The 126,471-nt window shown below is 40.4% G+C and overlaps 2 protein-coding genes across 3 annotated transcripts; both read left to right on the top strand.

The window, feature by feature from the left end:
- The first annotated feature begins 4,843 nt into the window (after positions 1–4,843).
- elovl7a (ELOVL fatty acid elongase 7a) lies at positions 4,844–48,595 on the top strand. Of its 2 annotated transcripts, none has more exons than XM_063042974.1 (9): positions 4,844–4,968; positions 24,287–24,383; positions 27,318–27,412; positions 28,134–28,240; positions 29,305–29,385; positions 35,031–35,087; positions 38,404–38,509; positions 42,137–42,273; positions 45,011–48,595. In XM_063042974.1, exons 3-9 carry the CDS (start codon positions 27,349–27,351, stop codon positions 45,212–45,214), a joined length of 756 nt encoding a protein of 251 aa, XP_062899044.1. In that variant the 5' UTR covers positions 4,844–4,968; positions 24,287–24,383; positions 27,318–27,348; the 3' UTR covers positions 45,215–48,595. The 2 variants fall into 2 exon arrangements, with proteins under 2 accessions (XP_062899044.1, XP_062899043.1); XM_063042973.1 differs by having other exon boundaries at positions 4,845–4,968; positions 28,050–28,240.
- Positions 48,596–56,164: 7,569 nt separating this feature from the next.
- On the top strand, positions 56,165–111,747 carry LOC134343972 (DEP domain-containing protein 1B-like). Its single transcript, XM_063042971.1, has 11 exons — positions 56,165–56,299; positions 62,119–62,384; positions 64,414–64,540; positions 71,595–71,722; positions 81,946–82,076; positions 87,502–87,549; positions 93,418–93,558; positions 97,097–97,263; positions 101,337–101,513; positions 101,697–101,879; positions 108,850–111,747. Exons 1-11 carry the CDS (start codon positions 56,255–56,257, stop codon positions 109,009–109,011), a joined length of 1,575 nt encoding a protein of 524 aa, XP_062899041.1. The 5' UTR covers positions 56,165–56,254; the 3' UTR covers positions 109,012–111,747.
- The last annotated feature ends 14,724 nt before the right edge of the window (positions 111,748–126,471 follow it).

Raw genomic sequence — 126,471 nt, 5'->3', positions numbered from 1 at the left:
TAACTGTGCAATAAAAGAGAAAGAAACTTGCCAGAACTTTAACTTAGCCTCTGCCTCTTCTTGCCTAAGTCTCTTGAGCCAAAGTCTCATGCTCCCCACTCTAACCCTGTCCTACTCATACAATAGCCGCTCCCACAATGACTGGTCCACTTAAACCTGATTTTTTTTTACTGGCCCCTCCCAAGTGCCTAATGCAACAACCTGAAGCTCACTGAAAGTCCTGACAGGCCCCATTTGTTTTTTAAATCCCATGCTGACTCGCCACAAGAAACAGCTTGTGCAATCTCAAGCTCCTCAAATTTCCAATAGGCCCTGCTCACTTTTTAAATCTAGCGCTCACTTATCAGAAAAATAAGCTGCGAGACAGGATTAATGATTACTTGGAAAAGAAGGAACTCATCAAATTTGGTCAACATGTGACTATCAATGGTAGATCCTGGCTGAATGCATTTTTTGAAGAGATAAAAGTGTATACTGATGATCATTGTGTAGTAGATGTGATTTACATAGACTTCATTAAGGCTTTTAACAAGGTCTCATATTGGAGACTGATACAATGTGGTACTGACAATTCAAGGAATTCGAGTCTGAGGGTGATGGTATAAAGTTGCTTTGCTGACTTACTGCCTGTAACCAAATCAGTACTGGGATCCTTGCTGTCGGCAATGTGTATGTAGGCAGCCGTCGATCCCCGGGGATCATGGGTTTGTGCCTCTGGTGGACTGTGTCCTCTCCAGGACGCAAGCCTGGGCAGGTAAATTTGAAGAACTGGCTGTTGCCCAATGCAGCGGGCTCCCCCTCTCCATGTCACCGATGTAGTCCAAGGGAAGGGCAAGCACCAACACAACTTGACACCAGTGTCGTTGCAGAGTTTGCCAGAGTGAAGTTGTAAACAACATCAAACTGCCTTAGCGACCCCAGCTCTGGATTTCTTCCTCGGGATTTACTCCTGAAACCTTTCCCATGGGTGGGTATGGCCGCAAGACAGCGGAGGTTTAAAATCAGAGTTTTCCTTCTCCTAGGCGGCTTCTGTCCAAGGCTGACGAGCCCCACCTGCCTAAAGCAACTGGCTTTGAGTGCCAGAGGTCCGCCTTTGCCCCTTCTCTTGTCAGTAGAAACAGCTCTGCCAGGCTTATTAGATAAGTCACACATGCAGGCCAAGAGTTGGACTTAGCTTCCAGAGGCTGTTAGAGTCGCACGCCATTTGCAGCACTTTATAGGTAGTGGTAGCTTATCCCCATTATGACAACCTGAGGAACCTGTCTGCAATATACATGAAGGATTGGCATGTGAATGAAGAATGTATGATTATGAAAGGTTTGCGAGGTAGAGTTCTCGATAGTATGGAAGGTAGCCTTAAACTACAGAGTGATTTTTATGTGTTACTGAAATGAACTGAGAAATGGCAGATAGTGTTTAATCCAGATAGATGTTGGGTGATACATTTTGAGAGTATGATTGAGACGAGGACATACATTATGAATGGTAGGGCCCTACAGATCAACAGAAGGCTCTCTGTATACATGCCCAAAGATCCTTGAATGTGACATTGGTTGAGAAGGCATATGAGACACCAGCCTTCAATGTTGTCCTCTGACAGGACCACAACCTTCTCTTAGGGTTTGGAGGCTTGTTTGCCTCATTGACTTGGACAGCTATGTTGACTGGAGTCAGGGTCTTGTGCTTTGGCTCTTGGTAGGGTCACCTGTGCCAAACAGGTCAAAGGGTAGATGCCAGACTAAGAGTGGTCCAACAATCCTCCAGGCTTGGGGGTTCAGCTCAGGGCTAACAATCCCAACTGGTAAAAAAAAACCTGTTACGGAAATGGCACTACCCGAAATGCCAGTGATGTAACAGGCAGTAAATAACTAACTTCATTGTTGTGACTGACTCAAACTGATCCACACAGAAGCTCTAATGGGAAATATAAATGTCTTTATTCATCATCAGACCTCCAGGAGAGACAGAATCCATGAAAATTCAAGGAATCGCACACTCCTGACAGTATGTTTTATACTTCTTCAACACAAGGATACCAATCAATGATTAACTACGGTTTTGATTGCAAAAATCTCTAGTGCCGTCTTTTGCTGCTCCCACTACAAGGGGTCGTAAAGCAGAGAATAGGTTAAGATCACCAATGTGAGGCTGGTTATGGCATGTATTAATCCCACCTCAACCTACTGCAATTCACCAGCTACTGAGACAAGTCTCTGACAGTTACCATCGCCATGACCCTCTGCTCATCTCTGAAACATCTGGACAGTAAAGGCACCTATTTGCCTATTGATGATAGCTCCACCTTCAATAACATAATCCCAAGAAAACTCATCTCCAAGATCTTAGAGCTGGGATTCAACACCTGCCTTTGCAACTGGATCCTTGACTTCCTGACCAACAGACCACAATCAGTAAGGATAGGCAGCAACACCTCTGCCATGATTATTCTCAACACTGGTGCACTACAAAGCTTTGTCCTCAGCCTCCCTACTCTCCTCCCTGTAACAGTGATGACTGTATGGACGGATTCCGCTTTTAACTCTGTCTATATGTTTGACTGGATCTCAAATAACAAGGAGTCAGAGTGCAATGAGAGCCTAAAGACATGGTGACATGACAACAATCTTTTCCCTCAATGCCAGCAGAACCAAGGAGCCAATCACTGTTTTACTATTTTACAATGATACTGAGATTGATGTGGTTGAGAGCTCAAAACTCACAAAAGTTCTCAGGAGTGAACATACTCAATAGCCTGTCCTGCTCCAACCATATTGATGCTAAGGCCAAGAAAACTCACCAGCACCTCTACTTCCTCAGGAGCCTAAAGAAATTTAGCATGCTCATCTTGACTCTCACCTATTCTTTTTTAAAAATGTATTTATTGAGATACAGCATGGAATAAGCCCTTCTGCCCTCTGAACCACACCACCCAGCAATCCCCCGACTAAATCACAGGACAATATACAAAGACCAATTAACCTACCAACCAGTACATCTTTGGATTGTGGGAAGAAGCCAGGGCACCCAGAGGAAATCTACACGGTCATGGGGAGAACATACAAACTCCTTACAAGCAGCGGCAGTAATTGAACCCAGGTTGCCTGCACTGCAAAGCGTTGTGATACATACCCTGTCAATGTGTTGCCCTTAATAGAAGCACCATGAAAATCATCCTGACTAGATGCATCACAGCTTGGTATGGCAACTGCTCTCTCTGTGACCGCAATAAACTGTGGAGCTGAGGACACCGCTCAGCACATCATCACAGAAACCAGCTCCTCCCTATCGACACTGTCTACATTTCTCACTGCCTCAGTAAAGCAGCCAGCAAAATCAAAGATACCAACCACTCTGGGCATTCTGTCCTCTTATCTGCCTCCATCAGACAGAAGATACAAAAGCCTGAAAGTAAGTACCATCAGGGACAAGGACAGATTTTATCCTGCTGGTAAAAAACTATTGAACAGTTCCCTAGTACAATAAGATGGACTCTTGACCTCACAATCTACCTCATTAAGGTCCTTGCACCTTATTGCCTTTCTCTATAATTGTGACACTTTATCCTACACCCTGTTCTAGTTTTCCCTTGCACTCTTATAATGAATTGATCTGGATGAACAAGAAATGTTTCATTGTACCTCAGTTCATGTAACAATAATAAACCAATTTACAAATTTAAAATGTGTAATGCTCCATTTTGGCAGGGTTTTCTGATGTTGTGAGGATCTTGTTAAGAATTGAAAAAAAGTGTTGGTTGACATACTGTTGCTGTGTCAAGAATTACAGGTGGCCCTGTACTTCCATATAACAGCAGTTATTGTTCTACAACATAAACTATATAAATGCAAAATAGATATAAACAATGGTGATAATACAATTTCTGGGATCAGTCAGCATGTAATATATATTATGAAACAACTATAATTGCTATAGATCATTTGCTATGATGTGTTAATTGTCTGTCCAACCCAGTTACAACATTTCATAAGTGGTTAGGTATTTTCGTTTCTGAATATAATTTATTGCACTATAAATTCCGAAGTGAGCATTAATTTTTTAAAAATCGCCTGACGTGAATTATTGATTCAGATTATCAAATCATAAATTCCCATTCTGGTTCCACGTGGAGTTACTAACTTCACTCGTTTATTTAAAGCTGAGTCATTGTGGTACATTATTAAATCGAAAATTGCAATTGTACAAGGTCGTACATATTAAATCATGTTAAATGATACAAACCAAAAAGTTGCTGTTTAATTTAAGAACAAATAACAGCTTCAAGTCTGTCAGCAAAATAAACCTTTTTGGGCAGTTCGTGCCGGATCTTGCCGACACGGAGCCCTGTGTTCAGTCTGTGATCACAGCCTTCACTCACAATGGCTGGCGATGGTGATCTCCAAATTCCACCAGAAACCTAATCACAAGGTAAACTTCTAAGAAAAAAGACTCACTTCATGGCCCGTGGGAAAATTGGAAGATCTAGGGTGCCAGATTATGTTAAGACTCTGTTTTAAATAAACGAGTAACGATCTTGATTCGGTCAGTTTCAGGTTAACCACTTTAACTCATTAATGTGGCATTTCTCAGTTTTGAGGACAATGATGAATAACTTCATTGCATTAATAGTCAGTTGATTATAGTGGGCGATAAAACCCGGTTACTAGGCTGTACCAGGATTTCTTAAGAAACTTCCGGAGAAACTGGTTTTTGAAACAGCGAACCTCGTATGTCATACCTCGACAATGAAGTGAGATAATTAATTCCTAAAGTACGCCCGCACCTGGCTCGACAGCTCTTGCCGCCGCTCTGAATGCTAATTAAGAAAGCACAGCCAATTACTCGCAGCCCAAGTTCAGTGTTATATTAGTTCCACCCTATGACGCGAAGCGGAACGCCGGTAAGGACAGGGTAAGGTGTTTCGGGTGGTTCGTCGCGCCCTCTCTATTGGCGCTTAACTTTGTTAAACAGGTAGGAACATTTTAATTGTGACTTGGTAGTTTATTTTATGGTTCTCAACTATCTGAAAAGTAGTTCAAGCAACTACTTTGATCGAAGTTTATATTTTACGCGGGTTGCTGTGAACACGTTTAATTTGTATTTTCTTATCCCTCACGCGAAGTTTTATTCAATTGATTCTAATTTTAAAGAACTCTAGGACATATGTGGGAACGCCGTTAATCACATCATAGAAAAACTCACTTGATTTGTCCGTTGATGAAATGGTCTTGAAGATTTTCAAAAGTGATTGAAACGAGATGGCGTTGGCTTTGCTTTAATGACTTTGCATGAAATTGTCTTTTGTTTTCAGAGAGACGTGTTTACTGGTATCATCTTACTGATAAGGGAAGTTTTGATATTTAATCTGCTTCAATGTCATTTCAACTTTGGGAATAGTAGTTCAGTATTTCGTCTTGACTTGATGTTTAGAATTGCTTTATAATGTGCTTCTATCAGAATTGCAGATTTCCATTATTGGAGTTAATAAATACTGAACATCCTCCGGGATCCAGCTCACCTCTCCGCCACTTTTTTTCCCCCATTTATTTCCTCCCTAACATTTTTCTAATCCTTCCCTCCATTTTTCTTGTCCTTTGAGGGCATTGGACCCCACTTAATTGGCATTAATTAAAGTTCAAAGTAAATTTATTTTCAAAGTACAAACGTTTGTACATATGCTACCCTGAAGTTCATTTTCTTGCAGGCCTAATCTATAAAAAGCATAAATGAAAGACCCAATGAATGAATTTTATTACTTCAAGGTGAAGCTTTAAACCTGACAAAGTGTATGCCTATCATTTAACGCAAAGAAAAACTCTGCCTTTTGCTTTCTCCCCCCCCCCATACAATCACTGGCACTCATTTAAAATAAGTGGTTAACTGTTAAACATCCACTTGGGTTAATGTTTCACTGCATAAAATAATACAGCGCAGGCCTTTCAGGCTACCATATCTTTGCCATATCTTCCAGTCTAAACAAACCCATCTCAACTGCACATGGTCTGTATTCCACTGTAACACGAGGAATTCTGCAGATGCTGGAAATTCAAGCAACACACATCAAAGTTGCTGGTGAACGCAGCAGGCCAGGCAGCATCTGTAGGGAGAGGTACAGTCGACGTTTTGGGCCGAGACCCTTTGTCAGGACTAACTGAAGGAAGAGCTCGTAAGAGATTTTAAAGGGGGAGGGGGAGATCCAAAATGACAGGAGAAGACCGGAGGGGGAGGGATGGAGCCAAGAGCTGGACAGGTGATTGGCAAAAGGGATATGAGAGGATCATGGGACAGGAGGCTCAGGGAGAAGGAAAAGGTAGGGGGGGGACCCCAGAGGATGGGCAAGGGGTATAGTCAGAGGGAGAAAAAGGGGGGGGGGGAGAGAGAGAGAAAAATGTGTGTATATAAATAAATAACGGATGGGGTATGAGGGGGAGGTGGGGTCCACGGCCTCCTCTACTGTAAAGATGAAGCCACACTCAGGTTGGAGGAACAACACCTTATATTCCATCTGGGTAGCCTCCAACCTGAAGGCATGAACATTGACTTCTCTAACTTCTGCTAATGCCCCACCTCCTCCTTGTACCCCATCTGTTATTTATTTATATATACATTCTTTCTCTCTCTTTCTCCCTCTGTCCCTCTGACTATACCCCTTGCCCATCTTCTGGGTTTCCCCCCCTCCCCCTTTTCCTTCTCCCTGGGCCTCCTGTCCCATGATCTCTCATATCCCTTTTGCCAATCACCTGCTGAGCTCTTGGCTCCATCTCTCCCCCTCCTGTCTTCTCCTATCATTTTGGATCTCCCCCTCCCACTCCCACTTTCAAATCTCTTACTAACTCTTCCTACAGTTAGTCCTGAAGAAGGGTCTCGGCCCGAAATGCCGACTGTACCTCTCCCTAGAGATGCTGCCTGGCCTGCTGTGTTCATCAGCAACTTTGGTGTGTGTTGCCTGTATTCCACTATTCCTTGCCTGTTTGTATACCTGTTTAATTACCTCTGAAATGTCGCTCTTGTATTTGCTATCACTTTCCTTGGCAGCACATTCCAGGCAACTACCATCCTCTCTTCAAAAAAAAAAGTTAAATTTCCCTTCTCATTGGTATTTGACGTTTTCATCCTGGGGGAAAAGACTTGCGTTAACTTTCTTATTTTTCCTTTTGCATTTACCCTCAACTCCAATGCATCCAATGATGAAAGTCCAAGTTTGTCTTATCTCATTACATCTAAAACTCCAAGACAACTTCCTGGCAAAATGGTGTTGAGATACTGTAGATGCTGGAATATGGGGCAAAAACAAACTTAGAAGAATCCTGGGTGTACAGCATTTGTAGAAGCTAAGGTTTAGTTAATGTTTTGATTTATCCTCCCCCCTCCACTTCCAGTCCTGACACGGGCACTGACCCATGATGTTTACCATCCCCCAAGCCTCTACAAATGCTGCATGGCCCACTGAATGTCAGCAATTTGTTTTGTGTAACTTCCTGGTAGACTTCATCTTCACCAAAGCTTGTATAACCTTCCTATCATGTAGTGACTAACTCCACAAATTACTTCAAGTTTAATACTCTGTTGCAACAAGAGTTCCCAATTTTTATACCTCGTCTCACAACTGATGAACACATATGCTGCCTTTACTATCCTATGGACTTGTGCTGTCAGTTTCAGGGAGAAATGAATTTGCATCCCCAAGGTCCTGTTGTACATCATTGCTCCCTAAGGCCCTGTCATTGGTGGTATCTTTTCCTCTAGTATTTCACTTCCCAATATGCAACACTTCACTATTGTCTTGATTTTTAAACTCCATCCACTCTGTCTGTGTCTACATCTCCATCTGATGTATGTCCTGCTTTATTGTTTGACATCCTCCCTTGCTATCCACAACTTCAGCAGTTTGTCTTGACTGTAAGTACTAATCACTCAATCTAGATTTTCATCAAGATTGTTAATGAAAATACATTTTGCAAACAAGATCCTAGCACTGGTTTTTTTGCAACATGAATGGTCACAAACTTCTAGTCAGAGGAACCCTCTGCTATCCTCTGTCTTCTTTGACCAAGCCAATATTGTATCTAATTTACCTGTTTGTTTACTGTTGACCTTTTGTGACTTGATCTCCTTCGCCAGCATACCATGAGGGATCTGGTGAAGTGTTTCCCTAAGATCAATGCAGACTACATCCACCACCCTATTCTTAACAGTTATGTTCATCACTTGTAACAAATTCAAATTTGTGATACAGGATATACTGTACACACCATATGACACCACCATGGTGATTGCTCCTCCTTATCCTGAGTCCTACTTTGATGGCTTCATTGCATGAGCCTTCAAGGTGTCCGCTCTGAGTGCGGCTTTGCCATTCTCTAATCGATTACGCAAGAATGCTTCCTAATCATTAATTCATATTGATTACAAGCTGCTGCCTGCTTGCCCCCGAATAAATTGAGTTTTGTGCCCACCAAAATGATAGGCAATTAGAGCTAAATAAGCTAACAATACCAACAATCTTTGTGACATGATGGATATCACATTTGGGAGAAGGTAGCCGAGTGTGGGACCTTTTTCAACAGTGAGGCTGGTGAATCAATAACAGGCAATTAAAAAATGGCAGATGTACTAACTCCATTTTCGCATCAGCATTACATCCGTCAGGACAGAGCAAAGATTCCTAAGATACATGCTTAGGCTAAATTCATATCACTGGAAGAAACATGAAGGAAAAAATCGCAATCATTAGTGATAAAGTACAGGTATTCAAGGAACTTGTGGGGCTAACAGTAGACAAATTGCCAGGATCCAAAAACTGGAACAGAAGGAGTTTGAAGGAAGTGTTTGTAGAGATGGTGGGCTCATTTTAAAAACTCAGTTCCAGTACGTTATCAGAAGGTTGGTTGTTTTTTTTTCAGTGTGAATCCACAATTCAATAAGATGAGACATCGGAGCAGAATTGGGCCTTTTTGACCCATCGAGTCTGTTCTGCCATTCAATTTATTAACCTCCCAACACCATTCTGCCACCTTCCCAGTAACCTTTGGCCCTCTTACTAACCAAGAAGCTATCAGCCACTGCTTGGCCTCTACAGCTGTCTGTGGCAATGAATTCCACAGATCAGTGACTTGTGTCCAGTGTAACATTGCTTTATGGACTACAATCAGTAAGCTTGCTGGTGTATTTATTTTTATTTTGTTTTTTTGTGCTGCATTGGATCTGGAGTAACACTTGCTCTCCTTTACACTTGTGTACTGGACGTGCCATTAACCAATCTTGAATCTATTGGAAACATCCTCTCCACATGCACTCCATCTAGTCCTTTCAATATTCGATAGATTTCAATGAACTTCCACCTTGTTCTTCTCAACTCCAGTGAGTACAGGCCCAGAGCCTTAGGGAGGGAGGAGGGAAGATGGGCATTGGGGCACTATCAGTTGCATTTCCTTTGGGTTCATCAGGAGTGTGGAGAGGGGGACCTTGCTCCATGGGCAACAGCCTGTTCTCCATATTGTACTGCCCTGGCTTGCATATCCAGACAGCTAGGACACAATATTCGTAGTCAACTCTGAGTGACAGAGGCCTCAGACTCAGATTTAATTTTAAAAAATATTTCTTATTGTAATTTATAGTTCTTGCATATTACAATGTACTGCTGCTGCAAAATGACTAATTTCATGACATGCCAGTGGTATTAAATCTGATTCTGGTTTAACATCTATTGTTGGTAATAGACATTAAATAATATTTAAGACTGTAATTAATAATCAATGAGGAACTATTTAATCATTTAAGAAAACTGAGTATAATCAACTTGATCAATGTAGTTTTATAAATACACGTTTGACAAAATCGGTTGAATTTTGAGGATGTGATGTGGAGAATTAATTGAGCAAAGCCTGTTGATGTGTGTTTGGATTTCTGAAGGGCATTTGACAAATTTGGCACTTAAGAGACTGATACATAAATTAAGAGCCCAGAATACTGGTGAAAGTATATTATGAATTTGTTGTGACTGATTGAAATCACTGGAGAGACACTGGAGCTAGTGATACAGAAGTTTTTTCTGAGCACAAGCATTCATCATTCTGAAGACATTCTCTGTAGAAGCTCACACACCCAAAGGTACATCCCATTTTTTTATGCCCTTAAGATCAATGGTAACAGTAGCTGATACAATGGTTACTGTGATATTGTTTCCTTCAGTATTTTGGGTTGACAATGCTTCTTTTGAATTGAATATCTACAATGATGGATACCTCTTAATGTTCAAACACCTTTGTTACAATGTAATTCACACAAATAATCAAAAAGCTTCTGGGGGTAGAAATCCCAGACACCCAAAATTAATGTTATCTGGTCTGCCTCTGACTGTGCAAATGCCACAAGTACCCAAAAACTATTAGTTGCCTATACTTGTGACCATGTTTGATATGGTAAGTGACAACGTCCATCTGGTCTGCTAGCTTGAACTCGCGTCACAATGGTGCAAGTAATTTGCACTTGCTGAAACATGAGGAAATCTGCAGATGCTGGAATTTCAAGCAACACACATAAAAATAAAAACACACAAAAAGTCCTGATGAAGGGTCTCGGCCCGAAATGTCGACTGTACCTCATCCTATAGATGCTGCCTGGCCTGCTGTGTTCACCAGCAACTTTGATGTGTGTAATTTGCACTTGCTGCCTGGTTTGATTTAAGCTAATTAATACAACTCTATTGTCTTAATGTTTGGCTGTTACATATGCAATCTCTTAATCTGTAGAGCAGCCTGTTCTTTTTACTTCAATTTACTGCTTGCAATTTACAAGAAAAACTGAAGGTTTATTGCAAGCTTCCTGAACTTATTTATGTTTACAATAAGAACTGAATCCTGATTCTTGAATTAACACCTGGAATATTCACGTAACTCTAGAATACTCCGAGATTGAAATTGATTATCACACAGAAAGCAGAGTGAGTGTAAATGTCTTTTTCAGGCTGGAGGGATGTACCACGTATCATATCCTAGGCATTGGTGTTTGATCCTCTACTGTTGACTATTTGCAGAAATAATCTAGAGGAAGGAACAAATGTGAAGTTTTCCCCTGATACAAAAGTCGCTGGAAGGGCGTGTTGTAACAAGGCTGTTGTGATTCTGTTGTAAGATGCAGTTAAATTGAGCTCTGCCCTTTCTGCAGCTCGACCTTCAGAGGGTTATAGCTTTGAAATGAACTAATGAGTGTTATTTTTCCTCGCTCAGTTAACATCTAACGCCCACAGCTGATACATTATTTTTGAAATGGTCTGTATTGAAATACATAGTACTGGAGTTAAACTCAGGATACTATTGCTAAATCATAGTTTCATTTCAGTGTTTAAGCATTTTCTTAAGCAAAAGTTGATAATTTTGAAGTGGTGTCCATTGGGAATGCCATTCAGTATTTTTATTTCCCTTCCCCCAACTCCACCCTTTTTTTAAATGTTTCCAAGGTAGGAACACAACATTTGCCTTTGCATATGTAAATAGTTGTGTGATTGTATTCCTTTCTACACACCCTTTACTTCGCAATGAATCAAAGTAAAGGAAGTATGTACTGATATCCTGGTTCCTTTTTCTGGCCATAATATTTTTTTCATAATGTTCTCAATCTTGAAATGTTCTTTTACTGTGTCCAAATAGATACAATTCTTTTCAGTTGTCTGGGCAACTTTTTTTGTTATTGCCTTGAATACCAAGGCCTTTTTTTTTCCAATGTGCAAGTTGAAGGCAGAGGTTTAGACCATGTTGATGCTGTGGCCATAAAGATTCACCGGCATAATGCAGGGGAAGGGAAAGACGTTTGGCATGTCCCCTTTGATCATCAGCAATTGATCAATGGACCATAGAAAACATCCTATCCCGATGCATCAGAGCTTTGTATGGCAACTCTCCTGCCCGTTACAGCAAGAAATCGCTGGGACTTGTGGACACAGCTCAGCGCATCACAGGAACTAGCCACCCTCTTCCTGGACGCTGTCTACACTTCTCGCAGCCTCGAGAGCAAGCTTGCTCAGATTCTACCCACCCTGGAGACTTTGTCTACTACTTCCTCTTTCCCTTCCTCCCCCACCCCATCACCCCACCACCCCAACCTCCATCGGCAGCAGATACAAAAACATCGGGCTCAAGGACAGCTTCTATCCTGCTGTTATAAGATGATTGAAAGGTCACTAAGTTTAATGAAAATGGACTCTAGACCTCATTATGATCTTGAACCTTATTTTCTACTTGTACTGCACTTGCTCTGAAACTGCAACACTCTACACTTTATTGTTTTACCTTGTGCCTTTTCACTGAATTAATCTGTGAACGGTTTGCAAGACCAGTTTTTCACTGCACCTTCGTACATGTGATAGTAATGAACTAATTTGCCATTCAGACTGTTCTGAATTTGGTCAATCCTTGATGTGTCATCAATGTTGCGCAGAAATACAGGTCAGTACAGTCCAATGTCTACAGTGTAGGTGGTAACACAGGTAGTCCTTGAATTCAACCAGGTTTGTGAGGCGCAACCTGTCTCTCTCAAAGCTATGATCAGCGTAGATGTCTCCAAACACTCAGAAATCCCGTCTAGAATGCCCTTCAATAGTTTGCTCACCACTGACATGGGACTCATTAGTCTATAATTCCCAGGTTTATCTCTATTACCTTGAATAATGGATTAAATTGTGTCACCCTCCAATCTTCGCATACCAATCCTGTGGCCGGGGGATACAAAGAGTATTGCCGAAGGCTCAGCAGTCTCTTCCCTTCCTGTAGTAATCCGGGGTATATCCTGTTTGGTCCTGGAAACTTTTCTATCCTGATGTTATTCAAAAGCTCCAGCACATCCTCTCTTCTGTTAACATGTTCCAGTTTACTAGCCTGTCCTATGCTATCCTCTTATTTGTCAAGTTCCCTCTGACTGAATACTGAAGTGAAGTATTCATTAAGGCCTCAGTTGCCACTTCTTACTCCAGAATATTTCCTCCTTTATCCCTGGTCAGTTCTATCCTCACTCTAGTCATCCTGTTCTTCATGTACATGTAGAACAGCTTGGGGTTTCCTTAATTCTACTTGTGAAGGCCTTCTCGTGCCCCCTTCTAGCTCTCCTAGTTGATACTTGATCTCCTTCCTGCCTACTTTATTACTCGAGTCCTGTCTGATCTTTACTTCCTAAATATTAGGTATGCTTTCTTCCTCTTGATGAAATATTCTTCCTCTTGCCAACCATGGTTTCTTCACCCTACCATCCTTTCCCAGCCTCAGTGGGACAAACCTACCCAGAGCCCCATGCACCCCAAACAAACACCACAATTCTGTTGTGCATTTTCCCCAAATACATTAGTTCCCAATTTATGTTCCCAAGTTTCTGCCTAATAGCACTTTTATTCCCCCTCCCTCAATTAAATCTTTTCTTATACAGTCTGCTGCACTTCCTGTACAAAGCTATGGTAAAGGCCAGGAGGTTCTAGTCACTGTCTCCAAGCTGCTCTGTCACCTGACTAGGTTCATTGCCGAGTACTAGATCTGGTATGGCTTCTGCTCCAGTTGTCCTGTCTACATATTGTGTCAGGAATCCTTTCTGGATACACCTACCAAATTTTGCCCATTTAAACCTTTTGCACTATGGCGATACCAATCCTTTGGGGAAGTTGAAGTCCCTCACGACTACAACCCTGTTATTTTTGCACTTTTCCAAAATCTGCCCTCTGCCCTGATCTGCTCCTGAATATGTCTGGGGGAGGGGCTGGTGTCTGTAGAATATTCAATATTGATACCTCCCTGTTTTTGACAGCAGAGATGATTTTGCCACAATGTATTCCCTTTCTGCAGCTGTGATACTACCCCTGATTAGCAATGCCCTCCCCCAACTCTTACATCCCTCTCTGTCCCTCTTGAAACATCAAACATCAGCAGCCATTCTGTCCTTGTGACAGCCAAGTCTCTGTAATGGCCGCAACAATGCAGTTCCATGTTCATCACCTTTGTTCCTGATAGTTTTCACATTAAAATACACATTTCAACCCATCCAACTCACAACAAACATGCCTTGTCCACTGCCTATCCTTCCTTAAAGTCTCTACACTTTACATCAACTGCTCTATTCTCTAACCTATCACTCTAGTTCCTATCCCCTGCCAGCCCAGTTTAAACACTCCCCAATAGCTTGATAACAAACTGGCCTGCAAGGAAGTGGTTGCTTCCCTGAATTCAGGTCTAACCTGTCCCTTTATACTTTCCCTAGCAGGGATCCGAATGATCCACAATCTGAAACTACCCCCTGCAGCAATTCTTCAGCCACACATTTACCTGCCATATCCTACTCTTGCCTTCACTGGTACATGGAATTTTAATTTCTAATCTTAACTGCTTAAGATCAGGAATGAAAATCCCATGTACTTTGAGTTCAAATGAGGGGCTTTAACCTTAAACGTTGGTTGTCCATTTCCCTCCACAGATACTGAGTTTCTCCAGCAGTACATTATTTTTGTTACTCTGGATTCCAGCAGCTGCAGTCTCTTAAAGGCCCATTAATTTGCTTAATACTTTTTCCTCTCAAGATGGAGCTTTAAAGTTTTCCTCCCCCGTGTGAGATTGAAAAGCGTTTGGAATAAGAGTAATGTCAGAGTTGTAATAGGGGAATTCAATATGCAAGAGGATTAGGAAAATCAGGTTGGTGTCAGATTGCAAGAGGGAATTTGTTGAATGCCTGCTAGGTGGCTTCTTAGAGCAATTTGTTCTTGAGCCTGCTAGGGGAAAGGTTATCTAAGATTGGGTTTTGTGTAATAATTCCAATTTTATTGGTCAGCTGAATGTAAAGGAACCCTGAGGCAGTGATTGTAATATGATTGAATTTGTACTGCAATATTTTTTTTCGTGTGTCGCACCAGACAGTCAGCCATTCTTGTCTGGCGCGTGGTGTCAGGATTGGTCTCCTTTCGGATTAACCGGGTCATGATATGAACATTCCTGACGCGACCCTTTTTAACGAGGCCGAGTGGCTAGCTCGACGCTCAACCCGGCATGGATGGAAAGAGTGCTCGGGGGTGGCCTGACTTGGATTTGAACACGGGAGCCTTTGCTCCGGAGTCCAGAGCTGATGCCATTGTGCCACCAGCCGGCCCACTGCAATTTAAGAGTGAGAAGAAAGTGTATCAGTATCGCAAAGGAATAAAGGGAATTACAGAGGCATGAGAGAGGAGCTTGCCCAGGTGGGTTGGAGTGGGATACTGGTGAGGATGACAGAAGAGCAGAGATGGCTGGAATTTCTGGGAACAGTTTCCAAGGTCCAGGATAGGTGTATCCCACAGAAGTTCTCAAATTGCAGAGCGAGACAACTGTGGCTGACAAGGGAAGTTAAGGACTGCATAAAAGCCAAGGAGGGGGCATACAAGCTAGCAAAACTGAGTGGGAAATTGGATGATTGGGAAGCTTTGAAAATCCAACAAAAGGCAACTGCAAAGCTATAAGAAGGGAAGAGATGAAATATGAGGGCAGACAAGCCAGTAATATAAAGCAGATAACAAAAGATTTTTCAGTTATATTAAGAGTAAAAGGGAGGCAAGAATTGATATTAGACTACTGGAAAACTATGCTGTTGAGGTGGTAATGGGGGACAAAGAAATGGCAGATGAACTTAATAAGTACTTTGCTTCAGTCTTTACTGTGGAAGACAACAGTATGGCAGAGGTTTGTGAGTGTCAGGGAGCAGAAGTGAGTGCCATTGCTGTTACGAAGGAAAAGTGCTAGGCAAACTCAAAGGTCTTGAGGTGGATAAATCAACTAGACCAGCTGGACTACATCCCAGAGTCCTGGGAGAGGTTGCTGAAGAGAACAGATGGATTGGTCATGATCTTTCAAGAATCATTTTATTCTGGCATGGTCCCAGACAACTAGAAGATTGCAAATGTCACTCCACCCTTAAGGAAGGAAGGCAAAAGAAAGGAAATTGTTGGCCAGTTAGTCTAACCTCAGTAGTTGGGAAAGTGTTGGAGTCTATTATTAAGGATAAGGTTTCAGATGAGGAGACTAATGATAAAATAAGTCAAAGTCAGCATGGTTTCTGTAAAGGGAAATCTTGCCTGGCAAATCTGGTGGAGTTCTTCGAGGAAGTAACAAGCAAGGTGGACAAAGCAGAGGCAGTGGATGTCATCTGCTTGTATTTTCAGAAGGTTTTTGATAAGGTGCCTCACATAAGCCTGCTTAACAAGATAAAATATGGTGTTACAGGAAAGATACTGGCATGGATAGAGGAATGGCTAATGAGCAGGAGGCCGTATTGGGACTGCTATTTTTCCACATTGTTTGCCAATGGTTTAGATAGTGGAATTGGCTCTGTGACAAAGTTTGTGGATGATACGAAATGGCTGGAGTGGCACGTAGTGTTGAAACAATGTAATTGCAGCAGGACTTGGACAAATTGGAAGAATGGGCAAAAAGGCAAATGAAATAGTGTTGGGAAATGTATGACACAACATTTTGGTAAAAGAAACAATAGTGCAGACTATCTAAATGGGTAGAAGATTCAAACATCCGATGCAGAGGGGCTTGGGAGTCCTCGTGCAAGACTCCTAGAAGGTTAAATTACATGTTGAGCCTCTGGTAAAGAAGGCAAATGCGATGTTGGCATTTATTTCAAGGGGAATAGAAAAGTGAGGAGATAATGCTGAGACACGAGGAATCTGCAGATGCTGGAAATCCAAGCAACACCCACACCGTGCTGATTGAAGCACCTTCAATTACTCCAAAAGACTGAGGTTTGGTAAAATACTGAAAGGCTTTTATTCGCCATACAATACGACCTCCACAGTGAGTGTCTGCCCCCGGACTGAGGGGGAGGGGCAAGGCGAACACCTTTATACAGGACTCTGTGGGAGGAGCCACAGGGGCAGTCAGCAGAGGGGTGTGTCCAGACAGGCAACCGAGTTACAACATATATACACGGTTTACCACACTGGTGGAACGCAGCACGCTGGGCAGCATCCAGGAAGGAGTACAGTTGACGTTTCGGGCCGAGACCCAGCTCTTAGCTCCATCCCTCCCCCTCCTGTCTTCTATCATTGTGGATCTCTTCCTCCCCCTCCCACTTTCAAATCTCTTACTATCTCTTCTTTCAGTTAGTCCTGACGAAGGGTCTCGGCCTGAAACGTTGACTGTACTTCCTAGATGCTGCCTGGCCTGCTGCATTCCACCAGCATTTTGTGTGACATAATGCTGAGGCTTTATAAGATACTAGTAAGGCCGCACTGAGAATATTGTCAACACTTCTGGGGCCCCATATCTCAGAAAGAGTGTGTTCTCATTGGAGAGAGTCCAGAGGAATTTTGCAAGGATGATTTCAGGAATGAAGGGGTTAACATGAGGCGCGTTTTGGTAGCTTTGGGCCTGTACTTACTGGAATCGAGAAGAATGCATGGGGATCTCTTTGAAACCTACTGAATGTTGAAAGGACTAGATAAGGTGGATGTAGAGAGGATGTTTCCTCGGGTGGGGGTAAAGCCTCAAAATTGAGGAGTGACCTTTAGAATAGAAGTAAGGAGGAATTTTTAAAAATTTATTTATATAAAAAAAATTCCTCCTTCCTTCTATATATATCCAGAGATAAGTGAATCTGTGGAATGCTCTCCCACATACTGCGGTGAAGGCCAAGTCCATGGCTATATTCAAAGCGGAAGTTGATCGATTCCTGATTGGTTGGAGCATCAAGGGATATGGCGGAGTGACTCGATAGGCTGAATGGCCTAATGCTGCTCCTATGTCTTGTGCTCTTGATTGTTCGTTGTTGTTGGGGTGGTGTTTGTGACCTTTACCGTGAAAGCGGATACAACATTTTGAATCTGTCATTTGTTTCCTTGTTTTCCTTCTAAAGGAACAGGATTTACTTGAATTATTCTTCCTTTTTCCCCAAGAATTTCTCTTTGGGATTTTTTTTTCCACACTTTCATGTCACTGTTGTCATGTTGTTATTCTGTTTGAAGGTGTTTTGGCCCCAGGTTTCCTATAATGGTTTGCACAGAATTAATGCACTTTTATCTTTTAAGTTGTTAGGTAAATCTTGTTTGAAAGGAAATCTAATATGATCTGCATCCATTTGGGTTCAACACTATTCTTGCATTTAGGAAATCTGGTTTCAGTCCCTTAAGAAGGATAAAGATCCCTCATTAAATTGACCTGCCTTTGTTACTGAATTTAGATTTTCAGAGAAAGTCAAACTGCTTCTCATTCTTTGGTGGCATTTTTTTTTAAAGCGCACAATGCATGCTTAGAACCTTTTATATTACTTGAATCATCTATTTTAGTATTTACTTGTCTTGAATTATGAATCAAGTTTGGTAATCTGATATTCAATATTTGGTGTATTTTGGTTATCTATATAATCTGGTTTCTTTTGACATTTGGTCACCATTCAGTTTTGCTCCTTAAGCACACGTTAAACATATCAAATTCAAAGTTTTATGGACAAAACCTTATTTGATTATTTAATAAGATAAAACTTTATTTATTCTGAAGGAAATTACTATTATAAGGTTGCTTGGTCAGAAATGTATACTTTAAAATATAAAATAATAGCCTGGAGTGTAAACATCATTGACCTATTTATTGTGTTCTACTTTTTGGAAACTATTAATTCAGTTACACACACACAATTGCTGGAGGAACTCAGCGGGCCAGGTAGCATTTGGGGCCCAGGGGGTGCAGGGGAGGGGGGAGCCGCGGGGACAGTTGATGTCTTGGGCCGAAACCCTTTGGCAGGACTCGACCATGTCGACTGTTTATTTTTACCTCAGGTGCTGCCTGGCCTGCTGAGTTCCTCCAACATTTTGTGTGTGTTGCTCGGATTTCCAGCATTTGCAGATTTTTCTCTTGTTTGCTAATTATTTCAGTTATTTTGGTTTCTCACCTTTCTGAATATTTTTTCTGTATGTTGCAGAACTAAAACACAATACCATATTTTAATCAAAAAAAATCTACTTCTGTATGTACTTCTGAGGAATGAGCTTTTGTAAGCTACCTGATGCTATTACAATTTAATTACTATTTAGATGGTGTCATTGCAGATGAATTCCTTAAATCGATGATTGACATGGTGGAAGAAAATATTCCCATGCCTAGCTCAGCACATTCCATCTCTCCATGCAAGACAGACTCGGAAGAATAGAATGTCATTTGCAATACTTGTTTTCTGACAGATGTCCAGTCCTTAGTTTAGACCATATTCTATTACTGAGTTTCTTTTCTCTCTTTCTCTTTGTTAATTGCTTTTCCTGCACTCGCCAGGCTAAAACCTGATGCATGACAATGAATATTAGAAAATAGGAAATTGTCTTCTTCCAAGGTGGTTGGGAGGAAAAAAAGGAATATTTTTTAAATGGTCATTCAGATGGAAGAGTGAAGATTTCATTGTCCAGATGCAGACTTTCCTCAAAACTGGTACACAAGTGCAAAAGGTTGAATGAACCATTCACCCTTCATGGGAGTAGTCACAAATCCTGACATTAATGTACAGTGGTTTATTTTACAGAAATTCACTGTGAACCTTGTTTAGTTGTAGGTACTACACAAGGACAGTTTGAACTTGTTTTGGCAAAATAATTCTTTAGAGTACATTAATAGATGGATGAATGGAGTTGAATGTTCCATTCATTGAATGTGTGCAGAAAGCTCCTCAAGCAGAGGTGTAAGATGGTCATCAAGAAGAGATCGGGTCTCGGTTAAAGTAGCAAAGTGTTTCAGACAGATGAGAAAACCCTGATGTGATGGGTGCCTTTACAGAAAGCTCAGCATGTTTCCTGTATTTTGTTTCCTTCATGAAACAAAAGGTTACGAAAGGTTTTTTAAAAAAAACTAGGTAATGATAGGAATCTAGAAGATTGTAAGGCTAGCAGGAAGGAGTTTAAGAATGAAATTAGGCGAGCCGGAAGGGGCCATGAGAAAGCATTGGTGGACAGGATTAAGGAAAACCCCAAGCATTCTACAAGTATGTGAAGAGCAAGAGGCTAAAATGTGAGAGAATAGGACCTATCCAGTGTGACAGAGGAAAAGTGTGTATGGAACCAGAGGAAATTGTGGAGGTACTTAATGAATACTTCAGTATTCACTATGGAAAAGGATCTTGGTGATTGTAGTGATGACTTGCAGTGGACTGAAAAGCTTGAGCATGTAGATGTCAAGCAAGAGGATGTGCTGAAGCTTTTGGAGAGCATCAAGTTGGATAAGTCACCGGGACCAGATGAGATGTGCACCAGGCTACTGTGGGAAGTGAGGGAGGAGATTGCTGAGTCTCTGGCAATGATCTTTACATCATCAATGAGGACGGGAGAGGTTCCAGAGGATTGGAGAGTTGTGAATGTTGTTCTGTTATTCAAGAAAGGGAGTAGGGATAGCTCAGGAAATTATAGGCCAGAGAGTCTTACTTCAGTGGTTGATGAGTTGGAGAAGATTCTGAGAGGCAGGATTTATGAACATTTGGAGAGTCATAATATGATTAGGAATAGTCAGCATGGCTTAGTCAAAGGCAGGTCGTGCTATCGAGCCTGATTGAGCTTTTTGAGGATTTGGCTAAACACATTGATGAAGGTAGAGCCGTAGATGTAGTGTATATGGATTTTAGCAAGGCATTCGATAAGGTACCCCATACAAAGCTTATTGAGAAAGTAAGGAGGCATGGGATCCAAGGGGACATTGCTTTGTGGATCCAGAATTGGCTTGCCCACAAAGGCAAAAAGTGGTTGTAGATGGGTCATATTCTGTATGGAGGCCGGTGACCAGTGGTGTGCCTCAGGGATCTGTTCTGGGACCCCTACTCTTCGTGATTTTTTTAATATAAATGACCTGGATGAGGAAGTGGAGGGATGGGTTAGTAAGTTTGCTGATGACACAAAGATTGGAGGTGTTGTGGATAGTGTGGAGGGCTGTCAGAGGTTACAGTGGGACATTGATAGGATGCAGAACTGGGCTGAGCAGTGGCAGATGGAGTTCAACCCAGATAAGTGAGAAGCTGTTCATTTTGGTAGGTCAACTATGATGGCAGATTATAGTATTAATGGTAAGACTCTTGGCTGTGTGGAGGATCAGAGGGATCTTGGGGTCCGAGTCCATAGGGCACTCAAAACTGCTGCGCAGGTTGATTCTGTGGTTAAGAAGGCATACGGTGCATTGGCCTTCATCAATCGTGGGATTGAGTTTAAGAGCCGAGAGGTAATGTTGCAGCTATATAGGACACTGGTCAGACCCCACTTGGAGTACTATGCTCAATTCTGGTCGCCTCACTACAGGAAGGATGTGGAAACCATAGAAAGGGTGCAGAGGAGAATTACAAGGATGTTGCCTGGACTGGGGAGCATGCCTTATGAGAATAGGTTAAGTGAGCTTGGCCTTTTCTCCTTGGAGTGACGGAGGATGAAAGGTGACCTGATAGAGGTGTACAAGATGATGGGAGGCATTGATCATGTGGATAGTCAGAGGCTTGTCCCCAGGGTTGAGATGGCTAACATGAGAGGGCACAGTTTGAAGGTACTTGGAAGTAGGTACAGGTTTCCCCCGCCATCCAAAGGTAGAGTGTTCCTATGAAATGGTTCGTAAGCCGGAATGTCGTAAAGTGAAGAAGCAATTACCATTTATTTATATGGGAAAAATTTGTGAGCGTTGTTACATACCTCAAGTAGATCTTGTGACTTTCTTGTGAGAATGATGTAATGGTCTTTTGGAGGTCACCTGATGTAATTTTCCTGCCAATGTGAGGTCATGCGATGACCTGTTCACCATGGGTATAAAAGGAAAGACCTCTGACGCAGTTAGTTTTCCAGTTAGAACGTTAATGAGGTACTCCGCTCCACTGCTTATTTGCAGTATGACGCAGTTTTGATTTTAAATGGAGTTTTATGTTCTAATGTAAGGTACAGAAGTCTGAGCCAGCAGTTTGACAATCGCTGCCAGGTTTGTTAGTGTATCTTTTCAGTAACTTTGGAGAGTGAAGACTTCATCGAAGTAGAGGATATGAAGGATTAAGAGAAGTGGGGAATGTTCAGCAGTTTAGTAAAGGATCGACCTTATTGAGTCTTTGTTGAAGAAGTAGCAACCTGCATCGAAGATAACTCTTGCCAAAAGAGCAAGGAAGTTCATGCAAGGTGCTGTCTGGATCAGTTGTAAATTAAGGTCAGTTGGTTTAAGCCTTTTATTTCCTTCATCATGAATCCTTTGGACAGAACCAACAGGAAAGTCGTGTCTTTGAAGAAATCCTTGTCCAGAGAAGTCTCTCCCAATTGAATGTATAAATCTGTTGGACTTTCGAATTTACTGTTTTAAGAACTGTGTTTGACTTTACTGCTTTAAGAACTGTTTTCAAATTTATTGCTTTAAGAATCAGTACCAAGTGACGATTCGTTGAATGGCCGCATAGCGGTTAACTTCCGGTGAAGGTTTTTGTTTGTTTTGTGATGTTTATCTGTGTCTAATAAATGTTTGGTTGTTGTTATATAACCTGACTTGGTTGATATTCATTGTTGCCGGTTACATAACAGCGTCGCAGACCCAAAAAAATAACCTACCAAGCCATGCCAAATAACACATAAAACCTAAAATAACAGTAACATATAGTAAAAGCAGGAATGATATAATAAATACACAGCCTATGTAAAGTAGAAATACTTTTCTACAATCATTGTCGCACTGTCCACCGTAGCGAAAATTTCATGCAAGCGCTGTTGGCAGAAAATCTTACGCAAGCGCTCTCGGCAAAAACACTCTCTCCAGTAACCTTTAAGCTATGAAGCTGCCAAATCATACCAAATAACACATAAAAGTACACAGCCTATATAAAGTAGATATAATGTATGTACAGTGTAGTATCACTTAGGGGAATCGGGAAGACAGCGCCGAGCACACTGGTGTGTTAGGCTGAGTCGTCGGAGGTTGGGGTGATGCAGTGGCCCCCACCTTCCGGGCCGCCAACTGATACCGATTCGCGGAGCATGCAGGGGTACGGCAGTAGCCGGTACTCACCCAGCACATCTTTTTAAAAAAAAAAGCCGAAATAAATAAGCTAATTAATTAGGTGCCGTCCGGCACATAAGTGATGGCCCAGATCAGAGGCGATTGCCGATTGCGTCGCCTCCGATCTGGGCCGACATTTACGTGCCGGGCGTCACCTAATTAATTAGCTTGTTTATTTCGACTTTTTTCTTAAAGATGTGCTGTGTACCTCCCAGCTACCGCTGCATTCTCCACGAATCGGTATCTGTCCGTGGCCCGGGGGTTGGGGTGGTGGGGACACTGGGGTGTCATCTCATCACGATCAGGGCAGGCAGGTTATTTTCTTCTATGTCTGCCTGCCTCGATGTTGAAGGTCGAGGTTCGTTGTCTACTGTGGCTGATGTGGAAGGCTTGAACAATGACAGTATGCTTGACTGCTTAGCCTCGGGCATTTTTCTATCATACAGTTCTTTGTAAGCACTCAAGCCATCCTGCAAATTTGCCCTAAGCCTGCGTACCCTTTCAAAATTAAAGTCATACTTTATCATTGCAGCGAAAATCTCACGCAGTTGCTTCACTTTCTGCATTCGGTTTCGATTGTTATCCTTTCCTCTTCCAATTGCATCAGTTCTTCATCTATCAGTTCTTGGTCATGGGATGCTAGAACCTTTTCAACATCATCTTTGTTAACTTCCACAAGCCAAACTCACTTTGTCCTTACTTCGTTCACCACAATTGAAACGCTTAATTATGTCTAGTTTTACGCTAAGTATAACACCCTTACGAGCTCTTTTAGGCTCTTCCGATACCTTAGAACTCATCTTGCTAAAGGCTGCTCACAAGCATGTGTTTAAGCAATGCCGGCTAGAATGCAGTTCCGAATCCGGGGGAGAGCAGCTGCTCGGGACGTGCACTGCCTTTTTTCGTAACAGTGAAAACACCTTCTGTTAGCGAAAACAGGTAACTATTGTAGGTCTTTCGTAACAGTGAGGTTTCGTAAAGCGAACGTTTGAAAAGCGGGGGACACCTATATAGAGGAGATGTCAGGGGTAAGTGCTTCATGCAGAGAGTGGTGAGTGCGTGGAATGGGCTGCTGGCGTTGGTGGAGGTGGAAACGATAAGGTCTTTTAAGAGACTCCTGGATAGGTACATGGAGCTTAGAAAAATAGAGGGCTATGGATAAAGCCTAGGTAGTTCTAAGGTAGGGACATGTTCGGCACAGCTTTGTGGGCCGAAGGGCCTGTATTGTGCTGCAAGTTTTCTATATTTCTAATGCATTCCATTGCAGCCTGATAAGGGTTTCATTTCTAACTTTTGTTTGTTTTCAGGCTTTGATTCTGGAATAGACTTGGTTTTAAGAAACAACTGTGTCCTTTTGCCACAAGACACCTTGATCGTCATCAATTTGTGGTGCGGAAAGAGGAGGTAGTGGAATTGTTTTTTTCACACATTGTATTGGTTAGATGCTTACCATAGCCTGTATGTAGTCCTCATACAAAACAATTGTATTTAGTGTGGGGAAAGGGGAGATAAATCCTTCACATTCCATATTATTCATTTAAAACTTCAGTACTTCAGAATGCTGAAAGACTTGTTTTAAGTATATCAGGCATACATGCCATGTTAGTATTTGTGAAGATTTGGAGGGATTTGTGTTCAAATGGAATTGTTAAGTTCTTGGAAGAACCTTCGCATTTGTTTAAAATACTTTTTTTTCCAAAACCTTTTAAACAATTCCCTCTGATCTGTGGTCCCTGTTGTCTTGCAGTTTCTGTGCATTAAATATTATCAGTCTTGTAATAATGTCATAAATACTGCTGAAATAATCTGATTTGACCTTTCAACCCTGGATTATGCCAAAGGGATAATAATTAACAGACTGGAGATGCAGAAATGTAATAAAAAGGTGGGAATTTGAGTTCAAATCCTATCATGGCATATTACAGAATAAATTTCCAATTTCTTAATAGAGAAGCTATCTAATCCTTAAGTCAATCATTGACTAGAGACACACTTTACATTGCTGCACCAAGGAGAATACTGAAATGTGTTGTTAATCTGCATCTCTAATAAATATTGGCAGCATGTCAAGCTGTGAATTGTCATATTTATATAATATAGAAACAGGCCCTTTGGCCCACTGTGTCTATGTTAATACTCATCTCATTTTCCAGCATTTATTCTGATACCTTGCTCATTCAATTTCCTGTCCAAGATGTAGTGTTATTACATCACCACCTCTGACAGACCTTTGCAGATAACCTGTGTGAAAATTTTACCCTTTGGATCTCCTTTAAACTTCCTTCCTGTCTTTAAAATTTTGACTCCTAGTTTAGTCACTCTTACCGTGGGCAAGTCTCGTTATCTACCTTTTTATACCTCTACGTCACATCTAAACATTGAAAGTATGCATGCAGTGTACAACCCTGAGATTTGTCTTCCACAGACTGTGAAACAAAGAAAAGGCATGGAACCCGTTCAAAGAAAATCATCAAACCTCCTCTCCATGCGCAAAAAAAAAATGCTAATGACCAAGAAGAATGAGAAATGAAATGGGAAACCCAAAATTGAAGTAGTCCAGGCATATGCAGTTCAGTTGAACTCAGTTCAATCTAGCACTCTTTCATTATGTGCAGGCTGCCCCAATCAAAATGGCAACAAAAAGGAGCATTTTCTTTGCAGCGGCAGTAACTGTCCTAGCCTACTGACTCTCAGCTGATAACTCAAGCTTCCAATCCAGACAAGTCTTCTGAGACTTTTCTGCATCCTTTCTAATCTAATTATGGTGAGGTCACCTAAATTGCTGAACTTTTTGTTAATTTCATGCTCATACTTCCTTCCCCACGAGTTGTTTCTTCCATCCTTATAATTGCAATTGTTATTAATCTTATTGACACCATCTACAGAATTTGTCAATTTTAGTTCACTTTTAAATGAATTATGCATGAAATTGAATATTAGTGTTGATCTATTGCCCTGTTTTAAATTTTCTTTTAACCTGCACTCAAGTAGCTGAACCGTGTAGTATAGTTTCTTTAATATGGGCAATTTGATATTAGTCCATTAGTGACCATTTAGTCAATATCCATTTCTTACTTCATCAGACCCCAGTATCTTCCTCAATATCAATTCCACAGTTCTGAACCTTTAGACACTGAGCCAAGTCCAGTTGGGATGGAAATGTCAACTTGTCCATAGCAAACTGCCAACATTTACTTCCATAAAAGCTAACGAGGTCAAGACATGCAAATTGCAATGGACTGCAGCCAGCAAATTTATCAATATTCTTCACTGCTGGATTCCAATGGAATATGAATTTGGTGAAATTCTTCTGAGGAATCTGTTCTCATTTAATAAGAGGTATTAGGTATCTTTGCAGACCATGTTGGATGAATATATCAGTTCACTGCAGGAGGCAAAGAAAAAGATTGAGCTTTGACAGTTTTGTTTTACTTTCTTTGTTAGCAACATGTAAGGTGTCAAATGGCTAGAGGACTGCAAACATGGTACATAATGTGATGAATCAGATAATTACTAGCCCGTGAGTCTTAATGTCAGTAGCATTTAAGTCATTAGATAAAAATGTTCCAAACGGGCAGTAACACACACAAAATGCTGAAGGAACTCAGCAGGTCAGGCAGCAGAGTTCCTCCAGCATTTTGTGTGTGTTGCTTTGGATTTCCAGCATCTGCAGACTTTGTGTTTATAATCCAAAGGGGCAGTAACTGCATTTGGAAGGGCAGTGATTAATCAAGATTGGCATAGTTTTGGGGAGGTGTCCTATGTGACACATCTGACTTATTTTTCCAAGAGGTAGCAATCAACCTGATACATTGCTTATTTTTAACATTGTAATGCCTCCTTTCTAGTAAGTTAAATATATCTTCAAACTAATTTTTTAGGGAGTCAGAAGTAAGAAATTGGCATAATCCTGGCTGAAGCAGTTAAAGCTTTGACTTAATTGGTATTCTTCGTGTGGAATGAGCTGCCAGAGGAAGCTATAGTAGCAAGTTCAATGACAATGTTGAAAAGACATCTGGGTAGGTTTATGGGTACAGAAGCTTTGGAGGGATACAAGTAAATGCAGGCACATAAGACTGACTTAGTTGGGCAACTTGGTTAGCATGAGCAAGCTGAACTGAAGGGCCAAAAGGGATTTGGACTCTAATCTCTTAATTTAAAAAAAAGTATTCAAAATATTTTGTGCTATTAAATTGGAATAATGTCCAAGTGCTGGATTATTAGTGTTTTACTGCATTCTGTGGGGCTCTAGTGTTTAATGTTAAATTAAGTCTTTCTCTTGCCTCATCCTTGCTCAAATGTGTATAAATATGCTCAAAACTCATATATTATGTGCAGGACTGAAGAAGAATTTTGAGTGTTGCTGGAAATGTCTTTCCACGAATTAACATCCAGAGCGATACTTTTATACGATGAATGGATCAAAGATGCAGGTGACTTGGTTGATTTAAGAAATACTGTAAAACTGAGTATGTTATTGTTTCAGATCTTGCATTACCTTTAGACATTGTGTCCATGAAAATCCTTTATCCTTTAAATTTTTGAAAGGTGATCAAGTAGTCTTGCAAAGTTAAGGTATTCCCATTATTTGCTGTAGTTTCCCCAAGACTGTTTCAAATCCAGTGGTTATGGTATTACTTTGTACATGGACAACTTGCACAATTTTCTCAGGAGATTTCACGAAGCTTACTTTACAAGATATTGTTGGCCATTTGACATTGGACCAACTTGCTGATCTTGGTGTCAGCCACTAATCACCAAAGGGAATAATTTGATCAAAATGATCCTAGTATTGTAAGATGTGAATGAGTTTTCCCTGTTGCATTGATTTAGTAACTGGAAAATAGGGAACGCTGTCAATTGAGGTGCTGTTCTTTGCATCAAATTTTCCAAAACAAGTGAGACCAGTACTGACAGCAAGTTTGTGTTTCCCCCTATATGTATTGATCACAAGGCCTTCAGAAATTGAAGTATTAATCAACCAATCTGGGAACAATAAAAGTTCCAAACTATTATAAGAAACCAATATTAAATTCACTGTTTCTGAACTAAATTGATGTTATTTTGTAGATCCCAGAGTTGAAGACTGGCCAATGATGTCTTCACCCCTGCCACAAACAATAATCATTGGTGCTTATATCTACTTTGTCACAGTGTTTGGACCAAAATTTATGGAGAACAGAAAGCCTTTGAACTTGAAGCAAGTAATGATTGTATACAATTTTTCCATGGTGATCTTTTCAAAGTATATGTGTTATGAAGTAAGTATTTTTGACTGTAATTTACTTTGAAAATACACTTGCTAATTTGACAGTTGTATTTTTAACTTTGGAATTCCTTTCTATAAGATGTAAATGTACTTGTTTATCCAGAATGTGTGAAAGTAGATTGTCCTTTGTTCCCAGAAAGCTCTCAAGTGTTTCTATTAACTAATTCAAATTCTAGATTCTGTGTATACAGGACACAATTGCACTGCCATCAAGTATGAAAGGTGCAGGTTTAGGCTTCTTGTGTCCTTTGATTCTGCTCACCGTTAATATGATCATATTGATTAGATACTGGCCTTGCCATTATTCTGGAATTTAATAGACCAACATTTTCCCCCCTTTTCGTTGCACAGTTTGGTCTCCTAAACTCATGTACAAATCATTTATGTACTCATTTAATCAAGGTCAGCCTGTGTCTGGGGACATTTACACTTTGCAGAACATCAAATAGGTCATCACTTTCTGTACAACAATATTTCAACAAGTTCAGTCACTTTGAAATGCCCGAGTGTTAAGTGTGGATGACAACAGTGATATCTGGGCCATTATGTCAAATGAAGCAACATGAAGTATTTTAATACGGAGAATGCTTGAAACAGTATGTTGTGCAGGTACAATCTGTGGGGGAGAAAGCGACAGTTAGTATTTCAGATGAAAGACCCTTTATCAAAGATATGGTGATTCTAATAAAGGTCTTCATGTGAAAAGCTAAAGGCATTTACAGAGCAGGTGTATGATCCAAATGATCTTGATACTGTAAGCTTTTAGACAGTGACACTGAAGCTCCTTCATCAATGTTGTGCATTAATTTGGATTCAGGTGCTAGCATCCATGTATTTTTAAGTAGCTTTGTGTTTTATTTGATTCTGTGCCTGGTATGTGGATACTTGTTGGTCTTGAAGAGCACAAACCAAAATTCTCTTGTTATGCATGGGTTAAAAGCATTCCCCTCACAAGAATTCTTGGTGTCAAACTAGATATAGACATGAAACTAACATCACTTCTTTTATAAAAAAGAAAAAAAAAGTATGGTAATTGGTTGTTTTTCTAATGAACAGTTTCTTATGTCTGGCTGGGCCACGGGATACACCTTTCGTTGTGACATTGTGGATTATTCCAGGTCACCACAAGCCCTCAGGGTATGTCAATATTCAACTGCCCTTTCTTGATCTGAAGGTAAACTGAACAGTGTGTTGTAGATCTGCTTAGTGTTAGGGGTGGGGTTCCCCTTTTCCAGGTACTAGAAAATTAACCTGGGTATTGAACCAGAATTGCTCAATCCGAGTGTGATGTGGATCGGTGCTGGGATCTTCACTGTTTATACATGTACATTAACGAACACAGTATTTAAACCTACTCCATGATAAATTTAAATCTAAATGGATGTCCTCTGGTATTGGCCAGTGCTGTGATGGGGGGAAAAAGGTGTTGACTGTCCACTCAATCTATGTCTCTCGTTGTATACACCACCTTCAAGTCACTTCTCATCCTCCTTCGCTCCAAAGAGAAAAGCCCTGGTTTGCTCATCCTTTCCTTTTTTAAAAAAAAACGTTCTCAAATGCAGGCAGTATTCTCCTTTACATCCTCTGTAAAGCATCTTTCCTGTATAGACCAGAACTGAACACAATACACTTTAACTACCTTATCAACTTGTGTGGCAACTATCTATGGACTTGGACTCAAATCTCTCTTCCTCAACACAGCTATGAAACCTGCCATTAACCTTGTTCTCCACCTTCTCGTTTGGTCTTCCAAAGTGTATTTTTCCAGATGGCGCTCACTCCATTCCCCCCCCCCCCATATCTGCATCCTATTTATAGTCTTTTGTAACCTCTGATAACGTACACTATCTACAGCAACACCATGTCAATTACAAACTTATTAAGCTACCCTTCTGCTTCCTCATTCATGTCATTTATGAAAACTTTTGACATGAATATGGGAATTCATTTGCAGATGGCACAAAATATTTGAGGTGTGAGCAATGAGGATTGCCTTGGTCTATAAGATGCTATCGTTCGGTTGGTACAGTGACAAAGTAATACAGATGGAGCTTGGTGTGTGTATACAAACAATAGTAGGACGTGCCTAATACTAGGAACAGAAGGTCCTTGGTGTACAAGTTCAAGGACACTGAAGGCAGCAACACAAGTGACTAAGATTTGCAGGATACATGTCTTCATTAGTTGGGGCATAGAATATAAGAGCAAGGACAAGTTTATAGAACATTGTTTACACCATTGGAATACAGTGTACATTTTTGATCACCACCCTATATGAAATGCGTCTTTTCATTAAAGAAGATGGAGGAGATTCACCAGTGTTGGATCATTTGGGTTCGGGTGAGAGTTTCAGATGGGGTAGACTGTGTCTGTGTTTGTTTGAGGAAGCTCCTGACACATACAAAATCATGAATGGGTAGATGTCTAAAACTGAAGGTGTGTTTTCAGAATTGATACAAAAGGTACTGATAGATTTTAGGGAGCTAGGTAGAAAGCTGAAAATCAGGATCTCCAGTGTAGTAATCTCTGGATTGCTGCCTGTGCCACATGCCAATGAATAGGATGATTTGGCAGATGAATGCATGGCTGAGGAACTGGTGCAGGGGCCAGTGATTTGTGGATCATTGGGATCTCTTCTGGGGAAGGTATGACAGTACAAAAGGGACAGGTTGCACCTGAACCCAAGGGGGACCAATATCCTTGTGGGCAGTTGGCTAGAATTTTTCGGAAGTGTTTAATCTAATTTGGCGGGGTGGGATCTGGAGTGGTGGAGCTGAGGATGGGGTAACAGAGTTGCCTCTGGTTTACAAGCAGAGGCAATGTGTAGTCAAGTCACTTTTTATTGTCATTTCGACCATAACTGCTGGTACAGTACACAGTAAAAACGAGACAATGTTTTTCAGGACCATGGTGCTACACTGAACTACATAAAGCAACTCAAAGCTACACTAGACTACAAACCTACCCAGGACTGCATAAAGTGCACAAAACAGTGCAGGCATTACAATAAATAACAAACAAGACAATATGCACAGTAGAGGGCAGTAGGTTGGTGTCAGTCCAGGCTCTGGGTATTGAGGAGTCTGATGACCTGGAGGAAGAAACTGTTACATAGTCTGGTCGTGGGAGCCCGAATACTTTGGTGTCTTTTGCCAGATGGCAGGAGGGAGAAGAGTTTGTATGAGGGGTGCATGGGGTACTTCATAATGCTGTTTGCTTTACAGATGCAGCGTGTGGTGTAAATGTCTGTAATAGCGGGAAGAGAGACCCCGATGATCTTCTCAGCTGACCTCACTGTCTGCTGCAGGGTCTTGCAATCTGAGATGGTGCAATTTCTGAACCAGGCAGTGATGCAGCTGCTCAGGATGCTCTCAATACAACCTCTGTAGAATGTGGTGAGGATGGGGGGTGGGAGATGGACTTTTCTCAGCCTTCGCAGAAAGTAGAGATGCTGCTGGGCTTTCTTTGCTATGGAGCTGGTGTTGAGGGACAAGGTGAGATTCTCTGCCAGGTGAACACCAAGAAATCTGGTGTAGTGAGACTCCAAGCAAGGAGAGGCTGATAGGCGAAGTTGCAGTCAACAGGATGAGTTGCAATATAAAAGAAGGACAAGATTGAAATGGTGAATACTGTACAGGACTGAGGGGGTTGTATTTGAATGTATGCTGTATACAGAATAAGATAGATGACTTGCAGCAGTTACAGATTGGGAGGTATGATGTTGGCGTCACTGAATCATGGCTGAAAGAAGATTATAGCTGGGAGCTTAATGTCTGAGGATACACATTGTATCGAAATAATGAGCAGAGGGAGCGGCATTGCTCTGGTTTAAAAAAAAATCAAATCATTAGGAAGGGGTGACATAGAGTCAGAAGGTATGGAATCATTGTGGATAGAGCTAAGGAACTGCAAGGGTTTAAAAACTCCCTGATGGGAGTTGTGTACAGACCCAGGAGATAGAAAATACATTCTAAAAGGGCAATGTTACTATAGATGTGGAGGATTTCAATATGCAGGTAGGTTGGGGAAAATCAGGTTGGTGCTGGATTCTGGGAGGGGGAATTTCAAGAGTACCTATGAGATGGCTTTTTGGAGCAGTTCATGGTTGAGGCCACTAGGGGATCAGACATTGTGAATTGGGTGTTGTGCAATGAAGTGGAATTGATTAGAGAGATTAAGGTAGAGGAACTCCTGGGGGAAGTGATCATAATATGATCAAACTCCCCCTGTAGTTTGAGAAGAAGAAACTGAAGTCAGATGTATCAATATTACAATGCAGTGAAAGGAAATGGAGGCATGAGAGGGGGGGGAGCTGGCCAAAATTAACTGAAAAGGAGCAATAGTATGGATGTCAGCAGAGCAGCAATGGCTGGAATTTCTTTGAGCAATTTGGAAGATGCAGGATATATACATCCCAAAGAAAAGGTATTCTAAAGGCAGGATAGCGCAACTTTGGCTGTCAAGAGAAGTCAAAGCCAACATAAAAGCCAAAGAGGGCATATAATAGAGCAAAAATTAGTGGGAAGTTAAAGGATTGGGAAGCTTTTAAAAACCAACAGAAGGGAAATGAAGTCATTAAGGTGGTAAATATGGAATACAAATGTAAGCTAACCAATAATAAAGAGGGAGGATACCAAAAGATTCTTCAGATACATTGTTTCTTTTTTTATATAAAAAAAAGAGGCAAGAGTTGGACCTTGTACTGGAGAGGTAGTAATGGGGGGCAATGAAATGGCACATGAACCGAATAAGTACTTTGCGTCAGTCTTCACTGAGGAAGATATCAGTAGTATGCTGGAGATTCGAGAGCAATTGCTATTGCTAGGGAGAGAAGGTGCTTGGGGAATGGGCTCTGAAAGTAGATAAGTCACCTTGTAGAAGCATTGGTAATGATATTTCAAGAATCAATTGATTCTGGTGTTCTGGAGGAATTGAAGATTGCAAATGTTGCTCCACCTTTCAAGAAGGGAGAGGCAGAAGAAAGGAAACTATAGGCCAGTTAGTCTGACTTCAGTGGTTGGGAAGATGTTGGAGTTAATTGTTAAGGTTATGGTTTAGGGAACTTGGAAGTATGTGATAAAATAGGCTGTAGTCAACATGGTTTCCTCAAGGGAAAATCTTGCTTGATAAGCCTGTTAGAATTCTTTGAGGAATTAACAAGCAGGTTAGAGAAAGGAGAAGCAGTGGATGTCGTGTATTTGGATTTTCAAAAGGCCTTTGACAAGGTGCCACACGCGAGGCTGCTTAACAAGTTATGAGCCTACAGAGAAGATTCTAGCATGGATAAACCAGTGGCTGATTGACAGGAGGCAAAGAGCAGGAATAAAGGGAGCCTTTTCTAGTTGGCTGCTGGTGATTAAGTGTTCCACAGGGGTCTGTGTTGGGACTGCTACTTTTAACATAAGTCATTGACTTTGGATGATATAAAAATGTGGTGGTGCCGGTAGTTTTGAGGAAGCAGAGGTTACTGAAGGACTTGGACAGATTCGGAGAATTGGCAAAGAAATGGTAGATGGAATACAGTATTGTGAAATGTATGGTCATGCACTTTGGCAGAAGAAATAAAAGCATAGACTATTCTCTAAAATACAAAAATCTGAGGTGCAAAGGGACCTGGCAGTCCTTGTGCTGGATCCCCTGAAGGTTAGTTTCCAGGTTGAGTCTGTGGTGAGGAAGGCAAATACAATGTTAGCATTCATTTTGGGAGGTCTAGAACATAAAAGCAAGGATTTAATGTTGAGGTTTTAGAAAGCACCAGTGAGGCCTCACATGGAGCATTGAGAGCAAATTTGGGGTCCCTTATCTAAGAAAGCACGTGCTAACACTGGAGTGGATTCAAAAGAGGTTCATGAAAATTATTTTAAGATTGAAAGGCCTGACATATGAGGAGTGTTTAATGGCTATGAGCCTGTATTCACAAGAATGAGGGGCGACCTCATTGAAACCTATTGAAAGGCCTTGATAGAGTGGATGTGGAGACGATGTTTCCTATGATGGCAGAGTCCAACACCAAATGACATGGCCTCAGAATAGTGGGGAGGGGGGGCATCCTTTTAGAATGGAGATGAGGAGTTTTGTTAGCAAGAGTGATGAATCTGGTTTTCTTTACTACAGACAGCTGTGGAGGTCAAGTCTTTATGTATATGTTAGACAGAGGTTGATAGATTCTTGATTAGTTAGGGCATGAAGGGATACAGGGAGAATGCTGGACATCGGGCCTGGATTATCCATGATGAAATAATGGAGCAAACTCAATGGACCAACTGGTGTAAGACCGTTCTTGTATCTAAAGGTTTAGAGGAGATCTGAGGATTATTAATTTTTTTTCTCTAAGAACTTGTTGAATTCTGGAATACATTGCAATGGTGCAGGCAGTTACTCTGAGTTACTCTGAAATGATATTTGAATCGCCCAAAGCTGAGAAAGCTGCAGACTAGGTGCTGGTATATGGAATTAAAATGGATATGGTTGACTTGACCAAGAGACCTGAAGGATTACTTTCTGTTCTCTGTATTTGGAAAATGCCTACTACTACCATGAATACTTAATGGGGGGGAAAGCTGACTAAATTTACTTTAGGAATTTTAAAGTCAGTTCCAAGGCATTTCTGAATCCACAATTATTACCACTAATGGGGACATTACTGCGCACAGAATACCTACAAGGTAACAGCAAACATGCTTTAATATGTAGATTGTGAAGATGTACAAATTAAACTGCTAAAATAATATAAATTAAGACCCTAATTCAAGTGTTCCAATGTGTCACCATGTTTGTTTTAGATGGCGTGGACCTGCTGGCTTTTTTACATTTCCAAATTAATTGAATTGCTGGACACTGTAAGTACTGAGGAGGCTGGAGATCTACTTTAAAATCCCAGCATTTATGCTGTGTATTTTTAGCTATTAATCTTGCAGAAATATTTATTACATAGAACCAAACTGCATTTTGGCATGAAGCAATACATAATATTGGTTTCAAGAATTTATTGAAATACAAATTTTAAGCATAAACACACAAATGTATTTCAAAAATACAGCTTTTTAAGCATGATGACTATCACACTGAATCTTGTGCCATGTCATTCAACTTAATTTTACTGGAGATGAGAGTTCAGTCCAGACCTTGGGTGCTACTTTTGTGTGTTAGCACCATCTGCCTGAAAAGGCTATGGTTTCCCTCAGCTGCTCCCATTTCTCCCTATATCCCAAAGTTATGTGGGTCGGTAGGTTAACTGACCACTAAGCTTTCCCCGAATGTGTAGATTAGTCAGGTATTGTAGAATGAGTGGATGGAAATGCAGGAAGAATAAAAAATGGAGTAAATATAAGATTATGTAAATAGGTGATTGAGAGTTGTGGGGCGCAGAGACCATTTCCCATCCCCACTGAAAAATGCCGCAAGATGTAATCTAGAATTGCATGACTTGTTCTTTAGTATCCTCAATTTGTGTATCATGGGTTTGCTCCCCAAATGAAATGATCTTGTAATATCTACACATAGCACAGGAACGGGTCTTTTCAGTTCATATTGTCTGTGCTATCTGTCTAAGTTAATCCAACTGGACTGCATTAGGCACATATCCCTCTATTCCAGGGGTCGGCAACCTTTTTGCCTCTGGGCCGGATTGCGTATTAATGAGTGGATGGTGAGCTAGATAAATGCCATAAAAAAAACTTGAAATATGGGAATTATCTATTTAAATACATCTAGTTATGGTTTGCCTCAAATTAATGAATAATGCATGCTAGAAAATCATTTGTGCTTAACCAAGGATGCCAATTAGTAATCAAAGAACTGTTTAGTTGCAATTTATTTCAATCAAGGCATCTTTTGAATCTATTAAAAGGACACAAAGAATCTTTGAACATAAAACATATGAACATGATGCATTGAATGGTGGGGAATTAAGTATAATAAAAAGGAAAATTTTAATTCAAACAGTTGATAAATCAACGTGAAACTTGATGCTGTTGTTGCTTGAAAGCTTCTCTCTATTGGGTGTCAGACTTGTTGATGCCAAGAGCAAGACATTATCCAGATCAGCATCAGTCAGTCTCAAATGGTTCTTGGTGTGCTTCAGTTTTGAAAATAATTGCTCACACAGATAAGTGCTGCCAAACGATGATGCCATCTTTTTTGCATGGTCCACTAAGTTAGGATACTTCCCACTTGGATGAATATATTTTCTATAGAAGTCAAGCACTGACACATCTTCAAAATGAAATTTCGATCTTAATATGTCATCACACTGCATCTCAATCAATTCCATTTGAAAAATTTCTGATGCAGAGTCCACTTCCACATCAAATGGAGTGGCAAACGGCTTGAACTCCTTTGCATGCAAATGAAAATCAGCAAAACAAAATGAAAACTCTTTTCTCAATTCTTGGACCATATTCACAAAAATGTCTGGATCTTGTGCTTTACTTTTTTGGAAAGTGGGAAAATGTGTACCATTTCCTTTTTGAAGCTGATTGAAGCTACAATTGCAGCTTTGTTTCAAGACCACAATATGACCATACATCTTCGATTTTATTTTGAAATGTGAGTTATTCAACAAGTATTGTAGCACATGTAAATATCTGGATATTTAGCGCGGATTTCTTGTTAAACCACAGTGATGCTGTTTCTATTTACAAATTTGAACGATCCCATCTGAAAATCTGCACATGCACTGAGAGTATCTAATACATATTAATAAGGTAGTCTGTCTTCCCGTCATTTGTATATACCAGTGTTTGGTTTGGAACAAAATGGAACTTGGGGCCAGTGTAACAAGACATTATGCATGTCCATCAGTGAGGTCGCGTGAAACACTCAGAATAAGGAAAAATCGCTCGCGGGCCAGATAAGCATAATATCCCAATATTTGCTCGTGTGCAGGTCAAAATACTTTTGTGGGTCATAGGTTGCCTACCCCTACTCTATTCCTTTCCATCTCAAATCCCAACACAAATGTTTTGAACACTGTGCTTGAAATCAAATAATCCTTAAAGTAAGTTTCTAGTTTTCAGGATGGGGTCTAATCTGCATTTTCAACCTGAGGCAGTAGAATATTTTGGAAGCAACTCTCCTTTTGTCTCCTTCAAGGAAACTGCACTCTGGGGTGGGAAATCAGGGTTGTCCATCTTTGTTCAAATTAATGTTAACTGTAAATGAACAGATGCTAATTAAGTGGATCTTGTGGACTGGACTATAGGCATGTACATCCTGGAAAAGTATTGAATTTTTGCCTTTTAATATAAGATTTGGAACTTGATTAGTTAAGTAATTTGAGGGAGTATGTAAGCTGTGCTGTTTTTTTTTTGGAACAGCTAGTAGATTACTGATCCAAAAAGTGGTCAGTCTCATCTGAACTCAGACCTTTTAAAGATAGATACTTTATGGAGTTCAGTGTACTTGAGAATGAAATTAAAAGTAATGTTTGAAGGGGACTGCATTGTAAGGCTAAGTTGCTAGGTAATAGAAGGATGTGAGGAGACTTTGAAACACAAGGCATCAAGAGGTACATAGAACATAGAATAGTACAGCACAGTACAGGCCCTTCAGCCCACAGTGTTGTGCTGACCCTTAAACCCTGCCTCCCATATAAGCCCCCACCTTAAATTCCTCCATATACCTGTCTAGTAGTCTCTTAAACTTCACTAGTGTATCTGCCTCCACCACTGACTCAGGCAGTGCATTCCATGCACCAACCACTCTCTGAGTAAAAAACCTTCCTCTAATATCCCCCTTGAACTTCCTACCCCTTACTTTAAAGCTATGTCCTCTTGTACCGAGCAGTGGTGCACTGTGGAAGAGGTGCTACAGCATCTCGGTGAAAACAACGAGAATGTAGTTCTACAAAAGAGAATCAGACTGAATGGTGAAATGGCTCCAAGGCAACTCTTTGTTTTCGATGTCTGTAAGCTAAATGTATTTCATGGTGGAAGTGGTAAACATTATAATTTCTTGAACCACTTTATTTTGATTATAAAACTATTCATTCTTTGAAGATTAGCATCAAAACAGTTTGTTAGTCTGACTTTGAATTCCTGAGCAAAATGATTCTTTAAGGAAAAATGCCTTGTAAACTGGAAAACTTGTAAAGGAGTGTTTAGTGTGATTGAAAACCTAAAATCGTGAAGGCATTTATCCTGTTTTCCCATACAGGTTTTCTTTGTGGTTCGAAAGAAGAGTGGTCAAGTGACATTTCTTCATGTCTACCACCATACCATCATGTCTTTCACTTGGTGGTTTGGAGTCAAATTTGCTCCAGGTAAAGTTAACTGAACTACTTACTGAGTGGGTTGCTCAGTTTACCAATCAGCAGTGGCAGATAGGTTCTTAAAGATTAGATTTTAAATGAGTTACCTTACCTGTTAATCTGTGCATTATAGTTTGTGAAATCTTTTGATCATTATCTTATTAGTAAAAGCTGCCTATTGTAATTTTAATTAAGTCAATGCAAGTACTCTTGATCCAAAACATGTAGGAAAATGCTCTTCAGGTTGATTTTGAGCATGAACTTGGGTAATATGAGATGTACCTAATAAAGTGGCCACTGAGTACACTTCTACATTAATGGAAATACCTAATCAGCCAATCATGTGGCAGCACCTCAATGCATAAAAGCATGTAGGCGATGTCTGACCAAACATCAGAATGGGGAAGAAATGTGATGTAAGTGACTTTGACTGGAATGATTGTTGGTGTCAGATTGGGGTGGTTTGAGTATCTCAGACCATGCTGATCTTCTGGAAATTTCACACAACAGCTCTAGGGTTTACAGATAATGGCGCAAAAACAATCTGGAGAGGCAGTTCTGTGGGTGAAAATGCTTTGTTAATGAGAAAGGACAGAGGAGAATGGCCAGACAGCTTCAAGCTTACAGGAAGGCAGAAGTAACTCCACAACAGTGGTGAGCAGAAGCATCTCGATGCACAACACACTGAACATCGAATTGAATAGGTGACAGCAGTAGAATGCTACAGTGGGTTCCACTCTTGCACCTAATAAAGTGGCTACTGAGCATACTTGATTTGCGGAGTGAATTCTGTACTTTGCAAACCTCTGAAAAGCATTATTTTACCAAATATGATCTTCAGCAAAGTCCCGCATGGGAGGTTGGTCAAGAAGGTTGAGTTGCTCGGCATTCGAGATGAAATAGAAAATTGGATTAGAAATTGGGTTGTGGGTCAAGCCAGGGAGTGGTAGTAGATGGTTGCCCCTTTGACTGGAAGCCTGTGACTAGTGGAGTGCTACCGGGATTGGAGCTGGGTCCATTGCTGTTTGTCGTCATATCAATGATCTGGATGTTAATGTGGTTGGCTGGATCAGCAGATTTGTGGATGACACCAAGATTGGGGGTGTAGTGGATAGTGAGGAAGGCTATCATAGCTTAGAGGGATCTGTATCAGCTGGGAAAATAGGCTGAAAATGGTAGATTAGATTTTAATGCAGACAAGTGAGGTTTTCCACTTTGATAGGACCAACCAAGGTAGGTCTTAAACAGAGAATGATGAGGCACTGAGGAGTGTGGTAGAACAAAAGGGATCTGGGCATACAGATATATAATTCATTGGAGGTGGCTTCATGGATAGATAAGGTTGTAACGAAGCTTTTGGCACATTGGTCTTCATAAATCAATATATTGAGTACAGGATGTGATGTTGAAGTTGTATGAGATGTTGGTGAAGCCTAGTTTGGCATATTGTGTGCATTTTTGGTCACCAAACAACAGGAAAGATAAGGATGAAAGAGTACAGAGAAAATTTACAAGGATGTTGGCAGGGCTTGAGGACCTGAGTTGTATGGAAAGATTGAATAGGTTAGAGATTTATTCGCAAGAATATAGAAGAATGAGGGGAGATTGCGTAGAGGTGAACAAAATTATGATAGGGGTAGATGGGGTAAATTGAAGCAAGCTTTTTCCATTGAGGTTTGCTGAGACTATAACTAAAGATCCTGGGCTAAGGGTGAAAGGTGAAAGGTTTAAGGGGAATATGAGGGGAAAATTCACTCAGAAGGTGGTGGGAGTAATGAAGGAGCTGCCAGTGCATGCGAGCTTAATTTCAATGTTTAAGATGTTTGGATAGGTACATGAATGGTAGGAGTATGGTCCCAGTGCACATTGGGAGTAGATTGTTTCAATGGCTTAGCACAGACTAGATGAGCTGAAGGACCTGTTTCTGTGCTGTACTTTATGACATTTAATATTTGTGCTACTTTCCTCCTTTGAGGAACAAATAGTGTACAGCTGATTTATGGGTACATGCATATGTCCTTTTAAAAAAAATCTAGACACTTGTTATTACACGAGCATAGTGGATGCAGCATCAATGTGGCATGTCACAGATTTATTAAACAGGCATAACTTTATGAAGATTTGGAAGTTTAACTGCTGATTGAGGATATTGATTTTAATATTTTCAGAATTGGTGATCTTGAATAGGGGCAGGAAAGTAGTGCTGAGCCAAAATTCAATCATGATAGTCAGTGGCAGAGCAGAAATGAGGAGCTGAATGACTTATTACTGTTCCAAGTTATTGTATCTTTCTACAAATGGCTGTTGGCAAATTCAAATCATGCAGTCCTAGCTGAGTTTTGTCCAGAACTTATAGGTCCTTAGATTTTGATGGCTGTTTTCAGTCCTGAACTGACTTTTAACCAGGTGCGTCTTTTGAGCAAGAACTTTGAAGTAAAGATAACTTTTTGTCATATGTATGTCAAAATGTACAGTGTTTTGCATCATTGACCAATATAGTGCAAGAATGTGCTGGGGGCAGCCCGCAATTGTTTCCATGCTTCCAGTGCCAACATAGCACGCCTACAACTTGCTGACCCTAACCCACGCATCTTGGGAATGTGAGGAAAACAGTGCACCTAGAGTAAACCCATGGGGTCACAGAGAAAGTGCAAACTCCTTCCAGACAGTGGTGGAGATTGAACACTGATCACTGGCATTGTAAAGCATTTGTACTCACTGCTACGCTGCCATGCTGCCCCTTCAAGTCCTTTTTACAAGTGCCTCCCATGTTAGGGGTGTATTTTCATCCTGCAAACACAAACTCTTTAAAAACTGCTGCTAGTCCTTCCCCATTCTGCTACATTTTCAACCATCTTCCCTTGTATTGGCTTAAAATTGTTGATGTGAAGTTATTACTGTATACTTTACATGACAGGACACATGGTGGAATTTGCAGTAGAATTATAGGTGAAGGCAGTTATATTGGTTTGAATCAGACAAATGTCCGGAAATTGCTTGTGTAACTAAATGACATCCGTATTTATCAGAAGCTCTGCTATAAGGTGGCACTAAAATATGTAGTAAAGCATGAATTTGCTACACTTAAGTCTTTTCATCTGCCAGAAAGCATTCAGGGCTGAGTTCTATTCTCGGTAAAGTTTTGAGTGCAAGTGTTTGTTATTGCTAGCATTTTCAAATTAATTGCCACAAATTTAGTTCCCAACTCATTTTTGATTTAATTGTATTTTTTAGAGCTCATCTTGCTAAACAGGCTATTGCAGTTAATAGCAAAATTTACTGTCTTTTTGGCAGACAAATCCTCTGTAGGAAAGTTTAATTATGCATGATGCCGTTTGATAGCGCAAATCTCCCTTATGAAATTAAGTTCATGAAGGCTATTTATTCGATAATGCTTGAGTAATAGATTAGATCTACATTGTGAAGTGGATTGGGTAAATGAAGAGAACTCAGTAAGCTTTTTGTATGACTTGGAAAAAATGGAATTACAGATTCTGTATTTTTAAAGTTATACTGCTAATCTGAACTAAAATACTTTAGTTGGATTTGTTCAATTTTGCATGAGCTTGGTGTAAGCATACAGAATCATTTCAATTTCTAAAACTATCTTTCTGCTTGCCCAACTCCATCTCACTACAGGTGGTCTAGGAACATTTCACGCCCTTGTAAATTGCATAGTGCATATTTTCATGTATTCATATTACGGTTTATCTGCATTGGGACAAAGTTACCAGAAGTATTTATGGTGGAAAAAGTACATGACTGCAATTCAATTGGTAAGTTCATTTTTGTCTTGAATGACACTGAAAAGGTTGTATTTATTGATCAGTGAATCCAGAAAGGATTTAGAGTTAATTATGTTTTAGGGCATTAGTGGTATGGAACTTTTTTTAAAAAAAAAAGGGTAATAGACTTTTTTTATTGTTTTGGAATAGCGTATTTGTTACTACAACTTGTTTGACTTTAATGTCTTTCATCCTGTTTACCTTTGGCAAAATGAAGTGGGAAAGCAATGAATCTTTGCTATCTGATAGTTTAATTCATTATACAGTATCTGGTTATTTTTATTAAAGTATTATACTAACATTGTATAAAACAACCAAAGGAGTATAAACCTGAATGGAAGCTTAATTTGAAATGCTTAAATCTGCATGGCACAGGCTCTTTGGCTCATGATGCTTAAACTCAGAGTACTGCAGCACAAACAGGCCATTCAGCCCATTTCATCCATGCCAAACTGTTATTTTGCCTAGTCCCACTGACCTGTGCCTAGACTATATATGGCACCCCTCTCATCCATGCACATCGAAACTTCTAGGTGGTACTATTGAACCCACGTGCTGGCAGCTTGTTCCACGCTTGTCACCTTCTGAGTGAAGAGGTTTCCCCTCAGGTCCACTTAAATATTTTGTGTTGATATCTTCTACAGTCAATCTAAATCTTCCCTCTTGCATAGTCAAAACCTTCCATTTTTCTAGCGTGCATCTGCTTATGTGAGAATTGTTAAAATGACCCTATTGTACCCCTACCCTTGGCAGTGCATTCCAGGAACCAGCCACTCTGTTTTAAAATAAAACTTAGTCTGACATCTCTGCTAAACATTCTTCCTCTCACCTTAAATAGATGTCCTCTGATATTTCTATTGCTAGTTCTACAACCTGTTCTGTTTTTAATCTTGTACACCTCGTATCAAGACGCCTCTCCTCCTTTGTCATTCTAAAGAAAGCCCTAGCTGACTTGGGACATGTTCTCTAATCAAAGCAGCATTCTGGCAATTTTTTTGTGAACCATCTCAAAAGTTTCCACATCCTCCTTTATAATAAGGTAACCAGAACTGAATGCATTACATTGTGTGGTCAATCCAGAGTTTTACAGAGCTACACCATAACCTTGCAGCTCTTGAACTTGAAGGCCAACATGCTATATGCCACCTTAACCACTCTATTCACAACACCACCAGCCTTCATGTCATCTGCAAGTTTACTAACCTACCCTTCCACTTCCTCATCCAAGTAATTTATTAAAATCACTGAGAGCAAGTGTCCCACAACAGATCCCTGCAGAGTGTCACTAGGAAGAGTACACTGTATCTCCTATCGCCTCTACTTTCTGTGGGCAAACCAGTTCCAAGTCCTCGCAGCCAATTGTCCATGAATCCCATGGCTCATGGCTTTCTGAGCCTGCCATCTGATAGACTCAGCCTACCATGAGCCTACTTGTAAAATGCTCTACTAAAATCCATATCCACTGTTCCACCTTCATTTTTATTACAAAATGTTGACCCAAAATACTTTTGATTGGAATAAAATATTAGTAAGCATGGTTTGTTTATTATTTGTATATGCATATTAGGTCTTCACTTTCCCCTAATATTCTGGACCAGTGCAATTGTTTAACACTAGGGACCAGTAAACTGCCTTGCCACTGGTTGGGACATGTTACAACATGCAGGCAACTGCATGACAAATGAAAAATTGCTCACTTCTCTGCTTCAGCAGAATATATTGCCAAATTATTTGGTTGGTGGAGGGAGTTTTTTTTTTAGTACATTCTTTCCCAAACCACCATCTCTCTTTTCCTGCCCCCTACCAGAAACAGAATTTTGCTGGAGGCAGCCTTGCGGGCAGTTAAAATTAGCATTTGGTGAGGTGTCACTGTTCAGTCTGATCTTTTGCTTTGATGGACAAGTTGGAATTGTTTGCTTCTGAGAGTCTGTGATTTTTGTTTCTGATCATGTTTAAGACTTGTTGATAAGGTGACAAGGAATGAAGGTATTGCCTGTCTCTGTGATGACCAACCTTAATGCACATCTATGCAGAAGTCATTGTTACCATGGAAATGGGCCCTTCTGTCCAACTTGTCCATGCTGACCAAGGTGCCTCCCTGAGCTGGTCTGGACCTTTCCTACTCATAAAGCCGGCCAAATGTCTTTTAAATGTAATTTTAGTGTTGTGTTATGTTATGATTACACTGCCCCTGAGAAACGCTGTCTCATTCTGCCGTGCTGAGCTGATGTATGGTTAGAATGACAATAAAGTTTTTTGAATCTTTGAATCATTGAATCTTCAATTGCACCTGCTTCTACTTCCTTTGGCAGGCTTGATATATGCACCACCTTCTGCATGGTGGGAAAAACTTCCCTTGGCTCCCCTTAATCTTTTCCATCTTACCTTAAATCTATCTCCCCTGACATTAGACTCCTGCACCCTGGGAATTGGCCACCTTGCCTATGCCCATCACGATAATATAAATCAGCTATAAGTTTACCCTTCAGCCTCCTCTGCTCCCGGGAGAACAGTGCCAGAGTCTCTGGTTATCTTCTTAAAATCTCAATATATAGCTTGGTTCTTTTTTTAAAAAAAAAAGTGGACAATCTTTAAACTTGTAGATTCAAATGCTGCCTTGGAGCCATCCTTTAATTCTAAAGTTTTATTTAATGGAATTAGCATTTTAGGACCAGTTAACTAAAATTTAAGGCAACTAAAACTGACGTGTTTTGTTTTCTACTTTCAGATCCAGTTTGTGGTCATTACAGTTCATATCGGGCAGTTCTTCTTCTTGAAAAATTGCCAGTACCAGTATCCAGTCTTCCTCTATATAATATGGTTATATGGAGTTAGTTTCATGATATTATTTCTGAACTTTTGGTACTATGCATACACACGGGGTCAAAGGTTGCCAAAGAACACAATGAACAAATTGAATAAAGAGAAGTAAAACCATTAACTAGCATGAAATTACCATGTACTTGGCTTAAACTGAACATTTTTGACAATGTGGAAAAAGATGTGCTTTTAAAAGGAAAAATGGGTAATTTGCGTCTCTTTTTGTGATTTATCTAAAGTTGATCCATCTGAACATATGCTACCATGTAGCTGCAAAATTTGTAAAATAAATCAAACCTCTTCAGAATACATATCCCCTTACTAGCTAGCTGTTTTGCTATGTTAAGCATTGATTTGTGTTGTAGATATCCAGCTTGTAATACTTGTGTGCTTCCTTCATCCTACCTGATTGTTTATATTAAATGATGCAAATGAATCTTGCAGGTTGTTGAACTGCATATTTGACCCAGAAACAGAACAGTGGTAGATGATTTTTTTTTAAAGTCCAGGCGGTCTCATTTTAGCAGCAGTGATGAACAACTCATTTTGCGTCTCCTTCCTCTGCGTAACCACAATATAACTTATTTTACAGTATCCTTGTCATAGAAGAATGAAAGGCATTGGAAGGCCAGATTTCTGTAATTGTGCATCTTTGGCCGAAAAAGATTAACAGAAGCTGAAAGGTTAAATCCCTTGCTGGTTTCCAAATTTATTTAAAGAAACAGGACACAAATTCAAGTTGGTAAATAATAGTAAGATGATTAAGTTATTAACTTTCAGTTTAATTATTCACTAGGCCAGGAATGAATATCATAACTATCAGTTTGGATTTTGTTCCAAGATTTTTGAGGTTAAAGTGAGCTTTTCAAATTTTCAGGCAGCTTACAAAAAATGTGCAAGGAAAAGGGCAAAAATACTCTTGTGTAGCTTTTTGATTTTTTTAAAAATCTGTTCTTGTGTCTTTGATTTTAAAAATAACATTAAGCATCTAGAGAACACCCTCTTAGAAGTACTTTTTAGGAATGTTGTCCTCAACCAGCTTCATACCATCTTAGTTGAATGTAATTCTTTCCCTACAAAGAAATGCTTTTTAAAATTTTTCCCACACCACTGTCCCTACACCTCATCAGTTGGGGGGAGAAAAATGTTTAGTTAACCTTTTGTGTTTAGTGATATTGATGGCAAGTTGAAATTTCTAACTTTGCTTGTTTCTTGACTCATCTTGCCAATAGGGTATTTTAAAGGTGCTTTTGAGTGTGTTTGTAATGAAATCACAATGAAGGGATATTAGTTTCATCTTCTAGTACTTAACTGGGCTCTTCAATTTTGTTTAATTCTAATTTTTGCTGCTTCTACAAGAGGTCAAATCGTGTGTATTCTGTTCATAATTTGGATAAAAGTTAGTGGTAGTCAAAATTTCTACACTGGAAAATGTTTTCTTCACCCTGTTTTGCTAACATTTTTAAAAAGCATGTCACAAATTCTCAATACTTAATAGATATTATAGTGAACGTAAGCCCAAAGTATAATATTGAATGTAGATTTTTTTGAAGAGTTTTCACAGTAGCTAAATGTATAATTATCCAACTCTAACAACCTAAGAGCTAGACAGTTCCATTTTAATGGAAGAGTATGGTATCACAATGAGAGCTGGATATTCACAATGCAATGACTGAAATTGTGTATTCACTAAGCAGTAAGAGGAAATCATTAGCATTCTAAGGATGTTTGAATTTTGCTGTACTATTTTTATCAACATTTTCTAAAGTCAAAAGCAGATTTAAAAAGTTTTCAAATAATGAAACCATAATTGGTGGAATGTCTGATGCAGATTTAAATATTCTGAGGTAAAACAATGATGGGTCCAGAAAGTTGCACCTTGAAGTTTCTCAGATTTATTTTTGGCGCATAAGAACCATGTTGTATTCCAAATTTGGCAAGTGTTTCTTGTGAACGAAATTGTAATTTTATGAATGGTAATACCTGCCATGTCTTAATGTACATCCAAAAAAAACCTTCAAAAATGTGATAGTATTTTGTCTGATCATTTTGCATTGATCCAACCTTCACTAAACTCATAAGGTTTGAGTTTTCATGCATGCACCATTTGACATCAGCAACAAGTGCAGGGAAAACGTTGGTTCATGTAACATTTGTCAACTGTAAATTTTTTTGTTTTCCAATCCACTAATGAAAAATGCACTAATCCAGTCATTGCATCAGCATTTGTGGGCAGATTTGAGTAGTCGTGCTGGTACAATGTGGAAACAGCTGTCCGCGTACAGTGCCTGTGGTCATTAAAGTATCTACACAAGCTCCATTCCTTAACATTGAAGCGTAGAGGCCACATATCAAGTGTTCATTCTAAATAGTTATTTAGATGAGCACTTGAAATATACTGCAGAAGGCTATGGGCCAAATGCTAGGCAATGTGGTAAGACAGCCTTCCTTTACCAGGCTCTCAAGCATTGCAATCGGATTTCAACTGCCCTCAAGGAGGGGATAAAAATGTTCCTCTGATCACCCGATAAATTTCCTAGCCCTTGCATTGAAGTCCTTTTACAGATTCCCATGAGAAGTTTTATCTACCCTATCTCTGGCTTTTATAACTTTGTTAATCTGGCCAAAACCTATCTTCAACCTTTTGGGTTCCAATTTACCCAGTGTCTCTCCATAGCTATAATGTTTAATTGCAGAGAGAATCCAGGTAAATCCCTGTGAATGCAATCATGTATATCCTTCCCTTGGGTGCTGATCAGAAATGCAGACTGTACGTAAGCTTGGCTCAATGTTTTGTATATAGTACTATAAGCTCCCTGCTGTTGTTCTCTGTATGCTTGGCTTTAATACAGTCTAAGTTAATACTGGGGAAGTTGAAATTGCTGTTGTTATCTTGTCTTCCATTGTTTGTGATTTACCTACAGCATGTATCTATCCCTCTCTCTCATGCCATTTTTTATTTGGAGACCTATAGTGTATATACACCACTTGATCACTGTTTTCATTTGTTTTTAAGCTCAGTCTGTATGACTCATTTGGAGAACCTTCTCAGATGTTTAGCTCTTTTACAGGTCCTGCCCAGCTTGCAAATGCCTGACTTATGGACAACACATATATACCCACGAGCTCTTGAGACCATCAGGATGCATTTCATATGAAGAAAGACTGGATGAACTGGGCTTGTACTCGTTGGAATTTAGAAGATTGAGGGGGGATCTGATTGAAACGTATAAAATCCTAAAGGGATTGGACAGGCTAGATGCAGGAAGATTGTTCCCGATGTTGGGGAAGTCCAAAACAAGGGGTCACAGTTTGAGGATAAAGGGGAAGCCTTTTAGGACCGAGATTAGGAAAAACTTCTTCACACAGAGTGGTGAATCTGTGGAATTCTCTGCCACAGGAAACAGTTGAGGCCAGTTCATTGGCTATATTTAAGAGGGAATTAGATATGGCCCTTGTGGCTATGGGGATCAGGGGGTATGGAGGGAAGGCTGGGGCGGGGTTCTGAGTTGGATGATCAGCCATGATCATAATAAATGGCGGTGCAGGTTCGAAGGGCCGAATGGCCTACTCCTGCACCTATTTTCTATGGTTCTATGTATTTACTGGCAGCTACAGTGGTACACACATCTTCTGCCAAGTGGGAGTGGGGCATTTCTGTGTGCCTTCTATTCTCCACCTTCCCTCTCTCCTCCTCCCCCGCCCCCATGAAAATTTTGCTCTGACTGGAGCTGCAACCATTGGGGGTTGGGTTGCCAAGCAGAGCTGGAAGCTTTAAGATTTCCTTATACAGTATGTAGAGCCAATGGAACTGTCTGGTGGCCACTCTCCTGTGACTGCTTGTTCTCCCCTCACTGATCCCAATGATCCAGAAATCTGAAGTCCCCTCTCTTGTCATTTCTTCAGACCTGCATTCAATTCCCATCATGTGGTGCTGGATTTGCTTCGGGAAATTAAAGCAAACTGGTTCTCATGGGTTGGCTATTGCGGGGCAAAAATCTTAAAGGTAATTAGATGGTGGGTGTTTCTAAAATTTAAGGAATTTTTCAACTGACCACTTAAACTGAAAATACCAAGTCACATAATTATAGATATTCTCACAGATTTCAGTTATGCGGAGGAAGTATTTATATAACACTTGATGATCACCGAGCTAGCTTTCCTGTTGGCAGAACTAATGAAACAGATAATTGGTGTTGAATTTGAACCATAGGAAATCCTAGAATAGCAAAATGCGACATTTAATCCACTGGCTGTTTCGGAGAGCAGTAAAGCTAATGACATGTTCCTGTAGTTTACTACGAATGTCTGGGTTTCTTTTACTTAAACACATCCAATTTCTGTAGAAAACTGATTTTGAATCTTTAGTCAGTTTTTGAACAAAATTCTTTGTCATTTATATTAATGCCCAATTTTTCCATTCTCTGTTTAAAAAAAAATGCAGTAAACCCACAATCAATCCATTTAATGTGATAAACTGCACCAGTCTTACAGTGCCAAGCCTGTACTCGTAAATCTGTTTGAGATTTTCAGAAATAAGATATTCAGTGATGCATCAGTTCTTAGAATAAAAAGGAACCGCCTTAGAGTGACTAGGTGTGACTTGAGTAACAGCAGTACTCCCAATAGATATGATTAAATATTCTCGTTTCAGCCTGATACAGCTAAAAAGCACAACTGCTTCCAAGGTCAGTACCGTTAACAAAGATGTCTTAATGTGTTTAAATGAACTATCGCTGCTTAAAACTGACGGAAACAACGCAGTTTGTGGTCAGAAGTGCCCATGTAGGATACCAAGCAGGAAACATGGGTGCAGAGTGGGGTTACAAGTGCATTTAAGGAAATGGGGTTTTGAATTCCCAATACTGACTATCTTGCTGGCAAACGTGCGGACTCTGGTGAATAAAATCTATGATCTCAGAGCTAGGGTGTTGAATCAGGGCTATTAGGACTGCATGTGACCTTTGTTTCATAGAATCCTGGTTAACCCTTTCCATACCAGATGCAGTGATTCAGATTGACGGCTTTCCTATACACTGTGAGGATAGATCTACAAGAGTCTCTCAAAAGCAGAGGTGGAGGTGTATGTCTTATGATCAACTCTTCTTGGAGCACAAATTCTGCTCACCAGACCTGGAATATCTAGCAGTTAGGTGCTGTCCTTTTTACCTACCACAGGAGTTCTCTGGGGTCATTTTGGCAGTTTACATTCCACCTCAGGCCAATGTCAAGCAGGCTTTAGATGATCTGAGCAATGGGCTCAACATGCAGGAAACAACGCATCCTAACGTCTTCACCATTGTTTTGGGAGAATTTTAACCAGGCCAGTCTGGAAAAAATCACTAAGCAACTACCAACAACAGATCATTTGTAATACCAGAGGAAACAATACACTAGACCATTGCTACGCCACTATCAAGAATGCCTACCGTGCTATTCCACACCCCCACTTTGGGAAGTCTGATCACCTGGCTGTACTTCTACACCCTGAGTATAGACAGATACTGAAGACTGCAGCACCAGCTGTGAGGACCAAGACAGTATGGACAAGGGAAGCACAGGAGCACCTACTGGACTGCTTTGAATCGGTGCACTGGGCTGTATTCAGGGATTCATCTTTGAATGTGGATAAGTATACTGCAGTTGTTACTGACTTCATTAAAACATGTGGGGCTGAGTGTGTGCCTACAAAGACTTATTGTACATTCCCAAAACAAGCTGTGGATGAACCCAGAGGTGTGTTGTCTGCTGAAGTCTAGATCTGTGGCATTCAAGTCTGGTGACCCAGATCTGTACCAGAAAACCAGGTATGATTTGTGGAGGGCTATTTCAAGGGTGAAGAGACAATTTTGAATGAGGTTGGAGGCAATATCAGATATACAGCAACTCTGGCAGGGTTTGCAAGACATTACTTCCTACAAAGTGAAACCCAATAGTGTGAATGGGAGCGATGCTTCACTACCAGATGAGCGTGACGCCTTCTATGCCTGCTTTGAAAGGGAGAACACAACTACAGCTGTGGAGATCCCTGCTGCACCTGATGACCCTGTGATCTCTGTCTCAGAGGCCCATGTTAGCCTATCTTTAAAGAGAGTGAACCCTCACAAGGTGGAAGGTCCTGATGGAATATTTGGTAAGTCTCTGAAAATCTGTGCTGACCAACTAACTGGAGTATTCAAGGACATTTTCAACCTCTCACTGTACGGGCGGAAGTTCCCACTTCCAAAAGGCAACAATTATACCAGTGCCTAACACGCAGTCTTATTGACTATCACCCAGTAGCACTCTCATCACAGTGATGAAATACTTTGAGAGGTTGGTGATTACTAGACTGAACTCCTGCCTCAGCAATGACCTGGACCCATTGTAATTTTCCTATCGCCACAATAGGTCAATGGCAGATGTAATCTCAATGGCTCTCAACACAGCTTTAGACTGTCTGGACAACAGAAACACCTATGTCAGGATGCTGTTCATCGACTATAGCTCAGTATTTAATACCATCATTCCCACAATCCTGATGAAAAAGTTGAAGAACCTGGGCCCCTGTCCCACCCTCTGCAATTGGATCCTCAACTTCCTAACTGGAAGACCATAATCTGTGCGGATTGTTGATAACATATCCTCCTCGCTGATGATCAACACTGGCACACCTTGGGGTGTGTGCTTAGCCCATTGCTCTATATACACATGACTGTGTAGCTTGGCACAGCTCATACCATCTATAAATTTACTGCTGATACAACCATTGTTGGTAGAACCTCGGGTGGTGACGAGAGGGCGTACAGAAGTGAGATATGCTAACTAGTGGAGTGGTGCCGCAGAAACAACCTGGCACTCAACGTCAGTAAGACGAAAGAGCTGATTGTGGACTTCAGGAAGGGTAAGGTGAAGGAACACATACCAATCCTCAGAGGGATCAGAAGTGGAGAGAGTGAGCAGTTTCAAGTTCCTGGGTGTCAAGATCTCTGAGGATCTAACCTGGTCCCAACATATCAATGCAGTTATAAAGAAGGCAAGACAGCGGCTATACTTCATTAGGAGTTTGAAGAGATTTGGTATGTCAACAAATACACTCAAAAACTTCTATAGATGTACCATGGAGAGCATTCTGACAGGCTGCATCACTGGTATTTGCGGGGAGGCGGCTACTGCCCAGGACTGAAAGAAGCTGCAGAAGGTTGTAAAAATCTAGTCAGCTCCATCTTGGGTATTAGCCTACAAAGTATCCAGGAGATTTTTGGGGAGCCGTGTCTCAGAAAGGCAGCGTCCATTATTAAGGACCTCCAGCAGCCAGTACCTCCCTTTTCTCACTGTTACCATCAGATGGGAGGTACAGAAGCCTGAAGACACGCACTCAGCGATTCAGGAACAGCTTCTTCCCCTCTGCCATCCGATTCCTAAATGGACATTGAACCCTTGGACACTACCTCACTTTTTAAAATACACAATATTTGGTTTTTTTGCATGTTTTTAATCTATTCAATGTATGTATACTGTTATTATATTTATTTTTCTCATCTATATTATGTATTGAACTGCTGCTGCTAAGTTAACACATTTCATGTCACATGCTGGTGATAACAAGCCTGTTTCTAATCATTGTAAATACTGCCATCCATCCCCATAAATTGTAATCTGCAGGTATGAGTGCTAGAATCAGCCATGTGTGGACTGTCATATGAATACTCTGATTATGATAGAACATAGAAATCTACAACACATTACAGGCCCTTCGGCCCACAATGTTGTGCTGGCCATGTAACCTACTCTAGAAACTACCTGGAGGCTATGAGCTCAGGAAATTCTATTTTTTCTAAGCTCCATTTACCTATCTACCAGTCTCTTAAAAGAACCTGTTGTATCCACTTTCGCCACCGATACTGCATTGTGTGTGTGTGTGTGTGTGACCCCTGACATCCCCTTGATACCTGTTTCCAACTGCCTTAAAGCTATGCCTGCTTGTGTTAGCCATTTCAGCCCTGGTGGAGAAAGCCTCTGACTACCCACGTGATCAATGCCTCTCATCATCGTATACGCCTCTATCAGGTCACCTCTCATCTTCGACTGTTCCAAGGTTTAAAAAAAAAGCCAAGTTCACTCAACCTATTCTCATAAGGCATGCTCCCCCATCCAGGCAACATCCTTGTAAGTCTCCTCTGCACTCTCTATAGTATCCACATCCTTACCTGTAGTGAGGTGACCAGAATTGAACACCATACTCCAAGTGGGGTCTGACCTAGGTCTTGTATAGCTGTAACATATGATGGGATTTATATGACGATTTTCATGGGATTTGTATGAATGTGACTTCTGATGCAGATGTTGAACCATGTGCATTTTAGCTATAGTGTTGAGTATCGTTGATCATTTGCATCTCATACCCAAATAATCAATTGAATGGAAAGGAGAATATTAAACACATTTTTCTCCACTGTAATTTGACTCAAATATTTGTAAAAGTGGATTGCAGTTGTTAAATGTAACATTTGGTAGCAAGGTTTGTAATCACAAAGAATTGTATTCCTAAAAATTACGGCAAGTATTCGGGATGTAGTGGCTATTATTAAAAGTGGAAGGTCTGTATGGATAGTGCTGGCTAACATTCACACTTGCACTACAGTGACAATATTGATTTAAATTTTTATTTTGTTTTGTATAAATCCTACCTGTAATATTTTGGTGAGATTGGGGATTAAAGTGGGAGCTTCCTTCTGCTGTTTATGGGAGAAAATGCCATCATTGCCTTTTTGGCTTTGTAACTCCATGGAAATTATTGATAATTTCAGTTTGGGTACAGTGGAAATTATGGGTATCATATTGCTGAAGACTATTCCAGAAACACTTTAGCATAAATGAGCAAGTAATTTGGTAAGAAGGAAGATATGATTACAGACTGAGTAACTTTATTGTGCTGCATGTTTCCCCACTGCTGCCCTGCTGGACTGGCTGCTGCTCTTTGCCTTGCTCCATCATCATGGGCAATGGTTGAAGTGAACTGATGGCAAAAGTACACAGTTCATAGCAGAAATGCTGCAAAGAATGGTATCCTGACTACTAAATATCCTTAAATTACATTAAGGTATTGACAGAGAAATCTCATTTGCAGTAGCCAATGTGTGCATTTCACTGATAGCTTGGTGTGATTATAACTCTCCACATAATATGATTCAAAATTCGAATTGGAAGGAGCAAGTAGTTGTGCAGGGCTAAACTTTATTCCCCAAAATCCACCCTTCGGCTCAGTCTGGTCCCCAACCTGAATGATACATGTCCCAGAAGTAATTATTAGAAAAATTATCTACAATCACTTGCAGGCTGGGAGATGCTCTGCTTGATCCTCCTAGACCAGGGAAAGTTAATGACCTCCTCAATGAAATCTGGCACATATTAGCAGCTGTACGATGGAATGATCTTTATCATCGTGCTCAGCTTCTTAGCTTAAAGTTAATGGTGACAGCAGGAACAAGCTCGGTACAGTTAAGACCATTTTGGGTTTTTTAAGGTTTTGGATGTTTGGCCCCCTCTATCAATGCTGATCATTGTATACCATTTCCTTTTTCGAACACTTCTCCCATAGCCTGCTCTGTGATTCACCATGTTTATCTAGTTTTTGTCTCCATAAATCCCTCTGAAAATCGAGTTGTACTTTATGGAGTGATCGCCCTGCGTTTCCTATCCCGCAGGCCCCAGTTTTGATGAGCAATGAATCAATTTTTTTTTCTTTTTGCACTCCGTTTAATTTTTTAAAAATTCCCTGCTGTAATTTAGTGTTTTTTAAAATTATCATTGCACGGTGCTGTTACCGGAAAACAACATCTTTCACGACTTGCGCTGTGATATTAAACCGGCCCCATTCTGATTCTCTAATGCGTGTCAGTCATTCCAAGGTGGCGACGCAAAATTAACCTTGCGGCAAATTGTTTTAAAGTGCAAGGAATGGTCAATATTCTGAGAGAACACCCTAACCCTGTGGCAAGTAGAATGAGGTTTAATGCCGTTTGATCCTTCAAAATCAACAGAAGCTGGTTTTCCTGCGAGTCAAAAATAACCGTTTGTCAGATCATCTGGTTGAAAATCTCGATGAATTTCGGGCGTGCGTTTTTTCCGCCAGAAACCGGCAACGAAGGTGAAAATCTCGACAGTAATGCTGCCAGCGCTCCACCCGGAACCGTACACAAAATTACTCCACCGTCCGTTAATGTGATTTTCTCCAGCACTCTTGTGCTGCAATTGAAATGGAGACGAATTGTATAACATAAGCAGTTCAGTTGTTGATTCTCTAGAACAGTACCATCCGCCAGACAAAACTTTAAAAAGTGGATTAATAAACGCATTTGTTTTTACAAACGGGGTATAAAATCGATTTCAGCTTGCGAGGAGGCGGCACACCCGTTTCGTTTGCATTAATATTTTCAAAAGCTGTTGGGTTTACGGAAGCGTGTGCGAGCACCCAGGCTGGAATTTGTACAGTCATCCAGCTGCCAGTGCGGGGCAGCGCCTGCCCACCTGCCAATCACTCTACCTGCTTCCTGACTGGTCGAAACCTAATCACGTGGTCACCACACAAACCAGTCACCCCGGTTACCTTTTCCCTATAAGGGTGACGGCACGGTTATTCTTACCCAATCAGAGCGTGGTTTCTTCTTGTTCCACCAGATTTAAACTGGCACGCGATAAATACGCGAGGTGTAGAACTTGGATGGAGGATAACGGCAACGCTGGGTGCGCCGCCCGGGGTAGGGGCCGGGTACACGGGGGGCATTGAGCCGCGCCGCCCGGGGTAGGGGCCGGGTACACGGGGGGCAGTGAGCCGCGCCGCCCGGGGTAGGGGCCGGGTACACGGGGGGCAGTGAGCCGCGCCGCCCGGGGTAGGGGCCGGGTACACGGGGGGCATTGAGCCGCGCCGCCCGGGGTAGGGGCCGGGTACACGGGGGGCAGTGAGCCGCGCCGCCCGGGGTAGGGGCCGGGTACACGGGGGGCATTGAGCCGCGCCGCCCGGGGTAGGGGCCGGGTACACGGGGGGCAGTGAGCCGCGCCGCCCGGGGTAGGGGCCGGGTACACGGGGGGCAGTGAGCCGCGCCGCCCGGGGTAGGGGGCGGGCATCGCTACAGTTGCGAGTCGGAGTGTACCTACTGCGGACGTGAAGATCATGGAGAGTCGGATCACACCGGGTCCGTACAGAGCCACCAAGCTGGTGAGTTGATCTGGAACGGGTACTCGGGCCTCGATACCCCTGGAAAAGCGCAGTTTGGACGTTGATTAAATGGGCCATTTACTAGGAAGCTACAGGTTATATTTGCAAAGGCTTTTTCAGTGGTGGTTTAATGCCCTAGCGTCCTGTGGTCAAAACAGTTGTTTGTAGAGCTCATGTAGTCTCTGTGTTTAAATGGTTTGTGGCATTTGAATAACAAATGTAAGCTGAAGTGGAAGAAGAAAACCATGTTTTTTGGGAATTGTTTACTGGGGAAGAGGACTTTAGGGAACAACTCATGTAAAGAGCCAATTTGAGGAGAATGTGAAAAAGTCAAGAATTTGTATTAAAGATAAACTACATCTAAGAGGTTCATATGTAATTGCCTCTGTTACAAATGGTGTGAGTGATAACTAAACTGAATTTGCTTCTAATCTTTAAAAATGTTAAAAGAATCCAATCTGTTTGAATAATCTTCAGTAAAATTGCATTGCGCTGAAAGTCTGGTCACAAAAGGGTGCAGGGGAGGTTTAAAAGGACATTCCTCATCGTTTAAAAAATTTATAGATCGGCAAAGATTGCGTATGTTGCAATTTGTGAGTTCTTTGGAACGGGAGGAATTAATTGAATGGACATGTTTAGATAGAAAGGAAAGTGTCAATTGTTAAAATAAGTGAGAAGCAAACTAATTATAGAGAAACGAAAGGAGGAAGAGAACAAATGGAAAAACAAAAAACTGACATCTAATATAGGGGGAAATCCAAAAATGCTGTTTGTGGGTAAAGTGGGTGTGGGGGTGATCATAGAAACAGAAAACCTACAGTACAATACAGGCCTTTCGGCCGACAATGCTATGCCCAACATGTACTTAGTTTAGACATTACCTAGGGTTACACGTAGCCCTCTATTTTTCCAAGCTCCATGTACCTATGCAGGAGTCTCTTATCCGCCTCCACCAGAGCCGCCGGCAGCCCATTCCACGCACTCACCGACCACTCTCTGTGTTAAAAAACTTACCCGGACATCCTCTGTACCTACTTCCAAGCATCTTAAAACTGTGCCCTCTTGTGCTAGCCATTTCAGCTCTGGGAAAAAAGCCTCTGACTATCCACACGATCAATGCCTCAGTGTCGCAAAAGAAAACCTTGCGAATGGATAATCTTTGTTAAGGAACATCGTGAAGATGATTAGCAAAAGAATCAAAAGCAAATAAAAGCACTGCCAGGACCTAATCAATTGTGGCATTCAAAAGGGAGCTAGACAAGTATTTGAGAAGAGAATATGTAGAACAATATCGAAGGCAGGGAAGGGGGATTAACACGTTTGCTCTTTATCGTTCTCCTGTCATCAACTTCTCTGTAACTTCTTCTGAGCAGTTCTGTCTATAAACACTGGAAATAGATTCAACTGATTGGTGAGGGGAGGATAAGACGGACATTTAGTGGTCATAAACCCGATTCTGAACTTTTGTTTTGCCCTGAGAGTGGCTTTAGATGGTTTGGAACTAATTGCCTGAAAGAGGCTGTAACCGTCACCTTAAAAAAAAAAATTCCCTCCCCTCCTGTCTTCTCCTATCATTTCGGATATCCCCCTCTTGCTATCTCTTCATTCAGTTAGTCCTGACTTAGGGTCTCGCCCGAAACGTCGACTGTACCTCTTCCTATGGATCCTCCCTGGCCTGCTGCGTTCACCAGCATTTTTTGTGGGCGTTGCTTGAATTTCCAGCATCTGCAGATTTCCGCGTGTCTGCGACCTTAAAAAAAATTGAATGTATACTTTCAATAGTTTCAATTTGTGTATCTGGGAGCCATAAGACTGGTGAGTTTGTTTTGAAATGTTTGAAGGAGATTAGGCGATATGGCATAGTTCTGTTAAAATTTAATTTTTCCACCAAAATTAATATAAACTAAACTGCTGTATTGAGAATCTTGGAGGTGAAGTGAAGGGATTGGGAGGCATAGTGTAACAAATGTAAGTTAGATGTGTATTTGTAGTTCTTTGTTGGGTCAATAATTAATGGGAGAAAAAACAAATGTTGCAGGTGATCTGCAGGTCAGAAAGAGTGGGCCTTTGACCTTTTGTCAGAAAAATGAAAGTTCATTGATATTGACAATATTTACTTGGTTCTTCCCTCCACCACTGTTTTCTGCCGAGCAGTTTTAGCATCAATAATATTTCTATTATAAAGTACTTAATTTCTCTTTACTGTTAAAATAGTTCAGAATTTTAGAACTTTTTGTTTCTTTAATGCTTTAGGGAATGCAAAATTAAAATGAGAAAATTTTAAAAAGTGAGTGAGGTAGGAGCTGCAAATGATTATGTAGCAGAAAGATGGTATGTATAATATTGCGACCAACAATAGGATTTGTAGTTGAGGGGAGCAGGAAGAGGGGAATATACATGGAAAGAATGGGGGTAGAAAAATAGGGCATTTGAACAGTTAGGCTTATTCCACTATTCCCATAACCTGTGGACTCACTTTCAAGGACTTGTCACCTCAGGTTCCCAATATTCTTGCTTATTTATTTTTATTATTTTGCTTTTTGTATTTGCACACTTTATCTTTCGTACATTGGTTATTTGTCCATCTTGTCTGCAGTTTTTCATCGATTCTTTTGTTTCCTTGTATTTCCTAAGAATGCCTGTAACTGTGCTAACCACAGCTCAAATGCTATATTCAAGTTTGCTGATGACACCACCGTCGTAGGCCAAGTGAAAGTTGGTGATGAATCAGCATATAGGAGGGAGATTGAAAATCTGGTTGAGTGGTGCCATAACAACAACTCAATATCAGCAAGACCATGTGGTGGAGAGTATATTGACTGGTTGCATCAAAGCCTGGTATGGAAACACCAATGCCCTTGAACAGAAAGTCCTACAAAAAGTGGTAGATGTGGCACCGTCAATCATGGTTAAAGCCCTCCCCACCATTGAGTACATCTACATGAAATACTGCTGCAGGATGGCAGCACCCATCCTCAGGCACCCCATCAACCAGGACGTGCTCTCTTCTCACTGCTTCCATCAGGAAGAAGGTACAGGAGCGTCTGGACTCAGACCCCTAGGTTCAGGAACAGTTACTTTCTGTCAATCTTCAGGCTTTTGAACCAAAGGGAACTTCACTCAACTTCACCTGCCCAATCATTGAAATGTTTCCACAACTAATGGACACACTTTCAAAGAATCTTCATCTCATGTCCTCAGTATTTATTGTTTATTATTTCTGTTTCTACTTGCATAGTTTGTTGTCTTCTGCACTTTGGCTGAACACCCAAGTTAGGCAGTCTTTCATTGATTCTGTTGTAGTTATTATTCCATTATGGATTTATTGAGTATGCCTACAAGAAAATGAATCTGGATGTATATGGTGACATATATGTACTCTGATAATAAATTTATTTTGAACTTCTCTGAAATCTGTAAATTACTTCACTTGTATTGACAGATTTTTGTGAGACAAAGTTGTATAGTGTAGAGAAACAAAATAAAAAGAGGATTTGTTCCTACAAAAAGATCACAAGCTTGGTAGGCTTTCACTGTAGATAAAGAGTCTAGAACGTGACAGACATAATTACATCAATGATCCCTTCAGTCCTTTAAGCTTGTGGCCCTCAAACCTGCTATACAAAGGAAGATTTTATCATAATTTTGACAGAGACTACAGCAGAAGCCAGTGGCGACAAGCTTTTGGAAGGTCAGAATAAAAAACATTTTTGTGGGTATGAAATAAGTGGGGTATGGAGAGCCAGAGAGGCACTTTTTTTTGGGCATGTTGAGGATTGCAGCATGAAGGGACAAGTGGAGGCAGGCAAAGACTGAGGCAAAATGGTAGTGAAATCATGCACTGTATCTCAGTTATGGAAAAGGAAGTATTGGCTGCTGTGAGGCCAATTAAGGCGGATAAATTCCTGGTGCCTGGCAAGGTGCCCCTCAGACTTTGTGGGAGGCTATTGCAAGAATTGCAGGGGCCCTGGCAGAGTTATTTAAAATGGCCTTAACCTTGGGTGAGGTACTGGAGGGTAGTTAATGTTTTTCTGCTGTTCAAGAGAGGTTCTAAGAATAAGCCCAGTGAGCCTGACATCACTCATGATTTAATTATTGGAAGGTATTCTAAGGGGATATAGAAGTATTTTAGTTAAACAGGCAAGGCATGATTAGGGATAGTCCACATGGTTTTGTGTGTAGAATGTTATGTCTAGCTAATTTATCGAGTTTTTCGAGGAGGCTTGGAGGCTGGTCTAGAAAAGTTTGGTTGCTTAATGTTCAGGATGAAGTCACCAATTGTATCCAACTTTGGCTAGAGGGAGAAACCCCGAAAGTGGTAGTAGAGGGTTGTCTGTCTGATGGAAAGTTTGTGACGAGTGGTGTTCTGTAGGGATCGGAGCAGTTTCTGTTGTAGTTCATCAGCTACTGTACATTAATGACTTGGATGGCAGCGTGGTAAACTGACTCAGCAAATTTGCAGATAACACCAAGATTGCGGGCCTAGGGGACAGTAAGGAGAGCTATCAAAATTTGCAGTGAGATCTTGACCAGCTGGAAAGGTGGGATGAATAATGGCATATGGACTTTCATGCAGACAAGTGTGAGGTGTTGCACTTTGGGAGGACAAACCAAGGGTCGACTTGCACAGTAAATGGTAGGACTCTGAGGTGTGCCATAAAACAGAAGTCCTGGGAAAAGAGATCGATAAATTACTGGAAAAAGCTACTCTGCTTTTTCCACAAAAGTGGGTGAGACTAGAACTAGAAGTCATAGGTTAAGGGTGAAAAGTGAAATATTTAGGAGGAGGTTGAAGGGAACTTGTTTATTCAGAGGGTGGTACAATTGTAGAATAAGCTGCTGTGGAAGTGGTGTATGTGTGTTTGATTGCAACACTTAAGAGAGGTTGGAATAAGTACATGGATGAGAAGTCTATGGTTCAGGTGTGGGTCAATAGGACTAGGCAAAATAGCAGCTCCACATGGACTAGAAGCGCTGAAGGTCCTGCTACTGTATATGAAGGTGCAAGGCTGTGACAATGGGCAAAACATTTGGAAGGTATAGTGCTAGAGTTTTGGGGATGCTTGGCAATCATGTCGTTACCTATTGTAACCTGATGCCTTCATCTTTACCTTGACTGCAGTCAATTAATGGAAAATAATGTCTTCCAGTTAGGCCATTGGCAAGAATTCCACTTGTTTAAAAAAAAAAATTGCCTGATTTCTCTCCATTTCCTCTCCAGATCACTGTATACAAAGGCTTCACCAAAGTTAGAAGATGCAGCTTTCAGTTGTTTATTGGTCTAGAAAGTAATGCTACATATCGTCCAGTTTTGTTAATGGCTGTTTTGTGTCGACCACATACATGGCAACACATACAAAATGCTGGAGGAACTCAGCAGGTCTGGCAGCATCTATGGAAAAGAGTAAACTGTTGATGTTTCAGGCTGAGACCCTTTATCAGGTCCTGATGAATCTTGCCACATTTACTGAAATGTGTTTGCATATTGAAATTTAGCCCTACCTCTGAATCCTGAACCAAGTGAAATTTAAGTTTTGGGTCAGTGTCCATTTTGCTGGTTGAAGGTATTGAGAAAGATGAAGTTAAAATTTGGATCATTCATGATTTAATTGAATGGGCTAGAAAGGTTTGCAAGGCTCCTGTTAAAGTTTATTAAAACTTTTAATTTTCAATCTGCACTCTCTCTAGATGAAGAAATCTGCAGAAAAAAAATAAGGGCAAGATGAAATGTACAGTGCATAAGCTAACCTCAACTCTTAAAGATTAGTAGACGACTATAAAATTAAAAGTAAATGTTGCTTTGGAAATTTTTTTTTCAGTGGAATGAGATTATTGAGCTTTTTCGAGCTGGAATGCCTCTGAAGAAGCATCGTCTTCACTTCCGCACTTATGATCGCTGTTTTACTGCTGCACAAGGAATTGATTGGTTACATGAATTACTTAGAAGTAATCACAATTTTGGACCTGAAGTTACTCGTTACCAGACTGTACAATTGCTCAAAAAATTCCTAAAAAATCATGTTATTGAAGATATAAAAGGAAGGTGGGGAAAAGAAGATTTTGAAGATAATAACCGATTGTACAGGTATGACAACATTGCAAAAATTGTTTTGTGCCAGTGATTTCACTGTTAATTTTTTTGAAAAAAATCCCTTTTCTTATCCTAGTCTTGCAGGAAGGAGCCCAATGCATTTAGATTGATTGTTAAGAACTTGGATCCTGCATCTCCACCAACTTACACTAGGTGTAATTTACAATAGTCAATTAATCTACCAACCTGCACATTTTTTAGCATGTAGGAAGAAACTGGAGCACCAGGGAGAATGGGCAAATTAAGACCAGAATCAGACCATATAGCTGCTAGGTCTAGCTGCTATCAATGCCACCGTTTCCTTCAATCCTTTTAAGCCAACTGTCCCTTTTACTTCGTGTGGCTATTTACTGGGTTTAAGATTTTTCCAGCTAGTTTGTCTTTGTCTCTTGCAAGGTTAAACATGACTTGCCTATCAGTTTGGCTGCTGATTATTTTTATCTGTCCAGTGCATCAAATAGATGCACCTCTCCTCATGGTTAATCATGAAAGCCTTATTTTCTGAGCTAAAGAGAATGCTGTCATATTGCATGTGGCTGCATTTGTTTTGGCTCTTTCAAGAAATTGCTTTGTATTCTCACTCTGAATTGCAACTAAACATTGACATTTTGAATGGATGTATTGTGAATTTTCAACTGCTTTTGATACTATTTGCAGCATGACTGCTGAAGGTATTTTGCAAACTTTAAACCTGTTAGCTCTGCAGTATATTCAGATACAGTACTCCACTGGTGGGCAAAAATAATATCTAGGAAATTGCTGCCTGCCATATTCTTTCCCATACTCTTGGGTTGCACACTCTAGTGTGTAATAAACACAAGAGGTTTTGTAGGTGCTGGAAATCCAGAGCAACAAACACACACACACACACACACACACACACACACACACACACACAATGCTGGAGGAACTCAACAGGTCAGGCAGCATGTACAGCTGGAATAAACAATCAACGCTTTGGGCTGAGACCCTTCACCAAGACTGAAAAGGAAGGGGGAAGAAGCCAGAGTAAAAGGGTGGGGGGAAGGGAAGGAGTACAAGCTGGCAGGTAAAGGGCAAAGTAGGTGGATGGGAGAAGGGTGATTGAAGTAACAAACTGGGATGTGATAGGTGGTGGAGGCAAATGGGTGAAGATAGTGCACTATGGGAGAAGGTGAAGGAGGAAGGGCACCAGAGGGATGGGTGAGTGAGAGGAAGAGAAAGGGAAAGAGAGGAGTCAGAATAGGGAATGAAAAATGGAAGGAGAGGCAATAAATTACCAGAGGTTAGAGAAATCATTGTTCATGTCATCATGTTGGGGCTAACCAGACCGAATATGAAGCTGAAAGTGGCCTCACTGTGACAAATAGGTCAAAATGGGAATGTGTGATGTAATAAATGCTTCAAGTTGCTTTGGCATGTCTGGAAATGACACTGTGTCCAGTTTATATTTCCTGATAGATACTATTGAAAGTTTATTTCATTATCATGTATGTATTTTGTTTCTGCAGAATGGGTAGTGTACAATTACACTGTACTAATAGTCCATTCCTAAGTGAACCAGCATGAATTTTGTTTTTTTTGGCTTGGGACCAATACAAAACATTTGGATTGTAAAATTTAATGTTCCAGGATTACTATGAAAGTCTAGCTAAATCCCACCAGGGTATATATATTCCTCAAAGCACACTTGGGTTTGCTTTTGGATGCAAACTACATTTGAACTAAACAAAGTGATTTTATGGAAGAAAATCATTTTATTCAAAGTTTACATTTGTAATATAATAAGTCTTTAGGTATATTTAAATCAGAGTTTGATAGGAAGGGCATCAAAGGTTGTGGGGAGAAGGCAAGAGAATGGGGTTGAGAGATAAAATAAGTCAGCTGTGATTAAATGACAGAACAGTGTTGATGGGCCAAATAGTCTAATTTGTTCCTGTCTATATCTTTTTGACAAGTGATTTAAATTTTAAAAAGCACACTGCTATAGAATGTACAATTATTAATTGTAGTATCAATAAAATAATTGCATTATATTTTGCAGATTTCCTCATTCGTCTCCTTTGAAGCCATATCCCAAAAAATCACGTTATTTAAATTCCAAATTTTCAAATTGGAGTGACTATGATGTTCCAAAGCCAGGTCCAGTCTTAGTAAGGCCTATAATTCTGGTAAGAACTTAATAAGTTTATTACATTTCCAATTTAGACTGCAATAGAAGTTGCATATCAGCCATAAATTACTAAAAGTTGAAAATTCTTGATTGGAGCTAGCTTTGTGTAAATTTTGTTTCCAGTTTAATTTGAAAGTAGCGATGAAATGCAGACTTTAAGCAATGCGTTTCATATGGTGGAGTTTTTTTTTGCCAATGAAGCAATCACAATGATCTTCCCATGTTTGGATGATATGTAACGTTGAAGTATACTTGTAGGTGTTGGCCATTATTCCCAGCCTTTTAGAATCAAATAACAACTTATTCACATTCGATGAAATACCAGTTCACCACCCTTGTCTTTTCCATAAGTGCTTGTAAAATTGTGGACTGTTTTTATATGCAAGGGATTGGATCTTTTCAGGAGACTGAGGCAGCTAATTTGTAGAGTATATTTTAATTGGTAATATCACTGAACATGTAAAAAAAACCTGTTAAAGCTTGCTGGGAATTGTTAGCACCCTCCTTTGTTTCTCCTCTTGGGGACTTGTAGGCCTCTAGCTGAGAACTACTTTTCTAGAATAGAGTAATTGGTAACTGGTTGATCATTGTCACCTGTACTCAGTTACAGTGAAAAGGTTTTGTTCGTATGCCACTCAAACAGATCATTCCACACATAAGTAATTGAGGTGGTAAAAGAGAAACTGCTGTGTAGGTCGACAAAGTGCAAGGGACATGATGAGGTACATTGAGATATCAAGAGCTCATCTTTGTCTTACAAGAAGTCCTTTCAAGAGTCTTCTCAAAACAAGATAAAAGCTATCTTTGAACTTGATGGTGCATGTTCTCAATCTTTTCCATCTTCTGCCCGACGGGTGGGGGAGAAGAGAGAATGTACATATTGGGAGGGATCCTTGATTATGTTGGCTGATTTCGAGGCAGCAGAAAATGTGGATATTCATCGGAAGGGAGGCCTCCCACTTTCAAATCTCTTACTATCTCTTCTTTCAGTTGGTCCTGACAAAGGGTCTCGGCCCGAAACATCAACTGTACCTCTTTGTATAGATGCTGCCTGGCCTGCTGTGTTCATCAGCAATTTTTATGTGTGTTTTAAATTCTAGCATCTGCAGATTTCCTCGTGTGAGGCTGGTTTTCATGATGGTCTAGATGACATTTGCAATTTTCTTCAATTTCTTTAAATTTTGGGCAGAGCAGTCACCATAGGAGGCAGGAGGTAGGAAATTATAGGCCAGTTAGCCTGACTGGCAAGATGTTAGAGTCCATTATTAAGGATGAGGTTTTGGAGTATTTGGATGTACATGATAAAATAGGCCAAAGTCAGTACGGTTCACTTAAGGGAAAAGCTTGCTTGACAAATCTGTTGGAAAGATTTGAGGAAATATCAGACAGGAGAGCCAGTAGATGGTGCTTGCTTGGATTTTCAGAAAGCCTTTGACAAGGTGCCACACATAAGGCTACTATACAAGATAAGAGCCCATAGTATTATAGGAAAGATATTAACATGGACGGAAGTTTGACTGACTGGCAGAAAGCAAAGGGTATGAATAAAGAGGGTCTTTCCTGGTTGACTGCCAGTGATTATGGTGTTCTGCATGAGTCAATGTTGAGTCAGCTACTTCTCACATTATATGTTAGTGATCTATATGACAGAATTGATGGCTTTGGAGCCAAGTTTACAGATGATACAAAGATAGATTGAAGGGCAAGTAGTGTAGAGGAAACACAGAGCCTGCAGAAGGACTTGGGCACATTAGGAGAATGGACAAAGAAATGGCAGATGAAAGACAGTGTGGATAAATGTTTGGTCATGCAGTTTGGTAGAAGGAATAAAAGTGTAGATTATTTTTTAAATGGAGAGCAAATTCAGAAATCAGAGTACAAAGGCATTTGGGAGTCCTAATGCAGGATTTCCTAAAAATTAACTTTCAGGTTGAGTTATTAGTAAGGAAGGCAAATTCGGTGTTAGCATTCATCTCGAGAGGACTAAAATATAAAAGCAAGGATGTAATGCTAAGGCTTTATAAGGCATTGGTCAGACCACAGTTAGGGTACAGTGAGTGGTTTTGGGCCCTATAACCAAGAAATGATGTGTTGACATTGGAGAGGATCCAGTGTAGGTTTTTGAAAATGATCATAAAATGAAAGGGTTAACTTATGAGGAGTGTTTAGTTCTGGGCCTGTACCCACTCACTAGAGCTTAGAAAAATGAGATTAGATTTCTTAGTGAATCCTATTGAATATTTAAAAACTGAGAAAGTGGATGTGGAGAGGATGTTTCCAATAACTGAATACCCAGGACCAGAGAACACAGCTTCAGTATAGAAGGCTGTTCTTTAGAACAGAGATGAGGAGAAATCACTCTCCCTAGAGGGTGGTGACTCTGTGTAATTCATTGCCACAGACGGCTGTGGAGACCAAATCATTGGGTATATTTAAAGCAGCGGTTGATAGGTTCCTGATTAGTAAGGGTATCAACAGTTGCGTGTCAGGGGAATGGGGTTGAGAGGGAAAATAAATCAGCTAGGATTGAATGGCAGAGCAGACTCGATGGCCTAATTCTACTTCTGTGTCTTATGGTTTGGCATTGATTAAAGAGTCTGTACATTTGCCTATTTATAAGTACAGGTTTCCCCCTCTATCTGAATGTAGAGCGTTCCTATGCAACTGTTTGTAAGCCGAAATGGCGTAAAGCGAAGAAGCAATTACCATTAATTTATATGGGAAAAATTTTTGAGCGTTCCCAGACCCAAAAAATAACCTACTAAATCATACCAAATAGGATATAAAACCTAAAATAACACTAACATATAGTAAAAGCAGGAATGATATGATAAATGCACAGCCTATATAAGGTAGAAATGATGTATGTACATTGTAGTTTCACTTATCAGAATCGGGAAGTTTGAGCCAAAATCGAGTTGTCAAAAAAAATCGGCACGTACATGCATGTGCACATCACGCATTCGCACGTCACGCACGTGCACACACCTGCCCACACAAGGCTTCATGGTCATGGTAGTCTTTCTTGGGGTAAACACAAGTTTAAAGCAAGCGTTTTTTTTCGTAAAAGCAAAATGTCGTAAAGAGAACATTCGGAAAGCGGGGACACCTGTAGCTCAATAGAGTCTGGTAAGATGGTTGCACGGTTAGCCGCAGTGGCCTCTCTGGGTCCAACAAATGGTGCAAATGTGTGTCTCATGTTTTTCTTGTGATCACAAAAGCCTGTTGGACATTGGTAATATAAAATATTGCAAGTCTTTTAATCTCTCCCTCTCCCAGTGTAGAGTGCCCTCCCGCTTCAAAACATCCACCATTTTCCCGTACTTAAAAATACCAAGGTAACATGTCTAAATGATTGCGTCCTATCACACTCACCTCAATAATGGGCAAATGCTTTGGGAGGCTGGTCAAGGACCACATCTGCAGCATGTTACCACCTACACTGGACCCCGTACAATTCACCTAACGACACGACCGATTGACAGATGACACAATAGCCACAGCTCTAAACACTGTCCTTACGCATCTGGAGAAGAAGGATACTTATGTGAGAATGCTGCTCTTGGACTACAGTTCAACATTCAACACCATAATTGCCTGCAGACTTGACAAGAAGCTCAGAGACCTCAGCCTTCACCCTGCTTTGTGTAGCTGGATCCTGGGCCCCCTATCAGATCGCCAGCAGGTGGTAAGATTGGGCTCCCTCACCTCTGCCCCTCTGATCCTCAACACAGGAGCCCATCAGGACTGTGTCCTAAGCCCCCTGCTTTACTTTCTGTATACCCATGACTGTGTCGCCACCCACAGATCAAATTTGCTCTGACAATACTATATTGATTGGCCTTATCTAAAATAATAACGAGGCATCCTACAGAGAAGTCATCACCCTGAAACAGTGGTATCAATAAAACAACCTCTCCTTCAATGTCGCAAAAACAAAGGAACTGGTTGTGGACTACAGGAAAATGGAGACAGGCATCTCTATTGACATCAGTGGATCTGGGGCTGCGATGATGAACAGCTTTAAGTTTCTCGGCATACACATAACCAAGGATCTCCTGTACATACCGGCTGTGTGGTGAGAAAAACCACAACAGTGCCTCTTACACCTCAGACTGTTGAAGAAGTTTGATAGGAGTCCCCAGATCCTAAGGACTTTCTACAGGGACACAATTGAGAACATCCTGACTGGCTGGATCACTGCCTGGTATTGGAACTGTACTTCCCTCAGTCACAGGTCTCTGCAGAGAGTGGTGCGGACAGCCCATCGCATCTGTAGATGTGAACTTACTACTATTCAGGACATTTACAGAGACAGGTGTGTTAAAAAGGGCCCGAAGGATCATTGGGGACCAGAGTCACCCCAACTGCAAACTGTTCCAGCTGCTACCATCAAGTAGTGGTACTGCAGCATAAAAACCAGGACCAACAGGCTCCGGGGCAGTTTCTTCCACCAGGCCCTCAGACTGATGCAATTGTATTTCTATGCTGTATTGACTGTCCTGTTTTAGATGCTATGTATTACAAATTAATATAAATAACACATTTAGACAGAGACGTAATAAAGATTTTTACTGGTGTATGTGAAAGATGTGAGAAATAAAGTCAATTCAATTCAAGTCCCGTTCATTGGAGAAACCAAGCCCTAATGCCGTGGCATCACCTGTAACAGCCACTCAGGAGAGGAGGTGATGCAGGCATTGTGGAGAGAACAGAGGCATATCTGGTGTGCTGGAACTATAATCCATACTGGGTTGGTGGCTGGCCCCTCCAATCGGTTATGCTTTCCATGGTTCTCTCGCGAGAAGACGAGTTGAATTGCCTGTGACTGATCCAGTGCGAGGCAGGTTGATTTGACTTAGTCTGCTGAAGCAACGCAAGATGAGGAAGGAACTGCTGCGTACTTGTTCTTGCAGAAACATGGCTCCAGGACAACATCCCATGCACCATCAGTCTTCAGGCCATGCCACTCAGCGTTTTGTGCCGATATTATTTTTGTGACTATGTGTTATTGTGTATATGTGCTGAGTGTGACTGTATGCACTGTATTTTGTGACTGTGTTATTGTATCTCTATGTGCTGAGTGTGACTGTATGCACTGTGTTTTGTGACTGCTATTGTATCTCTGTGCTGAGTGTGACTATGCACTGTGTTTTGTGACTGTGTTATTGTATCTCTATGTGCTGAGTGTGACTACTGTGTTTTGTGACTGTTATTGTATCTCTATGTGCTGAGTGTGACTGTACTGTGTTTTGTGACTGTGTTATTGTATCTCTATGTGCTGAGTGTGACTGTATGCACTGTGTTTTGTGACTGTGTTATTGTATCTCTGTGCTGAGTGTGACTATGTACTGTTTTGTGACTTATTGTATCTCTATGTGCTGAGTGTGACTGTATGCACTGTGTTTTGTGACTGTGTTATTGTATCTCTGTGCTGAGTGTGACTGTATGCACTGTGTTTTGTGACTGTGTTATTGTATCTCTGTGCTGAGTGTGACTACTGTGTTTTGTGACTGTGTTATTGTATCTCTATGTGCTGAGTGTGACTGTATGCACTGTGTTTTGTGACTGTGTTATTGTATCTCTGTGCTGAGTGTGACTATGTACTGTTTTGTGACTTATTGTATCTCTATGTGCTGAGTGTGACTGTATGCACTGTGTTTTGTGACTGTTATTGTATCTCTGTGCTGTGTGTGACTGTATGCACTGTGTTTTGTGACTGTGTTATTGTATCTCTGTGCTGAGTGTGACTGTATGCACTGTGTTTTGTGACTGTGTTATTGTATCTCTGTGCTGAGTGTGACTATGTACTGTTTTGTGACTTATTGTATCTCTGCTGAGTGTGACTGTATGCACTGTGTTTTGTGACTGTGTTATTGTATCTCTATGTGCTGAGTGTGACTGTATGCACTGTGTTTTGTGACTGTGTTATTGTATCTCTGTGCTGAGTGTGACTGTATGCACTGTGTTTTGTGACTGTGTTATTGTATCTCTATGTGCTGAGTGTGACTGTATGCACTGTGTTTTGTGACTGTGTTATTGTATCTCTGTGCTGAGTGTGACTGTATGCACTGTGTTTTGTGACTGTGTTATTGTATCTCTATGTGCTGAGTGTGACTGTATGCACTGTGTTTTGTGACTGTGTTATTGTATCTCTGTGCTGAGTGTGACTGTATGCACTGTGTTTTGTGACTGTGTTATTGTATCTCTATGTGCTGAGTGTGACTGTATGCACTGTGTTTTGTGACTGTGTTATTGTATCTCTGTGCTGAGTGTGACTGTATGCACTGTGTTTTGTGACTGTGTTATTGTATCTCTGTGCTGAGTGTGACTGCACTGTGTTTTGTGACTGTGTTATTGTATCTCTATGTGCTGAGTGTGACTGTATGCACTGTGTTTTGTGACTGTGTTATTGTATCTCTGTGCTGAGTGTGACTATGTACTGTTTTGTGACTTATTGTATCTCTATGTGCTGAGTGTGACTGTATGTACTGTGTTTTGTGACTGTGTTATTGTATCTCTGTGCTGAGTGTGACTATGTACTGTTTTGTGACTTATTGTATCTCTATGTGCTGAGTGTGACTGTATGCACTGTGTTTTGTGACTGTGTTATTGTATCTCTGTGCTGAGTGTGACTATGTACTGTTTTGTGACTTATTGTATCTCTATGTGCTGAGTGTGACTGTATGCACTGTGTTTTGTGACTGTGTTATTGTATCTCTATGTGCTGAGTGTGACTGTATGCACTGTGTTTTGTGACTGTGTTATTGTATCTCTGTGCTGAGTGTGACTATGTACTGTTTTGTGACTTATTGTATCTCTATGTGCTGAGTGTGACTGTATGCACTGTGTTTTGTGACTGTGTTATTGTATCTCTATGCTGAGTGTGACTGTATGTACTGTGTTTTGCACTTTGGTCCTGAAGGAATGCTGTTTTAGTTAACTGTATACATGTGTATGATTGAATGACAATTAAAGTTGAATTTGAAATTAATTCTTCAAGTTGAATGTTCGATTGTTCATCACCACGCTCCTCATTCAATCTGTTGCAGAATTCTGAACTGTGGCACAAGCGCCATAGTATTGCAATAGGGGAAGTAGCAGAATGCAGAATTGTTCATCGGGAAGAGGTGTCCCAGGCGACCGTGGAAGGGATCTGGAAATCAATGACACTCGCACAGTACGTATATTTTTTTTGCTTCCCCTGTCTGTTTCGTTCTCCAGCAACCCTTGTACCCACCCTGGAATTCCAAGGGGCCCTATTCGCTCCCTAGCCACCCTTTTTATATCATTATAGAACATTTTAGGATTTTCCATTACCTGCCTGATCCATCTCATGCCCTCTCTTTGTCCATCTGATTCCCCCCTTAAGTGTATTCTTACTATTTTTAGTTAAAGGGATTCACTTATCACTGACCTGCTAAACCCCGCGTATGCTTCCTTTTTCATGACCAGAGCCTTAATCTCGCTTTGTTTGCCAAGGTCTCCAAGCTTGCCAGCTTTACCTTTCACCCTAAAAGGAACATGCTGCTCCTGGACACTTGCTACTACAATCCTGAAACAGTCAAAGTAAAATTATTATTAAAATATGTATATATGTTACCATTGCTACCTTGAGATTCCTTTTCTAACCAGCATTTAAAGGACAGTTAGGAAATACAATAACATTTATGAAAAACTACACATAAAGACTGACAACCAACTTGCAAAATATGACAAGTTTGGTAACATAACTATTAATAAAAATAAATAATACTGAGAACATGAGTCATTATGTCCTCGAAATTGAGTCTATAAGTTATGGAATCAGTTCACAATTGTGTTGAGTGTAGTTAACCAAACTAGTTTAGGGGCCTTATGGTTGTAGGGTAATAACAGTTCCTGACTTGATGGTGCAGGACCTAAGGCTCCTGTATTTCCTTCCTGAAGGTAGTAGCAGGAGAGCATGGCTTAGACGGTGGATGTCCTTTATCGTGGATACTGCTTTCTTGTGGTGGTGCTCTATGTAAATGTGCTCAATGGTGGAGAGGGTTTTCCCTGTGCTGGACTGGGCTGTATCCACCACTTTCTGCGGTCTGTTCCATTCCTGGCCATTGCTGTTTCCATACCAGGCTCTGATGCAATCAGTTGGGATACTCTCCACTGCGTATCCATAAAGTTTGTCAAAAGTTTTAGATTTGGCATATCACCTATGCAAACTTCAAATTAAATAGAGCTGCTGATGTGTCTTTGTGATGGCACTTGCATGCTGGATGGAGGACAGATACTCTGATAAAATGCTGAGGAATTTAAAGTTACAGACCCTCTCCACCTCTGATTCCCTAGAATGGCTCATGAACCTTTGGCTTCTTCCTCCTGTAGATGATGATCAATTCATTGGTCTTGCTGATGTTGTGTTGTGGCACCATTCAATCAGATCAATTCTCCCTCCACATGCCGATTTGTCACCACCTTTAGCTTGGACAGTAGCAATGGTGTATCAGCAAACATAAATCAGGCATTGGAGCTGTACTTCAAAGTTTAAAGTAAATTTTATTATCATAAGCTGGTCATCACCGGCTTCTGCTGTTGTGTCTGCCAAAATTACTCTATTGATAAAACCGTCCTTTGTATAGCCGGTTTGAGGGTCACAACGTTAAAGGATTGGCGGGATCATTGATGTAATCAAGTCTGTCATATTCTAGATTCTTTATCTCCGGTGAAGGCAACCAAGCTCATGCTTTTTTTGTAGGGAAAGCCCTCTATTTATTTTTTTTCTCCTTCCCCTTTATCCAAGAGGAATGTTATGGAGTTAGATGCACTATACAACTTGGTCTCTCAAAAATCTGTCAATGAAAGTGAAGTAATTACAAGTGTCAGAAAAGTTCAAAGTAAATTTATTATCAAAGTACATATGTCACCACATACAACCCCGAGATTCATTTTCTTGTGGGCATACTCAATGAATCTATAGAATAATAACCATAACAGAATAGTCATAGTCATACTTTATTAATCCCGGGGGAAATTGGTTGAATCAATGAAAGACCATCCAAGTTGGGTGTTCAATCAGAGTGCAGAAGACAACAAACTGCAACTACAAAAAGAAGAAATAATAACTAAATAAGCAATAAATATTGAGGACATGAAATTAAAGTCCTTGAAAATGAGTCCATTGTGTGTGGGAACATTTCAATGATGGAGCAAGTGAAATTGTCCCCTTTGGTTCAAGACCTGATAGTTGAGGGGTAGTACAGTAACTGTTACTAAACCAGGTGGTGTGAATCCTAAGATTTCTATACCTTTGTCCTGATGGCAACAGTGAGAAGAGAGCATGCCCTGGGAAGTAAACAAGTAGAGTAGGTCAAGCACACAGCCTAGTGCAACTAAACTGATGGTGATTGTGGAGGAGATGCCGTGGCCATTCCACAGGGAAGTATCAAGGCCCAGGTCTTAGAACTTAGTTTTGAGGTGCTGATGGTGTTGAATGCTGAACTGTAGTCAATGAAAACCATCAGTATGTAAGCATCTTCACTGTCCAGGTGTTCTTGGGTTGAGTAGAGCCAATGCAATGACATCTGCTATTGACCTGTTGTAACGGTAGGCAAGCTGGAGTGGATCTAGGTCATTCCTCAGGCAGGAATTGATTTGCTTCATGACCAACCTCTCAAACTGCGTCACAAGTGGATGTAAGTGCTGCTAGACTGTCAATGAGGCAGGTTACTATGTCCTTCTTGGGCACCAGTATAACTGAAGCCTACATGAAGCAGGTGGGTACCTCAAATTGCCAAAGGGAGTCATTGACATTGCCTGTAAAAGTCCAGCAAAGTGATTAGCACAGGCGTTCAGCACTCCGTCTGGGCCAGGTGCTTCCGTTTGTAAACCCTCCTGAAGGATGCCCTCACGTTAGCTTCAGAGATCGAAATCACAGGGTCATTGGGGGTTCTAGCATCCATGGTCTGTTGGACAAAGAGCATAAAAGGCATCATAGAATTATGCTCACTAGAACCAAACAACTCCCTGACTTTACTTGTTACTTGCACTTCTTTCCCACAGAGAAGGACACTTTTGGACCTTCCTGTCCTCTATATATTGTTTCAGGAAGCTTTCCTGGACACATTTCACACATTGCACCCCATGTAGGCAGGACGCTTTGGTGGCCCAGTCAATTCAGGGGAATTAATTTCTCTCACTAATACATAGAAAACCTACAGCACAATACAGGCCCTTCGGCCCACAAAGTTGTGCCGAACATGTCCCTACCTTAGAAATTACTAGGGTTACCCATAGCCCTCTATTTTTCTAAGCTCCATGTACCTATACAAAAGTCTCTTAAAAGACCCTATTGTGTCCGCCTCCACCACCATTGCTGGCAGCCCATTCCACGCACTCACCACTCTCTGCGTTTTTAAAAAAAAAACTAACTTACCCCTGACATCTCCTCTGTACCTACTCCCAAGCACCTTAAACCTGTGCCCTCTTGTGGCAGCCATTTCAGTCCTGGGAAAAAGCCTCTGACTATCCACACGATCCAATACAACCCTATTATTCCTACAACTTCTCTGCACACCTACTCCTTAAGTTGCACTGATGATTGGGGAAAGCTCCAACCTCCCTTTGTTTTTAAGTTCTACCCATATAGCCTCACTGGGCAATCCCTCACTCTAAGTACTGTTGTAACATACTCCCTTATCAAAAAGGCTACACACCCACCTCACTTACCTATATCTGTCATACTTGTATCATATCTGTATCCTGGAATACTGAGCTGCTAGTCCTGCCCTTCTCTCAGGAATGTTTCTGTTATGGAATAGTCCTCAGAGCCAAACCTTGAGTTTATCTGCTTTTCTTGTTAAATGCTGAGCATTGAAATAAATTTAGTGTAATTGAGTATTCTTTTCCCTGCCTTGTGCTGTTCCTGGCTCTTCTGAGCGTAGGACTTGCTCTTGATGACTACTGCTTTATTCCATGACTTGCTCCTGCTCAGTGTCTCACCCTTCTGCCAATCTAGTTTAAACGAGACAGCATGGTACATCATAGCAGTTATCACAATCACTTTATAGCACTAGCTATAGTTGATCAGGGTTCGAATCTTGCCACTGTCTATAAGGGGTTTGTACATTCTCCCTATGACCATGCGTGTTTCCTTCTACTAAGACAGTACCGTTAGGGTTAGGTTTTAAGTTGAGGGCATGCAATTTTGGTGACAGAAGCATGGCAATACTTGTGAACTATCCCAGTACAATCCTCACTGATTTGAATTGACACAAAAAGCACATTTCATGTGACAGATCAAGCTAATCCATATCTTTAGCTAATCTTTATAAAGCTAATTTTTACTTTCCCATCTAATACTAGCATATTTCCTTGCAAGGATATTGATCCCTCTCTGGTTCGTGCAACCCATCCCTCTCCCTCTTGCACAGGTCACCTCTACCCTAGAGAGGACCCCAATGATCCACGTACCTGAATCCTTGCCCCATCCACCAATTAGTTCTTCAGCCACACATTGGTTTTGTCTATCTTTCTCTTTCTGGGCTCACTAGCACATGGCATCAGGAGGAGTCAGAAATCATTACCTTTGAGGACATGCATTTTAATCTGTTGCTTAACTTCCTACACTCAGTCTGCAGAAATTCTTCCCTTGTTCTGCCAATATGTACAATAACATCTGGCTGTTCACCCTCCCCCTCATATTTTCTGCAGCAACTCAGATATATCTGTGATTCTGGCATCCAGGAAGCAACACACCATCCAGGTGTCTCTTCTGCAGCTACAGAATCTCCTGCCTGACCCTCACTGTCAAATCACCAATCATTATCACACTATCTGACTGCACCCATCTGCTGAGCCTTGAAACCAGTCGGTATTTAAGGGGGGGAATGGCAACAGGGGAACCTTGCATTGACTGCCGACTCCTGTTTCTTTTCCTGGTGATAACCCCTTTTTTTTTTGTAACCTGTACTTTTGGTGTGATTACCTCAGTACAAATATCACTTGTGAGCTTCTTAGACTCCCAGATGATCTTGAATACATCCAGTTTCTTGACCTGTTCTGTCAGAAGCTTCAGCTGGGTACACTGCTCGCAGATGAAGTCATCAGCAAGACCTGGGGTTCCCCATCTTCTCACAACTTGGAGGAGTATTCCATTGCCCTAACTATGGTCATGCCTGCATTGAATCAGATACCAATACTGAACAAGAAAAATTAAATCAGAAAGGGTAAGATGAGGGAACACACACTAGTCCTTATCAAGGGCTCAGAAGTGGAAAGAATGAGCGGTGTCAAGCTCCTGGATGTCAGCATCTCTGAGGATCTATCCTGGGCCCAACACGTTGATGCAGCTACAAAGAAGGCATGGCAGGGCTGTATTTCAAGAGGAGTTTGAGGAGATTTGGTATGTTGCTAGACAGTGACAAATTTCTACAGATGTAACATGGAGAGCATTCCAACTGGCTGCATCACTGTCTGGTGGGGGTGGGGGGAATGGAGGCTACTGCACAGGAACAAAATAAGCTGCAGAAAGTTGTAAACTCCGTCAGTTCCATCATGGACACTAGCCTCTGTAGTATCCAGGAAATCTTCAAGGAATGATGTTTTCAAAAGGCGGTGTCCATCATTAAGAACCCCCATCACCAGAATATGCCCTCTTCTCATCAGGAAGGAGGTACGGAAGCCTGAAGGCACACACTCAGTAATTCAGGAACAGCTTCTTCCCCTCTGCCATCAGACTTCTGAATGGATATGGAGCCCATGAACACTAACTCACTACAACACACATAAAAGTTGCTGGTGAACGCAGCAGGCCAGGCAGCATCTGTAGGAAGAGGTGCAGTCGACGTTTCAGGCCGAGACCCTTCGTCAGGACTAACTCACTATACTTTTTTCTCTTTTTGCATTATGTATTTAATTTAACTTTTAAAAAGAATGTATGCACTATAATTTACAGTTTTTGTTATGTATTGCAATGTACTGCTGGTGCACAGCAACAAATTTCATGACATATACCAGTGATATTTATTCTGATTCTGAAATCCTACCAGTGTGCCTTCACCAATGTCTCTTAAGCTGAAGGCTCAGCTCCTCACTTTCACTATATCTGTTGTAAAAGGAAACTTCACTAAACTTTGCCCTCCTTTTATTGCCCTCTAATTAGCTAATCAATGATACTTACTTTTCAAAGTTCCTGTTTTTATTTCCAAGCAGGTGGATTATTTGCTCACTTTCTTGACACACCAAAGCCTTTTGAGCCACAACCTCCCCCACCCCTTTACCTGCTCAGTCTCATAATGGCCACTCCCAAAATAGCAACTTTTTGTAAAGTGGCAGAGCAACATAAGGTGCATTGCTGCCACCTACTGAACTGGAGTGTGGAGAACAGATAGGAAGTATACCCACTTAATTCCTTCCTCCCCCCCCCCCTTCCAATAATATCAAAAAGTAATGTGTGGAACTGCATTCAAGCAATATATTGTATGCTGCACTGTTTCAAGTGCATTCCCTACAAATGCCACTGTTATGCATATAAACTCTGAACAAGGAATTATTCAACCTAGTATGTAAACTTGTAGGCATAACTTCTTTCCTCCTTTTATACCCATCTCCCAGTTGAGTTTCCACCATCCTCTCTGAATTTTGTATAAGTGCCATCATTTCTCTTCCTTATCTCATCTTTGTTGCCACAGTGATTGAATATACTTTTTCATTATGGCTTTCACCTCCCCTTTATGCAAAGACACCACTATATTTACATCCTTGATTTTAAGTTATTGCATGGCTAGAATGTCTGCCACCTTGTTTCCTTCAACCCCAACATGTGCAGAAACCCGTAAGAAATGGATACACAAGCCAAGATCCTGCAGCCTATCAGATGTTGTCCAATCTAAAAAAGAGTGTCTGGCCTACAATTTGAAATGTCCTGTTTTAATAGATGTCAAAACTGATCATGAATCAGAGCACAGAAGAACATACTCAGTGTACTACCAAGGTTAAAATGATAGCAGCAATCTCAGATATGAATATTGATATTTCATTTGATAATCTTATTAGTCACCTGAAACTCAAACAGAAACACCTGAGCGACCTGTCTCTGGATCATTTAAACCATCTGTATAGATATACAAGAAGCCATAATATCTGCCTTACATATATTGCTGAATTATCTGTGCTCCTGATGTACAATCTTATCTTTTCTTGAAGGCTTAAGTCAACCACAGGCAAAGGGAAAACCATGGAGGAGCAACAGAAAGGGATACACTAGGCCCATATTCCATATTAAACAATACAAGATTTTGGGCCCATTAATTTCACATCCACCCAGAACTGAGATCTTATGAATGCACTGCTTCCAATACTCTATTAATGTTGTCAATATTGGATGATCAATTTTATGTCCTCTCATTAGCCCAGTAAACCATTGCCAACTGTAACCTGCGTAGATGTAAAGGTACTTCATCCACTTCTAATGTGGAAATTGGGGTGATTTAATAGCACCACAACATAATCTCAATTCTTGAGAATGAACTTTATCAAAGGGCTTTAAAGCTGCTAAAGGCTGACCCATAAGCAATGCATCCATAATCAAATGCAAATCTGATTAAAGCAATATATGTTGTTTAAGCGACCTCCTACTCACACCCCAATCACACCAACTAAGCACCTGACCACATTAAGGGCTTTTTTATACTTCTCTAGAATGTTGTTCACATGCACCTTCTATATTAGCTTTGTGTTGACGTACCTAGAAACTTTGCCACCTACTCCTGTTAAAAGATTTACCATATGACTTGATCAATTGTGAGTGTAATGTTCTTTTTAGAAAAACAAATAACATGAATCTTTGCAACAGAAATTTTAACCCCCCCCCACTGATGTCCCCATTCCTCTACTTCATTAATAGCTGCATGCATTTTCCTAACTATATAAATTATAGCTTCTCTTCCACACTGCATTATCATCAGCATATAACAATTTGGAAATGCCTGAGTCAATATTTAAGACAATACTAATCATAATATTAAAAAGGAATGGGCTACACACACTCCCCTGAGGAATCACGTTCACTATCTCATATTCCTTAGATAATGTTGTTCCCAGCCTAACTTGTCTGTTCCTGTCACACAAAAATCTTTGAAACCAATTGAACAATAATACCTATTCCCATCTTTACAGTTTTAAGCAGCAATCCTTGCATCCATAACATATTGTAAGCTTTCTCTATTCAGATAGAACTGCTACCCCTGATACTTTATTAATTGGGCCTTACGTTTATCAGATTCCAAATTTAACACTGAGTCAATGGTTATTTTTCCTTTGCGAAATCCAGATTGGTATACAGCTAATTTTCCACTACTTTCCACAAAATAACGAAGCCTTGCTATGACCATTCGTTCCATTATTGTTAGTGAAATAGGTCTATAACTGGAAGGATCTGATTATTCCTTGCAAAGTTCCACTATAGGGATAACAGCTGCTAATATCCAGGAAGGAGGAAGCCACCTTCCAACCCATATCGTATTGAAAAACCAAAATAAGTTTTGAATCCGATAACATACTATATCAAATGCCATCTTTTCCAGGTGATGTCTGACCAGCCCTTTTAAGTTCAGACAGTATAAATTAAACATCAAGCAGCAACTAGAACATTTTGTTTTCTCAGTAATCCGAGGACAGCTTGCCAGAACCATTTCTCGATAAGCAAGCAGAGACCCTTCTTCAGTACTGCGAAGGAAGGGGGAAGGGGAAAGAAGCTAGCTGGAATGTGAAAGGTGAAGCCAGGTGGGAGGGAAAGGTCAAGGGCTGGAGAGGAAGCAATCTGATAGGAGAGGAGCAAAGGGGAAGTAATAGGCAGGTGAGAAGAAATAAAAGGTCAGAGTAGTGAATAGTGGAATGGGAGGAGGGGGGAACAATTTGTTTATCAGAAGGAGAAATCACAAAACCAAATGATCAGGAAATGTATTTTCACACAAATCAAGTACATCCCAATTTATCTTTCTAAAATTCCAAGTGGAGATATTAGAACTTTCCTCTGATACAGATCTATTCCCATTCTACAGATAATGGGAAAATGATTACTCCCCACTGTTGTATCATTATACACTTCCCAGTTACATACACTTGCTATATCCTCAGATACCAGCACAAGGTCTATAGCAGAAACAATGTTATTCAATAGGTTTATCCTTGTACTCCTACTATCATTCAAGCTCACCAAACACTTTTCTTCCAGAAAGTATTCCACTGCTGTCCTATTTACATTTGTGTCAGTAGAACCCCACATAGTACTCTGCGTATTAAAATCTCCACACCATATGACCCTGTATCTCCCACTTCGACCTGCGCTTTCCAATATATCAGGTGTTAACCTTTCACTAGGGTTATTAAAAAAATTATCTGCCCCTCACCATTCTTTCCTCAAATTTCAAGCACAATTGACTTATGAACAACTCCAATTTCCATAACTCCGTGCTATCTCATTTGTGACAAAGGTAGTTGAGGGGTGATCATATAGAGATGTATAAAATGAGGGTCATAGAATGCACACAGTCTTGCCAAGGGAAAGGAGACCAAAAAGGTTTAAAGTGTGTATCAGATGAGCTGCCAGTAAAAGTAGTTGAGGCAGGTACAATAATGACTTTTAATAAAGGACATTTAAGTGTATGGAAAGGAAACGTTCTTGGGCTTAGCTAGGCTCATTGGTTGGTATGAATGAGTTGGGCTGAAAGGCTTGCTTCCACGCTGTATTTTGTCTATGATTGGTAAATGGTGGAGAGATGTGGGTCAAGGTATAGGATGTATCAACGGCCAGAAATGAAGAAATTGATCCCTTTACCAAGATCTGCAACATGGAATAAGACTGCATAAGATGAAGAAATAAATATATAGTTCAACTGCAGTATTTAGAATTAGGATTTTGTTAGTATGATTAGGCTCCTGGACAATTTATCCAGTGAAATATGTCTACTCTTGAACACAGTTTCAAAAATTGAAATCATGTGTTAATAAAAAAAAACTTTCCTGAGTTGGTATTAAAACACTAAATGTTCCCTATTCTTCCAGTCACTCTTTGTTCCTATCTGGACTAACGTGCATGGGATTTTTTTGTTTAATTGTTGTTTATACTATAGTGACTTCACAATCTGCTCCATAGTTTCAAGCTGCTGAGTGTTAGTGGTTGCAGATGAGCTATTCTCTCCCATCTGGGGTAGGCAGACATGCAGGTCATGTTAGTAATATCACTGTCTTGACAATGGATATTTAAAAAAGAAATTATATAGTCTATAATGTTTTCTTATTAATCAAGTTGTTAATGGAGTTATTGTGAAATGTTTATTGCACAGACTTTAAGGTATGAACATAATAGCTGTTCATATAGTATGTCACTAAGAGAAGAGTTAATATATTTTGTATTTGCCAATCTTCCAGTTTGCAGAAAATCTTAGGGCTGGCTTCTCTGGAAGGTGTGTTGGATCCTAAACACCTCAATCCTAAGTACATCATCTATAATGTTCATCATGTTAATAAGCAAGGAGTGGTGTTTCTAGAGAATAAATTGGGTATGTATATTGAATATTCTAGAATCTAAAGGCTAAAATGACATTGAGAAATTATTTTTGGTAATTAAACCAATTTGAAAAACAAATTTCCAACTTGCATTTTTTGGTTTTGAGCAATTTTTACCTTTATCTCTGTTTTGTTTGTTGTTATTGTTTGTGGGATTCCTGATGCTGGGTCAAGTTTCTTACTTCTGGTGAATCGACAAAGTTTTCTGTGTGCTACCGCAAAATTTTCTGTAAAATATTTGCTACACAGCTACGTAAGTCTGATATCCAAATATGCATTCTCCCTGTCAAAACTCCTATGTGCAAAGTAAGAACAAAAGTTAAAGTCTTTTTCCCCTTGCTCCTTGCCCAGTATATTAAGACTAATTGAAGCACGTATACAGTGGCATGCAAAAGTTTGGGCACCCTGGTCAAAATTTTTGTTACTGTGAATAGCTAAGCAAGTAAAAGATGAACTGATTTCCAAAAGGCATAAAGTTAAAGATGACACATTTCTTTAACATTTTAAGCAAGAAAACTTTTTTATTTCCATCTTTTACAGTTTCAAAATAAAAAAAAGGAAAAGGGCCCAAAACAAAAGTTTGCACATCCTGCATGGCAGTACTATGGCAGAATGGGAAGCCCATTCTGTAAAAGGGCTGAATGGTTTGGAGTTTGTCAAAGGTGTGCAAGATAGTTTTTTGCAGCAATACATAGAGGTACCAACTAGAGAAGGGACACACATCAAAGTTGCTGGTGAACGCAGCAGGCCAGGCAGCATCTCTACGAAGAGGTGCAGTTGACGTTTCAGGCTGAGACCCTTCGTCAGGACTAACTGAAGGAAGAGTTAGTAAGAGATTTGAGAGCAGGAGGGAGGGATCCAAAATGATAGGAGAAGATAGGAGGGGGAGGGATGGAGCCAAGAGCTGGACAGGTGATTGGCAAAGGGGATATGAGAGGATCATGGGACAGGAGGTCCGGGGAGAAAGACAAGGCGGGGGGGGGGAACCAGAGGATGGGCAAGGGGTATAGTCAGAGGGACAGAGGGAGAAAAAGGAGAGTGAGAGAAAGAATGTGTGTATAAAAATAAATAACAGATGGGGTACGAGGGGTAGGTGGGGCATTAGCGGAAGTTAGAGAAGTCGATGTTCATGCCATCAGGTTGGAGGCTACCCAGATGGAATATAAGGTGTTGTTCCTCCAACCTGAGTGTGGCTTCATCTTTACAGTAGAGGAGGCCGTGGATAGACATGTCAGAATGGGAATGGGATGTGGAATTAAAATGTGTGGCCACTGGGAGATCCTGCTTTCTCTGGCGGACAGAGCATAGGTGTTCAGCAAAGCGGTCTCCCAGTCTGCGTCGGGTCTCGCCAATATATAGAAGGCCACATTGGGAGCACCGGATGTAGTATATCCCAGTCTGCATCGGGTCTCACCAATATATAGAAGGCCACATCGGGAGCATCGGACGCAGTATATGCCCCACCTCATACCCCATCCGTTATTTATTTTTATACACACATTTTTTCTCTCACTCTCCTTTTTCTCCCTCTGTCCCTGTGACTATATCCCTTGCCCATTCTCTGGTTCCCCCCCCCACCCCTGTCTTTCTCCCCGGACCTCCTGTCCCATGATCCTCTCATATCCCCTTTGCCAATCACCTGTCCAGCTCTTGGCTCCATCCCTCCCCCTCCTGTCTTCTCCTATCATTTTGGATCTCCCCCTCCCCCTCCCACTTTCAAATCTCTTACTAACTCTTCCTTCAGTTAGTCCTGACGAAGGGTCTCGGCCTGAAACGTCGACTGTACCTCTTCTGGCCTGCTGCGTTCACCAGCAACTTTGATGTGTGTTGCTTGAATTTCCAGCATCTGCAGAGTTCCTGTTGTTTGCGTAACTAGAGAAGGGGCAGTGTTTGATCTGTTAGGGAATGCGATAGGGCAGGTGACGGAGGTATGTGTTGGGGAGCACTTTGGGTCCAGTGATCACAATACCATTAGTTTCAATATAATTATGGAGAAGGCTAGGACTGGACCCAGGTTTGAGATTTTTGATTGGAGAAAGGCTAACTTTGAGGAGATGCGAAAGGATTTAGAAGGAGTGGATTGGGACAATTTGTTTTATGGGAAGGATGTAATAGAGAAATGGAGGTCATTTAAAGGTGAAATTTTGAGGGTACAGGATCTTTATGTTCCTGTTAGGTTGAAAGGAAAGGTTAAAAGTTTGAGAGAGCCATGGTTTTCAAGGGATATTGGAAACTTGGTTCAGAAAAAGAGAGGGATCCACAATAAATGTAGGCAGCTTGGAGTTAATGAGGTGCTCAAGGAATGTAAAGAATGTAAAAAGAATCTTAAGAAAGAAATTACAAAAGCTAAAAGAAGATACGAGGCTGCTTTGGCAAGAAAATAAATCCAAAGGGTTTCTACAGTTATATTAATAGCTAAAGGATAGTGATGGATAAAATTGGTCCCTTAAAGAATCAGAGTGGACGGCTATGTGCGGAGCCAAAAGAAATAGGGAGATTTTGAACAATTTCTTTTCTTCAGTATTCACTAAGGAGAAGGATATTGAATTGTGCAAGGTAAAGGAAACAAGAAGGGTAGTTATGGAAAGTATGATGATTAAAGAAGAGGAAGTACTGGTGTTTTTAAGGAATATAGAAGTGGATAAGTCTCCAGGTGTGGACAAAATATTCCCTAGGACCTTGAGGGAAGTTAGTGTGGAAATAGCAGCGGCTCTGACAGAAATATTTCAAATGTCGTTAGAAATGGGGATGGTGCCAGAGGATTGGCGTATTGCTCATGTGGTTCCATTGTTTAAAAAGGGTTCTAAGAGTAAACCTAGCAATTATCAGCCTGTAAGTTTGACGTCAGTGGTGGGTAAATTGATGGAAAGTATTCTTAGAGATGGCATATATAATTATCTGGAGAGACAGGGTCTGATTAGGAACAGTCAACATGGATTTGTGTGTGGAAGGTCATGTTTGACAAATCTTATTGAATTTTTTGAAGAGGTTACTAGGAAAGTTGACGAGGGTAAAGCGGTGGATGTTGTCTATATGGACTTCAGTAAGGCGTTTGACAAGGTTGCACATGGAAGGTTAGTTAGGAAGGTTCAATCGTTAGGCATAAATATGGAAGCAGTAAAATGGATTCAGCAGTGGCTGGATGGGAGACGCCAGGGAGTAGTGGTGGATAACTGTGTGTCAGATTGGAGGACGGTGTCTAGCGGTGTGCCTCAGGGATCTGTACTGGGTCCAATGTTATTTGTCATATACATTAATGATCTGGATCATGGGGTGGTAAATTGGATGAGTAAGTATGCAGATGATACTAAGATAGGTGGCGTTGTGGATAATGAAGTAGGTTTTCAAAGCTTGCAGAGATTTAGGCCAGTTAAAAAGGTGGGCTGAAAGATGGCAGATGGAGTTTAACGCTGAAAAATGTGAGGTGCTACATTTTGGTAGGACTAAGCAAAATAGGACATACATGGTAAACGGTAGGGCATTGAAGAATGCTGTAGAACAGAGGGATCTAGGAATAATGGTGCATAGTTCCCTGAAGGTGGAATCTCATGTGGATAGGGTGGTGAAGAAAGCTTTTGGTATGCTGGCCTTTATAAATCAGAGCATTGAGTATAGGAGTTGGGATGTAATGTTGAAATTGTACAAGGCATTGGTGAGGCCAAATTTGGAGTATTGTGTACAGTTCTGGTCACCGAATTATAGGAAAGATGTCAGTAAAATTGAGAGAGTACAGAGGAGATTTACTAAAATGTTGCCTGGGTTTCATCTCCTAAGTTACAGAGAAAGGTTGAACAAGTTAGGTCTTTATTCTTTAGAGCGTAGGAGGTTGAGGAGGAATTGATAGAGGTATTTAAAATTATGAGGGGGATAGATAGAGTTGACGTGGATAGACTTTTTCCATTGAGAGTGGGGGAGATTCAAACAAGAGGACGTGAGTTGAGAGTTAAAGGGCAAAAGTCTAGGGGTAACATGAGGGGGAACTTCTTTACTCAGAGAGTGGTAGCTGTGTGGAATGAGCTTCCAGCAGAAGTGGTTGAGGCAGGTTAAATGTTGTCATTTAAAATTAAATTGTATAGATATATGGACAGGAAAGGAATGGAGGGTTATGGGCTGAGTGCAGGTTGGTGGGACTAGGTGAGAGTAAGAGTTTGGCACGGACTAGAAGGGCCGAGATGGCCTATTTCCATGCTGTAATTGTTGTATGGTTATATGGTTACTTAGTAACACCCCCTTTGGCAAGTTTCACAGCTTGTAAATGCTTTTTGTAGCCAGCTAAGAGTCTTTCAATTCTTGTTTGGGGGATTTTCGCCCATTCTTCCTTTGCTCATTGCGGCCAAAAAGTTCTATTCAAAAGGTTCAAAGGAACATCTAAACAAGCCTGATGCATTTTGGAAACAAGTCCTGTGGACTGATGAAGTTAAAATAGAACTTTTTGGCCGCAATGAGTGAAGGTATGTTTGGAGAAAAAAGGGTGCAGAATTTCATGAAAAGAACCCCTCTCCAACTGTTAAGCACGGGGGTGGATCAATCATGCTTTGGGCTTGTGTTGCAGCCAGTGGCACTGGGAACATTTACTGGTAGAGGGAAGAATGAATTAAATTAAATACCAGCAAGTTCTGGAAGCAAACATCACACCATCTGTAAAAAAAAGCCAAAGATGAAAAGAGGATAGCTTCTACAACAGGATAATGAACCTAAACACACCTCAAAATCCACAATGGACTACCTCAAGAGGTGCCAGCTGAAGGTTTTGCCATGGCCCTCACAGTCCCCCGACCTAAACATCATCGAGAATCTGTGGCTAGACCTCAACAGAGCAGTGCATGCAAGACGGTCCAAGAGTCTCACAGAACTAGAAGACTTTTGCAAGGAAGAATGGGCGAAAATCCCCCAAACAAGAATTGAAAGACTCTTAGCTGGCTACAAAAAGCGTTTACAGGCTGTGATACTTGCCAAAGGGGGTGTTACTGAGTACTGACCATGCAGGGTGCCCAAACTTTTGCTTTGGGCCCTTTTCCTTTTTTGTTACTTTGAAACTGTAAAAGATGGAAATAAAAAAGTTTTCTTGCTTAAAGTATGAAAGAAATGTGTCATCTTTAACTTTATGCCTTTTGGAAATCAGTTCATCTTTTATTTGCTTAGCTATTCACGGTAATAGAAATCTTGACCAGGGGTGCCCAAACTTTTGCATGCCACTGTAATGTTATTTGGTAAAGATCAAAAAAGGCTAGTGATCAAATTTCAAAATTCTCTGGATCTCTTGTTTAGTCATGTACCTGTGTATGTTTGTTGCCAAACACAAAGCCTGTGGAAATTACAGAGAATATCTTTCCAAAAAATAGGGTAAAATTGTTTGAGGTGGTGTTAGAGGTTAAAATATTATGAAAAGTTCTAAAAACATTTTCTTTTTTTAAATAGATGAGCTTCCACATTGGGTTCTGTCAGCTATGAGGTGTCTGGCAAACTGTAAGTATACATGTAGTTGTCTATAATGTTTTGACCTTGTTAAAATAAATTTAATGGATCAATTAGATTTGCAAATTTTTCAGTTGCAGAAATTTGATGGAACTTGAAACAGAGAATGTACTCCTCACTCTAAATTCTGGAGTTATGACACTTGCCATATTTTAAATAGGTTTGCAAATGAAAGTCTGCTGGGAGCTGCTGGAGTGTTTGTGGTAGACATGAGTTTACTGTTACTGTGTAGCTGATTGTTGGCTCTGGTGATGGGAACTTATGGAAATGTTCTTAGAATAATTGCCCTTTAGCATACAGAATTGTGCAGACTGAGCATGAACTCCAAATCCATTCTTTAAAATTAAAAGGAATATTGCGTGCAAATATATTCATTGACTATTTTCCTTTATGCTCTTACAATAGTGTTCCAAAGTATATTTTTAAAAATGTAGACTCAATTCACCATTTGAGGCCAATTGTAAAAATTAATTTGATCTTTTAGAGTTCAAACCCTTCCTTTCCCTTCCCACCCATTTAGCAGTTTTAAATGTATGAAGGAAATTCATATAATGAAGGGAATGTGACACACCCTGTTGTGCTGGTCTATTTTCTATTCTCTATTTGATGCTATCTAAATGAATTTGGTTGGAAACTTGAATGGACACATTTGTATTGGAGACTTTCCTGGGTTCAGCTTTGCTATGGTGCTGCGGTTAGGGATATAGTGTTTGATATCTTTCTGTAGTTTGGCAATGGAGTGTACATGTCTGCAGGGAAAACATCCCCTCTAGTATTTTTCTGGAAAAGCTGCACAAACTAGAGTGCAGCTTTAGATGGTCTCTGGAATAGCATGCATAGCAATGAGACCAGACTAACCTGGTTATCTGTCCATTTAGTGGGAACACAAAACACAAGCTGGATGACTGTTTTGTTGAGAATGCTGTTCGGTCGACAAATGTAACTCAAGGTTCCAGTTGTCACATTAGCACTCTCCTTCTATCGTGGTCTCTTGCACTTCCAACAAAGTTTGGTGCTAGCATGAGGAACAGCACCTAGTCTTTCATCTTGACATATTACAAGCACTCAAACTATGTTGTGAGTTCAACAATGTGAGGCAATGCTTATCACCATCATTTTTATTTACTCCTGGTACTCCTTCCAAATTTAATTTGGTGGTTTGGTGCATCATTCACTGGGCTGATCTTGCTGCAGAATTTGAGTTTGCTTCAGTATGAGTCCCGAGATCGAAAGTCCTCTGTTGGGCAGCTGCTCAAGATGAAACTTGAAAGGGAATGCTGCATGCTTTTCCAGACCACAGTTGTAAATCTGCAATCACCAGTGAGGTGAGTGATTGTCTTGGCCTCAACACAGCTGTCCCAAGAGCAGCGTTTATTGGGAGAGAGACTCTGACCGTACAGGGTGGATCCGGTGCAGAGGGCCCTTCTCATTGCTAGTCGAATGGGTAGTATTTATTATGAGTTCTGGTTATGAAGCAGTCTGCTTAGGTAACCCACCTTCAGGATACATTGTGTCCTTTTCCATAGTACCTGTGTGATGTTCTGTGCTTCCCATTGCCTGATTGATTTGGTGTGTTTTCCTGACAGAACATTGCCGCAAGAGAGTTGTGCAGCAATGTCCATCTGAATGAGACGTTGCTCAACCATGAAACAAGCCCATCCTTCAACACCGTGGCCAGGTAGTGTCTCAGCATGTGGTGACACTTGGCGTTTGCCTACCTTGGTTCTACATGTGACTTGATTCAGCCATACACAAAGGTGGCCATCAAAACGAGGACAATGTTTGATGCATTTCTCCTCTCTCCCCCCCCCCCACTGTCTCTCCTGATGTCGGTCTTTACACCCCCCCCTCCCCCACTGGTTATCTTTTAAATTTGAATGATGCTTTCTTCTTCATGGATTCTGACATGCTGCTGGCCAGAAATGCGGCATTGTACACGTCCAGCAGGTTTGGCCCTATCCCGTCTGTCAGACTTGGAGCATCTTGGCTGGTAGGCCGTTGCTTCTGGGAGTTTTATTTTCTTCACGGGTATAGATGGAGCCCATCAGCTCGTCTAGGCTTGGTGACTGGTCTCCTGCTTGCTGTCATCTAAGATCCTTGTGATAAGATAGGAAGTTCAGAATCAGAATCGGATTTATTATCACCGGCTTGTGTCATGGAATTTGTTAACTTAGCAGCAGCAGTTCCATGCAATACATAATATAGAAGAAAAGAAATAATAATAAATAAGTAAATCAATTACAGTATACTATATTGAATAGATTTTAAATCATGCAAAAAACAGAATAACATATATAAAAAAAGTGAGGTAGTGTCCAAGGGTTCAATGTCCATTTAGGAATCGGATGGCAGAGGGGAAGAAGCTGTTCCTGAATCGCTGAGTGTGTGCCTTCAGGCTTCTGTACCTCCTACCTGATGGTAACAGTGAGAAAAGGGCATGCCCTGGGTGATAGGGTCCTTAATAATGCACGCTGCCTTTCCGGACACCGCTCCTTGAAGATGTCCTGGGTACTTTGTAGACTAATACCCAAGATGGAGCCAACTAAATTTACAACTCTCTGCAGCTTCTTTTGGTCCTGTGCAGTAGCCCCCCCGCCCCCCCGCCAATTCCAGACAGTGATGCAGCCTGTCAGAATGCCCTCCATGGTACATCTATAGAAGTTTTTGAATGTATTTGTTGACATACCAAATCTCTTCAAACTCCTAATGAAGTATAGTCGCTGTCTTGCCTTCTTTATAACTGCATCAAGATGTTGGGACCAGGTTAGATCCTCAGAGATCTTAAACCCCAAGAACTTGAAATTGCTCTCTCTCTCCATTTCTGATCCCTCTATGAGGATTGGAAGTTCTGGGAGGCTGTGCTGTCTGGGGCCTTGCAGTTACACAGTTTGACAGAAGGGTATGTGGAGCATTAATGTTAGTCTGCAAGGATGTTACTGAGTCTTTAAGGTTGTGTATCAGAATTCGCCTTTGTGAACCTTATGATAGAAGTAACATGACCACATGGTCCTGAATTGGAAGATGATCTTGGTGGCTTCCGAGGCAAAGAGAGAGTCTTGCCACCTCTTTCCTTGGAGGTCCTCCCTTACATCCACCCCTTTACTGCAGAAAAGGAAAATTCTGCAAGTTGATCTGAATTGATGTGATCCCCTCTGATACTGTCTTGGTTTCTGAGCTCCTTTTGATGTTTTCTTCAGTTGCTTACCAACACTGCGGTGGGGAGCTTTCTGGTTCTCCAACCTGCCCAGTCCCTCTCTAGTTCCTCAAACTTTATGTTCAACTTCAATGTTCCCCTGTCTGCCTTCTAATCTTCCTGTATGTGATAGTTAGCTAAAAGGAGGCAGTGGCGTGCATGACGTCAATGGATCTGACTGTGACTGTCTTTGACACGGAGGAAAGCCCTGTTCTGGACTGGGCTGAATAACCTCATCTGTGGATTGTGTTGCATCTTTTACCATTTCTACCAGTCTTGAAGAGCTTTCCAGCACTGCCATATTATCCATTTGAAGTCTGCAGCCAGAATGGTATGTCACCAGCAGCAGTGGAAACTGCTAGAGGACATCCAGCTGCTTGCTCTGTGGTGGAAAGGTGTGCATGTGGATTAATCTGAGCAGAGTGTTATGCACATTACATCCATGGCTGGGATATGCCCTCCAAATGTATATCAATGACTTGGACTACGGGATTAATGGATTTATGGCTAAATTTGCCGATGATACAAAGATAGGCGGAGGAGCGGGTAGTGTTGAGGAAACAGAGAGCCTGCAGAGAGACTTAGATTAAGGGAATGGGCAAAGAAGTGGCAAATGAAATACAATGTTGGATAGTGTATGGTCATTCACTTTGGTGGAAGAAATAAATGGGTTGACTATTATTTAGATGGAGAGAGAATTCAAAATGCAGAGATGCAAAGGGATTTAGGAGTCCTTGTGTAGGATACCCTGAAGTTTAACCTCCAGGTTGAGTTGGTGGTGAAGAAGGCGAATGCAATGTTGGCATTCGTTTCTAGAGGTATACAATATAAGAGCAGGGATGTGATGTTGAAGCTCTATAAGACACCCGTGAGACCACACTTGGAGTATCATGTGCAGTTTTGGGCTCCTTATTTTATAAAGGATATACTGACATTGGAGAGGATTCAGAGAAGATTCACAAGAATGATTCCAGGAATGAAAGGATTATTATATAAGGAACGTCTGGCAGCTCTTGAGCTGTATTCCCTGGAGTTCAGTAGAATGAGGGGGGATCTCACAGAAACATTCCGAATGTTAAAAGGCATGAACAGATTAGATAATGGCAAAATTATTTCCCATGGTAGGGGATTCTAGGACAGGAGGGCATGACTTCAGGATTGAAGGACATCCTTTTAGAACAGAAGTGCAGAGAAATTACTTTAGTCAGCGGGTGGTAAATCTGTGGAATTTGTTGCCATGAGTGGCCAAGTCATTGGGTGCATTTAAGGCAGAGATAGATAGGTTCTTGATTAGCCAGGGCATCAAAAGGTATGGGGAGAAGGCAGGGGTGTGGGAATGACTGGAAAAATTGAATCAGCCCATGATTGAATGGCCTACTTCTGCTTCTATATCTTATGGTCTGATGGTCTTATTTGGTGACAGAAGTTGCCTCCCCACAGCAAGATACCCATACTGGGAGCTGGAAGTGTCCCTGACTGTGTTGCTAACCCAAGGGGATGTCCTTGCAATCAGGTCTGATTGTTGCAGTAGTCCACAGAGAGAAGGAAGAATTTTTGCTCCTGCAAAGTCTTGCAATATGCTTACGACTATTGCTCTAGGATGCACTGGCACCATTGTTTTTTTTAATTGTGTGGGTCAAATTTCCATCATTTAATTCCTTACAAGAGAATATCTGCAGATGCTGGAAATCCAAGCAATACACACAAAATGTTGGAGAAACTCATCAGGCCAGGCAACATCTATGGAAAAAAGTACAGCTGATGTTTCGGGCCGAAACCCTTTGACAGGACTGGAGGAAAGACGCTGAGGAGTAGATTTGAAAGGTGGGGGCGAGGGGAGAGAGAAACACTAGGCGATAGGTGAAACTTGGGGGGGGGGATGAAGCAAAGAGCTAGGAAGTTGATTGGTGAAAGAGACAAAAGGCCAAGGAAGAAAGAAGAAAGCCGGGGGCGCGGGGGGGAAAGGAGCACCAGAGGGAGGTGATGGGTGAACAAGGAGATAACATGAGAGAGGGACGACAAGGGGATGGGAATTAGTGAAGAGGGAGGGATGGAGGCATTACTGGAAGTTTGAGAAGTCAATGTTTATGCCATCAGGTTGGAGGCTACCCAAACGGAATATAAGGTGTTGTTCCTCCGACCTAAGTTTGGTCTTATCCCTACAGTGGAGGAGGCCACGGATGGACATATTGGAGTGGGAATGGGAAGTGGAATTAAAATGGGTGGCCACTGAGAGATCCCGGATCTGGCGAACAGAGCATAGATGCTTGGCAAAGCGGTTTTCCAATCTACGTTGGGTCTCACTGATATACAAGAGGCCACACTGGGGGCATTGAACACAGAATGTGATCCCAACAGACTCACAGGTGAAATGTTGCCTCACCTGGAAGGACTGTACGGGGCCTTGAATGGTAGTGAGTGAGGAGGTGTAAGGGCAGGTGAAGCATTTGTTCCACTTACAAGGATAAGTGCCGGGGGGGGCGAGTGGACAAGGGAGTCATATAGAGAGCTTTACCTGCAGAAAGCAGAGAGTGGAGGGGGGGAAGGAAAAGATGTGTTGGTGGAATAACTCCTTAATCATTCCGTTCCACGCGTGACCTGGTACATTGTATGGCTATGTGGTCCAAGCTGTTTTTTATGACTTGTTTTCTTTTTCCCTTTCTCAGGGCCAAACGGAAGTGAATTGAATCAACCAATGTATCCAGGGTTTGAAAGAGATGTATTCAAAACAATAGCAGACTATTTTCATAAACCAAAGGAGCCCTTGTTGACCTTTGAGTTCTATGAACTTTTTATTAACACTTTAGGTGGGTGCTTAATAATATACACAGCATAACTCTAAATAAAAATAAAATGTTTCTAATTTTACTGAGTAGGCTCATTTGGTTGAGAAGGTTGAGACAAGAGAATCTATTAGGCCAAAAATCTTTCATTATTGCCTATTTAGTAATCTTGACTCCCAGTTTAGCAAGAGCTTATCTAGTTCCTCATAAAACATGTTTTACAGTGGTAATCTGCACAAATGCAGCTATTGCTTAAGTTATGAAACATTCTGTTCCCGGGGTTGCCATCTATAGACATGAACACACCATTACTAAAAAGAGTGCAATGATCTTGTCTTAACAGATGTTTTATCCTAATTGAAAATTAAAGTAAAAATGTTTTGAATTTATCATGTAAGCAATTCATTGCAGAATGTCTTGACATTTGATAATGAATTAGACATAAGACATAGGAGCAGAATTAGGCCATCTGGCCTATCGAGTCTGCTCCGCCATTCAATCCTGGCTGATCTTTTTTTTTTATCTCCTCCTCATCCCTATTTCCCGGCCTTCTCCCCCTAACTTTGATGCCATGTCCAATCAAAAACTTATCAATCTCTGCCTGAAATACACCCAATGACCTGGCCTCCACAGCTGCAAGTGGCAACGGCATGTATCCTGAGGCTGTGTCCTCTTGTCCTAGACTCTCCCATCATGGGAAACATCCTTTCCACATCTACTCTGTGTAGGCCTTTCAACATTCGAAAGGTTTCAATGAAATCCCTCCTCATCCTTCTGAATTCCAGCGAGTATAGAACCAGAGCCATCAAACGAATTGCAAGATATGATAAATTAAAGCATAGAACCATTCAACATAGGAACAGGACCTTTGACCCATGATGTTGTACTCAACTCATTAAGCTTTTGACACCTAATCCCTTCTACCTACACATGGTCCATATTCCTCCAGTCTCTGCACTTTCATGTTTATCTAAAACCCTCTTGCCTTGATTATATCTGCCTTCATTACAACCTCTGACAGTGTATTTTAGGTACCCATCATTCAGTTTCTTAAATAAAAGACTTGCCCCACATATCTCCTTGAGCTTTCCCCCTCTCAAATCTCAGGGTTTGTATAATTTATTTATTCTTTGACAATAAATGTACTTGAATTTTGAAACCTTAAACGCATGCCCTCTAGTATTTACCACTTCAACCCTGAGACAAACATACTGGTTGTTTACTCTGGCTATGCCTCCCATAATTTTATAGACGTCTGTCTATAAAAACAACCCTAGTTTGTCCAACTTATAACATGTACGCTCAAATCCAGGCTGCATCCTCATTAACCTCTTCTGCAGCCTCCACGTCCTTTCTATAATGAGACAACCCAAAATGAAACATAATACTCCAGATGCGGCTCAAACAGTTTTATAAAGCTGCAACACAACTTCCTAGTTCTTGTACTTAAGGTCTCAGCTACTAGAGGTAAGTGAAGTTTAAGAGACTACTAGACAGGTATATGGAGGAATCTAAGGTGGGGACTTATATGGGAGGCAGGGTTTGAGGGTCAGCACAACATTGTGGGCCACTATTCTATGTTCTATGTCATACACCAGCTTTACCACTTTATTGACTCATGCATCCACTTTCAGGGAGCCATGATCTCTGCATCTATGTTGTTAAAGGTCTTGCCATTAGCTGTGGACTTCCTCTTTGCAATTGATCTCCCAAAGTGATATTGCCCAGATTAAGCGCCATCTGTTATTTTTCTGCCATATCTGCAACTGATTTACATCCTGCTGTATCCTTTGATATGAGCCACAACACCACCAATCTTTTGTCGTCTGCAATCTTACTATCCATGTTTTCATCCAGGTCACTTTGGAGATCCCAGTACAGATACCTGCAGAACAGCACTAATCATGGACCTTCAGCCAGAAAAAAGACAAATAGACTACTAGCCTCTGGCTTCTATGAGCAAACCAATTTTGAATCTAAGGCTACGTCCACACTAGACTGGATAAATCCGTAACCAAAGCCTTCCACACTGAAACGGCATTTTCTTCCCCCTGAAAATGGAGATTTTCAGAAATGCTCTCCAGAGTGAATAAATCTGAAAACGCCTAATATCCGGCGTAGTGTGTACGGGGTAACCGGCTATTTTTAACACCGCTGTCATGACGTGCCAGAACAAATGGTGGCAGCAGCGCGGCATTTCATTGTTTTCTTGAACGCAGCCTCCAACACCACAACAATATCTGACAATAGATGTGTAACAGCCTTATGTAACATTGTATGGAAATACAAGATAACACTGATGCAGACATGTTTTATACATTTAACAAGGTGCTTTTTAATGTATTGTTTGTGAAAACATTCAATAGATGCAATTGTCACTTCTGACCAGTAACTCGTTTTATTGCACGTTAAATACAGCAAAATAATACACAAAGACATGGCAAAAGTAAAGGCAGACAAATGAGGTAACAGCAAATTTCACTTTTGCCCAGTAACTAGCCTTATTGCATTTAGTTGTAGCTGTCGTCCCTTTCATCGGCGAAGAGACTATGGCTGTAGGAAATGTTTCTGGACAAATGCGCACCAAGTCTTTCATTTGGCAATTTCCTTTTAAGTTTTTCTAGTCTGTAACTGGACAAACGCGCACCAAGTACACTGTTTCCTCTTCGCTTGTTTTCTGTGTGTCCTGCGCATACCCAGTAGGAGATTTGCCTGAATACCTGTTTTCATGTGGACAGAGATATTTTTAAAAACGCCTAGTGTGGACACCTGTCGTTTTTATGTGAAACCGGCGTTTTCAAAATTATCTGGTCTAGTGTGGACGTAGCCTAAGTGAATGGCTTACTAAAATCCATATATGGTATTCAACAACCACTGTTCTACTTTAACAATCACCTTTGTCACCTCCTCAAAAAAGCTCAATCAATAGTGATCTGGCCCATACAGAACCATGTTAATTCTACCTAATGTTCATAAATTCTGTCCCTAAAGTTCTTCTTGAATAGCTTCCAGATGATCTATAATATTATCTGCAATGACAAGATCGTTACCGTCCTTGGACAAATGAACAACATTAGCTACTTGCCAGTCCTCCTGGACTTTGCTTGTAGCTAAAAAGGAAATTTGATCAAGGCTCTGACAATCTCATCTCTCACCTCTCAATAACCTGAGGTAATCTCATCAAGCCATGGGGACTTGTCTACTTTAATTTCTTCAGTGAAGCCATCACCAGTTCTTTCTTTATTTCAAAATGACCTAGCAGATTAACATGCTCTACACAGATTTCATCATCCTCCATGTCTTTCTCCACTGACACAAACTACTCATTTAGGACCTCGCCCACAATTAAACAAGATTAATTTAGGAAAACACTTAATTTAGTTTGTAGTGAACTGTTTGATTAAAATTGGCATATTACCTCAGCTTTGGGTAGTTTGTAGTATAGCAGCAGCTGTAACAATGTAGTTCAATCAGCTGATTTAAATTTTTCATACCAAGTTCAATTTGACTAATTTTAATTGTAGTGGCCTTCAGTTTAACTTTATACGTTTTCGAAAGCCAGGTCTTCTGCAGCAACAGCGAATTGGTATTGAAGCACTTCAAGTTTGCTGTCTTCTTTTGCCCCCTGAAAATCGGAGAAGACTTCAACTGTTAATACGGATGATGGCACGAATTGCTCTTAATGTTGAAATGCCCCCTCTTCATGATGCTATAGCAAGCAGAACACTGGTGAGATTTACACGGTTGATTCAATTGCTAGAAGTCCTTTGTAGATCCAAGGAATAATAACATAATCAAATAGTTGTAAACTTTCAGTTTAGTTTTAAAAATCTTAACTTTTGGATGAAACCCATTGTATCTACCTTTAAAGAAAATGCATTTAGATAATCATCAGCCAATGAAAACTGTTTGTTTGACATTCAACATGTGATGTATATCTCAGACTTCAGATACAACACTGTCAACTGCAGAAATTCTCTGATCACTCAGCAATAGTTAGGTGTATAAAGGGAGGATGGGAGGATGAATACAAGACCCTGGTGGAGGACTTTGTAGCATAGTGCAAGCTGAATCTTCTTCAGCTCAACATCAGTAAGTAAAATGAGATGGTGAAGCACTTCAGGAAGACCAAGCCTGCACTGCTGCTTATTACCATTGATGGTGAGGACATGGATATGGTGAGGACCTACAAGATCTGGGGGTGTACCTGGACAACAGATTTGAGTGGAGCACTAACACAGAGGCTGTGTACAAGAAGGGTCAGAGTCACCTGTACTTCCTGAGGAGACTGTGGTCCTTCAGAGGATGCAGTCCTCCCCTTCACATGTTCTACCAGTCTGTTGTCACCAGTGCAGTCCTTTATGTGGTGGTGTGCTGGGGCAATGGCATCAACACAGGTGACACCAATAGGCTCAATAAGCTGATTGGAAAGGCTGGCTCTGTTAAAGGAGTCAAACTGGACACCCTGGAGCTGTGGTAGAACAAAGGACCCTCCAGAAAATCCTGGCAGTTCTGGACAATGTTTCTCACCCTCTGCATGCCGCCTTGGCTGAACAGAGGAGCTCCTTTAGTAATAGACTAAGACAACTGTGCTGCTCCAAAGAGTGCTATATGAGGTAGGTCATTCTTACCCTTGGCCATTAGACTTTGTAATGAGTCAACCTAAAGCCGGGGAAATGATAACCGCCCCCCCCCCCCCATGTTAGACTGTTATTAACCTCAATTTACCAGAGCTGTGTTTAAGTTCTGTTTAGCTCATTTACTACACCCTGTGCAATGCTATACAATACTACCATCACTTATCTGGATGGTGTGAATGTGCACTCATTACTGTATAATATTATGGTACTTTTTGCACTATCATTTTATCAGTGTGAACTTGTAAATCTTGTAATCTTTGACTTGTAAACCTTGTACGTCTTATTTTTAAGGTAACTTTTCTTTATTCTTTTTTGCTTCTCTACTAATATTTGTATATCTGTGCACTTGTAATGCTACCGTGACACTGTAATTTCCTTTGGGATCAATAAAGCATCTATCTATATGTCAATCTAGATACCATTGCAGTGGGATGGTGAGCCTTGTACCTCATTACAAATTTATTTATTTTTCCTTTTTTCCTCCAGCATTCAGTTGTTCTTGCATTATGAGCTTTGAATAGGTAAGCTGAAGCTTGCAGGAATAGTAGTAGTGGAACAATTACTCGAGTCGAGGATGATGTTCTCCTAAGGAATTGTCTGTTGGTGGGTCCTCAGGTGGCTGTAGAAGCCAACATGGGATTGGCAAATTTTCATGCAGTGTGGACACGAGTAAGTGATGGTTGTGGTTAGGGGTTAGGTCTTGGTTGTTTAGTCTCCCCTTTTGGAGATGCTGCTTATTTTCTGCAGCACAGCAGGGGTTACTCTTATGTAGCACAGCTCCCTCTTGAACAGATTTCCTCCAGGTGTATCTATTGAGTGCAATGTCTTCCCAGTTTTTAGATGTAACGTTGATTTTTTTTTTTAGGCTGATTTTGATATTATCTTTGAAGCATTTCCTTTGCCCATGAAGGGCTTGCTGACCATTCTTCAACTGGGAGTAAAGGATCTGCTTGGGGAGACGCGAGTTAGGCATCTGAATGACATTACCTATCCATCGGAGATGGTGGAACTGCTGTTCATGTTGGCCTCCTCCTGTATGCTGGTGTTGGTGTGTCTGTCCTTTCAGCTAAGCCTCACCATCTTTTGTAAGAACCTTTGATGTTATTGTGCCAGGGCTTTCAAGTGCCTACTGTAGATGGTTCATGATACCGCTCCCTACAGTAATGTAAGAATGACGATACTCTGTACACCAAACATTTTGTTTAGACTGGGAGGCTGCTGTCTTCAGAGACTCTTTCCTTAATCTTGCATAGGCTCCACTAGCAATATTCAGGCGGTTGATCTCTGAGTGGATGTTTACTTTTAAGGAGAGAATGCTGCCAAGGTAGGGACAATGGCCTACATTTTCAAGGGTGATATCGTCAACTTTTACGGAGGGCTGGATAAATGGCCGATTGGGCAGAGACTGATATATGAACTATGCCTTTTCATCAATATTCCAAACAAGACTCAGGGCCCTATATGCATTCGGGATATATTGGAGGATACTCGAATTAATATGCAGTCTTGGAAGGTTACAAGTATACATCGAGTTTAAATGGAAGCAAAGACAAACAGAAAATATTGTTACACGCAAAAATACTGCAAAGTAGTGTTGGTTGGATGCATCATTTAAACAACTTCTAGTTAATTTAAACTTGGCAATTGCTTTCTCTTAGTTACTGTCAGGTAGAGATGTCAAATTCTGAAAACTAGTTTCACAGCATTGGCCATGTGTGGTCTGTTTGATATATCTGCTAGTCTCATTGGCACCTTGCCTTTGTGTCATTTCACTCACAAAATACTACCTCTTAAAATGCTACAAAATGAAATCCCTTGTATTAAATGGCAATACCACAGGTTTCCCTTGTCACGTACCCCGTGACGGGGATAAAGAACCAGCAGAAATAGAAACCACTTTTGAGTCTCGTATTGCTATAAACTACTAATATTTATTAGTAACTATGCAATACATTAATATAAATGTAGATAAATCAGACAGGTTAGCAATGATTATATATAAAAGTAAGTGTGGAATATATATGTATGAAAACCAAGCTTCTTTAAGTCTAGGGGTAAAAAGATACAGTCTCACGATGTTGAGTAAAGTTCAGTTCAGTTCGTGGTATTTAGTTGAGTAGTGATGGAGAGAGGGAGAGAGAGAGTGAGTTGAGTCTTCAGGTGAGCTGATACCGTCGATCTTCTCATCGTCCTTCGAAATCCTGTACAAGTCACTGACTGTGACTTTAACCAGAGGGACTAGTTTTCCTGTGGTGGAGCTATCACCCCGGCAAGGGTGGACACATAGACAAACTCCCCACCAGTCAACCCCTTCTTCAGCGGTGGAATGGCAATTTGGATCGATCCACCTGATCGATCCTCCAAAACCCACTTTCTCTGCGGGCAAATGCTCATTCAGCGTCCAGATCATGTGTCCTAGGTCTGTATCATCTGACCTCCCATTTATTTCTCTGTGCTGAGCATCACCTGTCTTTCAAAGAGTCCCTCCTTACCTTTGTCTGCAAAGAAATGCACAAGCAGGCAACAAGTCCTTGCAGAAATATTAACAACCTGCTGAAAATCATAACATCGAGTGTCCATTAAATAACACTGCCTTCAGTCACCATAGCAACTTTCGAGCTGCTCGGTGCTGTCTCCAACTCCAAACTCAGTTAAAGTCCAAAGTTACTTCCAATGCCTTAAAGTGACACTCCAACCGTTAATCTTGGTCTCTCTCTCTCTTTTCAAAAGCAACATATCGGTGGTAAATAACTGTTTCTGTCTCTCTCTCCTTTCCAAACAAACCATCAAAGATAAATGTCTCTCTCTGTCTCTCTTCAAACAGTTAATAGGAGTACTCCAGGACCTCCTCACACCCTGCTGAGTTATATAGTGCACTTGAAAGTTTGTCCTTGAATAACGTTTAGGTTGATATGTGTGTCATATTCTATGTCTTCTCCTTTCGGACTCCATTGCAGATTTTGTAAAGTGAGAGCAGAGTGGAAATGGGCAGCAAGGGTAATGAAAAGTTGTGTGTGTGGGGAGCAAAAACATATCGCACAACTTTGTTTCAGAGAAATTTGCTTCACTTCATATGATCAGAAAAACTAGGAACTTTACTTTTCAATTACCCTTTCCATTAAATGTATACTTTTAAAAAATACATTTCTTTTAAATTTGAAGATGATTCAAACCTTCTCTCGCTGTATCCTGTGTTCAGAGGATGAAGTGGATCTTGATGAATTATTTGCTACAAGACTAGTTAGTTTTATGATGGATCATTACCAGGATTTTCTGGGAGTTCCTGAACACCTGCAGAGTGCTGTAGAGGAACACTTGGCTCACCTCCGAAGAGTTCAGGTATTTTAAAGACCTCATGGTTTCAGATGGAATGCAAAACAACAGGATTTTTTCTATTTGTAAGGAATGATGTTACAAAATATCCCCTTGTAATTTATTGAGAATTTGAGATTTATAGTCTCAAATTAAATACTCAACAGGCAGAGTTCTTACCTGCATCTTATCTTTATTTTCCTTCCCTAGATAAAGTATGCAGGTGCTGATGCCGATGCTACACCATCTTCCTGCACTTTTTGCCATCCGATTCGTTCTGAAGATTTTAAAGAACCGCAGAGGAACATTCAAACTGCTTTAACAGCACAGCTGGAAGAAATGATAATTGATAAAAGCATGTCTTTTAAAGTGAAAAAGAAGAAATTAAAACAGGTAAAACAGCAAGAGTTTGATTCTGTTACCCACTTCAGAATTTTATTACCTTTTTAATGGAATACTTTGAAGCTTGCGCATTGGTATTTTTCTGAAAGTACTCAATAAAAGGTATCTTTTTCTCTCTGCTGTGAATTTCCAAGCAAAACAATGCATTACATACCATATGAAACAATAGTCTAAGAAGTAATCTGACGTATAGATGTACCGTGGAGAGCATTCTGACAGGCTGCATCACTGTCTGGTATGGGGCGGAGGGGGCTACAGCACAGGACCGAAAGAAGCTGCAGAGGATTGTAAATTTTGTCAGCTCCATTTTGGGTACTAGTCTACAAAGTACCCAGGACATCTTCAAGGAGCGGTGTCTCAGAAAGGCTGCGTCCATTATTAAGGACCTCCAGCACCCAGGGCATGCCCTTTTCTCACTGTTACCATCAGGTAGGAGGTACAGAAGGCCGAAGGCACACAGTGATTCAGGAACAACTTCTTCCCCTCTGCCATTCAATTCCTAAATGGACTTTGAACCCTTGGACACTACCTCACTTCTTTTTAATATATATTTCTGTTTTTTGCAAGTTTTTTAATCTATTCAATGTATGTATACTATTATTTATTTATTTATTATTTTGTGTTTTAATTCTTCTATATTATGTATTGCATTGAAGTGCTGCTGCTAAGTTAACAAATTTCACGACTCCTAACATTGATTTATTCAAACAAAGGGTTGAACTCCAATCACAATATAATTTATTATTAACTTATCCTATTGAAAGAAATTTGAAATTGAAAAGTCGATTTTATATGTTTGGAGATAAAAATAATAAGCTATTAGCATCTCAGTTAAAAGCAGCTAGAGCTAAAAGACAAATTTTAAAAATTCGTAAGGGAGACCGTAGTTTAGCATGTAATTATGAAGGCATTAATAAAATTTTTCAAGACTTTTACATTGAACTTTATAAATCCCAGTTTCCAGTTGATCCTTCTAAAATGAATGCCTTTTTACAAAAGATCAATTTTCCTCGAATTTCTGTTGAAGATCAACAAACTCTTGATGCTCCTATCACTGAAAACGAAATTCAGAAAGCTATTTTTTCAATGCAATCTGGTAAAGCTCCTGGACTGGATGGTTATTCTGTAGGATTTTATAAAAAATTTGAAAAATTGCTTTCTCCATATATGTTGGAAATGCTTAAAGATTCTTTTTTGATAGGAGAGTTACCTCCTACATTTTATGAAGCTTCTACGTCTTTAATTCTTAAGAAAGATAAAGACCCTATGGACCGTGCTTCATATAGACCTATTTCATTATTAAATGTCGATGCTAAAATTCTTTCAAAAATATTGACTAATCGGCTGGAGAATATTCTAGCTAAAATTATCTCTCAGGACCAAACAGGTTTTGTAAAGGGCCGTTATTCCTTCCCCAATGTTCGGAGACTGTTAAATGTTATATATTCATCCTTTTCTAAGACTCTCCAATGTATTGTTTCTCTCGATGCTGAAAAAGCATTTGACAGAGTTGAATGGAAATACTTATTTAACATTTTAGAGAAGTTCGGCTTTGGTATTAATTTTAATAAGTGGATCAGAATGATATATAAAAGCCCTATTGCTACTGTTATTACCAATAATTGCAGATCTTTTTTTCGGCTTTCGCGGGGTATGACACAGGGATGTCCGTTAAGTCCCTTGTTATTTAATTTGGTGCTGGAATCCTTCACAAAGCTAAAGATACCCGTGGAATTTTCATAAATGGTACTATTCATAAGATCTCCCTTTATGCTGATGATCTCTTTGCCTCACTGTAGGAAGGATGTGGAAGCATTGGAAAGGGTACAGAGGAGATTTACCAGGATGCTGCCTGGTTTAGAGAGTATGAATTATGATCAGAGATTAAGGGAGCTAGGGCTTTACTCTTTGGAGAGAAGGAGGATGAGAAGAGACATGATAGAGGTATACAAGATATTAAGAGGAAAAGATAGAGGGATTAGCCAGCGCCTCTTCCCCAGCGCACGGCTGCTCAGTACAAGGGGACATGGTTTTAAGGTAAGGGGTGGGAAGTTCAAGGGGGATATTCGAGGAAGGTTTTTTACTCAAAGGGTGTTTGGTGTGTGGAATACTCTGCCTGAGTCGGTGGTGGAGGCAGATACACTAGTGAAATTAAGAGACTACTAGACAGGTATATGGAGGAATTTAAGGTGGGGGGTTATATGGGAGGCAGGGTTTGAGGGTCAGCACAACAATGTGGGCTGAAGGGCCTGTACTGTGCTGTACTATTGTATGTCCTTTATATTTTGAATCCTGAAGAATCTATTTCTAGCTTATTGAAACTATTAAATGAATTTGGAAAGATTTCTGGATATAAACTAAACCTTCATAAAAGTGAATTATTTCCCCTAAATGATTCTGTCTCTATATATGATGACATTCCTTTTAGAGTTACAGACTCTTTTAAATATTTAGGTATTATTATTACTAAAAATCATAGAGACCTTTATAAAGCTAATTTGGTTCCTTTAGAGGATTTTATGAAGCAATTATTTTGTAGATGGAATCCACTTACACTTTCATTAGCCGGCCAAATTCATACAGTTAAAATGATGATTTTACCAAAATTTTTATATGTATTTCAAAATATCCCTATTTTTTTAAACTTAAGAAATTTTTAAATCAGGTTGACTCTATGATTTCATCTTTTGTTTGGAATAATAAAAAACCAAGAATTGGTAAATATCATTTACAAAAATTAAAAAAGGATGGAGGTCTTGCTCTGCCTAATTTGAGAGCGTATTGGGCTGTTAATATATGTTATATGTGTTTTTGTTTATATTGGGCTGATAAAAATGAAAGACCACCTTGGGCTGATTTGGAATTGAAAGCTGTGAAACAGTTTCACTTAACCTCGTTATTAGGAACTTCACTACCTGTACAACTGGCCAAAATTGCTAATTTAAATTTATATTCTGTGATTAAGCAGTCATTACAAATTTGGTTCCAGTTTTGTAATTTTTTTAATCTCAAAAAATTTAAATTTTTTAGTTTATCGAAATTATTTATTTAAATCTTCATTAAGTGATCCTACCTTTCTTCTTTGGAAGAATAAAGGAGTTTATTCCTTTATGGATCTGTTCCAAGATGGTGATGTCTTTTGAGAAATTAGTAACTAAATACTCTCTCGTATTCACATTTCCTGCAATATCTTCAGGTCAGACACTTTTTACAAGAATATTTATGTAATTTTCCATGTATACAAGATTCTAACCTGTTAGATATTATTTTAAAAATGAACTCTTCAGTGAAGGGTTTTATTGGGAAAATTTATAATTTATTGTTACAACAGCACAATTACCCTTCACTTAAGATTAAGCAAGATTGGGAGAGAGGGCTTAACATGACCCTGATAACAGAGGATTGGTTGCAGATTTTGAAGTTGGTTAACTCTTCTTTGATCTGTGCCAGTCACTCTTTAATTCAATTTAAAATTGTACATCGTTACTATTTGACAAAGGAGAGACTGTCTAAAATGTTTCCTAATGTTGATGGTCAGTGTGATAGATGTAAAACCGAGACAGCTATATTGACACACGTTTTGGTCGTGTTCTGTATTGAAACATTTTTGGAAATCTATTTTCTCTACAATTTCTAAAGTTTTAAAAATTAATCTACAACCTAATAAATTTACAGTTTTGTTTGGTATAATCCCTCAATATATTCATGGTATTTCTCTATTTAACCAACATGCAATTGCATTCATTACATTATTGGCCAGAAGGGCTATTTTGTTGAAATGGAAAGATGTTTCTGCTCCTTCTTTGATACAATGGTTCTCTCGGGTGATGCTATGTCTTAGTTTGGAGAAAATCAGAAGTCGAACTTTTGATCCTCGATTTGATTTTGAGAAAATGTGGGGTTCATTTGTCCACTACTATCATCTGATTTGAGTTAATTAATATGGTTTCCTTCCGATTTTTGTTTAAATGGATTTGAGTTGGCAGATTGATGTTTTTCTTTTATGGAAGCTTGTGTGACGTATAGCTCCGGGGTTGGGCTCCCAATGGGGTTTTTTTTTAGTTAGGGTTTTTTTTCCTTTTCCTTTTTTTCTTTCAAAAAAAATTCTTAACACTTTATTTTTTCTTCTTATTATTGATATATTGCTTAGCTTTGTTAATCAGTCATTTGCTAATTTAATTCTTCATTGTACATATTGACATATCCACTGGATTACCTTAATGTGTTTCTTGTTGATCCTTAATAATAATAAAAAAGATTTTAAAAATGAAAATGAAATTTCACAACGCATGCCAGTGATAATAAACCTGATTCTGATCAGCCATTCAATCTGTTCATGGTGGATCGTTTGAAATTTAGAATCCTATTCCTGCTTTCTTCTCACATTTTATTTTTATTTTTATTTTAGTCATTGGTGTTATCTCAAATCCTTTAAGTTTGACTGCCATCTGTAGTAGGGAACTCCATAGGTTCACCACTCTTTGGATAAGAAATATCTCCTCATTTTACTCCCGTAATGGTGCATCATACCATCCTTGGGTTTTCACCCCTTAGTTCTGAGCTTCTCTATCATAGGAAAATCTTTCTTGCGTTTAGTTTGTTTGTTTCCAAAGTTTCATTTAGGTCCCTCTTATGTTGCTAAACTCTAGCGAATGCATGTCCAGTCACCACAATCTCTTATCCAGTGTCAGTTCTGACATTACAGGAATCCATGTGGTAAACCACCTCTGCAGTTCCTTCATAGAAGAACATCTTTTCTCAGACAAAGGACAAAACTGCACATATTAGATGTGGTCACATCAAGGCCCTTTGCAATTACTGAGAGACATCCCCGCTTCTCTATTCAAACTCCAAAGAAGTTGTGAATTGGCCTCTAAATCATTCCCTCTTTCTTGAGCCAATTCCTTAAATCTTGGAATATAGACTATTGGGCCCTGAGGATCAATTGGTCTTTATTCCCATCAATTTCCCTTGTTCAACTCTGGTCTGTAAATGTTTCTGTGAGATTAATTTATGTCCTGTTTTGTGAAGAGAGACCAGAAATGCTCATTCAATTGGTATGCTTTTTCTTTGTTCCCCGTTGTAAAATTCCCTGTCTCTTACTAAAATGATCTTGTATTAATCTTCATTTTTTTCTCTCTTCACCAAACTGTAGAAGCTTTTACATTCTGTTTAGTTGCTTAAAGTTTGCTTGCATACTCTGTTTTTCCCACTCCTAATTAAATCTTTTGTTCTCCTTTGCTGAGTTTTAAGCTATTCCAAGTTCCTTGGTTTGCTGCTTTTATTTTCAGGCCAATTTCTATGTCTCTCCCAAAATCTAATTTTAACTCCCCTCATTAGTCATCTTTCCCCTTCTGTTTTACTGCTTTAGACAGCTACTTTATTAACCGTGTATTTTCCAAATTTAGCAAACCCCAAGCCTCTGATATATACTACAGTTCCCAATACACCCAGACTCTGCTTAACTCTGAGGATGAGTTCCTTCGAAGTGGAGCGCTATGTGGGATCATTATAACTTTATGTAAATGGACGTGTGTCTGATTTTTAAAAAATCAAACCTGAGATATATGATATATTATGTATACACAATAATTTGTGGAGTAACAAACACACAAATAGGCCTAATCTGTACATCAGTGGAGCAGCAACACGTCACAGCAGCAACAGGGAGAAGTGGCTGAGGGTCCTCCTCTAACTTTGGCTTCTTCTTCAAGTAGGCATTGAGATATTCTTAACTTTCCTCTCATGAAGCTGTTCTCAGAAGCAGGAAATCATATTGAGAACACCCCTCTTTGCCTTATTGTTTTGCTCCCAGTCAGGGTCATTATCGATGAACGGATCCTGGATTTGTGTGGTTGTGGTAATGCTAGTTGCTGAGGAATTTTGTGGTGAGGTTTCTTGCTGGCATTTCCTCTTCTCCATCCGTGTCCTAAGACTCACCCAAGTGTTGCTCTGCCAATTCTCAAAGCTCTTCATTATTAAGGCTCTCTCCATGAGAATGCAGTAACTCTTCAACATTGCCATCATTAGCATCCTCTAATCCCACTTCATTGGCCAGTTTAACGATGTTTTGGATGACTGGTTCCACCTGAATCCTAGGATGTCGTTGCATCAGGCAAAGAGAGGTGTTCTTGACATGATTTCCTGCTTCTGAGAGCGGCTTCATGAGAGTAATTCCATCTCTTACCAACAGAGCCATACCAATGCTTATGCCTTCCTGCCTGTCCTTTCGATACAAAGTATATTGTCTGACATTAAATTCCCAATTTAAGTTTCCAGCCTTCTTTCAGCCATGACTCAGTGATGCCCACAGTGTCATACTGACCAATCTCTAATTGCACCATGAGTTCATTCACCTTATTCAGAATGCTATGTACGTTCAGGTACAGCATCTTCAGTCCTGCATTCTTCGTCATTTTGAATTTTGCCTCTGTGGTACAATTTATTTTTTTGCTCTGTCTGCATTTGCACCCAATCATTGGCTTGTCCTTGCTTACATTCATGTTACACCCATCATCAAATTGTAAACCTGCTGGCTCATCCTCAGCTCTATCATCCTGGTTCCCATCCCCCTGCCATATTAGTTTAAACCATTCCCAACAGCACTAATAAATCTACCCTCAAGAATATTGGTGCTCCTCAAATTCAAGTGCAACCTATTTCTTTTGTAGAGGTCCCACCTGCTAAAGAAGAGATCCCAATTGTTGAGAAATCTGTATACATGCCCCCTGCTCCAGTTCTTCAGCCACGCATTTATCTGCCACCTCATTCTATTCCCATCCTCACTGTCACGTGGCACAAGCAGTAAACCCGAGATTACTATCCTTGGAGAATACAAACATGTTTGTAATCTGTTTCGTTGGAAGTTGCAGATTGCTCTAGCATGTTATGAATAAACCATTCATTATATTTGTAAAGTTATTCATCCTTGTATCATCTCATAAACTATTTCATTTTTCAGTTTCAGAAAACCTATCCTGAAATTTATAAAAATCGTTTTCCAACAACGGAGAGTGAAACGATGCTTTTCCCTGAAAAATCAAAGCTAAAAACTCAACTGATGTTCTTCACGATGAAGAAGTCATTCCAACCATTTCCTAGAACCCGGAGTTTCCGGATGTGATCATCATTTCTCACTGGTGCTACTGTTATCATGAGGATTTCCAGATTAATATCCTCGTGTTTTCTCTGGAATTCGGGCATAGTAGCTAAGAATATTTTTGTATAACTTCTGTTGTTTGTAGTAGAATTTTCTAGATTATGTTGTAATGTAAAACTGATTCTAAAATTTGGAAGACATTTATTCTACATATATTTCCAATGAATGAATTTATAAAGTTTCAATTTGATATCTGAGTGTTCATGTTGGACACTATTATTTAAATAGGTATTGTGCATTTAGTATTGATAATGTTGGCACACTTTGAACACCACTTTCAGTGTTAATTTTTATGTTTGCTTCAATGGAATTGGAAAATTACAGGTAAGTCACCTCTTTAGGTGCACAGTTACAAGTATTTTTGGTATAGGATTGGCAATCTAGAGGATGAATTGTAAATGTGAGTTTGAGAATTTGGTAATTTGACTGATACAAGAATATTTTATATGAGAAGTATCGGATTGCCATTTCCTCAGCTTATTTTTCACTAACAGTCCTTAGGGAAGAGAACCTCGTTGCTGTGATTCCAGTTTATTGGAAATTGGGTAGTTGATTCAGTACGTTCAGCTAAAGATGGCAATAAATGTTGCCTTGCAAGCATTGCAGGATTTAAAAATAAAATTCATGCAAATTTACTTTTGCAATATTTGCTGAAATTGATGAATATTTTCATTGTGGATTCAAAGCATTCTCTGTGATTGTTACTTGTGCATTAGCTTTCACTGGAATTATATCAGTAATCTTAGCTCTGTTGAAAGTAGATTGATTTGAATGAATTACTTATCCTTCTGGTCCTATTACATACCTGGGATAGTTTCCACTCTTCTGTTAAGGAAATCAATTACTTAAACACAAGCAATCATGGTTTTGAGCTATTAACAGTAAATTACTCAAATTAACTGCAAAGACTGCTCCTAATCTGTGAAACAGCAAAGGTAAAATACAGTGGATGCTGTAAATCTGAAACAAAGACTCAAGATCCTGGGAAATTATTTAGAAAGCATCTGCAAAATGAAATGAAATAAATGTTTGGTTCAATGAACATTTCATCTGAACTATTTTGATGAAACGTCCTTGTGCAGTTGTTCTTCATCATTTGACTACAATGTAGTCAATGCTGAGTGAATTGACATTTAAATCCTTACCTTTGCTTTCCTCCTTTGGTGAAGCATCTACTTTACATAGTATGATGCTGAAAATTTCTCAAGTATGCAATCTACAGTATTAAAAGAGCTACTGAGAGTGTTGCAGTGCACCACTGTGCTGTGCCATTTGATCTTCTTATTGTTCTATTTGTTTAACTTGGTAAAGAGAGTAGAAAATATTGAAGATCTGACAGCAGTATACCAATGTTGGTACAGTGGTAGAAATAATGGCAAGACCACTGATTATCTTTATTTACATAGACTTTGGACAGCAACTTCAGATGATCAGATATGAGTGGTTAAACTGATACTTCTCTAAGGTGGTGTCATATTGCTTTCCACTCAGAAAAATTGATTGCCCTGCCATTGTTGTATTTGCCTCACAAATAGAGGGGCACAGCATGGAAACAGCCCTACAACCACTAAGTTCATGCAAAATGTGAACTAAATTTAACTGGAGAAGTTTGAATTGGTCTTTTTTTTCATTCTGAATTCTGGAATGAACATTAATGTAGGCATGCAGGCTTGTTACTTTAGAATTGCTTTTGGAAACTTAAAGTAAATTATTATAAGTTTCTGTCTCTTTTTAACCTCTCCTAAATTCAATCCCTTCCATAACTTGGTACAAGTAATCCCATGAATTCAATATTTTAATGGCTCTTTCATTTCTGTGTTAATCACTAGCAGTTCCTCAACCTATCAAGTGATAAAACACATTTTAAAATTTTGATTCTGATTCAAGGCACCAAATACTTGAAAAGTGCTGCAAGTGAAATCTGCCTCAATATATATTTTCCCTGCCTCTTTGTTATAGGAATCTGTATGTGACAATGCACTGACAGTGTCCAAAAGGTTTGGTCCTACACTGGGAGATTCATGCAGAGTAACTGAAACCTAAAATCATTACAATACAAATGAAATTCTGTATAGGAAAAAAAAAACCAGGTAAAAAATTACCAATTGAGTGCACAGACTTTGGTAAGTTTTGCACAGTTGGTAAAAGTTATTACATATGAATAACTTTCCATGGTTTGATCTGATTTGGTAAACACTGTATATTGAAAGCTGCTGTTTAAGTCCTTCGTCTACTGTCATAGGTCAATCACTGAAAATATTATATTGTTACATTCCTTTTTTTGTTACATTTTGTACAAATGCATCCATTGTTTTATTGTTACTTCAAAGCTTACATGAGATTGTCCTCTAGGTTATTTATCCATTTTTGTAAATTGCAAATATGTACTTTTTTCCTTGAACTGTGCTTTAGCCATGAGATGGCATAGCAACTTCCTTCCAGTCTTCAGACAATGTTCTCTGCTGCTGCCGGTCAGCGTGAAACCGTTTCTACTTTAAGCAAAATGTTGTTTTTAAAAATGAAAAAAAAATCTTTCTGTTGGGAATATCTTCTTTGGAGTGTGAAAATTTACTTGTTTTTTACTACTTGCTAAGTGTAATCTGTTAAAATTCAATACATTATAAAAAGTATGTGGTGCAAAATGGTGTACTGTAACTATTGTTGCTTTTGAGTTTTTTAAACTACTGAAACCTATGTAACCTCCAAATATGCAATTAAATTTGTTTTCTAATCATTTACAAATCTCTGCACAACTTATTGAGTCCAATAATTATTGTTAATCAATGGCCAATAATTATTGTTAATGCATGGTTTCTGAAGATATATGGTGTTGTTTTTTGTTTGTCAGTTTTTCCCCACTGGTTAAATTTTTAAAAATACTTCCCTTTTTTTTGAAGTTATTCACGACTTAATTGATTGACTCCTTAAGTGTCATAGTAAACCATACAAGGGCTGTGAGAGACAGTTAATAAATGCCAGCAATGTCCATATCTTGGAAAATGCAAATACATCAGGCACCTTCCATAATTTTGTCAACTCTGATCTCACAAAGAAGCTACAGAAAGTTGTAAAATTAGTCAGCTCCATCTTGGATACTAGCCTCCGTAGTATACATAATATCTTCAAGGAGCAGTGCCTCAGAAAGGCAGTGTCAATTAGTAAGGACCCTCATCGTCCAGGACATGCTCTTTCTCACTGTTACCGTCAGGAAGGTGGTACAGAAACCTGAAGGCACACATTCAGCGATTCAGGAACAGCTTCTTCCCCTCTGCCATACGATTTCTAAATGGACATTGAATTCATAAACACTACCTCACTTCTTCTAGATTTCTGTTTTTACATCACTATTTTTAATGTATTTAGTATACATTTATATACTTACTGTAACTAGTTAATTATTTTTTTCTATATTATGTATTACATTGTACTGCCACTAAGTTAACAAATTTCATTAAATATGCTGGTGATATTAATACTGATTCAGATTTAAAGCAGTTATCTAGTAGCAGCTTCCTGGCTGTTTTCTAATTCATGATGACACAAGGCTGAAGGCACTCTCTAACTCTGATTTGAATTTCAGTCGATCATGAGAGGTCTACATTAACTTTTTAAACAATGAGTTACTATGCTTCAGGTTTTCTTCCCCCCACTGAATAATGAAGTTTGCAGGTCAGAATGAGGAACCTGCTGGCACAGAACTGATTTTAAAGTGAATTGGACTGACTGATCTCCAGGCGCTGAACTGTCAGTCATAAACAGAGTACTCCCAGTGGAACATAGCAGTAAACTGCCTGAAGAAGCAGATATGCAAACATTAAGATTCTTAACGAATATTTTCAGACAAAATTGGGCAGCAGGATGCAAATAGTGGTGAAGATATTCAAATGTTTGGTTAGGGTATGAGCAGAAGTGAGGCTTACTGTGAGATTTTTCAGCTGTTAAAAGCCTGTCAGTAATTGAGTGATGAAAATCAGCATGGACAGAATGCCAGAAATGGAGAAATTGACAAGATGGTGAGTGTGAAGCTGTGAAATGATTTGAACATAAATAAAATTTTAAAACTGATGCAATTACATTGTGCCTTTAATGCTTTATTATTTCAAGGCATTTGACATCAATATCAGATCAAAAGTGGTAATGGGTCAATGTAAACCATTTTTGGTGTGTTTCATGTGTAAACACAAATAATAAATTGGGTAGGTTATAATCTTGTCAGTTAATATTAGCTGTCCAGTCTGACACACTTTTTCTTTTAAGAGGATCATAGTTGCATGGAAACTAACCCTTTTGGCCCAACTCGTCCATGCTGACCAAGTTGTTTAACTCAGCTGGTCCCATTTGCCTATATTTGGTCTATTTCCATTTATCTGCCCAAATGTCATAATTGTACATGTCTCTACCACTTTCTCTATTCATCCCAATTCCTCACCACCATCTGTGAGGAAAGTTCTTTTTAAATTTTCCCTTCACATTAGACAATGTCCTGCAGCTTTGGACTTTCCTACCTTGGAAAAAGACGATGTTCTCTTAACCTAGGCCTCTCATGAGCCTCAAGGTCACCCTTCGGCTTTTATGCTCCAGGGGAAATAAAGTTCTAGCCTATCCAGTCCCTCCTTATGGATCAAACCCCTTCAATTCCAGTAACATCCTCGTAAATCTCTTTTTTTCCCCTCACACTTTTCAGTTTGTCATTTGAAAGCCATACAAGATTTTTACAAACATTCTGTTATTCATGAAATGTAAATGTTTATAGAAATTGTCTTCTAATTGTTGGGTTTGGGGACTTGATCTTCATAAACTTTAGGCAGCTAAAACTACTGGTGCACTGAAGAAGATGAGGGATTTAGTTATTATCTGTCTACCGAAAGATGTCGACTGGGGAATGGGAAATGGCCCTCGTTCAGTCTCAATGTGCATATCCATTTTTTGGAGATCAGTGTTGTACATTGTTTTGTGTTGAATGTTAAATGTGAAGTTAATCATCTATAACTTCAAAGATGTTGTGGCAGGTGGCTTAATATGCTTCTACCAAGTGTTGTTGCATTGCAGTTCTACCAGGGTTTGTGTGTCCATGATTCTGGAGTGGAATTAACATAGAGTATATTGGGCAATTTCCCATTAATCCTGTGGTTAGAACTACAGTATTGTGATGTGCGAATCTGGAAAAAAGTACTCTGGCAATGAATGATGCAGCCTTGTCTGAGACCAGTCTGCATGTTGAAGATCTCAACCCACCACAAACTTTGTAGTGGTAGTAATTTTTAAGAAGCATGAATTTGGAGCATTTGTAGGCCAGTCAGCTCCTCAAAACTGTTCCATAATTGAATCTGATCTGATTGTAACCTCAACTTTGCATTCCCGCTAATCAAAGTTAAATTTTAGCCCTTTGTTTACCCAGTATTTATGTATCTACCTCTGCTTCATATAATTTGAAGATTCTTTTTCCTGAAACAGATATAGGGTTCCAAAGATACATGACTCAGAAAAAAAGATCACTTTGCCTGTTGCAAGATTTAAGCAGTGGTTCCTAGCTTGGGACTAACCTAAATGAGGAAATATCCTCTCCATGTCCACCTTGTCAAGACCCCAGGATCGTGTATGTTTCAAGTCAGCACCTTTCAGTTGTCTAAATGCCAGCAGATACAAGTATGATCTGTCCAACTCTTCCTTACAGGGTAACTCACCCATTTTGATATCAGTCCAGTAATGCATTAATATCTTCCCTTAATATGATCTCACCAATTCCCCTTACAACAGAAACATATCACTACTTTTGTATTCAATTCTCCTACCAATAAACAATGACACTTTGTTAGCTTTACTAATTATTTACTCATCTACGCTCTTACATTTTATATTTCCCCAGATTATACTCGCCAGATCTTTACCCACTCACGTAACCTAACCTATCTATGGTCCTATGTAAACTCAGGTCCTCTTTAGAATTTAATTTCCTTGCTATATTTGTTTAGCAACTGCACCCTCAGTACCTTCAGATTATATATATCAATGGTAAAGAAAGACTTGAAGGAGAAGGATATGAAAAATGGTGGTAGTTGGGCACACCTCAGTATCAATGTATGGTGATATTCTATGACATGTTGATAAAAAGGACGAAGTGTGCTTTCTGAAAAACACCAAGGTAGATAAGTCCTCGGGCCTGATGAAATTTATCCGAGGAAATAAGGGAGGCAAGGCAAGAGATTGCTGGTCCTTGATGGAGATCTTTGTATCCTGTAACTGAGTTCCCAAAGGATTGTAGAATAGCCAGTATTTTTCCTTTGTCTAAAAAGTGCAATCAGAATAATCCAGTAAATTATAGGATGATGAGCCTTGTATGCTGTAATTCAAAGTGTAAAGTAAATTTTCATTATCAAAGTACTTGCATGTCACCACATACAACCCTGAGATTAATGTTCTTGTGTGCATACTCAATAGATCGAGAGAATAATAATAACCACAACAAATCCATGAAAGACCACTGAACTAGGGCAATCAGCCAGAGTGCAGAAGACACAAAATGCAGATACAAAAATAAATAAATTAGCAATAAATACTGAGAACATGAGATGAAGAGTTCTTGAAAGAGAGTCCATTGGTTGTGGGAACATTTCAACGATGGGGCAAGTGAATTGAGTGAAGTTATTCAAAGCCTCTTGGTTGAGGGGTAGTAACTGTTCCTGAACCTGATTGTGTGAATCATGAGGCTCCTGTACCTTCTTCCTGATGGCAACAGTGAGAAGAGAGCATGTCCTAAGTGGTAGGGGTCCCTGATGATGGACTCTGGTTTCCTGCAACAGTGTGTCATGTAGTTGTGCTCAATGATTGGGAGGGCTTTGCCCATGATGGGCTGGGCCATAGCCACTATTTTTTGTAGGATTTTCCATTCAAGAGCATTAGTGTTTCCACACCAGGCTGTGATGCAGCCAGTCAATATACTCTCCACCACACATCTACGGAATTTTGTCAGTTTTGGATGCCGTGTCGAACCTCCGCAAACTCCTAAGGATGCAGAGGTTCTGCCATGCCTTCCTCGTGATTGCACTTCATAGCTGGGCCTCCAAAATAATAACACCAATGAATTTAAAGTTGGTGACCCTCTGCAACTCTGATCTTCCAATGAGAGTTGGCTCATGGACATCTGGTTTCCTTCTCCTGAAGTCAACAATCAGCTCCTTGGTTTTGCTGACACTCAGTAAGAGGTTATTGTTGTGGACCATTCAGCCAGATTTTCAATCTCCCTCCTACGTGCTGATTCATCACTACCTTTGATTTGACGTACAACAGTGGTGTCATCAGTAAACTTGAATATGGCATTGGAGCTGTGCTTAGTCTCACAGTCATAAGTGTAAAGTGAGTAGAGCAGGGAGTTAAGCACATTACCTATGGTGCATCTGTGCTGATGGAGACCATGGAGGAGATGCTGTTGCTAATCCGAACTGACTGGGGTCCACAGGTGAGGAAATCAATTGTGCAAGGAGGTATTGAGGCCAAGGTCTTGAAGCTTATGGATTAGTTCTGAGGGGATGACGGTATTGAATGCTGAGCTGTAGATGATTAAGAGCATCCTGGTTTATACATCCTTGCTGTCCTGATGTTCCAGAGTTGAGTGAAGAGCCAACAAGATGGCATCTGCTCTGAAAGGCAAATTGGAGTGGATCTAAGTCACTTCTCAGACAGGAGTTGACTTGTTTCATTATCAACCTCTCAAAACATTTCATCACTGGATGTAAGTGCTACTAGGTAATAGTCATTGAGGCAGGTCACAATGTTCTACTTGGGCACCGGTACACCTGAAGCAGGTACTGTAGGTACCGCACACTGTTGAAGCAAGAGGGTAAAGATCTCAGTGAACAGACTCACCAGTTGCACAGCACAGGTCTTTAATACTTGGCCAGGTACCATATCTAGGTCAGATGCCTTTCATGGGTTCACCCTTCTGAAGACTGCTCACATGTAAATGGAGGAAAATTATTTTAAAAAGGTTTTTAGGGACAGGATTTACATACATTTGGAAAGGCATAGAGTTATTAGTGATAGCATGGCTTTGTGCAGGGTAGGTGTACTGGAGGGAGAGGGAAAGAAACATGGGAGTTAAGGGTTACAGATATTTATACATTCAGTGTTCATACCATTGGATTGTATCGGATAGGATATGAAGTACTGTATTGTTCTTTTAGTTTGCATTGGTGAAGCACGAGGACAGACAGGTCACTGTGGGACTGGGAAGGGGAGTTAAAATAGCATGCAATCTGGATCTTGAGAAGTCCAAGGTGGACAAAGTGCAGGTGCTCTGTAACCTCGTTGTCTAGTCAGGGTTATGTATGAACATTTAATTTTCTGAATTCATGTAATCCTCACCTCCTTTCCTCCTTTCCCTCTCTCCTGATTTTCATTCCCTTTCCCATTTTGCCTGCTTGCCCCCCATTTCACAACACCAGTGATGGGGGCTCAATTCCCATTCCTGTCTGTAAGGAATTTGTATGTTCCCCCTGAGACTGCATGGGTTTCATCCCACATTCTAAAGATTTACAGGTTAGTAAAGGTTAATAAGCTCTGGGCATGCTATGTTGGTACCAGAAACATGGCAACAGTTATGTGCTGCCCCCAGCACATCCTATGACTGTCTCCATCACACTGAGCACTGGATCCCCACAAGGCTGTGTGCTTAGCCCATTGCTGTTTACACTGCTAACACATGACTGTGCAGCCTGATTCAAGGAGAACCTGATCATTAAATTTGCAGATGATACCACAGTGGTGGGACTCATCAGCAAAAATGATGAAACAATGTACAGGGAGGAGGTCAAACACCTAGAGAGCTGGTGCAGGGATAACAACTTGATGCCTAATGTCACCAAAACCAAGGGGATGATCGTCGATTTCAGACGGTCTCAGCCTGAGCACACACCCCTCAGCATCAGCAGATCTCGGACAATCTCACCTGGTCCAGGAACACCACTGGGATTATGAAACGGGCCCAGCAGAGATTGCACTTTCTGAGGAAGCTTAAACAAGCATCACTCCCCACTAACATCTTAACTACATTCTACAGAGGCATGGTTGAGAGTGTGCTGACCTTTTGCATCACAACCTGGTACTCCAGCTGCAGTGCTGTCGACCAAAAAGCCTTGCAGAAGGTGGTTAGGGGAGCAGAGAAGGTTATTGGGGTCTCCCTACCTTCTGTCCAAGACCTCTTTCAGAGTGGATGCCTCCAGAAGACACGGTACACCATTAAAGACCCCTCACACCCTCTCAATGAACTGTTGGTTCTTCTGCCATCAGGCAAACGTTACAGGAGCATCAAAACTAAAACCACAAGGCTACTAAACAGCTTCCTCCCACAGGCAGTCAGACTGCTAAATAGCTGCTCTACCTGACTGTGCTTTGGACACTTTTAACTTGCACTGGACACTTATAACTTGATTTTAACTGACATGTGGCTGTTGTGTTTTACTATTTATTGTTGTGTTTATTATTTAGTGTTGTGTTTGTTATGTTATGACTGCACTGCTCCTGAGAAACGCTGTCTCATTCTGCCCTGCAGAGCTGATGTATGGTTAGAATGACAATAAAGTTTTTTGAATCTTGAATCTTGATGGAAACAACAAATTTTACTGAGAGTTTACAATGTATTTGTGACAAATAAAGCTAGTCTTTATCTTTATCATATTCCAGCATTTGTAGCCCCTCAGCCTCTGTCTCCACCTTACCTTCTTTTTCTCCCCCATCTGAATGAAAATTTCCATGGAGCCAGACAATTTTGAAAGTAAAACCAAAGTTCAAAAGTTCAAAGTAAATTTATTATCAAAGTGCATATATGTTACCATATATGAGGGGTGATCGATAAGTTCGTGGCCTAAGGTAGAAGGAGCCAATTTTAGAAAACCTAGCACATTTATTTTTCAACATAGCCCCCTCTACATTTACACACTTAGTCCAGTGGTTGGATCTTGGACCTCCAGGAAGTGTCCACAGCATGGGTGATTGATAAGTTCATGGCCTAAGGTAGAGGAGATGAGTTATATAGCTCTCATTACATGCACATGCAGTTCAACTCTTTGAGTGATTATGCAGAAAGTTCTCCTCCTACCTTAGGCCACGGACTTATCAATCACCCCTTGTACAAACATGAGATTCCTTTTCTTGTGGGTGTGCACAGTGAAAACAAAAAAAACAGAATCAATGACAGATCGTACCCAATAGCACAGACAGACAACTGATGTGCAAAAAATAAAGAACTGTGCAAATACAAAATAAAGAAAACAGATAAATAGTAAGAATAATAAATAAATAAGCAATAATTATTGAGAACATGAGATGAAAGAGTCCTTGAAATTGAGTGCATAGGTTGGTTGTGGGAGCAGTTCAGTAATGGGGCAAATGAAGTTATCCCCTCTGGTTCAAGAGCCTGATGGTGGAGGGGAGAACTTAGTGGTCTAGATCTTGAGGCTCCTCAACCTTCTTCCTGATGGCAGCAGTGAGAAGAGAGCATGGCCTGGATGGTGGGAGTTCTTGATGATGGATGCTGTTTTCCTGTGACAGTTCCCTGTGTAGATGTGCTCAGTGGTGGAGAGGGCTTGACCAGGGATGGACTGGGCTGAATCCATTTCTTTTCGTAGGCTTTTTTGTTCAAGGGCAATGGTGTTCCCATACCAGGCTGTGAAGCAACCAGTCAATATACTCTCCACCACACATCTAGAGAAGTTTGTCAAAGTTTAAGATGACATGACAAATCTTTGCAAACTCCTAAGAAAATAAAGGTGCTGCTGTAATTTCCTCATTATGGCACATGCATGCTGGTCCTAGATCAGATCCTTTGAGATAATAAGACTGAGGAATTTAAAGTTGCTGACCATTTCCACCTCTCCAAGTCATCAATTATCTTAATAGCCACCGTCTTTGAAGATGCATGGATGAAATCCAGCAGGACATGGAGACTTGTCAGCCCACAGCTCTAACATTAGTCCAGAACCACTTCTCTCATGATTACCTCTGTTCTATCCAATTCCTTACAGTTTTTTTTGGGTCTTTACCTACATCTTCTGTAAAATACACCTGTCTAATCCATCCAGCATTGTTTTCCATTATGAATTCCCAGATTAGTTTTCTATGAGGCAATGCTCACTTAATTATTTTTTCCCCTTTAGCATCTGTAAAAATTCTTACTCCATTGTCAATCTTTTAGCCATTCTATGCTTTTTTAAAATATTCTGTCTCATGTTTTGCCCTGTCACCCACTTCTGCATAATTAAATGCTTTTTGCTTTCCGTTTGACACCATTTTTAACTTTATAAGTTAACCACAGATGTTGAGTATTTGGTTTCTCATTAGACTGTACCTGTCTGTACTGAAAGTTCCCCTTAATATCTCCCATTGTATCTCAAATGACCACTTGGAAGGCAGAAATCAGGGTGAGGGGTCATTCATTGGTGACACAGCGTGATGTTTAAAAGAGTGCCAGTGGTGGGTGGAACTCAGAGTAGAACCAATAAAAAGAAAGGAGATGTAAGCTGAGCGGACATTATGAGAGTGGGCCAGTGTTAAAGTGGTCAGCTTTGGCTCAACAGGCTCAGGTGAGATCAGCCTTGGACAAGAACAGGTGGTGGTTCTAAGTAGCAAGTATTAAGGATTCTAGTACATTCCTTTTCTGTTAGTACATAGCTAGTGCACTAAGAATGGGTTTGGAGAGAGTGATATGTTCTTTGTGTGAGACATAGGAATCCTGGGAGACCTCCAAACTCCCTGATAACTACATCAGCATGAAGTGCACTAAGCTGCAACTCCTTTGAGACTGTGTTAAGGACCCGGAGCTGCAGCTAGATGACCTTTGGCTTCTACGGAAAAGTGAGGAGGTGACAACAGGAGCTTCAGGGAGATGGTCACTCCCAGGCTGCAAGAGGCAGGTACCTGAGAGACTGTCGGGTGAGGGAAGGTGAATAGGTAGCTAGTGCAGAGCGTTCCGCTTGGGAAATTGTTGGGGGAGGAACAACCTACAGGGGGAAGCCGCAGCTACCAGGTCTCTGGCACTGAGCGTGGCTCCATGCCTCAGAAAGGAAAGAGGGAGAAGAGGAGAGCAGAAGTGAATGATGATTCCTTAATTAGAGGAGCAGAAAACATATTCTGTGGATGTGAAAATGATGCCTGGATGATATGATCTCTCTCAGGTGCCTGGGTCAAGAATGTCTCGGATCAGGAGCAATGGCGTTCTAAATAATAGAGAACAACTGTAAGTTGTGGTACATATTGGTACCAACAACATTGGCAGGAAAAGGGAGGAGGTCCTGAAGAGAGAGTATAGGGAGTTAGGAAGAAAGCTGAAAAGCAGGGCCTCCAGGGTAGTAATCTCTGGATTGCTGCCTGAGTCACATGCCAGTGAGTGTAAGAATAGGATGATTTAGCAGATGAAAGTGTGGCTAAAGAGCTGATGTAGGGGGCAGGGTTTCAGATTTTTGGATCATTGGGAACTCCTCTGGGGAAGGTATGAACTGTACAAAAAGGATGGGATACACCTGAACCCAATGGGGGGACCAATATCCTTGTGGGTAGGTTTGCTAGAGCTGTTAGGGAGGGTGTAAAATAATTTGCCAGGGGATGAGAACTGGACTGATAAGCCTGAGGATGGGGTACAGTAATTGGTATAGAATGAGATACAGTGTGTAGTGAGACTGTGAGGAAGGACAGGCAGATGATAGCGCAAAATTGCAGTCGCTGGGATGAGTTAAAGTGTAACAGGGGATCCAAAATCAAAAAGGATGACAAATACCAGACTGAAAGTATACATTTTGAATACACACAATATACAAAATAAGGTAGATGATCTTGTAGCACAGTAAGAGATTGGCAGGTTTGACGTAGTGGACATCTCTGAACCATGGCTGAAAAATGGTCATAATTGGGAGCTTAACATCCAAGGACACATATTGTATTGAAAGGAGAGGCAGAGGGGGTGGGGTGGCTTTGATCATAAAAATATCAGATCAAATCCTTAGAAAGAGGTGACATAGGATCAGAAGATGTAGAATCCTTGTGGATAGAGTTAAAAAGTGCAAGGGTAAAAAGATCCTAATGGGAGTTATTTACAGGCCTTCAAACAATAGCCAGGACGTGCATTTCAATTTACAAGAGGGAATAGAAAAGGCTTCTAAAAAAAATAAACTTAAGATAATCATGGCGTGTTTCAATCTGCAGCTAGATAGGGAAAATCAGGTTGGCACTGGAGGTAGCAATGGGGAATAAAGAAATGGCAGACGAACTTAACAAGTATTTTGTGTCAGGCTTTACTGAGGAAGACACTAGAATGCAGTAATAGCAGAAATGTAAGAGTGTTGGGGGGCAGAATTGAGTATTGTTGCAATTATTAAGGAGAAGCTGACAAGCCTGAAGGTAGATAAATCACCTGGACTAGATGGTGCACACTCAGGAGGAGGCTGAAGAAATCATAGTGGCATTATTAATGACCTTTCAAGGATCACTGGATTCTGGAATAGTTCTGGAGTACGCGAAAATTGTTACTCCACTCTCTGGACTACACCAGAGAGAGAAGCAGAAGATAGGAAATTATAGGGCAGTTAGCCCGACTTCAGTGATTGGGGAGATGTTGGAGTTAAGGATGAGGTTTTGGGGTACTTGGAGGCACATAATGAAATAGGCTAAAGTCAGCATCATTTTCTAAAAGGGAAATCTTGCTTGACAATTCTGTTGGAATTCACCGAGGAAATAACAGTGAGGTCAGACAAAGTATAGTCAGCAGATGTTGTTTATTTGGATTTTTGGAAGGCCTTTGACAAGGTGCCACACATGAAGCTGCTTAAGAAGATAAGAGCCCATGATATTACAGAAAAGGTAGTAACAAGGATAGAAGATTTGCTGACTGACAGGAGCGAAGAGTGGGAGTAAAGGGGGCCTTTTCTGATTGGCTGCTGATCACTGCTTCTTTTCACATTATATGTTAATGATTTGGATAATGGCTTTGTCACCATTGCAAAGGTAGGTGGAAGGGCAGGTAGTATTGAGGAATCAGGGTGTCTGCAGAAGGACAGATGGGGGAAATGGGCAAAGAAGTGACAGATGAAATATAGCATGGAGAAGTGTAGAGTCAGGCACTTTGGTAGAAGGAATAAAGGCGTAGCCTATTTTCTAAATTAGGGGAAAATTCAGAAATCAGAGGTGGAAAGTGATTTGGGAGTCCTATTGCAGGATTCCTTAAAGGTTAACTTGCTGGTTGAGTTGGTGGTAAGGAAGGTAAATGTAATGTTAACATTCACTTCGGGAGGACGAGAATACAAAAGCAAGGATGTAATACTGAGGTTTTATAAGGCATTGGTCAGACTGCACTTGGAGTATTGTGAACAATTTTGTGCTTCTTATCTAAAAAAGATGTGCTGGCAAAGGAAATGTTCTAGAGGGATTCACGAGACTGATCGCAGGAATGAACGGGTTAACATATGAGGAGCGTTTGATGGCTCTGGGCCTATTCTCGCCGGAGTTCAGAAGAATGAGGGGGGATCTCATTGAACTGTATCGAATAGTGAAAGGCCTCGATAGAGTGAATGTGGAGAGGATACTTCCATATTCTAGGTCTAGGACCAGAGGGAACAGGGATGAGGAAAACTTCGTTTAGTCAGAGAGTGCTGAATCTGTGGAATCCATTGTCACAGAAGGCTGTTGAAGTAATCATTGGATATACTTAAAATAGAGGTTGAGATGTTCTTAATTAATCAGGGCATCAAAGCTTATGAGGAGAAGGCAGGAGAATGGGGTTGAGAGAGATAATAAATCAGCCATGAAAGAATGGAGGAACAGACTTGATGGGCTGAATGGCCTGATTCGGCTCTTATATCTTATGGCCGTATGATATTAACCTAATATGTCGGTTCAGTTAAGCTAGATCTGCTTTCATGCCTTCATAATTGCCTTTATTTAAGTTTAAAATACTAACTGTGGAACCATTCTTCTCAGCTTCAAGTATACTGTTTTGCTGCTTCCCACTGGTAATAATTAATCCTTGCACAACACCAGGTCAACTGTAACCAGTTCTCTGACCAGCCTGAGTAGGTACTATTCAAAAACTATCTCCAGAATTCCTCATCTTGGCTGCCTTGGTCCAAGGTGCTAGTACCTGACTGATAAGAACAAGATCATGTCATCTGTGAATCTTGCGTGCATTCTGAACTGAAACAAACTGACTCTTTACAAAGCTACTCTTTTTTTCTGTTTACTGTATTGGAAAAATACACATACAGTATTATTACATTTAAATTTTTCTTGATATCTGAAACTAATTCAACTGTGTCAAATGGGCATTTTCTTTGTTCTGAAAAATTATGGCGAAGTATGTTGAAAATAGTATTAGTTAATATAGTGTTACCAACTACTCAAATCTGTTCTTGGCTTTAGTTCCAGATAGTTCTGGGTGTTTTATGTAGTGAAAGGGAAGTGAAATATACAAGTAATTATTAACACTCAGATCAGAATGTTGAGTCAGGTTGTGTGCTGGCAGCTCTCACTTAAAATGGCTAGGAGATATTCATGAAAATCTAATGCATACTCAGGAATGAATCTGTAATTCATCCTGTTGAGGCTGGAAAAAGCAATGTGGTAAATTTTGTGTCAGCAAATGCCAAAATCTCTCAGAAAATACTGATAGTATTTAGATATCTAAATGAGAAAATTAAGTTTGCTAATATACTAATATGCTAATAGTGAATATACTGAGCTAAACCTATTGATTTGAAAATGTTTGGGTTATAATTGGCATCAATTTAAATGTTTCTGTATGGAATGGTGAATAAGTGATGTAGAACGATCATGGGTGGGGGATAATTTGTTCATGCTCGAATGGTAAAGAGAAATTTGAATATTGGATTTCTAAGATGTTTGTGTCACAAGTAATTGGTTGTCAGCTCGAATGAACTCTTATGTAACATTATCAGTTTCTAGTTTCTAAGTATTTTAATATCGGGATAATATTTCACTTCACTGATTATTTGTTTCACATGGATCAAACAAATCTAGGTCTGCTAGTTCTTTCAAATCCCTTACTCACTCTTCCTTCAGTTAGTCCTGACGAAGGGTCTCGGCCTGAAACGTCGACTGCGCCTCTTCCTATAGATGCTGCTTGGCCTGCTGCGTTCACCAGCAACTTTGATGTGTGTTGCTAGGTCTGCTAACCCTCCTTTGAGCAACCTTACTTGAACTTCTACAACTTGTGATATCTCTGTCTTGTAAACCTCTGCGATTATTAATCAATATTATAGGACAGACAGACTCAATTAATAATCACCCAATATGAAGAGAAATAAAAGTTGATAAAACTGTAGATATAATATACTAGCACTTCAATTCCAACTAAAACTTCATTTGTTCCAAAATAATCTGCTACACTTCTTACATTCCTAATGTAATTACAGCTCCCACACATAAACAGGCAGTTCCTGTTTGCTGTCTGTTATGGTTTTGGTTTCCTGTACATATACACAAATGTAACCACCTCATTTAGAACCTTGACTATGATCTAACGGTTAATGCATTTATCTTGGTATCTTCACTGTCTGGGCAAGCCTGTAACTGTTCTGTAGTTGCTGGAAATAGATGAATTCGGCAGATAAAAGAAATAAGTTATTTCCTGTAATATCCAGGCATCAAGTAAGGAAGCTGTTCAGTTTGAGTTCTGAAATATTTTATCATTTCTATTGGAGACCTTAATTCAACTGCAGGAACTGTTTGATTAAGAACGGGTAATACAAATGTACTGGTAAATTCACCTTCCAACAAAATGCTGGGCCATCTTGCAGTCCCAAATTCCGTTTTGCAGAAAAAGGTGGATAGTTGATTCAAATGGTAACCAGGTACTTGATTACAGTCACTTTCTGATTGCATTATACATAGCTGCTGCAAATGGGTACAATGTGTAAGTTGCATCCTAATTGTGTGAGCTGAATTCAAAATTGTACGAGTTCCACCCAATGCCCAAGATGCCAGAACAAAAAATCCTAATGAGATTAGTTTTTCAGAGCGATGGAAGTAAAAGACCAACAATAAAAGGATCACCCATGGAGTCACGTTTTGCAGAATGGAAGCAGATCCCCTGGACTACCTGACCTAGTCTCATTTGCTTTGTTTGGCACCTATCCATCTGACTAGTTTCCCAAGAGAGTTTGTAGTTTCACAATCACTTTTTTCAAACACTTCAGACCTATCAAACTCAGTGTGTTTAATGATGCTGACCATAGCATGAGGGTCCTTTTGGAGCTGGAGCAGAAAGACATCAGAGTTCATCTCTGGGCTGTGCTGAATCATCGAAGGATATAATAGCTTCATAAATCTGTTCCTGCTCACCATGCAAACCAGAAAAAACAAAAGTTAGAGCTCAGAGACCTCTGTGATATAAAATAGCTAGCAGAACTAAACCAGGCCTTTAAA

Source organism: Mobula hypostoma, chromosome 3 (assembly GCF_963921235.1).
Source record: "Mobula hypostoma chromosome 3, sMobHyp1.1, whole genome shotgun sequence".
Taxonomy (NCBI): domain Eukaryota; kingdom Metazoa; phylum Chordata; class Chondrichthyes; order Myliobatiformes; family Myliobatidae; genus Mobula; species Mobula hypostoma.
Note: the sequence above shows the minus strand (reverse complement) of the source record. Positions and strands in the feature narration are given on the sequence as shown.

Bases quoted from the DNA above. Each gene is read 5' to 3' on its own strand.
- elovl7a (XM_063042973.1), top strand. From the start codon at position 27,349: ATGTCTTTCCACGAATTAACATCCAGAGCGATACTTTTATACGATGAA. The intron at 29,386-35,030 runs GTATGTCAATAT...TGTTTGTTTTAG, and splicing joins GGTCACCACAAGCCCTCAGG to ATGGCGTGGACCTGCTGGCT. The intron at 38,510-42,136 runs GTAAAGTTAACT...ATCTCACTACAG, and splicing joins TGGAGTCAAATTTGCTCCAG to GTGGTCTAGGAACATTTCAC.
- LOC134343972 (XM_063042971.1), top strand. From the start codon at position 56,255: ATGGAGAGTCGGATCACACCGGGTCCGTACAGAGCCACCAAGCTG. The intron at 64,541-71,594 runs GTAAGAACTTAA...AATCTGTTGCAG, and splicing joins TAGTAAGGCCTATAATTCTG to AATTCTGAACTGTGGCACAA. The intron at 87,550-93,417 runs GTAAGTATACAT...TCCCTTTCTCAG, and splicing joins TATGAGGTGTCTGGCAAACT to GGCCAAACGGAAGTGAATTG.